General features: G+C 40.8%; 1 protein-coding gene across 3 annotated transcripts; it reads right to left on the minus strand.

Moving 5' to 3' along the window:
• Positions 1-26,319: 26,319 nt before the first annotated feature.
• Positions 26,320-94,311, minus strand: LOC124594949 (MICOS complex subunit MIC27). Of its 3 annotated transcripts, none has more exons than XM_047133456.1 (6): positions 94,217-94,311; positions 86,221-86,357; positions 68,349-68,521; positions 39,307-39,552; positions 31,566-31,660; positions 26,320-26,529 (listed from the first exon to the last, which is right to left on the minus strand). In XM_047133456.1, the coding sequence occupies exons 1-6, from the start codon at positions 94,229-94,231 to the stop codon at positions 26,506-26,508; spliced, it is 690 nt and encodes a 229-aa protein (XP_046989412.1). In that variant the 5' UTR covers positions 94,232-94,311; the 3' UTR covers positions 26,320-26,505. The 3 variants fall into 3 exon arrangements, 2 of the variants coding, with proteins under 2 accessions (XP_046989412.1, XP_046989413.1); XR_006978169.1 differs by lacking the exon at positions 26,320-26,529 and adding an exon at positions 37,177-37,290; XM_047133457.1 differs by lacking the exon at positions 31,566-31,660.
• Positions 94,312-144,179: the final 49,868 nt, after the last annotated feature.

Raw genomic sequence — 144,179 nt, forward strand, 5'->3', positions numbered from 1 at the left:
TAAAAAACGTTCTTTCTGTAAACAATCGCCCCTCATAAATTGTGCAAGATGCCAAAATATTTTTTTTTCAATGCTTTTATGACAATTATCCTGGTGCTTCCACATAAAATACAAAATTGACAAATGAACATGATGTTGTAAAAATATTTTATAAAATTTAAACTCCACCCAGATTTTTGTGACAATGGTAATTTATTTAACTCCATTAAAAATGTTATTGAAATTGTTCAACTTTTTAGAAAGAAAATATTGATGAGCATAATTCACAATTTAAGTACCGGTGACAGCGATTTTAAAAACAATATACAATTATTTATGATTTAACTGATAATACTTTAGGCCATTAACTTCACACTGTGAGCTGGGGTGGGAGGGGGAGGGATAGCACGGTGGGGTGGCAGACAATTCCACTGTCCAGCCACAAAGGAGCACTCCCCTTGTAAGTCAGTACTACCCAGGACTGTAGCAACTGAATTACATTCTCTGCCAGGATTTCAACTACCTCTCATCTTGCCCTGAAATGAGAAATGTCCTGCCCACTATCCTTCCCAACCCTCCGACAGTGGTATTCTAGCATCCACTGAACCTACACAATATACTCGTCCATCCCTAGACAACCCTCACTCCCAACCCCTTACCTCATGGCTCAAACCCCTGTAATAGATCTATATGGAAAACCTGTCCCATACATCCTCCCATCACCACCTACTCCAGTCTGGTCACAAACATCACCTATCCAATCAAATACAGAGTTACCTGTGAAACCAGTCACGTGATCTACAAGCTAAGGTACAACCATTGTGCTGCTTTCTATGTGAACATGACAACCAATAAACTGTGTGTCCTCATGAATGGCCACCGACAAACTGTCACCCAGAAACAAGTGGACCACCCAGTTGCTGAGCATGCTGCCAAACATGACATCCTTCATTTCAATGACTGCTTCACAGCCTTTGCCACATGGATCCTTCCCACCAACACCAGCTTTTCCAAAATGCGTGGGTGGGAACTTTCCCTGTAATATATCCTACATTCCCGTAACCCTCCTGGTCTCAACCTTCGTTAGTCATTGTCCTCACCCATCCAGCCTCCCTGTTCCCATTCCACAACTGTACAGCCCTCATTCCACCATCACGCATGGTCTTTTTACTTCTCTTCTTTTCCGACACCCTCCCCCCCTCACCATCTTTCCTCTGCCCTATGTCTAACCTCCCGACTACACATAGCTGACCTATTCTCTCTCTCTCTCTCTCTCTCTCTCTCTCTCTCTCTCTCTCTCTCTCTTCCCTGCACACTCCCCAGCAGCCTGTACTGTACACCACCCCTACCCTACTATCCCTCCTCCTCCTTACCCCCATTCAGTCACTACTTCCATCATGTATTGTTGTACTTACCTGAGACTCAGCATCTCCACTATATGGTGAGTGGCAACTTTCCTTTTCATAATATTGTTAAGATTTCTATGAGTGGACACCCTTGAGATATAGTACTAACCTGTGAAGTCTCATACTGAACTGAATTTCTGAGGCCGGAATCTCCCCTTTGAGCTTCTGATACCTACACAGAAAAAAAAAACCTAATGGTTTCCACCAACTCGCTTCCACACTTTGCTAAAGTGCTGCAACAATATTCAACTGGGTGGCATCTATGACAATTGCCAACGGTGCATTATGAACTATGTGAGACAGCATTATCACTTTTTGCAACATGCTCTTACCTTTTTGAAGGCTTGCTGCATGATCGGAGTCCAAACCAAGGGTTGCTTGCCTGTTGCGCTGCTCCCTGCCATATCATCCAGCAGCACTGCCTGCATGTCTGCTCCCCAGGTAGATGACACCTATAAAACTGCTGATCTCTAGGAATCATTGCAATTGCAAATCTGTCAGTCACAGAATATCATGTAGCACCTCCAACTTTTCCTTGATAGTGCGGATACCCACAGCTGATACGTTGAGCCTGAGAAATGTCATTTGTTTCATGTACCACTAGGCAGAATTTCCTTATTTTGTCAAGTCTGCTTTAAGGTGTTCTTCATGCAACTCAGATGTCCTAGAGAATATTAATATGTCATCAAAATAAACACAGCAGAAACCATATCCTCAAGTCTCATCTCCAAATCTCTGCCAGGTCTCACCTGCATTTTTCAATCCAAATGGCATATGGTGGAGTTCAGACAGTCCAAAAGGTATTATCATGACCATCTTGGGAATGTCTTCTTCTGTGACCAGAATCTGAGTATACTATTTTTTGCAGTTTATTGTAAAATCCCACAAGTTTGGCACTAGATAGCTGTCAGGTATTGTTCTTGCATTAAGCACCTAGTAATCTCTATTATGTCTCCATGTGCCATCTCTTTCTAACAAGATGCAGTGGTGATGTACTCGGGTTATCTAACCTTCATACAATTCCTACCTGCAACATTTTGTGAAACTCCACCTTCACCTCAGCAAACCATTGGAGGACTGGTTGGCCCACAGCAGTTTCAATATGATGCACAGTTTTACATACTACCTTCTGTTTTATCTCATGTGAGACTGCTTCTTCTGGTAATGCAGCGCCTACGTATCATGCCCAACACAACTTCAATTCTCCACCAAACTTGTGCTGGGCTTAGCTGTAATCCCAGCTTTTGGCGGAATATGAAAACTCCTTCAAGAATCGGTTCATGCATGAATCTCCATTTAAAATTCTTCTTCGATGTGATATCCATGGCCTCTGCTCCCCACACATCCCCATGGGGTGAGTTGTTAGGGGCGTTTACATTGAGTGTTGTAACTACTGCCTCTTACTGTTTCTGCTCCAACAGAAGTACACTAATGTCTGAGCCAAAATCGATCATGTAGAACTGATTTGTGCCCTTGTGTGTCACATATAAGTAGTCGTAGTAGTAGTAGTAGTAGTAGTAGTAGTAGTAGTAGTAGTAGTAGTAGTAGTCGTCGTAGTAGTAGTAGTAGTAGTCGTCGTCGTAGTAGTAGTAGTAGTAGTAGTAGTAGTCGTCGTCGTCGTCGTCGTCGTAGTAGTAGTAGTAGTCGTCGTCGTAGTAGTAGTAGTAGTAGTCGTCGTCGTCGTCGTCGTCGTCGTCGTAGTAGTAGTAGTAGTAGTAGTAGTAGTAGTTCATTCATCCAGAGACAATGTACATTGCATGGATTTTGTCAAAAAATACACAGTAAGTGTATATATACACACATAAAGGATGAACAATACTCTACACAATACAAATGTGCATAGTAGACTACACATCAGACCACATTGAAATAGCATGTGCAATTTTGATTAATTACATTAATGTATGAGAAAGACTTTTCACATGGAATACATAGTTGATATTTAGATGTAACACATAATAATTCTAACAATTTTGTACATATTATTTATTTAGGTCTTAGCAACAGTAGGATGACAATTTCTATTGGCACAGAGTACATAGATCTAATTGTTTTGTATGAAGCTATTCTAGGTATTCGTTTACACTATAATAGCAGTTGATCATTAAAAATTAGAATATTGCTTCTTTAAATGAACACAATTTTTTTTTTATTTCTTTTATATTTACTGGTAGTTTGTTATACAATCTACTTCCTTGTATGTTTGTTTGTTTCTGAACCAAAGCCTTATTAACTCATTTAATATGAATGTCATTGCACTTTCTTGTGTTGTAAGTATGTAGATCCGAGCTGGACTGGAAATTGTCAATATTTCTTTTTACATTAACTACGCTTCTTTGTATATAGAGGCACAGTAGGGGTAGAATATTTAGCTGTTGAAATAGTTGCTTTGAAGGAGTTAGCCTTGAACTGTTGGTAATTATTCTAACAGCTCGTTTTTGTAGAGTGAAGATGGTTTTGAGATTTTTCCTACTATGACCCCAGAAGGTGAGGGCATAGGTAATAGCAGAATGTATATAAGCAAAGTAAACAGTTCTGCTACATTCCCTACTACATACAAAGCTAATAACACGTAATGCAAAGCAAGTAGAGCTTAACTTATGAGAGAGATACAGGATGTGGGATTTCCAGTCTAAATTTTCGTCTATATGTATACCTACGAATTTTGTGGTAGCAACTCTCACAATTTCTTTATTTTGTATTCTGAGATCCAGATCAGAGTGTGAATTTGTTTTCCTGTAATGGCTATAATTAGTTTGAGAGATATTTATGGTTAATTTGTTCATTTCAAACCAATTCTGCAAATATTCTATAACTCTGGTTGCAGATGTTGGCAATACCCGGTTTATGTCAGTTACTACAATTTTTGTGTCATCCACAAACAGGGTTATGTGAGTACCATTTACTGGAATCTTGATATCATTTATGTAAAGAAGAAATAGGAGAGGTCCTAGAACACTCCCCTGTGGTACCCCAATTGGCACAGTCTGACTATCTGGTCTGTAAACAATACTATGGTTTTTACTGTTTATTGTTGCAATTTCTACTACCTGTTTCCTATTAGGGAGATATGAAACCACTTTTTTGCCACTCCTCGTATAGCGACATATTGTAATTTGTCTAGCAGGATGTCATGTTGGACAGTATCAAATGCCTTTCATAAGTCCAAGTTTATTCCTGTTGCATTGTTGTTCCTATCTAGCCCTGTTACAATATTTTCAATGAATTGGGTGATGGCTGACTCTGCACTCATTCATTTGCGAGAGCCGTGTAGGTTTACAGACAATAGATTGAATTTCTCGAGGTAATTTGTCGTACTGTTTTTCATGACTGTCTCTATTACTTTTGAAAATACTTATAATAATGCTAATGGTCTATAGTTTCCCACTTCATGTATATTGCCCTTTTTATACAATGGTTTTATTTTTGCAATTTTTAGACGTTGCGGAAAGACTCATTCTGACAATAAAATGTTTATGATGTGTGAGAGTGGATCTGATATGACTGTAGCACATCTCATCATGGCTGAACAATGTACCTCGTCAATCCCTGAGGACATTTTATTCTTCATTGTTTTTATTATTCAATTAACTTCCTATTTGTTCATGGGAGGTAGCAATATTGAATTAACACTTTGTTCTCCTAGCATTGATGTTCTACTAATCCTACAACAATTTTTACTCAGATTGATTGGACTATTCATGAAGTAGTCATTAACGTAATTTGCTAAAGTAAGATTTCTGACTAGCACACCTTGATCATCTTTTAAAACAAAGTCATCTAGATTTCTAACATTTTTGCTTGGGCCTATTTCTTTTTTAATTACATTCCATATAGCTTTCGATTTGTTTGCTGACCCAGCAATTACACTGTCTTTGTGCACTGTCTTGGCTTTTTTGATGGCCTTCCTGTAAATTTTCTTATATGTCTTAACAAAATCTGTGAAGTGTTCATCTTTGTTGTCTTTTTTGAGTTGACTGATACGTTTTAGTGTTTGACTAGATACTCTAATAGCAGGTGTTATGCACTGGCTTGTGTTCTTAGGCATGAAATTGAACTTTGTGAGCTTTTGTGGAAAACACATCTCAAATAGGGACATGAATGTACTAGAAAAAGTATTGAAAGATTCTTCAGTTGTTGTTTGTGCAAAGACATCTTCCCAGGTTTCATTAGCTAACAACTGGATGAAAGTATTCACTTTTTCCGTATAGAAGTGCCTTTTGTACTTCCACTTATATTTTACTGCCTTGGGTACAGAGGAATTTATGTATGCTATTAGTGTATTGTGATCCAAAAGACCTAAGTTTACATTTAATGCCTGTGATACCATTATCCATATTTGTGAAAATATTGTCTAAGAGAGAAGATGACAGTTCTGTTATTCTGGTTTCATGTGAAAGCTGCTTAGTATACTCAAAAGCTGTCTTTTTCATCACTTTCAATTAACAGGTTAATATTAAAATCCCCACATAACAATAATTTCACTTCATTACTACAAAAAGTGTTTAGTGCTGCTTCTATATATTTATTTATTTATTTATTTATTTTTTTTTTAAGAATATGTTTTTGTCACCCACTGGTGATCTATATATTGTTATGACAACTAGTTTTTCACTCTTCTCCTCAGTTTTTAACTCTATGGCACATGATTAAAAATGTTTTTCTGTATTTAGATGGTCCAATTCTGTTTTCACTTTGAACTGCAGTCCTACTCTAGAGTAAATGTATACCCCACCATCTTTAAAAACACTTCGGCAATAATGCGATGCTAAATTAAAGTTGCTTATATTTATGAGACTTAATTCACTAGCCTTGCACCAGTGTTCAGATAAACAAATGCAAGAGACATCAGCAAGATTGTTTAAAGCCATTTCTAGATCTAGCACTTTGTTTTTGAGGCACTGAATATTCTGACACATTATCCTAACTGGTTTGCAAGTATTTTTTTCTTTTGTCATTACCTGGTAATGTGCTGCTTTTTCCATAGTAGTTGTGACTTATCTGCAAATTTTATTGCTGGTTTGTCACAATCTTTTCCTTTTCTTTGTTTGAAGCCATAAAAAAATCCTTATTTAATTATGTAGATGTACCTTGTCTTTGACTCCTCCTTAAGCAGTGCTAGCAGTGCTGTGTAGCTGCTATTGTTGTTGTTGTTGTTGTTGTTGCAGCCAGAGGTGGTAGTGGTAGTGGTACTGACAGGATTCTTCATCCAGTTGCTGCCTTTGTTTTTTTTTTATTGGCACTATTTCTGTTGGTGGTGGATTTGTTGTTGTAGTATCTGTTGGTTTTGCTGATGTTTCTGCCGATGGTTTTGTTGCTGTTGCTGACAGTGGTTTGACCATTTGTGATCATTTTACTGCTGCTACTGGTGATGATTTTGATTATGCTATTGCTTTTGTTGTTGCTACCTGGGATGAACCTGCTATTATTGATTTTTGTGATGTTACTGTTGTCGATGGTGCTGCAGATGTTTGCTGGTGCCTTTTTATTTCATCCACTACTTTTTGTGCTACAATTTTCTTCCCTAGGCCATCCAAGTAAAGAACATGAGAAGTGTGGAATCTCCAACCAATGCCACTACTATCAACAATACAAACATTTTCGAATTGACTGCATATACTGGAAAAACTCTCATTAGCAATACTAATCTCTTTGTTCACACAAGACCAGGGTGGCAGATCATAGCGATGTGGAATGTTGACAAAGAGAATTTTTTCAATTCTGAGCAGGCTGTAGAGGTTTCATTTTTATACACATTGTTAGAGCCACCAAACAACGCTACAAAGTCTTTTGAAGTCAACTTGATAATTTCATCAGTGTAAACATTCTTAATTACCTCCGAAAGGGCAGCCCCAGGCTTGACATAACTCGTGGATATCACAACTGATGCCTCATTATCAAGAGAGGCTATTGCGCATCCGTGGCTATCAGCTAAAATGTGCAGTTTTCCCATGTGATTATGTATTTTTTGCTGTGACCTAGGCTTATGTTGACATGGATTGCAGGGGGAGCAGCAACAGCTGAAACATGTACATGCGTATTTTCAAAAATATTTTCTGAAGCACTATCATCACTTACTTCGCTTAGCACTTCGTACCTGTTTAGTAGCTGAATAGGTGGGTTTAGTCTGACCCTGTAGACATTGGTATCATATTTCCATTCTGACGCTGATTTTTCGTGTGTTTTCAGCAATGGATCAACTTTAGCACACAAAGAACGGAACTGTTTCGCATACACCATTACCGCCTACTCTCCCGTACTTTTTACACACGTTATGTCTTGTATTTTTGCTACTATAGTGTATGATTCCTGAGTGAGGTTCACTGAACGATTTATTTACGACCGTTGTGTTCAGCTGTGGGGATTTGTTGCACTCGTGTTGTAAAATGCGTCTCTCTTCCACTAACTCTGCAATGATATTGTTTGTGCAATCCATCTTATTAAGTTTTTGCACAGGTTCGTCTCTGGTTTTTTGCAGTGGCAGGGATCTGAACCTAATGTTACACTTGTTTCCCCGAAAGACGATGTAGATGCTCCACATGTGTAATTCTCCTTATTACTTCTTGTGGTTCCACAGTTTTATTTCTGTGACTTTTTTTTATTATGTAGCATCGCATGCACAAGTTTTCTCAATACACACTGACTATATTGCACGATAAACACTTTTCCTCGCTATTTTTACACTTTTTTCCGGACTTTACACACTCGCGATCCTCACTCGGCGCCATTTGGTCAGTTGTCCAATGTGACAATGCAAGTGGGCAAGCTATCTTAGACATCTGTATATGTACAAAGAATACCCCTGAATGACTGTGCCAATCTTGAGTGTTGTATCCTGGTTGCCTTAGATCACATCACCATCTCTGTTGCTGTAATGCCTGTATCTTTGTCACTACTCTGGCATTCTAGTGCCGTGCCTACTGCAGACTGCTGTAGCCATTTGGGAATGAACAAGGCAATGTGCATCTCGTGGCCTGTGCACCAAAACTTCTGTGGTTCCAGCAAACTCTACTAACTACACTTTCAGGATCTTGCTTCCTTTGTACAAACGTACCACTGCTGCTTTTGTTCAGAAAAACAAGGGTATTTATGTGTGTGGCACAGGAGCAGATGAAATTGGCAGTTGTTTACTGAAGCACTTAGAGTGACATGCCACTCAGGGAGAGAAGTTGATAGCCACATCTGGCAATAGCGGAGGCCAAAACAAGTGGACCATTGTTGAAGCTTGTTGCAGATGACAGATTCGAATCTATCTCACGCACATTTCTGCAAGTAGGGTGTACAATGTTGCCTTCTGCTCACGATTTTGGTGCCGGGAGGTATGTTCAGAATCATTGTCAGTATGTATTCTCACCCAAGGAATGGAAAGAGGTCTGAAAAAGTGTCAGAAGAGGATACCTATGGTTGTGTACAGCATGAACACAGATGATTTTGCGAAGATTTCAGACTTGTAGAACAACTTCAATCAGACTCTGAAACAGAACGTGTGCTGATATGAGACTTCCTGGCAAATTAAAACTGTGCTGCATTGGTCTCAAATTCGAGTCTTGGTCCTGCACAAAGTTTTAATCGACCAGGAAGTTTCAATCAGCCTTGTACAACATATTCTGGTGAAAAGTATGGAATTAGAAATGTGAAGATGGGGTTTTCAAGTGAGGAACCTGAAAAATGATGGCATGTCATTCATACCCATGGGGAAATGGATTCTGTCTCACTAAGATGAGGTGGTCACCCAGTGCAGTCCCTCGAAGGCTTCAAAAGCTTTCTTCCAATTCTATTGCAACAGTTCTTTTATGATTGAGTCCCAGAAGTTAGAGATCTGAGGCACCACCATTGTTTGACACAAGGTGAGGTAAGGTACTTTAAGGCCCAAATCATTGGAGAGATTGAAGTACCTGCAAGCCTGCTACGAAGAAAATACAAGCATATCTCAAGTCCTGTTACACTGGACAAACATCAACATATATAAAACCACTGTTCTGTTAGTCCTAAAAACTGACAGCCAGGATGATATATACACGAGAACTTTAAATTACTGAAATAGTAATAATGATGCTGAAGGCCTCTGAACCAGAGGGGGGGAGAGAGATGTAACAAATGACTGATGTTTGCAGGTGAGCTCAAAACTGATACAACATTGTTGGTACCGGCACTGGCACTTGTCTGTACCTTCAATTCTGACACGTTGTTCAGGCTTTCTTGTAACTTACTCAAGTCTCATCCTGAGCAATCTTCTAGGTTTCTGTTTGTGGTGTTGGTTTAGCATTCATACTTGTTCTCAGAGATTATATCTCATAAGCTATTTAGATATTAAAATATTCCCTTTGGACAGTTAAGCTGTGATCCTTCAATCCTTATCACAAAAACTATTCTGCCATCGGTACAGCATGACGTCAAAGGAGTGTGCCATTATATGGGACTGAGACACATAGCAGCCATCAGTTCAGCAAGCCTGTATCCAGCTAATACTAAGAGTTCCAAGAAGCACATAGAATTTAGCACAAACAATGAGCCACTAAAGTGCGCGTCATTTATGTTGGCGACCGAGTTTAGGTTCGTTCTGTGCATCTGCCGTCAAAAAATACAGTCAGCCAATGAACAGAGAACGACGTTGCCAGATCTCGACTGCAGAGCAGAGCACGGACGAGTGTCTTCAGTTTTAGAAACGTTCAGTCATAAATAAAGTAATATAACAAAAGCAATGTCTTGATAGCAGACTTAGTTTTTTGAAAGTTTGGAAAAACCATTATTTATACCAATTGCTTCTATTAATTAATTAAACCAAACAAGCAATAAGACTCTTAATTCAGGCGATAGCAAGGAAAGGTGTTTGTATCAATTTCACGAACCGCTTTTTCGCAATAAAGAACAGCGGTAATTGTTTATTTCCTATTGTGCTTCGACGAAGTGCGAGTAATTCATAGGCATACCAACAGTGTTTGTCAGCATTTTGCGTGACTTGTTATAGTCCTTATGAAGATACACTGCAGTACGAGTTGCGCTAGCGTAACGGTTAAGGCGTTGGGTTAGAAAGCGAAAGGTAACGAGTTCAAACCTTGTGCGATGCTAAATCTTTTATTTATTTAAAAACAATATCGAAGTCTTACTTCACAAATTTTATTCGTTTGAATGCAATTTTTTGAAATTTCTTGTGCTTTGTCTCTTCATTAACCCTTTCGCTGCTGCAGTCACGTGCTCCGCGCTGTGCGCGATTTTGTCATCACTGCACTGCTCGCCTGTGCTGACACATGGTGTTTCCGAATGCTTTGCACCCTCATCACTCAATTTCACAAAAACTATTTTGCCCAAAAATTAGATTTTTACACATCTTCTTGACTGATACCTTCCCCCCATAAATGACTTAATTTTGTTTCGATGTTCAACCCAGTTATTGTGCAGCATTAAATGCAGTAAACCATTGCACGAAATTTTGAAGAGTTTGCAGAAGTAAAAGTCCATAGCGTATACTTTCCGTATGGTCGATTTTAGTTGCCATAATGTTGAGAATGAAATGTGGACAAGGTACCTAAATTTCATAAAAAATTTACTGTATAACAATCTCATTTAATTTAAGTACCACATAGGTGTCGTATGAAATATTGAGAAATATTCCGTGTTTCGCGACTGTAATAAAAGTTTTATTTACACCGGGCGCGTTTGGCTTTATTTTAAAGCACTTCAATCAGTCAAAGGAAGTGGGGGGGGGAGGTATCAGTCAAGAAGATGTGAAAAAATCTAATTTTTGGGGCAAATAGTTTTTGTGGAATCAAATGATGAGTGTGTCAAAGCACTCGGAAACACCATGTGTCAGCACAGGCGAGCAGTGCAGTGACAAAATCGCGCACAGCGCGGAATGCGGGGAGCACGTATCTGTAGCAGCGAAAGGGTTAATGCGGCCGTGGTGGCTTTACTTCATAAACTGCACGCTCCCCCCTAAACGTAAGCTTGCGAACTCTACTATACTATGGCGCTGCTTCTCTTGGCGCGTGCGTCGTGTGCAACTGGCAACGCAGCAATCTCCCGCGTCTGGGCGGGCATGCGCGAGCCGCCAAGATAAAAGAATTCAACTATAGTGGCTTAGCAAATGCTACAGATGCAGCAAGCAGTATCCCTCTACAAAAGATGCACATCAAACTGTACCTCCATTCATAGTTCATTCCATGATAATATACAAATGTATCTGAAATACAAGAACATGAGAGAAACCTCAATTTAATATTATTCATTCTTTCCAACAAACTGCGTGGAGAAAGTTAGTATTGTAAGCAACCCTGCACAAATATAATACACACAGATTTCCATTAAAAAAAAATCATAGAATAATTTCATACATGTTCTCCGTAATTGTGCTGCCAAAGCTGTCCGTACTTTAGTCTATTTAAATCAACACACACCTCAGGCACTGTTTAGGAATCATTTAAATTCCACTACGGTTGCTTTCACCAAACACGTTTAGGTGACTTGCAGTATGGGACAGACAGCACTAAAGCATCTTCTCCCAACCCTACACTGCTATCCCCTGCAGACAACAGTAACCAGGTGTGTGCAAGTTTACGTGTGTGTCACACATTTAGACATGTAACTATCAGTGTAAGATAAAATATTTGAGAATGTTTCTTCTCTTTTGAATATTCAAGTGCCTGGAAGCTTGTGAAGTACTGGTATTTTGACACACATCATCAAAACTATCAGGACAACTCAGTTTTCCCCAAGTGTCAACATAGTACTGAGATTCACAATGCAGATGGTCGCTAGTTTCTGTACATGTATGAAACTAGTAGGATTACTTCAGCTTGACTTTTTGTTATTATGGAATTTGTTCTTGATGGAGCTGTATCATAAGGCTGTGAATAGAACTAGATGCTACTGAAACTGTTTCAATGAATGTTAAATCACTCCACAAGGTGGCAAGTACTTTGAGTACTGAACTGCAAAGCAGGACCACCCTGTTCCTGAGTATGCCAAGCAACACAATGTGCTCAAGTTCCACGACTGCTTCACAGTCCACGACAGCTGGATTCTTTGCACCAACACCAGCTTTTCTCTATTGTGCAGGTGGGACCTCACCTTTTCATATATTTTTAGTTCTTGTGACCACCAGGCCTCAACCTCTGCTACTTGTCCCCTCCCCCACTCACCTGCCTGCCTTTGTCCTCGTTCCTAATCCTACTGCAGCCTTGCACATGCCTTCTGTACCCCCACATTATACCCTGCACAGTCATTTTCCTCTCTCTCCTACCCCCCCCCCCCACCCCCCCCCCCCCCCCCCCCCCACATACACAAACACACTACTCTCTCGATGCTGCAGCTAGCAGCCCGTCATCCTTACACCCCATGCCTCTGCACACTCCTACAAGCAGCACTACAGCATCTTCACCCATGCCTACACTGTTATCCCTCCTCTTCCTCCCTGCTCCATGCCTCTTCTGGACCCTCACTACCCACCCCAGTGGTGCCAAAGCACCTGGAGGTGACAGTGGCCACACGTTTTTGTCTCTCATCTGATGAACGACTTTGCCCAGAAGCTGATATTTTCACAGTTTACTTTTAAATGTGTGTCTGCTGCTCAACACTTCTTTTATGCAGTGAATAGCAATCTATCCAACTCATATTATTGTTCAAAACAATGGAAACTTCAGATTGGAATATCAACAATGTAGGAAAACATAGTTTGCTACTTACTGTAAATGTAAGTTGCAAACAGGCACAATTAAGGCACTTACACATAAGCTTTGGCCACAGCCTTTGTCAGAAAAAGAAACACACATCATTCATTCACACAAGCAAGCACTCCTCTCACACACGACTGCCCACTCCGGCAGTTCACACCACAATGCAACTGTTACATGGAATCAAAGCAGCAATCTTGAGGAAGTAGAGAAGGACAAGAGATAGCAGTGTGTGGGTGGGGGGACAGAGCAACATTGTGCAGGGACTAGACTGTCAGCAGTCCCAGTGTGAGGAGGTTGTGGACAGGGAGATAGGAAAAATTGAACACAAAAAGAGCAGCGGGGAAAGTTGGGAGGGTATGTTGGGAGAGGGTGGCACACAAAGAAGGTAGGAGACAAGAATGGGGAGAAGGTGACAGAACAGAGGGGTCGGAAACTGTTGGGTGGAGGATATGGGAACAGTATGTTACCATAGGTTGAGACAGGGATAATTGCAGGAGCGAAGGATAAATCTCATCTGCACAGTTCAAAAAAGCAGGTGGTGGATCCAGATGGGTCAGGTGGTGAAACCATAGAAATCAAGCCCGTTATATTCAGCTGCATGTTGTGACAAATTGTGGTCTACTTTGCTCTTGGTCACAGTTGGGCAGTGGCCATTCATCCTGGTGGACAGCTGGTTGGTAGTCAATCGAATATATAAAGCTGTGCAATGACTGCAGCCTGGTATATGACATGGCTGCATAAGCCTGTAAGAGGACTTGAGTAAGAACAGCTGAGTGGATGGATTGAGCAGGTCTTGCATCAGGGTCTTCGCCTGGGATATGATCCTTGTGGCAAGAGGTTGGGATTGGGAGTGGCATAGGGATGGACTAGGATGTTGTGGAGGTTGGGTGGACAACAGAACACCACTTTAGGAGAGGTGGAAAGTATCTCAGGTAGGATGTCCCTCATTTCAGGCTATGATGATAAGTAATCAAAGCCCTGGCGAAGGATGTGGTTCAGTTCCAGTCTGGGGTGTTACTCAGTGATGAAGTGGGCATTCCTTTGAGGTTGGTTCTTGAAGATGGTGGGGAAATTGGGGGTGTGAGGGGAAATGGCATGGGAGATCTGTTTGCAGACTAGGTCTGGGGGCTAGTGCCTGTCCGCGAAGGCCTTGGTGAGACCCTCAGTGAGGGAGTTTTCGTCAATGCAGATAGCTGTACCCAGGCTGTATGGGAGGGACTTTGGTGTGAAAGGCTGACAGCTGTCAAAACGCAAGTATGTTGATGGTTGTTGGATTTAATGTGGACAGAGGTTTGGATGGTGTCATCAGAGAGGAGAAACTCAACATCTAGGTAGTGGCACACTGGGTTGATGAGGACAAGGTTAAGCGGAGAGCAAGTGTTGTGGTTGTGAAGAAATGAAGATCGAGTGTCTTTGCTCTTGATCCAGATGATAAAGATATCACCAATGAAGCTGAACCAGACTAGGGTATTTTGGGAGGCTGGAAGGTCTCCTCTGGATGGCCTATAAACATGTTGGCACAGGAGGTTGCCCATGGCTATGCCATGGATTTGTTTGTATACCTTCTCTGCAATGGAGAAGTAGTTGCGAGTTAGGATAAAGTCCGTAAGGTGTATGAGGAATGGGGTAGTGGGTTTGGTGTATGAAGGATGTTGGGAATGGTAGTGTACAATAGCGGTAAGACAATGGGAATGATGTATGTTGTTGTCCAGGAAGGTATCATCAACAGTGATGACTAGAGATCCAGGTGGTGAAAGGGTGGGGGTGGTAGAGTGTCAGTGGAGTAAATGACGTGAGAGGTTGGATTATTGGCAATAGGTTGGTGGTGTTGGTGTGTGAGGGCTAAAATTCTTTCAGTGTGGGCACAATAAAAAGCCACAATGGGGTGTCCATGATTGTAAGGTTGGACTTCTGAGGTGGCATCACACTGGAAGAGTTTACAGGTGGAGGAATCTTAACTGGCACAGGCCTTGCACCAGGCAGCCATTGTGATTCATAACAACTTTCCCAGAACCTCCCCCTTGAATCAATTTCTCTCCTCACCCCTATGACACCCCCATTCTATATGCTCCCCAAAATCCAGAAACCCAACAATCCTGGGTGCCCCATTGTGGCTGGTTATCATGCCCCCATTAAAATAATTCTAAACCTCATTGACCAACACTTTCAACCTATTGACCATAGTCTAGCCTCCCACATCAAAGATACCAACCACTTCCTTCACTGACTCTCCATCACACGCATGCCTTTACCTCCTGGATCCCTATTCATCACTGTTGGCAACACCTCCCTGTACACCAACATTTGTCATGGCCATTGTCTTATCACTATTGAAACTACATTTCCCAACTTCCAGACTCATTCCTCATACACCTTACTAACTTTTCTCCACTTAAGGGACAGTATACAAACAAATCCATGTCACAGTCATGGGCTCCCTCCTCTGCCAACCTGTTCATCGGCTATCTAGAGGAGATCTTCCTAGCCTCCCAAAATTCCAAAACTCTAGTCTGGCTCAGGATCACTGATTATATCTTCATGATCTGGACTCATGGCAAGACTCCCTATTTTCATTTCTTCACAACCTGAATAGCTTCTCTCCCATCCACTCCATTTGGTCGTCCTAAACCCAATGTGCCACCTTCCTAGATGTTGACCACCTGCTCTCTGATGGCTCTATCCACATTATACCCACCAACAGAACCTGTATTTCGATAGCTGTCATCCCTTCCTCACCAAAAAATCCCTCCCATACAGCCTGGCCACCCAGGGACAGTGTATCTGCAGTGACAAGAACTCCTTTGCCCAGTATGCTGAGGGCCTCATCAAGGCCGTCACAGATAGGCACTATCCCCCAGACCTAGTGCGCAACAGGATCTCCTGCACCATTTCACCTCACACCCCCAATCCTCCCACCACACCCAAAAACCACCCACAAAGGAGTACCCCTTCATCACTCAGTACCACTCCACACTATAACAACTGAACCACATCCTTTCCTAGGGCTTTGATTACCTATCATCATGCCCTGAAATGAGGGGCTCTCTACCAGAGATCCTTCTTATATCTCCTAAATTGGTGTTCTGTGGACCACCCAACCTCCTAGTCCATCCCTACACCACTTCCAATACCAACCTCTTACCACGAGGATCATATCCTTGTAGAAGACCCAGGTGCAAGACCTTCTCAATCCATCCACTCAGCTCTTCTTGTTCCAATCCTGTTTCAGGCTTATCCTACCCCATCAGAGGCCAGGCCAACAGTGAAAGCAGCCATGTCATATAGCAGCTCTGCTGAAGTCATTGCACATCTTTTTATATTGGTATGACTACCAACCAGCTGTCCACCAAACTGTGGCCAACAGCAAAATAGACCACTATCTGTCACAACATGCAGCTGAACATAATTTGCTTGATTTATATGGTTTCATTCCCCAGCTGTCTGGATTCTCTTCTCCACAACATGCTTTTCTGAACTGTGCAGATGGGAGTTATCCTTAAAACACGTTCTCCGCTTCAATAATTATCATGGCCACAACCTATGGTAACATATTGCCCCTACATCCTCCAACCAGCAATTTCCAACCCCTTTGTCCTATCACTTTCTCTGCATTCTGTTTTGCACCCCACTTTGTGTGCTACACTCTACCAGTGCACCCACCCACGGTTCTCCGCTATGGTCCTTTTCTGCTCTGTTTTCCCCACCTCCTTGTCCAATGACCCCCCAATGCTGCACCTGCTGGCAGTCTAGTCCCTGCACACTCCTCCAGACAGCACTCCTCTTTCTCCCAACCCATACACTGCTATCCCTTCCCATTCACCACTCCCTCCAGACTGCTGCTTCCATTCCATGTGACAGTTGCATTCTGGTCTGAGCTGCCAGAGGTGGCGGTCATGTGTGCGTAGGGTGTGCTTGGCCTGTTTGACTGATTGGTGTGTGTTCTCTTTCTTTCTCTGATGAAGGCTGTGGCTGAAAGCTTACGTGTAAGTGTTTTTTAATTGTGCCTGTCTGGAACATAACAGGTCATGTTTACAGTTAAGTAGCAATATATCTTTCCTGCATTGTTCATATTGTTATTTCAACTGTGAAGAAAGATACTTAAATGATTACAAAGTTTTTTGTGACAGAATCCTTGAAAATTCTGTTTATGGCAAGGCTCCCACGTTTAAGCCTCACGATGGCATCCGACTGACTGAACATGTCATGATGATATCAAGGAAATGGCATTCACTGAATGGCACTCCTTACGTCCACAGATTTTGTTTGTGGTCTCTATCCAATGTTGCTTGCAGCACCATTCATCGTATCAGGCAGTAAACTGCAAAATGTCTTCCTCTTTGCTTTTCCTGCATCAAGTGCATACTTCCATGTATTGATTAGTGTGTAGCCAGTGTCTTTATTGAAGCAATATTCATGAAATCCAATTTCAGCTGTTTCCTGTAATGACAGGTCCCAACAGGTTGATGCATGACCAAGCATTCTCATTTGTCCTAAAAAAATCTTATTCTTATATAACAGTCTGTGTTCTGCAACTGTTGATTTATTACGTACCTGCATTTAAGGTGATGCCGATGCTCGATGCAGCAATCGGCGACAGTCTGTATAGACTAGCACACAAAACTTTTGTCACACTCGCAAGGAATGTTAAAAATTCCCAGAACTCTCAGGCCAAAATTATCTTTAACTGGTCACAAAATTTCTTTAATTTTTCAAGGTGGCCAGAAAACTGGTCTGATTCTTTGCCTGTTTTTACAACTCTCCCTATCTTGCTAGTAGTTGCACTGCAGAATGGAAGCCACACTGTGTGCTGGTTGTATTGGCTTGTTTGAATGGAGTTACATCTTTAGTTTCCTTGACAGCAATGCTCTAGTATCATGGACGGAATACCCATTACTTCTGAATATTGTTGTCAGATGTTTAATCTTGGAACCGAGGTGGTCCTTGTTCAAAATAGTCCTGGCTCTGTGTACTGAGGTGTTCAGCGTAGGTCTCTTCTGGTCTGTATGGTGAAAGCTACGTCTCTTGAGACAGAGACCTGTATACATCCATTTCTGTACACATCTAAGAAAAGTAATTTCCCATTCCCCTCCACGTCCACTGCAAATCTTAAGTTGAATGAACACTGCTAAAATGATCAACGAATTGCTGCATCGTCTCACTGCATCGTAAATATATATGAAGAAGCATGATGGTCGGAAGGTGGCACTGGAACCCATGGCTGCTCCATCAGTCATTTCACAATAATTTCCACCACACCAAAAGAAAGTGGTCACCAGAATGTATCTATCCATGATATTAGATCAACACTTTCAAGGAAACGAAAACATAATGCCGTTCAAACAAGCTAAGAGGACCAACACATTGTGTGGCTTCCATTCTGTGGTGCAAGATAGGTTAACTTCCCCCCCCCCCCCCCCTCTCCCCACCCCAAACCAAGGCATGGACCTTACCATTGGTGGGGAGGCTTGCGTGCCTCAGGGATACAGATAGCCGTATGGAGGGGTATCTATTGAGACGCCAGATAAACGTGTGGTTCCTGAAGTGTAATTGCAGAGGCAACAGTCTGGATGCTTGACTGATCTGGCCTTGTAACATTAATTAAAACTGCCTTGCTATGCTGGTACTGTGAACGGCTGAAAGCAAGGGGAAACTACAGCCATAATTTTCCGTGAGGGCATGCAGCTTTACTGTATGGTTAAATGATGATGGCATCCTCTTGGGTAAAATATTCCAGAGGTAAAATAGTCTCCCATTTGGATCTCCGAGCAGAGACTACTCAGGAGGACATTGTTATCAGGAGAAAGAAAACTGGTGTTATATGGATCGAAGCGTGGAATGCCAGATCCCTTAAGTGTGTAGGTAGGTTAGAAAATTTAAAAAGGGAAAGGTTAAAGTTAGATATGGTGGGAAAAAGTGCAGTTTGGTGGCAGGAGGAACAAGACTTCTGGTCAGGTGAATTCATCATTATAAACACAAAAAAAATCAAATAGGGGTTGTGCAGGAGTGGGTTTAGTAATGAATAAAAAAATAAGGAGTGTGGGTAAGCTATGACGAACAGCATAGTGAATGCATTATTATAGCGAAGATAGACACGAAGCCCACGCCTACCTCATTAGTACAAGTTTATATGCCAACTAGCTCCGCAGATGATGAAGAGATGTATGATGAGAGGAAAGAGATTATTCAAATAGTGAAGGAAGACGAAAATTTAATGGTCATGGGGGACTGGAATTTGATAGTAAGAAAAGGAAGAGAAGGAAAAGTAGTAGGTGAATATGAAATGGGAGTAAGGAATGAAAGAGGAAGCCGCCTGTTAGGGTTTTGCTCAGAGCATCACTTAATCATAGCTAACATTTAGTTTAAGAATCATAAAAGAAGGTTGTTTGAGTGGAAGAGGCCTGGAGGCACTGGAAGGTTTCAAATAGATTATATAATGGTAGGGCAGAGATTTAGGAACCAGGTTTTAAATTGTAAGGCATCTCCAGCGGCAGATGTGGAATGACCACAATCTATTGGTCATGAACCGTAGATTCATACCGAAGGAACTGCAAAAAACTGGGTATTTAAGAAGATGGAACCTGGATAAACTGAAAGAACCAGGGGTTGTGGAGAGTTTCAATATTAGGAAACAATTGACAAGAATGGGGGAAAGAAATACAGTAGAAAAACAATGGGTAGCTTTGAGAGAGAAAATAGTGAAGGCAGCAGAGGATCAAGTAGGTAAAAAGACGAGGGCTAGTAGAAATCCTTGGGTAGCAGAAGAGATATTGAATTTAATTGATGAAAGGAGTAAACATAAAAATGCAGTAAATGAGGTAGGCAAAAAGGAAATAATCGACAGAAGTGCAAAATGGCTAAGCAGGGATGACCAGAGGACAAACATAGTGATGTAGAGGCATATATCACTAGGGGGTAAGATAGATGCTGCCTACAGGAAAATTAAAGAGACCTTTGGACAAAAGAGAACCTCTTGTATGAATACGAAGAGCTCAGATGGAAAACCAGTTCTAAGCAAAAAAGGAAAGGCAGAAAGATGGGAGTATATAGAGGGTCTATACGAGGGAGATGTACTTGAGGGCAATATTATGGAAACTGAAGAGGATGTAGAAGTGAGAGATACGATACTGCGTAAAGTGTTTGATAGAGCACTGAAAGACCTAAGTCAAAACAGGCCCTGGGAGTAGACAACATTCCATTAGAACTACTGATAGCCTTGGGATAGCCAGCCATGACAAAAGTGTACCATCTTCTGAGCAACATGTATGAGACAGGTGAAATACCCTCACACTTCAAAAAGAATATAATAATTCCAATCCCAAAGAAAGCAGGTGTTGACAGGTGCGAAAATTACCGAAATATCAGTTTAATAAATCACGGCTGCGAAATATTAACACAAATTCTTTACAGACAAATGGAAAACCTGGTAGAAGCTGACCTCAGGGAAGATCAGTTTTGATTCTTTAGAAATGCTCGAACACATGTGGCAGTACTGACCCTACGACTTATCTTAGAAGATAGATTAAGGAAAGGCAAACCTACATTTCTAGCATTTGTAGACTTAGAGATAGCTTTTGACAATGTTGCCTGGAATACTCTCTTTCAAATTCTGAAGGTGGCAGGGATCAAATACAGAGGGCAAAAGGCTATTTACAATTTGTACAGATACCAGACGGCATTTATAAGAGTCGAGGGGCATAAAAGGGAAGCAGTAGTTGGGAAGAGAGTGAGACAGGGTTGTAGTCTATCTCCAATGTTACTCAATCTATATATTAAGCAAGAAGTTTGTTGTTGTGGTCTTCAGTCCTGAGACTGGTTTGATGCAGCTCTCCATGCTACTCTATCCTGTGCAAGCTTCATCATCTCCCAGTACCTACTGCAACCTACATCCTTCTGAATCTGCTTAGTGTATTCATCTCTTGGTCTCCCTCTACGATTTTTACCCTCCACGCTGCCCTCCAATACTAAATTGGTGATCCCTTGATGCCTCAGAACATGTCCTACCAACCAATCCCTTCTTCTGGTCAAGTTGTGCCACAAATTTCTCTTCTCCCCAGTCCTATTCAATACTTCCTCATTAGTTATGTGATCTACCCATCTAATCTTCAGCATTCTTCTGTAGCACCACATTTCGAAAGCTTCTATCCTCTTATTGTCTAATCTATTTATCATCCATGTTTCACTTCCATACATGGCTACACTCCATACAAATACTTTCAGAAAAGACTTCCTGACACTTAAATCTATACTCGATGTTAACAAATTTCTCTTCTTCAGAAGCAAGAAGTAAAGGAAACAAAAGAAAAATTTGGAGTAGGAATTAAAACCCATGGAGAAGAAATAAAAACTTTGAGGTTTGCCAATGACATTGTAATTCTGTCAGAGACAGCAAAGGGCCTGGAAGAGCAGTTGAATGGAATGGACAGTGCCTTGAAAGGAGGATATAAGATGAACAACAACAAAAGCAAAACGAGTATAATGGAATGTAGTTGGAATTAAGTCAGGTGATGCTGAGGGAATTAGATTAGGAAATGAGACACTTAAAGTAGTAGACGAGTTTTGCTATTTGGGGAGCAAAAATAACTGATGACGGCCGAAGTAGAGAGGATATAATATGAAGAAGAGAAATTTGTTAACATTGAGTATAGATTCAAGTGCCAGGAAGGCTTTTCTGAAAGTATTTGTATGGAGTGTAGCCATGTATGGAATTGGAACATGAACAATGAACAGTTTAGACAAGAAGAGAATAGAAGCTTTTGAAATAAAGTACAGAAGAATGCTCAAAATTAGATGGGTAGATCACATAACTAATGAGGAGGTACTGAACAGAACTGGGGAGAAGAGAAATTTGTGGCACAACTTGACTAGAAGAAGGGATTGGTTGGTAGGTCATGTTCTGAGGCATCAAGGGATCACCAATTTAGTATTGGAGGGAAGTGTGGAGGGTAAAAATCACAGAGGGAGAGAGATGAATACACTCAGCAGATTCAGAAGGATGTTGTTGCAACAGGTACTATGAGATGAAGAAGCTTCCACAGGATAGTGAGCTGTATCAAACTAGTCTCTGGACCGAAGACCACAACAATAGGTAGAGTTCTAAACAGGCAAGGAATCAGAACTGTCTTCGAGGCACATACAAGAATTGTAGAAATGTTGCGAACAGCTACAGATAATTTCGGCCTGAAAGTGCTGGGAATTTTTGACATTCCTTATGAGTGTGGCAAAGTTATGTGGGCCAGCCTATAAGGGATGTTGAAGATCGCTGCGTCGAACATAAGCATCACCTTAAATATTAGCATTTGGATGAATCAGCTGCTGCAGAACACAAGGTTTTGTTTGAACAAAGGAGAATACTTCCTCATGTGTCAACCTATTGGGGCTCTGTGACCATGGAAACAGTTGAAATTAGACTGTGAATATAACTTCAGTGGACACACCAGCTAAGCACTTGATAAAGAAAAAGACACAGAGAAAGATTTCTTGCAGTTTACTGCCTAATGTGAGGGATGGTGCTGGATAGAGATTGCAAACAAAAATCTTTTGACACAGATGGCACAACCTCAGTAAATGCTATTTCCTTGTTGTCATCATCATGCAGTCCATCCACTCGGATGCTGTCCTTTGGATATAAAAGTGGGGGCGTCACCAATTTACAACAGTCAGTCTTAATTCCAGCGGACAATGATGGATGCAATCACTGAAAGCTTGGAATTTTATTGATGCGGCACATAAACAGAAAACTTTTAATGCAAGACACTGAAATGTTTGATCTTATGGTGATGGCTACATACCTTAATGTATTAACCACAGCAATAGAGTACTACAGTACTGTGAAAGATGGTAGAAGATTAACAGATCGAACTGTGGACAAGCACAGTGAGCAAATAGAATGCAAGATAGCAAACAAATGCAACACAAAGGAGAGATCAGAGAATATACATGTAAAATAATAATATGAGGAAGACAGAGCATGTATGGTCAGAATCTCAATAAGAAATGACCATGTTACTGAAGGTACCATGCAAGAAAGAAAGGTGAATATATATATATATATATATATATATATATATATATATATAAAAACAAAGATGATGCGACTTACCAAACGAAAGCGCTGGCAGGTCGATAGACACACAAACATATACACAAAATTCAATCTTTCGCAACCAACGATTGCTTCATCAGGAAAGAGAGGGAAAGACGACAGGATGTAGGTTTTAAGGGAGAGGGTAAGGAGTCATTCCAATCCCGGGAGCGGAAAGACTTACCTTAGGGGGGAAAAAGGACAGGTATACACTCGCACACACACCCATATCCAACCGCACATAGACACAAGCAGAAAATGTCTGCTTCTGTCTGTGTATGTGCGGTTGGATATGGGTGTGTGTGCGAGTGTATACCTGTCCTTTTTTCCCCCTAAGGTAAGTCTTTCCGCTGCCGGGATTGGAATGACTCCTCACCCTCTCCCTTAAAACCCACATCCTTCCCTCTTTCCTGATGAAGCAACCGTTGGTTGCGAAAGCTTGAATTTTGTGTGTATGTTTGTGTTTGTTTGTGTGTCTATCGACCTGCCAGCGCTTTCGTTTGGTAAGTCACATCATCTTTGTTTATATATTGTGACTAAATACTGAAAAAGGGAAAGGAATTAGGGTTGACCATCCCAGCAATGACTTTGTCATTACATGTGGAAAACAAACTCTGAGTGGGGAAGCAAATCTGATGTGCCCTCTCCAAAGGAATCATCCTAGCATTTTATTTAAGCAAATTATGGAACACAAAAAACTTAAATCTCGAAGGCCAGATGAGAATTTGGACCATGGTTCTCCAGAATTCAAGTCCACTGACTTAACCCCTGCACCATCTAATTCTGTTAAATAGCCGAATTACTTCCCTTGCAACTACCATTATATTGGTCATCATTACTGGCTACAATTCAGGAATGAATTGCATACTATGATTTTAATTTTTCTGACAGGTTGAATGCAACAAAATTACAGTATTGTTTCTTTTCAAACTATGTAGTGCAATATTAACTGAAAATGACTCTTGAGAACTTGTGGAACACTTTTTGCCTGTCTTCCATGCATGATCTTCATTCTTGCTGCCAATACTAATCCACCCAAGATGAAGTTCAACACACTAAACGGTATTGCAAATATTTTCCATTCATTCTGCACAGTCTGACAAATTATAAAGCATCTTGTATCAATCAGAGAATCCTCTTGAAAAAACTATAAAATATGAGAGAATAGCTGGCCAATAGGGGTTACTTATCTTCAGGAGAAATGTCAGTACTGCCAACAGACACATGTCAAAGGACATACATTATTCTAGCTTTTTGAACACCCAGTTCCTCCCATCAGGGAGGATATACGGTGGGTCCCTCCCATTTTGGGACCCGAGTGATGTACTCTTCCATTCTACCTCTCCCCTCCCTAATGGAGAAACTTATTTCCAGAAGCTAGGAAATGTATGTATTTTTATAAAATATTATATGTAAAAATAAAGACGCTGTAACTTACCAAACGAGAAAGTGTTGGTATGTTGATAGAGACAATAAAAAACACACAAACACACACAAAATTTCAAGCTCTCGCAACCCAAGGTTGCTTCATCAGGAAAGAGGGAAGGATGTGGGTTTTAAGGGAGAGGGTAAGGAGTCATTCCAATTCTCGGAGTGGAAAGACTTACCTTATGGGGAAAAAAGAACTTGTATACACTCGCGCACGCATGCACACATATCCATCTGCACAAATACAGATACAGGCAGACATGTGTAAATGCAAAGAGGTTGGGTAGATATGTCAGTCGAGGCGGAAGTACAGAGACAAAGATGTTGTTGAATGACAGGTGAGGTACGAGCGGCCGCAACTTGAAATTAGCGGAGGTTGAGGCCTGGTGGGTAACAGGAAGAGAGAATATATTGAAGGGCAAGTTCCCATCTCTGGAGTTCTGATAGGTTGGTGTCAGTGGGAAGTATCCAGATAACCCAGACGGTATAACACTGCCAAGATGTGCTGGTTACGAAGGTTAGGTGGACGGCGGAAAGACACTCTTGGTGGAGTGGGGAGGATTTCATGAAGGATGGATCTCATTTCAGGGCAGGATTTGAGGAAGTCGTATCCTTGCTGGAGAGCCTCGTAACCTCTTGGTTCATCCCTATGAAATCCCTAAACCATCTTCCCTACCCTCTGGCTCCTACCCTTGTAACTGCCCTCGGTGTAAGACCTATCCCATGCACCCTCCCACCACCACCTACTCCAGTTCTGTAACCCGGAAGGTGTACACGATCAAAGGCAGAGCCACATGTAAAAGCACCCACGGTGATTCACCAATTGACATGCCTACACTGTGAAGTCTTCTATGTAGGAATGACCAGCAACAAACTGTCCATTCGCATGAACGGACACAGGCAGACAGTGTTTGTTGGTAACGAGGTAGCTAAACATGCCTTGGTGCACGGCCAGCACATCTTAGCACAGTGTTACACCGTCCGGGTTATCTGGATACTTCCCCCTGACACCAACGTATCAGAACTCTCCAGAGATGGGAACTTGCCCTTCCCGTTACCCACCAGGCCTCAACCTCCACTAATTTCAAGTTGCCACCACTAGTACCTCACCAGTCATACAACATCTTTGCCTCTGTATTTCCGCCTCAACTGATATCTCTGCCCAACTTCTTTGAATTTACACATGTCTGCCTGTATCTGTATATGTGCAGATGGATGTGTATGCGTGCGCGTGCGTGCATGCGTGCGCGAGTGTATACATGTCCTTTTTCCCCCTAAGGTAAGTCTTTCCGCTCCCAGGATTGGAATGACTCCTCACCCTCTCCCTTAAAACCCACATCCTTTCGTCTTTCCCCCTCCTTCCCTCTTTCCTGATGAAGCAACCTTGGGTTGCGGAAGCTTGAAATTTGTGTGTGTGTTTGTGTGTTTTTTATTGTCTCTATCAACATGCCAACGCTTTCTCGTTTGGTAAGTTACAGCATCTTGATTTTTATATATATTTTTCCCACGAGGAATTTTTCCATCTAATATATTTATAAAATATTATTATTTTATGTGAATTTTCAGATTTCTAGGATGCAAGAAATAATCCATTTAGTTGCAGACAACTAGCCACAGCTGCATGCCCCAAACCAAACAGGTTATTTTATTACTTTTCTCAGCATTTAATAAAGTGGTTATTTCAAATAATACCTGTAGTACACAATATATCCAACAGATAATCAGATCCAAGGAAGCAACACATGAAAGAAAGTATTTTTATACAACTTTATTGAAGTTTTTCACAACTGTCAGTTATGTGAAGTTCCAAACAGTGGCACAATTTCAGAGGATGTTCACATTCACAAAAAATATATACACACACAGCTACACTTACACTATTGGACAATTACCATCACTTTCTACACTGCTCCACATTTAGATCACTGTGTGTGGGGATTTACTGACTCTGAAGATTTTTTTTCTGTGGAACAAACAGCATACCATTAGCATAAGATAATTCATTATCAAAACCTGTCTAAACAGCCATGATTGCAAGTATAATACGAAATCAATTCCAATGACAAAATATCACATTACATGTATGCAAGAATATGTAAAAGAAAACCTTTCCTGGACACAAGTATGGTGCAGAATCTCGAAACAGTACACACTAAAATAAATATATGTGGTTTTCAAAGCTAATATTACTTACATTAAAGAGATTACAAGCATCAAGAATAGAGCAAGGAGTGCAGAAACAAGGAATGGAAAAATTGCTTATTCTAATGAGTAGGAAAAAAAAAACATTGCGCAATGAGGTACAAAGTTCTCATGTCTCAGATGATAAAACAAGGCTTAACAATAATATTTAGTGTTGCAATACAGAAAAGTTAAATATAAAATCAGGGGAAAAATATAAGACTAAGGGATGACAATGAAAAGAAATCAAAACAATGAGATGTGAATGGGATCACCTTAAGCCGACGGGGGGTTGCAGTCTGTAACAGACTGCAAGGATACAACTTTGTAGAATTTTGTACGGTTATTCACACCAAGCAGCATTTAGATTTGACAGCAATTACACTGTCCAGTCACATAACTGTGAGAACCTGTCAAAGCATGAGATATGCAGGAAGAGTGTCATTGAGGTTCTAAAAGTACCAACAGGGATGTGGAGCTATGCCAACTCCAGAGCTGTGGCCAGCTGCGCTGCTTTACTTATTTGAGGATAGATGGCACTAACAGCCCAATCGAGGTGGTTGCATTTATTCTTGATTGGGTTTTAATCCTGTGAGTTTGATGGACAGGAGAGTATGGTGAACTCATCCTGGAACTCTTCAACTGACACGTGTACACTGTTAGCTGTGTAACATATTGTTCTGCTGGTGGAGGAGTCTCAAGAAAAAACCAAACTGCATACAGAGGTGGACATGATCCCCGAGGATAGGCACCTACTTGTGTTGATCCACTGTGCCTACCTTAATGACAGGATCATCCAAGGGTTATGCCACAAAAGCACTTCCTGGACCACAAGGCTCCCTTCTCTGGCAAGGACCCTTACGAAGATTGTTGCTGGCCATCTGTTTGATAGAGCATAAAATGTGATTCATCTGAAAAGGCCACCTGTCACTACATGATGGACATCCAGTTGTGGTACTCGTGTGCAAATTAAAGCCTTCATTGCTGATGAACAGCAGCCAGCATGAGCATATGAAACAGGTGCCTGCTACAGAGGCTCATACACAGCGAAGTTTACTGAATGGTCATTGAGGAGACACTGTTGGTATCCCCTCGATCCACCTGGTTGGTCAGTTGCACAAAAGTGCATGTCTGTTCACCCGTACATGTCTCCATAGATGTATTCACCAGTTATTTATGCCCTGTGGTGCACTACAGTTGCTTCGGCACTCGTTTTGGATAGTGCCATTTTGTAATGCATGGTATACTTAAACCATAGAGGCACACAAACAGAATACACACTTAGGCACACAGTGGACTCGCATTCAGGACGACAATGGTTCAATCCCGTGTCCAGCCATCCTGATTTAGGTTTTCCGTTATTTCCCTAAATCGCTCCAGGCAAATGCTGGGAAGGTTCCTTTGAAAGGGCATGGCTGACTTCCTTCCCTGTCCTTCCCTAATCTGATGACCTCATGACCTAGCTGTTTGGTTTCTTCCCGAAACAACCCAACCCCCCTCCCACTTAGCCATTTCAGAAATGGTGTGTGCGCTGATATGGAACTTCCTGGCAGATTAAAACTGTGTGCCCGACTGAGGCTCGAACTCGGGACCTTTGCCTTTCGCGGGCAAGTGCTCTACCATCTGAGCTACCAAAGCACGACTCACGCCCGGCCCTCACGGCTTCACTTCTGCCAGTATCTCGTCTCCTACCTTCCAAACTTTACAGAAGCTCTCCTGCCAACCTTGCAGAACTAGCACTCCTGAAAGAAAGGAGTGCTAGTTCTGCAAGGTTGACAGGAGAGCTTCTGTAAAGTTTGGAAGGTAGGAGACGAGATACTGGCAGAAGTGAAGCCGTGAGGGCCGGGCGTGAGTCGTGCTTTGGTAGCTCAGATGGTAGAGCACTTGCCCGCGAAAGGCAAAGGTCCCGAGTTCGAGTCTCGGTCGGGCACACAGTTTTAATCTGCCAGGAAGTTTCAAAGACTGCACTGTTTTCCGCATCGCCCAACATGCTTTATATACCCTCCACTGCTATTGCTGCCACCTGCCATCTATGAGTGGTTATTGCATGTTGAACACAGGTGATGGTCACATTAATGCAACTGAGCTGTGTATAAAGAGAAGGTACATGTGACTGAACCATGAGTAAAGGGAAGTAATATGCATATGGTTTTTTACTCTAAAACAACCAAGATACACTCGTGGATTGAACAATAAAGTTGTTGGCATTCATGCTTTTGTTTGTTAAATGTAGCTTGGACAAACATGGAGGGAAACAGTATTCTTGAAAGGGAACATCCTCTGCACTGTAGAATCCTCTGTTTCTTACAGAATTCATTCCAGGACAAATGATATACCACATGAACACCTCATCTACATAATCATAGAGCCGCTGTCATGTTTAATAGTAGAAAGGGACCAGTCTGAAATCGAATTTGATGTGACTGAAATTTGGTCTGAATATAGTCTATTAATCATAGCTCAGTGATCATCCTAAAGCCAACAAAGTTAGATTTTGCAGTACAGAATTTCAGCAAAAATTTGGTTGCCTGTAACAGGTTTATCTCATGAAAACAGTGAGTGCATGTAATTGGTTGTAATTTCAATAAAATTCTGAGACAAATAAATAGAACTAGAATACATATTGATCTCTATTTAGCACTGGAAAATCCCGGGTGGAACAACACCACCATGAAAAGGAGAGTTTGCTACCCCCCATATAAAGAAGGTGTTGGATTGCAGACAGGCGCAATGAAGAAAGATTGCTAAACATTTAAGTTTTTGGACAAAATTTCACAACAGAAAACACACACACACAATATTTGTCATACAGCTGAAATGTTTAGCAGTCTTTTTGTTGTGACTCTTTGCAACACAATGCCTTCTCTAAGTGATGAGTAGCAATTTATGCTTTTGAAAGTGTTGTTACTGATCTCTACTGCATCTCCTGTCAAAATAGTGCTACAAATAACCCAAATTCAGGTTTTATCAGGGATTAAGTACATTGTGAATGCAAATGAGATTGTATACTAACTGGAACCAAAAAAGATCCTGTTTTAGTTGTACAGTATAAAAACTGTCCATGAAATACATTATGAAATTTTATTAAAGTTCAAAACTTTCCAAGAGCACATTGGTGCATTTCCTCTGAACCATTTTGATAAACCAGCAATTTAACCAGAAGTACACCTCTGGGTACGGAGTAAATCGCATAAAATAGAACCTTGGCACTTTACACAGAGGAAGGACTGGAAATTTACTTATACTTTATAAAATCACACCATGAGGTACTTCACAAAAAAAAAAAAAATTGAGACAACTGTTTAGCAATTTTACATATATTTTGGAATATCAGAAAAAGGATTAAAATAAATCTACAAAATGAAACCACACTGTCAGTTTATTACAAACATGTGACCTGTGGAATCAGCTCTGGGAGAAAATCTTTGCAATGGCCTACAATAGTGTACATGTTCTTTTGTTGATGGTGGAAAATGAACACGCAATTTCAGCATAATGTGGAGAAAATCATTACAAAAATGTAGCTATGTCTTTTTACAGTATGCGTTCTTCCAGATACATGTTCAAATATGAAATATATTTTAAATTTATGTGAAAAAATGTAATTTAAGGATATTTTCATAAAATTAGCAAAAATAACCAAAATACAATGTAAGCAACAACTAAAAATAATTATGCACTAACAAAATCAGTTGGTGACTGAAAGTAAAGTTTGTACAAAGGAAAAAAGTAATGACCTGTGTAATGAGAGTAGCAAGTGCTCCTGCAGAAAAGTGTGTTAAAACAGCCTGTAAACTTAATCATCTTATACCATTATATGTAGTACTTATTGCCTATGAGCATGGTTCAGAACAACTAATATCCTCTCAACAGACAAGCTACTGAACAGTGTATGCACACACAGCAATAAATATGGGCAGCAAGCTTCTGTTTGTCAATAGAGGAATCACTGAGACAGTATTGTTCCCCCTTCTTTTGCTCACAGTGTAGTAATTTCTGGGTACTGATCACTCTACACTACACTGTGTTAAAAAAACCTAACAATCTTGAAGAGGGAGACAGTGATTAAATTTTGTGTGTCCATGCAATGAAAAGTTATGAAATGCTTAGAATAAATTACCCTTTTGGTGGTTCTTGCTTTTTGAAGCTTTTTTCCTTCTCTTTACAGTCTTAAAATTTCAAATTCTGTCATTTACATAATTTCATTTAGATTTTTACAACACAAGATTCATTGTTCCATTTTAGATATTCTTGGTAGTGCTATTGCAATTTTTACCGTATTTATGTATTTTTTATGTTCTTTTAACTTTAATGTAAGTGCATGTAAACTTCAGATGGTTACACACTTCATAAACTGTCAACACTTTTATTTTCTAAAATTAATTTTATAACTTGTCTTTTAGACAAACCTGTCAATTCAGGGACAGTGTTATATACTGCATATAAATTGTCACTGTCTGCAGCACTGAATTTGCTAGTGATAACTGTGAACCGTTAAATGCCTATATTCTTTTCTTCAGTTTTCAAGAACCAGAATGTTACCTCTTATACACCCTGTTTCAAGTCATTACATGTACAAGGGAATAACAAACTTTTATCTAGCATACCACTTCAGGAAAACTGTATAGCCTTGTCACATCAAACAAGTCTAAAACCCCAATACATAACATCACTACTCTGTTCAGCAAGCGCAACTAAGTTATTGTATGGACTTGAAACCCCAGCATCATTGGATTTGCCGCCAGGGATTGGAGAGGACAAAGGGTTTAAATCAACTCGCTCTGTTTCTGTTGTTTTACTTTGTGTTTGTGTTAATACCTGAGTATCTTTCTGAGCTGTTACTGGTGGGGCATCTGAAGAATGCTTCAAGTCACCGGCCATGGGATTTGATGATTGTGTATTTTCTGGTTTAACTGAAAAAATTACATGAAGAAATTGAAATTAGTAACTACACAAAGTAATGCTGTAAAGTTTCAGTATGTTTCGTTTATAAAACATTAAACTGATTGACTGTGTAACATTATTATTTTCATCTTGTCCAAAGGAATATTGTCTTTTATGGAAAAAGCTAACTAAATAACGAAGTTAATAACGATGCTTAAAAGTTGTGGACAATGAAAGTGGCAATTTAGATTGCACATGTATTGTTACTCAATACATTTGGCTGGCAGCAGCACTGTTAGTCTGTTTAACAATCAGATAATATAGTTTTAGTCTTTTAATGTGCATACACCTATGAAGCAAAAAACAGAATGATTCCTTGACAGCAAAAGCATCACAGGTTGGCTGGCCACCAGAGCAATGGTGATTGGTAACATGAACTTCAACTACAAATAAAACAGTGTGTGTTAGTCACTTGTTTATTTTGCCACTACACATTGCAATGGTTCACATCACCATATTCAGGTGGAGGATTGTTTATTAACAGGGCTGGTGTTGAAGAGTACAGACATCTTTTCAAAGTCGCAGACCAAGGACAGTGTAAGTTCAACATCAACATCTACATCTACACAGATACTCCGCAAGCCACTGTACGGTTCATTGTAGAGGGTACTCTGTACTACTACTACCAGTCATTTTCTTTCCTGTTCCACTCACAAACAGAGCAAGGGAAAAACGACTGTCTATATGCCTCCTTATGAGCCCTAATTTCTCGAATCTTATTTTCATGGTCCTTACGTGTGATGTAAGTTGGTCAGTAGAATCGTTTGGCAGTCCGCTTCAAATGACTGTTCTCTAAATTTTTTCACTAATGTTTCTTGAAAAGAAGATTGCCTTTCCTCCAGGGATTCTCATTTGAGTGCCCCAAGCATCTCCATAACACTTATGTGTTGTTTGAACCTACTGGTAACAAATCAAGCAGCCCGCCTCTGAATTGCTTCGATGCCTTCTTTCAATCCAACCTGGTACAGATCCCAATCACTCAAGCAGTTTTCAAGAATAGGTCGCACCAGCATCCTATATGCTGTCTCCTTTACAGATGTGCCACTCCATCCTAAAATTCCTCCAACAAACCGAAGATGACCATTCGCTTTCCCTACCACAGTTCTCACATGCTCGTTCCACCTCATATCGCACTGCAACTTTATGCCTGGATATTTAAATGACCTGAGTGTGTCAAGCAGGACACTACTAATACTGTATCCAGACATTACTGGTTTGATCTTCCTCTTCACCAGCATTAACTTACATTTTTCTAGCTGCCACTCATCACACCAACTGGAAATTTTTTCTAAGACATCTTGTATCTTCCTACAGTCACTCAACTCCAACTACTTACCGTACACACGGCATTATCAGCAAACAACTGCAAATTGCTGCCCACCCTATCAGCCAAATATAGAGAACAGCAGCAGTCCTGCCACACTTGCCTCAGACACTCCTGAAGATACCCTTGTCTCTGATAAACACTCACCATCAAGAAGAACATACTGGGTTCTATTACTGAAGAAGTCTTTGAGCCACTCGCATATCTGTGGACTTATTCCATATGCTCATACCTTCGTTAACAGCCTGCAATGGGGCACCGTGTCAAATTCTTTCCACGAATCTAGAAATAAGCAATCTGCTTGTTGCCCTTCATCCATAGTTCTCAGTACAACATGTGAGAAAAGGGCAAGATGAGTTTCACACGAGTGATGCTTTCTAAAACAACGCCGATTCGTGCACGTAAGCTTTTCAGTCTCAAGAAAGTTTATTATACAAGGGTTGGGACTTAAATAGTGGCAACTATTTATTCACAACCGATACAAAAGAGTTGAATGTTTCCATCTGTTACTGTCCTTCAAAGTAGTCACCAGCGTTGTGTAGAACCCATTGCCAGCGACGTGGAAGGCATAGTATACCAAAAGTAAAGCCTGTCCAGTGGACGGTGCAAATGGAGCGGTTAACTGTCTCTCGAATCTCTGGAACAGTTATGAAGTGAATGCCACGAAGTGGTTCCTTCATCTTTGGAATCAAATCAAAGTCACAAGGACTTAAAATTTTTTACTGTTCGTTTTTGGAGCATCACCTGCAACCAGCTTTGTAAAAGAAGCAGCGACACTTTCTGCACAACCCGTCCATCATTTTGCACAAAACTGCGTGGGCGCATACAGCGAAAGCTGTGGCAGCTCTGTTCAGCTTCAGAACTGTTCCAGAGATTCGACAGGCAGTACACCGTTCCATTCGCACCACCAACAGAACAGACTCTGCTAACGGTTTACTATGCCTTCCACATCGCTGGCAAAGGCTTCTACAGAACGCTGGTGACTACATTGAAGGGCTGTAACAAGTGCAAACATGTAACTCTTTTGTATCGGTTGTGAATAAATAGTTGCCATTATTTAAGTTCCAACCTTCATATTCAAACTGAAAATATGTTCAAGGGTTCTGCAGCAAACAGAAGTTATGGATACTGGTCTGTAATTTTGTGGGTCCAATCTGTACCCTTTCTTTGCATGCTGGAGTTATCTGCACTTTTCTCCATTCACTTGCGACTTTGTGCTGGATGAGAGATTCATAATAAATGCAAGCTAGGTAAAGGGCCAATGCCGTAGAGTACTCTTTGTAAAATCGAACTGGGATTCCATCCAGACCTGGTGATTTATTTGCTTTCAAATCTCTTGGTTGTTTCTCTACACCAGGTATGCTTATTACTAAGGTGACCATATGGGAGCCAGTCTGATGGTACATTTGTACGATTCTCCTGTGTGAACAATTTCTTGAATGTGAAATTTAAAACTTCAGCTTTTGTTTTACTATCTTCAACTGTCACCACGCTGCTCAACAAGGGACTGAACGGAAGCATTAGACCCGCTTAGTGATTTTACATATGATCAGAATTTTCTCGGGTTTTCAGCTACATCCTTTGCTAAGATGTGACAGTGGTAGTTGCTGTATGCTTTGCACATAGATCTCTTCACAGATGCACGAACCTCTACTAACCTTTGCTTGTTGTCATTTACGCATTCCCTTTTGAAACCAAGAGTACAACAACCTCTGCTTCCTCAGCATCTGCCGAATTTTGTTATTAAACCATGGTGGGTCTTTCCCATCCTTTATCTACTTACTAGGCATATAACTCTCCAGACCATGATTTACAATCTGCTTAAACTTTGCTTGCAATTCCTCTACATCCACTTTAGTGGAACTAAGTGATGCCAATTCACTGTCTAAGTGAGATGTTAATAACTGCTTGTCTGCTCTATCTAGCAGAAACAACTCTCCTATCTTTTTTGACTGATTTATTAACTTCTGTCATCATAGTTGCTATAAAGACATCATGATTGCATTTCTATACTGACATTGTCAATAAGGTCCAGCCTATTTGTAGCTACAAGGTCTTTTGTGTCTTTTCCTAATATATAAATTGTTGATTTCAAAAAGGCACTTTAGAGATTAAAAAACATGAATTTATGACAGTGAATTGTACTTACAGAGACGGCAAAGTTGTAAAAGGTCTGAAAACTGTTGCCTGATGTACGTCCTCTCCACTGCACATTGCATTTACACTGTCGTTTGTTGTTTCAAAGTTATACATGTTACAGATATGTTCATTTACAGCGGTTAAAGAGATACAAGATTAAATGATTTCTACAAAAATAAGTATTTTTTTTTTTAAAAAAAAGGGGGGGGGGGGGGGAGGGGAAACAAAGATCATGTCCAAGACATCCTCCAAACATTCAACAAAATGCACAAGAATATTAAATCACCTATGAACAGGAAATAAATGATACCATCAAATTCCTTGATTTAACCATCTGCAAACAAGACAACAAATATGTCTTCCAAATTTATAGGAAAACAACCACCACAGACAAACACACGTGCTTCCTCCTGCACAAACCAGCAGCTTACCACTCAATGATCCACAGAGTTACGAAAACCCAGAGTGATGGGAGCCTCCAGAATGAAATAAAAATCATAAATCAAATCAAATAGCTGTCGCTAATGGGTACAAACCCACACTAACAGAAAGTTTAGTTTAAGAATAAAATTAACAAAATAACCACTAAGAACCAAAAGAATACAGTAAAAGCCTGCACACCCTCCCTCGGTAACACCTCCCAAAAAATTGACAATATCCTCAAACGACACAGAATAAGAACTTTAAATGCCCGGCTCAGTGCATAGATCAAACAGGCCATGACTTCCGCACCAGATTCAAGGAACACATCAATGCCTTCAGATACAACACACCACATAAATCTGTAACAGCCTCAAATATAAAAGATACAGGACATCCATTTGACAATGTAGTAAACAACCTTGAAATACTGCAGACACTGAACGAAGGACACAGAATGTGTCTATATGATGAGCTAGAAATCTATGTACGCAGAAAAAACTTGGGGAACATCTACTCCATGATGACAGTGGAACAGGCTCAACCAATTTTTCCAAAAGCTTTGACAAAGTACTTAACACATTCTCATAATTTACAGTTTCAATGTACAGCAATTAATGCAATCACTCACATTCATCCCTCAATAAGTTCAACATACAATGTATATGTATGATCTGTTGTAATCCTACGGTGACAGTGTAAATGTAACGTGCAGTGGAGAGGACATACATCAGGAAAAGGTATGCAGACGTTTTACAACTCTACTGTCCCTATAAGTATAATTCACAGTCAGAAATTAATGTTTTTAACCTCTACAGTGTCTTTTTTAAATCAACAATTTTTATCATTAGCAAAAGACACAAAATATCCTAGACAATCCTTGCTCTGTGACTTTGAAAAGATGTCTGTACTCTTCACCAACACCAGCCACCTAAATAAACAATTCTCCACATGACAATGACTGTGTGAACCATTGAGACACACAGTAGGGGGCAAAAAAGGTTGCAGCCCTCATAATGCCATCCGTTATGGATGAAATATTCACAAGCACTTCAAATATTACATTTTCTGAATCATTTCAAATTGAAAGCATCCTTATCGTGGTTAGAATATGGAGACCTTAAGTTAAATAATGGAGCCATATACTTTTTTACAAGCCTGGCTACTCAACACCACTGGTAATACAATGAATGGTTGTCTTTTCTCATACCATGTTAACTAGAAGATATTTTCTATGCATTCTCCTTTGATTCCTGAACTATGAGATTAACAGTAACTGCTTTACAAAATGAATGGTTATGTCAAATGATTATCAATAAAGGAATTTATAATTTTTCAAGGCTAATGGGAAGCACAGTGTTATGGTTAGTATACTTACTGAAAACTGATTCAGCTGTGTATAAGACCATTAACATGAAATGAAATTGTGTCATGCATGACAGTCTGATTTCCACAATGAGGCAGTAGAATATTCTGCGTAGTTGCTGAGAATACACACCATTTCTACATATCAATAAAGTTACAGCCGTTCATGAAATGGGAAAATCAACAGATTTTTTGGAACCCTTAGGGAAAAAAGGTCATCCAAGATGTTATGTTTACCTGACGATCAAGAGGTACAGTAAAACTGGGCCTGCTGAAGATCATCAGAGGCTTGGACATCCATCACTCATTCACAGAAATCCTGTCAAGAGGCAATCAGTGATGGCACGTGACCTGGAAATATTAAAAAGTTTGATGTCTCAGGGAGTCAAACATGATCTGAGGGCGAGAAGTTTTCACTGAAGAATTGGTCACTGTGTTAGTCCATTGCTGAGGAAACTGAAATGAAAATTCCTTCTTCATAAATACACAGAAATCATCTCAGATCACCAGTTTTTCCCCACAATTGTAGTGGCTTTCACAATTTAAATAATACTTTAATGAACTCAAATGACAAGTGTGAGATGCAGTGAAAGAAAAATTTGTTTTGAATGTCCCAATACCTTCTGAGGTCCTTCAGATGCAATATGGTCCAACAGCAAAAAATAATTTGTTGTCACAGCCATTTTTGTCAGTAATTGTGGTATATTTCACTCACATCTACTACAATGTAATGCTGGAGTCAAGTATGACACACTTTAAAAATAAATTATTCAACACTGGAAAGGAAGTATGCAATAGTGGCTAGCAAAAGGATGCAGGCCAAAAACTGATCAAGGCCATCTCAAGAGCATGGGACTTTTATCCCTTGTATTGTCCTCCCACCAACACATAGTTCATCTATTCTGGAGTAGTACTAAAGAACAAGTGTCGCAAGAGTAATATCCTGTAAGCTGTAACAAGAAACTCTACCACATTCACCACCCTCAAGAGATCAAGCAAATTTTTCCACATAAAATCCAACAAAAGTTTAACACTATGTAATTTTGTATGAGCATAAATCTGCAGTGGAAGATAAATAGTGTAATGAATAATGACAACCACTCATTGTGTGGCAGAAGTGTTGAGTGATGCATAGCCACATAAACACGAGGTTCTGTAGTGTAGTTCAGCATTTGAACATATATTGTTCTTAAGTGTTCTATGTCCCAATTGGGCTAGGTAAGGTAATACTGTCAATATCATGTAGAAATGGCTAGTAAATTCATAGCAGCTAATCCTGGATCAATATTAGTTCGTTTTTTCATTTCTGGCTAAAGTTCCCACAAGAACTGTACAGGGAGATTTTTATTATTATCATTGTTATTATTACAAGAACTGATTTATTGCTGAATCAATTATTACTGTAGTTAAAGATGCAACTCTCTAATGTATATGTGTTATCTAGTAGCTTTCTATGATCCACATTCTGATACATGAATGGTATTTAACTTCATAAATCATTAACTACAATCCCACAACAGATTAAACTAAAGACAAACCATACAGCATGATCGTCTTAATTTCCTTCAACAAGAGATACTTTGAACTTTTTTGGTATTTTAGTAAATGTTATTTAATCAAAAGATGACTTGAGTGTTGTATAAAATTCAATGCTAAAGCTTTCAAAGCTATACTTAGATGATATAATACTAAAGATACCATACCATCTTTCTAAATGCAGACTGCATTTCATTAACTATTTCAAGATTATTGATAACAGGATATCAAAACTTCAGAATACATCTTGCTAGTGGTACAACACACACATACAAATTGAAAAATATTAGAAAAATTTTAACAGGCTGGTTAGTTTTGGTGGGACTGTTTACGCTATTTTTCAAAAGAATAACATTACTTTACAAAACTTTAATATCTCAGATATACTATAAATTCCATTTTAGTAAATGTGGTATAGAGTGGTTTACAAATAAGATGAAATTGATTTTTAAAAAATGTAGCTGAGAGGCAACAATAATCCTCTCTACTGGAGTTTCAGAATTCAGAAACATCTTTCGTAACCTGTTTGGGTGTAACGCAAGGCAATTAAAACGAAGCACCCAGAAAGCTAAGTAATGAGAAATCACTTTGGTCTTCGGGTCTTTTGTTGATCTTCAGGAGTCAGCTTTTAACATTTCTACAACCTTTCTGGTGACTGCATAGTTTTAAAGGAAGCCCAATGAATAGAATTTGAAAGCCAATATTTTCAGAGGTGTAGTTGAAAGAATCCCATGGAAAAATAATTCTCATTATTTTCTAAAAAGCTTTTAGAGTATCCTTTTGTTCTATTGGTACTTAAAAGGCATCAAATTTATCATCATACCATCTTACCTCCATAAATAAAATTATACGTAACGGCAACATATTTCTTTGCATAGGTTAGGGCTTCTTGCGACACTTCTGACGCTTGCCGAGGGTAGCACAAAGCAGACATTGCCAACGACCCAGCAGCACCATATGTCAGCCTCCGGAACCAACCACCTCGCAGGCCAAATATGACACCCGTAAGGCCTCCTAAACTGATGGCACCAATGCGTGGCAAATAGTTCCCCTCCTCCTTCAGAAATGCCAAAGTCGCTGTTAATAGAAATGCAAGTTTGAAAAAACTATTAATTTTCAAATCACAATATTTATCAAATTAATGGACAGGACATGTTTTCACATTTACATCTACATTTATACTCTGCAAACCACTGTGAAGTGCCTGGCTGCAACTTTCAATTTCAATATGATGATCAGCATTAAGTAAAATGATGTTTAAAAAGCACAAATGCACAATGAATTTTCACAATTAACACACTTAATAAATATAATACAGCAGAAATTTTACACGAAAATACAAATATATAAGTAATAAAATTACATGAGAGAGTTCCCAGCCAGCATTTATTTTAAGGAGACAAAATGTTCAGTATTACCAACAGGCACTTATAAAGGTACAAGACACTACCTCTTTCTCCCCTCGTGCATAATGACAGGTGGCCAGGTCTCTCTCTCTCTCTCTCTCTCTCTCTCTCTCTCTGGTCAAAGTGACCTGACTTTCCTTTTTAACCTTTGCTAACCTATCTCTCTGTCATCCCTTTGCAAGGAACTAATAATTGTGGAAGTCAGAATAGTGTCATGTATTTGTCCCTTTATGCCCATTGGCAGTACTAAATATATTACCTACTTAAGTACTGGCTACCGATTCTGTCTCATGAATTTATAGTTTTCTCAAGCGAATTTTCCTTTTGATATAAATAAAAAAGAATTCTGTCGTCAACTCAAATGCTGGACTGAACACCACAGTGCTTTACTAGGTCTGGTCGTATTGAAGGTGGCATGCCATTGTCTTTACCTTGTTATACATCACACCTCTGCTGGCTGGGACAGGAGTCTTTCCATTTAATTTCAAATAATGTTTACATCTTATTTATTTCACTTGATCAGGTGCTCAATTTAGCAGTTTTATACCTGCTACTGTCTCATTTTCTGTTTTCTTGAAATAAGTGAAAAAACAAAGAAGCAGATGCTTTTCTTCTTCTCTTGCTGGATGCCAAAGTGAGTGTTAAGTTACCTTGGTGTGGACTACATTAATTATCAATCTTATCAATTATTTTATATTTATGACATTGAAAACAATCACTTATGGGTGAAATTATTTAACTGGATGGATAAAAAAATCCACTCACCAAGCGGTGGAAGAACACACACATAAAAGACTGATGTGACTGGCAAGCTTTCGGAGCCAGTGGCTTCTCCTTCAGGCAGAATTGTTTAAGGGGAAGGGTGAAGGGTGAAGGGTGAAGGAAAAGGACTAGCACCCCTGACCCACAGTTCTGGGTGACTTTCACAAAATCTACCCCTTTTCCAAAACCTCTTCAAGTCCTTTTCCTTCACCTTTCTTCCTTCCCCTACAACCCTTCTGCCTGAAGGAGAAGCCATGACTCCGAAAGCTTGCCAATCACAACAGTCTTTTATATGTGTGTTCTGCTGCCGTTTGGTGAGTAGATTTTTTTTATCTATACAGTTAAAAAAATTTATATTTATGTTGTTATATGCACAGCAGAAAGCATTATCCAACAAGGCAAAGGAAAGATTTCTTCTGTCAGTCAAATTTAAGTTGGATATGATAATCTGACATTTGAACAGACATACCCGTCCAAGTTAACAGGGGCACCACCCACAGTGTAACATGAATTCAAGTCATGATGCAAGTCAGGCATTTTTCATATTGGTAAGTCATTGCTAGACCTGGAAGTGGTGATATGTATGCAACGCAAAATATACAATAAATTTAACTACAGTCCTACAATGGACATTTAACTTTCCCAATAAAGTAGCCTGCATTTAAAGCACATATCCTTCTGACATGCTATGAAGAGCTTTATGGTGGCCTTGCTTGTGCTTCCAGTGACAATATCACGATCGTAATCAGGTACAACAATAAAGCAAATAACTCTATAGCAGATATCCCAATTAGTGCAACAATGAACAAAGTCAAATATCCAGTGACAATCTACAGCATGGGGAACTTCAACAGATAATGTTGAAACAGGAGTTAAATCAGCCAAAACTAGCAGTAAAAATACAGAAACATGATTCCAGAAAATGAAGACACACAAGCCAAATTAAGAAGATGGGTTACTGTATGCTGTTTACAGAATCTTTAGCTCAGGCATCTCCAATTGTTTGGCAGCATTGCAGACATTTAAAAAAAATGTCAAACATAATCCAATAACAAAGACAAAAGATTAATAGAATGTGGAAAACGAATATTAAGGGTTAACATCATGTTGTCCATGATATCATTACAGATGGAATTCAATCTTGGTGGGGGTATGGAAGGAATAGGCAATCGGCTACAAAGAAAACCACTTTAGTATTTGACTCCAGCTTTCAGTAACTATGGAAAACCTAAATTGGACAGGAAGACAATTTTAGCCTCATTCTTCTAGGGGCAAATCCAATTCTTTCATCACTGTGCCTCTTCAGTCAGTAGCACAACAATGTTAAGGAACACAATAAGTAATACTACAGCCACAGAGTTGTTCTTGATGAATTTGTTGTATGTACTGTTCTTAGTGTGTTTGCCACATTAACACACTATGCTATCCTGACAAATACAGTGATGGTGATGGTTGCTGAAAGCTCTTATTTTCTTAGTGAATTAATGTGATAAGTACACCACAAACAGTTTCTGTAATAGGTTCTACTACAAAATACACGAATGGCAGAGGTACATTATGTGATCAAAAGTATCTGGACACCTGGCTGAAAATGACTTACAAGTTTGTGGCACCCTCCATCAATAATGCTGGAATTCAATATGGTGTTGGTCCACCCTTAGCCTTGATGACAGCTTCCACTCTCACAGGCATTCATTCAATCAGGTGCTGAAAGGTTTCTTGGAGAATGGCAGCCCATTCTTCACAGAGTGCTGCACTGAGGAGAGGTATCGATGTCGGTCAGTGAGGCCTGCCGCGAAGTCGTGTTCCAAAACATCCAAAAGGTGTTCTATAGGATTCACGTCAGGACTGTGTGCAGGCCAGTCCATTACAGGGATGTTATTGTCATGTAACCACTCTGCCACAGACCGTACATTATGAACAGGTGCTTGATTGTGTTAAAAGATGCAATTGCCATCCCTGAATTGTTCTTCAACACTGGGAAGCAAGAAGGTGCTTAAAACATCAATGTAGGCCTGTGTTGTGATAGTGTCACAACAACAACAAAGGGTGCACGCCCCCTCCATGAAAAAACACAACCACTCCATAACACCACTGCCTTTGAATTTTACTGTAGGCACTACACACGCTGGCAAATGATATTCACCGGTCATTTAACATACCCACACCCTGCCACTGGATCGCCACGTTGTGCACTGTGATTAGTCACTCCAGACAATGTTTTCCCACTGTTCAATCATCCAATGTTTATGCTTTTTACACCTAGCAAGGAATCATTTGGCATTTACCAGCATGATGTGTGGTTTACAATCAGCCGCTTGACCACAAAATCCAAGGTTACTCACCTCCCACCTGTCATAGTACTTGCAGTGGATGCTGATGCAGTTTGGAATTCCTGTGTGGTGGTCTGGATAGATGTCTGCCTATTACACATTATGACCCTCTTCAACTTTTGGCAGTCTCTGTGAATCAACAGACGAGGTCAGCCTGTGTGCTTTTGTGCTGTATGTGTCCCTTCATGTTTCCACTTCACTATCACATCAGAAACAGTGGACCTATGGATATATAGGAGTGTGGAAATCTCGCATACAGACGTATGACACAAGTTACACCCCATCACCTGACCACGTTCAAAGTCTGCGAGTTCCGCAGAGTGTCCCATTCTGCTCTCTCATGATGTCTAATGACCACTGAGGTCGCTGATATGGAGTACCTGGCAGCAGGTGGCAGCACAATCCACCTAATATGAAAAATGTTTGTTTTTGGGGGTGTCTGGATACTTTTGAGCACATAGTGTATGTTCAATCTACATAATTTCTTTCGTAGTTACTATAAGTTCACAAGTAATTTAAACTATGTAATGGAGCAGTTTCTCTTACTATCAGTGGATATGAATTCTTAAAGTAAAGACTTCTAAACTGATTGAAATAAAACTTTCTAAGTTGACAGGCCATATTTTATTTCTTCCTTTGGGCTTATTGACTGCATCACACAACATTGGTCTTTCTCAGGAATTCTTCAAATGGACAAAGACGGTTGAAAGAGACAGTGTAATTGTTGGTATTATTATGTGCTATTTGATGTGACACAATGTACGGCTTCTTCACTTGTGTTTTTGACCTGATGACAGTCTGCCAAAATGCATTATCTGTATGACAAAATAAAGTGTAATGCACACAGACAATTTTGTATAAGTGCATTATGGTAGCAGACGTCTACAAAGAGTTCCTGCTTTGCATTATCAAGATAATGTAATGAACCTATAGATAGAAGGTTCTCCTTCATTTGTTAGGTCACTCCAGGCCAACTTGTCTATCCTCCAGGCCAAAGACACGTCTGGAGACGCACCGGACAGTGGTGGGATGCCAACCTGGCTGTCACCTGCCATACGGACCGATAACAAAGAGACATGTTGTGAGGCTGCAATTTCATTTCACAACAGGACTCCTTTGGTTTGTTATCCACAGTACCCTTAAAGCATAGCGGTACATCATTGATATTCTACACCCCGTTTGGGTGCCCTTCATGACGAGCCATCCTGGGCTCATACATTTCAGCAAGATAATGCGTGCGTGCGTACACACACACACACACAATATGACAGTTCTTACTGCCTGTCTTTGTGATTGCCAAACCCTACCTTGGCCAGCAAAGTTGCTAGATCTCTCCCCAACTGAGGACGTCTGGAGCATTTTGGGCAGGGCCCTCCGACCAAGTCATGATTTTACCAGTCTAACACACCAATTGGATGGAATTTGGCAAATTATCCCTCAGGAGGACAACCAACAACTCTATCAATCCACACCAAGGAAAATGACTGCTTGCGTAAGGCCCAGATGTGAACCAACACATTACTTACTTGCTCAATTTTTGAAGCTCTTTCTCTGGAATAAATCATCAGATTTTCTGAAATTGTAATAATTTTTTTGCCTGTACATATACATCACATTTACCGATTTTCATCCCATTCAGACAATTCCTTCATGGCACGTCTTTTTGTCTTAGAGGTTAATTACTTACTTCCAGAATTTTCTAAGGTAAAGTGGGTTTCAAGAGTAAATCTTAAGCCAGTTTAAAGTCCTGTACCTCAAAAAACACATCTATACTTTTTCAGCTCTAATGGGCATTTGTTTCATGTGAGCTATCTGTGAATAGTATTTAAATGACAAAAAAGAGAATGTTGTGTCATTGTTGGCTCTGCTGCAATGGATTCAATCTGTGTGTTCACTATTGATCAAAATATAAAACTGGTATCATCTGCCTGCAAATTTTTAGTGGGTTTCTACATTTGCAGTATAAAATCAAAAGACTACTTGCTTCACCATTGTGACACAGGCAAATAAAAAGCAGGAGTAAAACAAACTTTCTTCAGTGCACAAAGGGTGAATATCCTGAGGATATCACTCAGTTTAAACAGTGCATTCAAACCGATCAAGCTACACTAATTGAACAGCAACTAGCAACTGAATATTTTGTTGAAAAATTGTCAGACAGAGCTGCAAATCTTTCAATCCACCATTTTGTGTTAAAGTACTACACTGAATACCTGGAGGTTGTAACAGAAAACCTGAAACTCAATGAAGTAGTGGCACTGATGCATCTTACAGAAAACTATTTTTTGCTGTTTAGAATGCTTTTCAGGGTTGTCACTGGAAGAACAGCCAGACAATATTTAATCCCACTGTGACATATTCTGTTGTATTGATCAGTACCAGTGCAAAAACCTAAACACATGGAACTATTGCAGTGCATGGCTCTGTTCAGAGCTTAGTCTTTTTCCTCCCAAACTGATTTTTTTTCCTTTATTCAGTGATGGCTCTGCTGTCCAGCACAAGAGCTTTAATAACATTTCAGATTTTTCATGGATCAAATTCTCACACCGTATGATCTGTACTCATTTTGTGATGATGGTTAAATAAACAGAGTTTGCATTTGCTGAAAAATCAGTTTGTATCTGCTTCCACAGTTGCTCAAACGATGGAAAAACCATCCTGCAGATTTGTATGGTATTCAGAAGAGTAAATTTTCAGGTGACACAAGTTTATTTTTAATGAAGCTGTATGATGCCAGTATTGAGCTAGCAAAAAGATTTTTCTGTTGCTTGCATTTACAATGACAAATGGTGGGTTGGAAATGTGTGTGATATCTTGTCTGAGTAGCAAGATGCACTGATAAATTTTATGCATCCTTCTGGACCATCACATTCTCTCCACTGCCATTAAGAAAAAATTCATGACCGTTTTCTGGGCAGAATCTTTAGGCTTCTCCTGCACAATACCACCTTGATGGTCCATCAGTAGAAGGACCTAGTTCCTCTTTGATAAGTCCCCAAAACATAGTTTTTTTTTTTTAAAAAAAAAAGCAGTACCCAGTGCCTGTTCACCGAATTTTTCTCCCTTAAGAAATATGGTGCCTCTGGGCTTAAGGGGTTCACCATGGATACATGATCTATCTGTCCATGCCTTTTTAAGTCTGTGGTTGCAAGACAGTTCAAAGATTCAGTCCAATCTGATAAGACTCAGATCCTCGCTGGGGTTATTAAACAGGCTGTACAGAGATACGAGAAGAAATTATTAAAAATGACAATAATTCTAATCAGACAGAGGGTGCGAAACTGGATGGTATCTGGATACCTGAAAACAAGAACCACTCTTCCATCATGGGTCAATCAAAATAGCTTATGGCAACAATTGATAACAGCCAAAAGCACTCCAGTTTTGTAAACATGTGATGTCCCGCATTTGTGCAGGAGCATGCAGAAACTAAATTCACCTCAGTCAGCAGTGAACCAGGGCATCTGTTAAACCTTCATACAAGGTTTCTTCAATAAATTCAGTTTACTATGGCAAAATAGCTTAGAATATTTAATAAGTACAGCAGTGTTCCATGTTGTGAAACTTTTTGGCAGATTAGAAGTGTGTGCCAGACAAGAAAAACATTCCCCTCTGCAACGTTTCTATTCACGGAACTACACAGGCACAAATAAATGACTGTGCACTTTCTTGTGTGATGTCTCCTTCATGAAATTTCCAGTATCTTCATACACCTAATACAAATTGTGGGAAAAAGATAAAATTCAAGTTTTCTTAAGGAGATAGCTATGTGTTTGTCCCTGCTGTAATGCATTCTTATAGAACACTGACTAGTAGTTTCTAATTTTATGTAACACATTATATTAGGTCTGTATCTCAGTTGCAGGCATTTACATTTTTTAATATCATCATCCAATGTTTAATGTTTGTTTGGCTTTACATGTCATGAAAAAAGTGGGGGATAGGTTTTTTTATCTATTGCCATTTTTAAGTCCCTCTTTTCATTCTTTACAATTCAGACATGATACTTCATGGCACACTCTGGTTATTGCAAATGACTGACATTTTGGGATTGTAGCAATTTTCATGACTGGCAATGAAGATGACACTTTATTAACTTCATGTCTACATAATTAATCTTATGGGCCTGTCCACTGCTCACTAGATCTTTCATTGATATATTTTCGTACTAATATTCTATTTATTAAGCTACATACTTCAGACACACAACTTTGAACATGTTACTAAAAGTGATAGTTTCTGAAAAATTTTAATAAGTATGAGATCCCTAGATTATCAATACACCCCCCCCCCCCCCCTTGTATTTGGCAACTACTGAAAATCCAATGCTATCCTTTTAAGAGGCCTTTTTGAATGCTACTTTATCATCACATTATAATATTATACCTTACATATAACAAAACTCTGAGAAATATTATAATTATCATACCTGGCATGTGGGAAATCATGAAGGAAATACACACATTAATTTATGTCACCAAATGTGTTATCCAAAGAAAAATGGCCAGAAAAAAATCCATCTTACTTCCTTCTGCTTCACCAATGAACCAGATTTAAAAATAGATGATTTATGACTCCAAAGTATTATTCATTTTTGATGTCCTTAAGTTTCTTTAGTTTACTTTTACACTTCAACATTGATTTCAACTCTTGGTCTTGACCAGTGCAATCACATGAAGACTTCTTTATCACTGTAAACAACATTTTACAGTATTTGATAATCATCTATATCTATGTGCCAAAGGCGGTATGTTACTGCAGTAATACTTATATTTATTACTCTCAACTCACTCTCTAAATCTACATCTACATTTATAGTCCGCAAGACACCCAACGGTGTGTGGCAGAGGGCACTTTATGTGCCACTGTCATTACCTCCCTTTCCTGTTCCAGTCACGTATGGTTTGACTGCCGAAAAGCCTCCATGCAGGCTCGAATCTTTCCAATTTTACATTTGTGATCTCCTCGGGAGGTATAAGCAGGGGGAAGCAGCATATTTGATACCTCATCCAAAAATGCACCCTCTTGAAACCTGGACAGCAAGCTACACTGTGATGCAGAGCGCCTCTCTTGCAGAGTCTGCCACTTGAGTTTGCTAAAAATCTCCATAACGCTATCACACTTACCAAATAACCCTGTGACGAAACGCGCCGCTCTTCTTTGGATCTTCTCTATCTCATCTGTCAACCCGACCTGGTACGGATCCCACACTGATGAGCAATACTCAAGTATAGGTCGAATGACTGTTTTGTAAGCCACCTCCTTTGTTGATGGACTACATTTTCTAACGACTCTCCCAATGAATCTCAACCTGGTACCTGCCTTACCAACAATTAATTTTATATGATCATTCCACTTCAAATTGTTCCGTACGCATTATCCCAGATATTTTACAGAAGTAACTGCTACCAGTGTTCGTGCCGCTATCATGTAATCATACAATAAAGGATCCTTCTTTCTGTGTATTCGCAATGCATTACATTTGTCTTTGTTAAGGGGCAGTTGCCACTCCCTGCACCAAGTGCCTATCAGCTGCAGATCTTCCTGCATTTCGCTGCAATTTTCTAATGCTGGAACTTCTCTGCATACTACAGCATCATCCGCGAAAAGCCACATGGAGCTTCCGACACTATCTACTAGGTCATTTATGTGTATTGTGAAAAGCAATGGTCTCATAACACTCCCCTGTGGCACGTCAGAGGTTACTTTAACGTCCGTAGACGTCTCTCCATTGAGAACAACATGCTATGTTCTGTTTGCTAAAAACTCTTCAATCCAGCCACACAGCCGGTCTGGTATTCCATATGCTCTTACTTTGTTTATCAGGCGACAGTGCGGAACTGTATCGAACACCTTCCGAAAGTCAAGGAAAATGGCATCTACCTGGGAGCCTGTATCTAATATTTTCTGGGTCTCATGAACAAATAAAGCGAGTTGTGTCTCACATGATCTCTGTTTCCAGAATCCATGTTGATTCCTACAGGGTAGATTCTGGGTTTCCAGAAATAACATGATACGCGAGCAAAGAACATGTTCTAAAATTCTACAACAGCTCGATGTCAGAGATATAGGCCTATAGTTTTTCGCATCTGCTCGATGACCCTTCTTGAAAACAAACTACCTGTGCTCTTTTCTAATCATTTGGAACCTTCCGTTCCTCTAAAGACTTGCGGTACACGGCTGTTAGAAGGGGGGCAAGTTCTTTCGCGTACTGTGTGTAGAATCGAATTGGTATCCTGTCAGGTCCAGTGGACTTTTCTCTGTTGAGTGATTTCAGTTGCTTTCCTATTCCTTGGACACTTATTTCGATGTCAGCCATTTTTTCGTTCGTGCAAGGGTTTAGAGAAGGAACTGCAGTGCGGTTTGCCTCTGTGAAACAGCTTTGGAAAAAGGTGTTTAGTATTTCAGCTTTACAGGTGTCATCTGTTTCAATGCCATTATCATCCCAGAGTGTCTGGATATGCTGTTTCGATCCACTTACTGGTTTAACCTACGACCAAAACTTCCTAGGATTTTCTGTCAAGTCGGTACATAGAATTTTACTTTCGAATTCACTGAACGCTTCATGCATAGCCCTCCTTATGCTAACTTTGACATCGTTTGGCTTCTGTTTGTCTGAGAGGTTTTTGCTGCATTTAAATTTGCAGTGAAGCTCTCTCTGCTTTCGCAGTAGTTTCCTAACTTTGTTGTTGAACCACAGTGGGTTTTTCCCGCCCCTGACAGTTTTACTCGGCACGTACCTGTCTAACACGCATTTTACGATTGCCTTGAACTTTTTCCATAAACACTCAACATCGTCAGTGTCGGAACAGACATTTTCGTTTTGATCTGTTAGGCAGTCTGAAATCTGCCTCCTATTACTCTTGCTAAACAGATAAACCTTCCTCCCTATTTTTATATTCCTGTTTACTTCCATATTCAGGGATGCTGCAACGGCCTTATGATCACTGACTCCCTGTTCTGTGCTTACAAAGTTGAAAAGTTTGGGTCTGTTTGTTATCAGTAGGTCCAAGGTGTTATCTCCACGAGTCGGTTCTCTATTTAATTGCTCGAGGTAATTTTCAGATAGTGCACTCAGTATAATGTCACTCGATGTTCTGTCCCTACCACCTGTCCTAAACATCTGAGTGTCCCAGTCTATATCTGGTAAATTGAAATCTCCACCTAAGACTAACATGCTGAGGAAATTTATATGAAATATATTCCAGATTTTCTCTCAGTTGTTCTTCCACTAATGCTGCTCAGTCGGGAGGTCGGTAAAAGGAGCCATTTAATAATCTAACTCGGTTGTTGAGTATAACCTCTACCAATAATAATGCACAGGAACTATCCACTTCTATTTCACTACAGGATAAACTACTACTAACAGCGACAAACACGCCACCACTGGTTGCATGCAATCTATCCTTGCTAAACACCGTCTGTGCCTTTGTAAACATTCCGGCAGAATATATCTCTGGCTTCAGCCAGTTTTCTGTACCTTTAACAATTTCAGCTTCGGTGCTTTCTATCAGCGCTTGAAGTTCCGGTACTTTACCAACGCAGCTTCCACAGTTTACAATTACAATACCGATTGCTGTTTGGTCACCGCATGTCCTGACTTTTCCCCGCATCCTTTGAGGCTGTTGCCCTTTCTGTACTTGCCCGAGGCTATCTAACCTAAAAAACCGCCCAGTCCACACCACACAACCCCTGCTACCCGTGTAGCTGCCTGTTGTGTGTAGTGGACTCTTGACCTATCCAGCAGAACCCGAAACCCCACCACCCTATGGCACAAGTCAAGGAATCTGCAGCCCACACGGTTGCAGAACCGTCTCAGCCTCTGATTCAGACCATCCACTCGGCTCTGTACCAAAGGTCTGCAGTCAGTCCTGTCGACGATGCTGCAGATGGTGAGCTCTGCTTTCATCCCGCTAGCGAGACTGGCAGTCTTCACCAAATCAGATAGCCGCCGGAAGCCAGAGAGGATTTCCTCCGATCCATAGCGACCCACATCACTGGTGCCGACATGAGCGACCACCTGCAGATGGGTGCACCCTGTACCCTTCATGACATCTGGAAGGACCCTTTCCACATCTGGAATGACTCCCCCCTGGTATGCACACAGAGTGCACATTGGTTTTCTTCCCCTCCCTTGCAGCCATATCCCTAGAGGGCCCCATTATGCGCCTGACGTTGGAGCTCCCAACTACCAGTAAGCCCACCCTCTGCGACCGCCCGGATCTTGCAGACTGATGGGCAACCTCTGGAACAGGACAAGCAGCCATGTCTGGCCGAAGATCAGTATCAGCCGGAGACAGACAAACTGGAGAGGCCTTCCGTTCAGCCCTCTGGAATGTCTTTTGCCCCCTGCCACATCTTGAGACGACCTCCCACTCTACCACGGCTGAAGGGTCAGCCTCAATGTGGGCAGTATCCCTGGCAGCCACAGCCATAGTCTGATTGGGGGATGCGTGGGACGAGCTGGCCAACCCCAACAAACCCCCGTCCGGACCCCCACAGTGATGCCCATTGGCAACAGCTTCAAACTGTGTGACTGAAGCCAACACTGCCTGAAGCTGGGAGCGAAGCGATGCCACCTCAGCCCGCATCCGAACACAGCAATCACACTCCCTATCTATGCTAAATACTGTTGTGCAAAGAACGTCTGAACTAATCTACAGAGAGCACAAACAATTCAACACAGAATTTAAATAGTTACAAAAATACAAGACTGCCTAGTAAATGCAGTAATGCTGCTACTTGCACACTGCTGACACACTGCTCGGCGGCAGAAGGCTAACTGTGCTGTCAGTAACGTAAAAAGACTATTTGAAAGAAATAAACAAATAACAGACGACTACGCGACTTTACACATCATTGTTGTTGTTGTGGTCTTCAGTCCTGAGACTGGTTTGATGCAGCTCTCCATGCTACTCTATCCTGTGCAAGCTGCTTCATCTCCCAGTACCTACTGCAACCTACATCCTTCTGAATCTGCTTAGTGTATTCATCTCTTGGTCTCCCTCTACGATTTTTACCCTCCACGCTGCCCTCCAATGCTAAATTTGTGATCCCTTGATGCCTCAAAACATGTCCTACCAACCGATCCCTTCTTCTAGTCAAGTTGTGCCACAAACTTCTCTTCTCCCCAATCCTATTCAATACCTCCTCATTAGTTACGTGATCTACCCACCTTATCTTCAGCATTCTTCTGTAGCACCACATTTCAAAAGCTTCTATTCTCTTCTTGTCCATACGAGTTATCGTCCATGTTTCACTTCCATACATGGCTACACTCCATACAAATACTTTCAGAAACCACTTCCTGACACTTAAATCTATACTCGATGTTAACAAATTTCTCTTCTTCAGAAACGATTTCCTTGCCATTGCCAGTCTACATTTTATATCCTCTCTACTTCGACCATCATCAGTTATTTTGCTCCCCAAATAGCAAAACTCCTTTACTACTTTAAGTGTCTCATTTCCTAATCTAATTCCCTCAGCATCACCTGACTTAATACAACTACATTCCATTATCCTTGTTTTGCTTTTGTTGATGTTCATCTGATACCCTCCTTTCAAGACACTGTCCATTCTGTTCAACTGCTCTTCCAAGTCCTTTGCTGTCTCTGACAGAATTACAATGTCATCGGCAAACCTCGAAGTTTTTATTTCTTCTCCATGGATTTCAATACCTACTCCAAACTTTTTTTTTGTTTCCTTTACTGCTTGCTCAATATACAGATTGAATAACATTGGGGTAGGCTACAACAATGTCTCACTCCCTTCCCAACCACTGCTTCCCTTTCATACCCCTCAACTCTTATAACTGCCATCTGGTTTCTGTACAAATTGTAAATAGCCTTTTGCTCCCTGTATTTTACCCCTGCTACCTTTAGAATGTGAAAGAGTATTCCAGTCAACATTGTCAAAAGCTTTCTCTAAGTCTACAAATGCTAGAAACGTAGGTTTGACTTTTCTTAATCTTTCTTCTAAGATAAGTCGTAAGGTTAGTATTGCCTCACGTGTTCCAACATTTCTACGGAATCCAAACTGATCTTCCCCGAGGTCCGCTTCTACCAGTTTTTCCATTCGTCTGTAAAGAATTCGCGTTAGTATTCTGACTTATTAAACTGATAGTTCGGTAATTTTCACATCTGTCAACACCTGCCTTCTTTGGGATTGGAATTATTATATTCTTCTTGAAGTCTGAGGGTATTTCACCTGTTTCATACATCTTGCTCACCAGATGGTAGAGTTTTGTCAGGACTGGCTCTCCCAAGGCCGTCAGTAGTTCTAATGGAATGTTGTCTACTCCCGGGGCCTTGTTTCGACTCAGGTCTTTCAGTGCTCTGTCAAACTCTTCACGCAGTATCGTATCTCCCATTTCATCTTCATCTACATCCTCTTCCATTTCCATAATATTGTCCTCAAGTACATCGCCCTTGTATAATCGCTCTATATACTCCTTCCATCTTTCTGCCTTCCCTTCTTTGCTTAGAACTGGGTTGCCATCTGAGCTCTTGATATTCATACAAATGGTTCTCTTCTCTCCAAAGGTCTCTTTAATTTTCCTGTAGGCAGTATCTATCTTACCCCTAATGAGACAAGCCTCTACATCCTTACATTTGTCCTCTAGCCATCCCTGCTTAGCCATTTTGCACTTCCTGTCAATCTCATTTTTGAGACTTTGTATTCCTTTTTGCCTGCTTCATTTACTGCATTTTTATATTTTCTCCTTTCATCAATTAAATTCAATATTTCTTCTGTTACCCAAGGATTTCTATTAGCCCTCGTCTCTTTACCTACTTGATCGTCTGCTGCTTTCACTACTTCATCCCTCAGAGCTACCCATTCTTCTTCTACTGTATTTCTTTCCCCCATTCCTGTCAATTGTTCCCTTATGCTCTCCCTGAAACTCTCTACAACCTCTCGTTCTTTCAGTTTATCCAGGTCCCATCTCCTTAAATTCCCACCTTTTTACAGTTTCTTCAGTTTCAATCTGCAGTTCATAACCAAGAGATTGTGGTCAGAATCCATATCTGCCCCTGGAAATGTCTTACAATTTAAAACCTGGTTCCTAAATCTCTGTCTTACCATTATATAATCTATCTGATACCTTTTAGTATCTCCAGGATTCTTCCAGGTATACAACCTTCTTTTATGATTCTTGAACCAAGTGTTAGCTATGATTAAGTTATGCTCTGTGCAAAATTCTACAAGGCGGCTTCCTCTTTCATTTCTTCCCCCCCAATCCATATTCACCTAATATGTTTCCTTCTCTCCCTTTTCCTACTGATGAATTCCAGTCACCCATGACAATTAAATTTTCATCTCCCTTCACTACCTGAATAATTTCTTTTATCTCATCATACATTTCATCAATTTCTTCATCATCTGCAGAGCTAGTTGGCATATAAACTTGTACTATTGTAGTCGGCATGGGCTGCGTTCACTATGCTGTTTGTAGTAGCTTACTCGCACTCCTATTTTTTTTATTCATTATTAAACCTACTCCTGCATTACCTCTATTTGATTTTGTATTTATAACCCTGTAATCACCTGACCAAAAGTCTTGTTCCTCCTGCCACCGAACTTCACTAATTCCCACTATATCTAACTTTAACCTATCCATTTCCCTTTTTAAATTTTCTAACCTACCTGCCCGATTAAGGGATCTGACATTCCACGCTCCGATCCGTAGAATGCCAGTTTTCTTTCTCCTGAGAACGACGTCCTCTTGAGTATTCCCCTCCCGGAGATCCGAATGGGGGACTATTTTACCCAAGAGGACGCCATCATCATTTAATCATACAGTAAAGCTGCATGTCCTCGGGAAAAGTTACGGCTGTAGTTTCCCCTTGCTTTCAGCCATTCGCAGTACCAGCACAGCAAGGCCGTTTTGGTTAATGTTACAAGGCCAGATCAGTCAATCATCCAGACTGTTGCCCCTGCAACTACTGAAAAGGCTGCTGCCCCTCTTCAGGAACCACATGTTTGTCTGGCCTCTCAACAGATACCCCTCCGTTGTGGTTGCACCTACGGTACGGCCATCTGTATCGCTGTGGCACGCAAGCCTCCCCACCAATGGCAAGGTCCATGGTTCATGGGGGGCTTTACACATCACAGATATTAAAATGCAAATCTGCCCCTGCTAAATACGAAACTACACAATGATTTGGCGGATTTACCTGAACAAGTGTGCTAAGAACAATCAAACAAATTTCCAACTTGACTACAACACTTGTATGAACGCTAAATAAGCCACTTGCTGCTACTTGCGCACTGCTGACACACACTCAGTTGGGGCACATAAAAAGGAAGTCGCTGAGAGTTTTCTCACCTTTAAATACAGTTAGCACTTGTTCCATGAATCAATGTTAACCTGGCCAAAATACAGATTGTCTGTTTCCTTGTGAGCACTTACGGAGTTACATCACAGGAAAATTTAACTGAGAAAATTGTTTAGTTATAAGGACGCAGAGTGGCTGGACAGTAGTAAGAGACATGTTAAATACCAGTGACAGAAACACTATAAAAACAGCAGAGAAAACTTTTCAAGCATTCAGAACTTTTGTGTTCTTTTGTCAGAGAGGAGAAGGTAGATTGGTTGGGGAAGGTTGCATCAGAGGAACAGGCCAACCAGATCCAAAGTTGAGAGAGATCCAACTCCCCTTCCTCCTTGCATGCACTATGTTGGTCCAACAACCTGCATGTCAGCTGTTTGCCCATCCCCTGCCAAAGTATGCCCGTCAGTGCCTCCCTGCCCGCTAGTGCACAATGTGAGCTGAAACGGGCTGATTTACAATGAAAGAAAATCCAGTTTTCACCATTCTATTAACTTTGTAAAGTCTTTTAATCAACTAATTCTTTGTGATCATCCCAAATATTGTTTACAGAAATTACACACGAGAGATTTATGAAGTTTAGAGTTACCAATGTTAAGAGACTCCACATATCAAAGTCTACAAGATTAATATAGGTGGAGGAGGGTGTGGGGGAAGGAGCGGGGGAGGGAGTGGATGTTGTAGAGAGAGGCAGGCGTGTGTTAGAAGGAGGAGGGGGGGTGGTAGAGGGAGGGGGGGTGGTAGAGGGAGGGGGGGTGGTAGAGGGAGGGGGGGTGGTAGAGGGAGGGGGGGTGGTAGAGGGAGGGGGGGGTGGTAGAGGGAGGGGGGGTGGTAGAGGGAGGGGGGGTGGTAGAGGGAGGGGGGGTGGTAGAGGGAGGGGGGGGTGGTAGAGGGAGGGGGGGTGGTAGAGGGAGGGGGGGTGGTAGAGGGAGGGGGGGTGGTAGAGGGAGGGGGGGGTGGTAGAGGGAGGGGGGGTGGTAGAGGGAGGGGGGGTGGTAGAGGGAGGGGGGGGTGGTAGAGGGAGGGGGGGTGGTAGAGGGAGGTGGGGTAGTAGAGGGAGGGGGGTGGTAGAGGGAGGGGGGGGGGGGGTGGTAGAGGGAGGGGGGTGGTGGTAGAGGGAGGGGGGTGGTAGAGGGAGGGGGGGGGGGGTGGTAGAGGGAGGGGGGGTGGTAGAGGGAGGGGGGTGGTAGAGGGAGGGGGGGTGGTAGAGGGAGGGGGGGTGGTAGAGGGAGGGGGGGTGGTGGTAGAGGGAGGGGGGGTGGTGGTAGAGGGAGGGGGGGGTGGTAGAGGGAGGGGGGGTGGTAGAGGGAGGGGGGGTGGTAGAGGGAGGGGGGGTGGTAGAGGGAGGGGGGGTGGTAGAGGGAGGGGGGGTGGTAGAGGGAGGGGGGGGTGGTAGAGGGAGGGGGGGTGGTAGAGGGAGGGGGGGGTGGTAGAGGGAGGGGGGGTGGTAGAGGGAGGGGGGGTGGTAGAGGGAAGGGGGTGGTAGAGGGAAGGGGGTGGTAGAGGGAAGGGGGTGGTAGAGGGAAGGGGGTGGTAGAGGGAAGGGGGTGGTAGAGGGAAGGGGGTGGTAGAGGGAAGGGGGTGGTAGAGGGAAGGGGGTGGTAGAGGGAAGGGGGTGGTAGAGGGAAGGGGGTGGTAGAGGGAAGGGGGTGGTAGAGGGAAGGGGGAATGGTACAGGAAGGGAGAAGGAGAGGATGAGGCGAGTGGTAGAGGGAGTGGGAGAGTGAGGGGTCATGGTAAGGGGAGGGGAAGTGGATGGGAAGTGTTGGGTAATGATGAGGAGGGGTGGGAGAAGGGAGGGGATGGGAGCGGGTGGGAATGGTGGAGGAGTGGAAGGAAGGGGAGGGGGAAGAAGAGGCTGGAAGAGGGATTGGAGATAGGGGGATGCTGGCTAGTAGTTTGGAGGGAGACTGCCAGTTTTTCAGCTAGGAATGCAGGAGATGGAGGTGACAGGTGTAACAGCTTGGCATAAAATGCACTGCTGTAGGAGCTGGTGGAGAGCTTCACATGCTGAAGGTGATGTGGGGATAATAAATGGGAGGGGGTGACAGGATGAAGTGGAAATTGTTGGGCAGAGGGGGCACCCCGTTTCCCACCTCCCTCTCACTCTACCCACCACACTTGACACCACCCCCACCACAACCAGACCATCTGCCAAAATGCAGCACTGACACTTAAAGTCTAGCTGGCACTATGTAGGGGCATAGGCAGTCGGGCGAGCAGGAACACGCATGCTGGTGTGTGTGTGTGTGTGTGTGTGTGTGTGTGTGTGTGTGTGTGTGTGTGTGTGTGTGTGGTGTTTTACTTTAGGTTGTAAAAGAATTACTCCTAAGTGAGAGTAAAGAAGGTTTTTCTATGCTTTGGTTACCAACAGTGTAGAATATTATGTCAAATTATATTTTTCTATTGGTAATATACAAATAATGTGATCAATATCCCCACAAAAAAAAAATGTTTGTTCACTTACAAAATGAGCACAGTTTCTGGGCTTGTACGTACGAATTACGATTTAAACATTGTGACCACATTCTCAGAGTAAATATAATCATCTTGGAATTGTTTGTACTCAGTAAACATCTTTGGCTAGGAGCTTTATTGCAGTACATTGCTCTATTAACAACTTTGTGACATGGCAGATCATCAGCACACCTTTCAATGCTTACTGTGCACAGGTAACAGAACTACAACAAAAAAAAATTCTGACAGACTACTAGTACACAGTCAGGATTCACTCAGAGGTGTGACGCTGATTAAATCTCAAACATTTACAAAAGATCTTGTTTGAGTAACTGTTGTTTCAGTTATTGAGGCAATAATATCCACTGAGACAATAATACCCAAATGTGAATTAGAGGAAATCAGAAAAAAATTTAATAACACCAATATCTCCCACTGGTGATTACATAATGATTAAGGTTAGCAGATTAGACAACCTGGATAATATTTGCCAATAGTATTCAAATGCGATTTATCAAAATGTCAAGATGATAATATACTGCTAACAAGCAAAGAACAAAGCCTATATAAAGTTTCTTAACAGATATACAGCAATTTGTTTCATCAAATGACTAATAATAAAACCCGAAAACAAGCACTGTGTACCGCAAGTGTAACAAAGCTGTCACCCTACAAGATGTAAATCTTTACAGTGTGACAGGAAACAATCTGTGTAGACCTTGCTTGATAATACAGAAGTCACATGAGTAAAATAACGATGAACTACAACTGATTGACTCCAGGAAAATGAAAACAAGGCTATTTTTTTGATTTTACTAATCTGTACACAAACAAACATACAAATTATCTATTGAAATGATCACACACTCAGACTGCTAAATGCTGGCAGGTAAGTAGTGAAAAGAACCATCTGGGAAACGAAAAAGCAATTAAGGATGATCTAAAAAAAAATAAAAAAAAATTTGCAGACAGTTGAACATGAATATTAACAACATTTTAGCCATTGAAGCATCCACTGACCAACTGATGCAATGGGATCCGTCTATGTTCCAAATGCCGCTGGAAAACAAAGTAATGTGTCACAGTACAATAACATCAAAGTATGTGAACACAACACAATATGTAAGTATCAGTTTAGCTACAACAATCAAAAACTTACTGCACTATTCAACGTCATCTGAAAGGAAATATAAAATAATTCTTGGGGGAAGCACTAACTCCAGCTCATTCAAACATTGGCAAAATGTAGCTTATATGAAAGACAAGTGGCCCATTATTCAAAGTTATTCAAGTCTAAAGGAACTCTACCAAATCTGACAAAGAAGTTCTGAATATTTTGAATATACACAATCAGATTCAAAACAGGTTAATTCAATTAACATAGAATTGTCTTTGCAAGCACTCTTTTCTTCCAACCAAAGTGCATGCATTTCGCAACACAATGCTCTGCTTACAGAACCTTGAAAGCTTCATAGGAAATTAAAATCATGATGTGTATGTTCACTCTACTGTCCGATTACACTATTCACTATGAGAAACCATCCAGAACAACCTCATGAGAAATAAATGTGTAAAACAGTAAGAAAAGCAGAAGCCTAGCTCAGAAACATTAAAAAAATCTTGAAGGAAAGAGGGGGGGAGTGAGTGAGTGAGAGAGAGAGAGAGAGAGAGAGAGAGAGAGAGAGAGAGAGAGAGAGAGAGAGAGAAGGGGGGGGGGGGAACGGAGAGGGGGGGGACGGAGAGGGGGGGGGGGGACGGAGAGGGGGGGGCGGAGACATTCAGCACATTTTGAATATACAGAAACAGATTCAAGACATGTTAATTCAATTAACATAAAATTGTCTTGCAAGCACTCATTTATCTTCAAACCAAAGTGCATGCATTCCACAACACAATGTTTATAGAACCTTGAAAGCTTCCTAAGAAATTAAAATCATGTGTACATTCACTTTACTGTCCGATTACATTATTTACTATGAGAAATCATCCAGAACAACCTCAAGTGGAATGACTGCATAAAACAGTAAGAAAAGCAGATGCCTAGCTCCGATTCATTCAAAAAATCTTGAAGGGAAAAAGGGGGATGGGGAGGGGGGAGCAAGAGTGAGTTGATGCCCATCACAAAGAAGTACACTGTTGAAATTATGAGAGGGTACGTTCCAAGAAGAGTCAGGCAACATCTTACTTCCTCTCAAATGTATCTCACAGAACGATAACAATGAGGGAATTAAAACAATTAGAGCTCATATGGAGATTTATAGGGAGTGCAAATGACGATGGTACTACAAGTATGCTCTGTCAAATATCATATGGTGGCTTGCAGTGTACATACATTATAGTAAAAATAATCATAGTTTCTGAAGAACAAGCGAAGCACAAAATCAGAGCCAAGGATAATTAGTGGCTCACACATTTATTTTGCACATGGTTGTTTCAATCAAGCCATCTTAATAGCTTTCAGCAAACACAATTAGGAAAACCCTAAGAACTTACTCATAAACACACACTTGGCTCGTATTACCTCGATTTTGTCAACTCTTAGCCTTAATTTTGCTACCCACTTTTGTCTAGACAACCATCCACATTACTGATTGGAAGTATAGTGTAATAACATTCCTCAAAATACACCAACTCAAATAGTGCTCCCATTCACACGTATATCCATCCAACTACTACCGGTAAATTAAGCACTTGTTGTTGAACACAGAACCATTCGTTGATGGACAGTAATAACTATAAGCATTTTTAAGAGTCCACCGGATGACAAATTGGACACTTGGCATGTTAAAGCCAAATGTGTCCTGACAAATGGCAACAAATATGATAAGAGGTGGATGAGCATTTGGGGGGAGGGAGGTGGGGTGGGGTGACGGGTAGCTGTTTGGGGATATAAACCATATACAGTCTACACTGCAATGGAATAGAGGATGGAGGGAGTACACATCTAACTCATTACGCATGGCCAACATGACTGAGTGACAAAAATGAATACTGTCTTCCAAAATACAAAACTTCATCTTGTGAAGAAAGTAGTGGATTTCCTACACTGTCATCTGTATATAGCAACCTACCTGCTTACCAGAGTCAAGTTTTGTTCTCCCTCCCTTTACATTTTTTACCCCCACCCCCCACATACTACCCTTCACAACCAAATTGACTATTCCTTGATGTCCTTTGAAGGATGGCCATTTAAATGAATGTGTGGTAATGGCTGTGGAACAATTGTGCCCATCTCAAGTAGAGCATTTTTGGATGATGCCATTATCTAACATGATGATTATGCATTGGATGCAGGTAAAGGTAGACAATATCTAGAGCCAGCTTGCAAATATTTATAAAATTTTTGCAGCACATTCTCTAGCTCTGGACAAAAGTGTTGGCATCATGGGCACAGCAAGGTGCAAGAGGAGATCCTTGATGTGATAGCCACAAAGAACATAAAAACTGAAAGTGACATTTTAAGCTGTATTGAAGAAAGTGTGGAAAATACAAGACTGTCGCGGACTTCTGTAGTTTGTTTCTACAGACAGTGTGCCAGCAATGACAGAAAAGAAATAAGGGTTCATTCCAATGCTGAATCAGAAAATGCAAAAGCTCTCTGTACTGAATGAAATCAGGGTTGCTCACTGCATGATTCACCAACAGATTTTACATGCAAAGAGAGTTAATCCAAAAAATACGATGAATGGGGGTGTTCGTACAACCATTATTTAAGGAAGCATAGTCTACAACATAGGCAATTTAAAAACTTTCTTGAGGATCTTGAGAGCCAATGTGGTAGCCTACCTTACTACAATGGAGTTTGCTGGCTTAGTCGTGGCGAATTATTAAATCAATTTTTTTGTCTATTACATGAGATAAATATGTTCATAGAAATAAATAACGCGTGTTCATGGATTGAAAGAGCCCTTATAGTAAAGTGATCTTGCCACCTTAGCAGATTTAATTAGTCATCTGAATGCTCTCAACATTTCACTGCAGGATAAGGATCTGCTGATTACTCATTTCATTGACCGAATACAAGCTTTTAAAATGAAATTGACATGCTGGGTGAGCCAGCCGGAAAAAGGAAATCTAGCTCATTTTCCTAAATTATCGTCTGTGCAAGATGCGGTTGTTCACAGAGTCATTCAATGTTAACCACATATTTTAGTTTCCCTTAACAAAGAGAGTGAGCAACGTTTACAAGATCCAGTGGCACTAAAAGTGATTTTGATCTGTTCTCCTCGCCACATTCAGCGAGTGTTGAAGAGACTCATCCTGAACTACAACTAGAAATTATTGACCTGCAGTGTAACAGAATACAAAGACAAATTTCAGAACAAGAAAAAAATTTTGGAATTCTACAGAAACTTCCCTCCAGATAGATTTCCTTATTTCCACAGACTGGTGGCTACAATAATATCAGTGTTGAGTTTCAAGAATGTTTGTGAACAATTGTCCTCTGCAATGAAAAGTAATAAGACACACCTGAAAAATTTGCTGTCTGGCCATAATCTAAACTGCACACTGCATATTCAATGCACAAGAACAATTATTCTGAACATAGAAGCAATTGTTAAGGGAGAAAAGTGCAAGACAACCAAGTATCCTACCCTTAATGACTTCATCTTTGTATAACAGCTCACAAAGTACATTACAACAAAAAAAAAAAATGAAGTATGCATTAATAAAATTATGTAGCATGTGTATATTTTTGTTTATTGTTTCATTTGTAGTAATAATAATTCACACAGTGCCGTTGGCCATGGATTTTAACTGACTGACGAACATGAGGCGGCAGCTGTTCTGTCCCCCCATTTGGCCTGGCCTTCTCTGCTCTGTGCTCCCCAAGCTCCATGCTCACACCCTGCTGCTCACAACGTGCTCCATGAACACATTTGTTGTGAAGCCAAGCTTTACAGCTAGACTTTGCTGCTGTCAAAAAAATTTGTTCAAGTTCACTGCAACCATTTCAGGTTTCTTTACAATACTGTCATCTTGTTTAATTTCTGTGTGTATCACAAGTTGCCCATTTTTCTGTCAATTCCCCTTTTTGTCACATTCTTAGGTTTATTTATTTTCTTCTTTAGGGTGCTTCATGAAGTTTTCTGCCATTTCTTTGAGGTATTGCCAGTTCTGAGACAACTATATATAATCCTCTTTGCTCTGCAAGATTTTTTTATCCCCATAGTGAGCCACATTTTCTTGTTAGCACCTACATAACTGTTTCTAATGACTGTTTTGGGGAAAGGTAGCATCAAAGAGAGATAAATCCATTTAAAATTGATTACACTTTTCATTTACACCTGTTTCGCTGAAAACTTGACTCCAGTGTATCTCTTGCACACTGTAGTTGAAATTTTTAATGGTTTTTATCATTTATTGTCCTAAAATGATTTTCAAGAACGCACAGAACTGTTGCACAGATATGTCGGTGAGCGTAAACAATTGACCACCATGGTCAAAAGCCCATTGACAATTTGATGTACACTGACACTGTTGATTTTTTACTCATCTATAAATATATTGCCCATCAGACTGTCATTTATCAGTATCCGTGGTCAGAAAATGTACTACTGTCATAAAGGTACAAAAACTCATTGGAATGAGTGACTATTCCATCAGTTCTTTGTAGAATACTTTATACATTATGAACAAAAACACACACAACACTGGTGCAATATTCTACAATATTTATTTTTTGTTTTGAAAACCAGTTTTCAGCTGTTACACCACCATCAGGCACAAAGATAAGGATGTTGTGGTGCAATGAAATTTTGTTGGATCAAAGATTTTGAACTACAGCTCTACAGAGTATTTCCATTTCCTGAGATGAACAATTTGAAAATTAGATTTAGGAGTAAAACAAGAGGAATTATTTCAGTGTTAGTGTGATATAAGATTATTTAACTAACATGAATTACATGACACATTAACTAATGGACTATATACAGATTACAATGGTTGTCCATAGAAGAAAATAAACTGAACACTGAACTTTGGTAACATGTTCCACAGGCATGGCTGAACAAAATAATTTTGTCTTTAACAGGTCCTACATTACAAACAGATAAGATATACTAGTGTGATTAAGCAGGTAAGCAAAGCAGGGGAGGCTGTCATCCCAATGAGTAAAGACAACTTCCAAATGGAATTAATTGCAAATCAAACAAATAGCATCAAACAATGGCTACCCTTCTAACTTGGTGGACTCCAAAATGCACGAAAGACAGAAACAACAGATGACCACTCTTCTTTGTTATTTTTTTGACCCGTCACCTCAAGAACACAATAAATGTTGCACAATTCCATATGAGGAAAATTCTCACTGGATATAGCCAGAAAGCTTAAATCCAGAAGAATAGAAACATCACTTCATGTGTGCAACATTGTTGGACACTTTTGCCCAACAGTAAAGACAGCACTCCGGCTTTGGAAAAGAGTGGAATTACTTTTAACTGTGGCAAATTCCATATAGGTCAGTCTGGCAGGGAAATACACACCTGCTTGAAGGAACACCACAGAAGATGGAAACTTAGAAAAGGAGATTCTACTTTTGCAGACCAACTGCTTAAAGAAGGCCATGATTACAAGGTGAAACGAAGTATTACATCACATCCATAAAGGAAGGATGGTTGACTATCTTGAAATAATGGAAATTAAGAAACATATGTCAGCCCAAGTTTAGTACTGAATGACTAGACACAGTTCCCTAACTTGCCACTTATAACTGCAGATACTGCTCATAATCCCATCCAGGCCATGTTGTAAATTACCCATCTTACTCACATGCCCTATTCCCTTCTCAACTAGTGTTTCGCTTTCCTGTTCTACAGTCTGGTTTCTGTACAAGTTTTATGTAGCCTCTTGCTTCCTATATTTTATCCCTGTAGCCTTCTAAAATTCAGAGTATGTATTCCAGTAAACACTTAAAAGTTTTCTATAAATCTGAAAATGCTGAAAATGTAGGTTAGGTTTTCTTCAATCTATCTTCTAATTATTTGCCACATGTCTTTCTATCCAAACTGATTTTCCCCAAGGTCACTCATCTACAAATCAAGTGTATCAGTATTTTGCTGCAATGACTTATTAAACTGATGGTTCTATAATCCTATCAGAAATGGGAACAGAACCTGCCTTCTTTGGAATTGGAATTCTTACATTCTTGTTAAAATCTGAGGGTGTTATTTCTATCATATCTTGCATACAATGTGGAATAATTTTGTCATGGTATTTCCTCTCTAACATCCTAATAATTCTGAGGGAATATTGTCTATTTCAAGTGCTTTGTTTCAATTTACATCTTTCTGTGAATGCTTTATCAAAATCTCCTCACAATATTGCATCCTCCATCCCATCTTCATCCTTTCCGTAATACTGTCCTCAGTTTTCCTTCCTTTATATAGTCCCTCTATATATTTCCTCCATCTTCCAGCCTTTCCTTCTTTGCATTACATCTAAGTTCTTGATATTCATACAGCTGCTTCTCTTTTCTCCAAACATTTCTTCAATTTTCTCATACTCAACATCGACGTTTCCCACAGTCATGCATGCTTCTACAGTCTTGCACTTCTCTACCTATTTTTTGCTTTGCCATTTTGCATTTCCTGTCAACCTCATTTTTAGGTGTTCGTATTCCATTCTGCCTGCTTCATTTGTTGCATTTTTATATTTTCTAATTTCACCAATTATATTCAGTACACTGTGCATTGTTTGAGGATTTATACTGAACCTTGTCTTTCTGCCTGTTTGATCCTCTGCTGCCTTCACTATTTCATCTCTCAAAAGTATCTATTTGTCCACATCTTACTTCCTTTCTCATTTCAGTCTTACATTCTTGTTAAAATCTGAGGGTGTTATTCCTATCATATCTTGCATACCATGTGGAATAATTTTGTCATGGTATTTCCTCTGTAACATCCTAATAATTCTGAAGGAATTTCAACTTATCTAGTCCCATTCCTTCATTTTGTACCCTTCTGCAATTAATTCAGTTTTCATTTACAATTCCTAGACAATTGTGGTAAGAGCCCACACAGAAATATTCTGCAGTTTGTAAGTCTCTGTCTTGCCTTTACATAATCTTTCTGAATTCTTCTAGGTCTTCAGGTCTCATTCACATACACAACCACCTTTTCTTATCATTACGTAAAAACGCACCCTCCTTTTTAACTGAAGTATTTCTCAATACTCCTGTCCTCGACTTATTAATAAATTTCTCACCTCTTTATCTTCCATTTACATCTGCAGACCATACTTTCATTCAAGTTAAACTTAAATTTTAACCAATCAGTTCCCTGTAGCTCATCTAATCTTTTGACCTTTGCTACTATTCTACTTTTGCTTCCAATCCATTACTGCATCTTGTTTTTCTCCTGAGTCTGAATTTAGAGCTACTTTTCAGCTCTTCAAGACCTGATCCTCTTAATTTCCACCCCTCCCCCTCCTCATCTGTGTCTTCACTCTGCTGAAGCAAATGCTTAACAATGTTCAGAAAGTTAAGTCCGTATTACACGATGTGCCTAAACCATACACCTGCGCACCAGCACCCCTAATGTGCATACCTGTAACTCCAGACGATAAACACAAGCAGCAGTCGATATGCGCGAAAAGAAAATAGAACTGTATGATGTCTTGTAAAGTTGTTCGTTCTACCGCGCGGAACTCAAGGGCGACTGTATGATATACTGGAACGTCATACGTACAAATTATTTCTTTGAGCTAATAAGAAATTGTTTTTTACCATTATTTACTAACTAATTGTTTTTCTCTTATGTAGGTTAGTACTGTAGTGAATTAAATACTCAACAGTTTTATATTATGACACTTGGTATACGTATATCGAAATTTACGTTTACGCAGCATATTGCACATGGAGGATTCACTGGTTTTTGGAGCTATTGCCCTGGCAGACAGTAAATCTTCGGATTAGGGCAGAACAGTGACGAAAACGAAAAGTCACACGTTGTTGGGTTCGACCCTGGCTGAAAAGAAAGGATGAAGGCAGGGGAATATATTCACTGTTAATGAAAGAACTGAGGCCCTAAGATCTGCAAGAATTTCAGAACTTCATTAGGATGGACATGGCTTGTTTCGAGAAGCTGTTGTCTACAATAGAAGATGGGATCATAAAGTGTGACACAGTAATGAGGGAGGCTATCTCACCCACTCAAAAGTAAGAATTGTATGTTTATACGTTTTGTAATGATACCAGCCTAGATCACTGATAAAATACTGGTGAGTGCCCTGTTATGTTTCAGGTTGGTTGTAACATTATGTTTCCTGGCAAATGGGAAATCTTGTAAGAGTTCGGCTTTTAGCCACAGCACAGCCCAGCCCAGCCCAGTCCACCATTTCAAAAGTTGCTGTGGATACATGCACTACAACTTGCAACACTTTAAAGGACCAATACTTAAAAGTGAACTTATGTTATTTTTTCCAAGTTTGGACTATATATATACCTTTCCTCGGTGTAAGCCTTATTCAAGACGCTTAACGCCTCTTTGCTCCATTTTATTTCTAGAATACGAAGCTGTCAAAAGAAAAAAATCCTTTCACTAAAAGCTAGTATAAAACAGTCTACTGAAAAAAAGGTCTCTTTTCTGCGTTTATGAAACCTGCTTACTGGGAAAAAAAAGAAGCAGAAGATCCCAAAGATCCCAACACGAAAAATTCCCAACACAAAAATCTGAAATTAGCCACTAGCCACCTAACAATAACCAAACAACAAGCAGAAAGCACTGTGGTACACCCTTTTGCGCATGCGCGAGTTATCGCTGCCACTGTACATGAGCGGCTGGATGGCAGTTTAGAACTGCTCTCTATACTGGCGCATGAATAATATGTCTTGCTAATTTTCATAGTTTCACCCATTCTACCGCTAGATGGCTGTTGCACTAGACCAGTACCATTCGCAGCAGATCATCGTGTAATACCCACTTTAGAAATTCAGATCTCCCTACCCCCTCCTCCCGCCCTCGATTTGTAATCTGATACCTCACGCATACCTGATACCATTTCGGACAATGATAGACAACAATCCCTCTTCCATTTCAAACACATTCAATAATCATTTTTATACAAATCTTTCAATTTTATAGCATCCAACTTCACCAACAGTGGATTTTTGGGTACCATATATCACTCTTCCCCCCCAATACTTTGAGAGTTTAATAGGATAATGTGACTTCATGGTGTTGAATAAAAATGATAAAGTCACAGTCAATTATGGATGACAGAGAAACACAGCTAAAGTAGATAATCAAACGAAACAAATATTTACCCATACCACTTTGAGTATGACAAGTTCTTCAGGGATAGAACTTCGGTGTGGCGGAACTATCTGCACTTGAGTTAGCACTGACATTCCCAGAGATCACAAATTACATCATTTATTGTTAAATACTATACTTATTAACTGTAAAATTAATGTTAGTAAAAGCTGCAGAAAGAATATGCTGGAAGTCTCAACACAAAGCCACGAAACAAACACTGTTCTACTCTATTTTCAGCATAAATACTTGTAGCTGAACAACAGAACAGGATCTCTAAATAATTGTTAACATGTTACACATATGACAATGACAAGCCACTTAGCTTACATTCACTATGAGCTTTCGCAACCTCAATTTTTTCCACTAGTTTGTCTCTATATCCTTTGTACTGATCGTGCCAGACCCACAGCTCCTTCCGGATCACACGTATTTGTTCTTCCAAAGCACTTGAAGTTTGCTGTTCTAGAGCTCCTAAATGTGCACCGCCCTTTCTCTTCGGCCTGAAATAAGTAAAAAAATTCTACTGAAAACTGACAGTTTTTCATGTTTGAAATAGAGCCGTATAATTCCTCTCCCCCCAGGCAAAACAATTCACTCAAAAAAAAAATTATGGAGACAGTACAAGAAAAATAAAATTCGTTAAATTCAACAAAAGCCAGACGGTTTTAATAGTGTAACTCCAGTAACAAAACTTTTTAAAGGATGCCATTAATACAACTGTCTGATTTCTCAATAATTTTTGAACAGATGTGCAGTGGAGTATTCACTTATTACAGTGCCTACAACCTTCTAACAGTTGGGCTTCCAGAACTGCTGTCGCTATTGACACAGCTATTCGTTATTTCTTCCATTACAAATAGATGGTATAACCTCAGAACATGGAATGCTTAGTACTTCTGATAGACACACATAAAAGAATACGAAACTATGCTGTCTTTCAGCATTATTAGTTTCTGCCCCAGAGAGGCCAGAGGGCTGGATTGGGGAACATCGACAATTATCACCATCTCTCTCTCTCTCTCTCTCTCTCTCTCTCTCTCTCTCTCTCGTGCAGTTCTTCTGGACTGACCACCACTCAGTTGTAAGTGAAATGCCTCTTCTCACTCTTCCTACTACCTTTGTTTTATTCAACCACCTACACTAGCAGTCGCTCTCTATCCCTACAACATCTGTTCAAATGGTTCAAATGGCTCTGAGCACTATGGGACTTAACATCTGAGGTCATCAGTCCCCTAGAACTTAGAACTACTTAAACCTAACTAACCTAAGGACATCACACACATCCATGCCCAAGGCAGGATTCAAACCTGTGACCATAGCGGTCGCGCGGTTCCAGACTGTAGCGCCTAGAACCGCTTAGCCACTCTGGCCGTCTACAACATCTGCAGTACTGTCAGAATATAATCAAATATTCAATGTATTTCTCTCTTTTTATTTCAACACTTCCTTTCAATGCCCATCCTCACAAATCCTTGGCCAGTCTCCTTCTTTTGTGCCTGTACAAATTGGTGTCAAGAAGCTGACATACACCACTGTTTTATACAAAGAGAGAGTTCATAAAACTTCGGTTCACATTCAATGCTGTATGGCTGATGAGAAAACATCGCCACTGTTACTCTGTGCGATTTGTGGGTGGAGGCTGCATGGAATGCGCCACATTCACACGTTCTTTCACTGGCCGAGATAAAGTCCAGCCCGCAGCACTCTTGCAGCTGGCCACCTGGTGCTGGATGGAGTCATCCTGTCACCACACATCAACACTGCCCAGTCGTCGTCGTTAAGTTGTCTGAATTCATGAGCACATTGCATGCAAATCATACTATGAGTCTGTGATGCTTCTGCAGCCTTGCCAGTGTTTGCCTGTGAAGGGGCAAGTGCACAGGGGCAATATACAGTTGGCACAGCTTGCATGCTGCCTGTCGCCCACTAGTGTCACCTATCTACCACTGCTGTAGCACAGGGCATCATACACGACAAAATACAAACACATAGAACACAACAGTGGAACCAAACACTTTAAGGGCTGGACACCGCGTGACCTGGCATGTGGCAACTAGCCTGACACTTCACCAGGGAGAAAATGTACACCCAAACACTCCAAGCGCCTGACGGACCTGCATACTCAGCGGAGGAGAAAGCAGAACTAATAGCCCCCATACTCGCAGTGTCATTCACACCGAACCCATGATTGCCATACTAAAACACCAACACTTCCCCACCTTTTGGAAGACGGCCAAGGTCCTGATGTTCAGGAAGCCGGGGAAAGACCACAGCCTCCAACAAAATTACCGACCCATCAGTCTTCTGAGCTCACTCAGCAAGATTGTTGAGAAGGTGATTTTTAAACGCATCAGTAGGCACTGCATTAGAAATGACATCCTGAGACTGGAGCAATTCAGCTTCAGGAATCACCACTCGACAACAACTCTTACAGGTCGTTGAACATATACCGTATTTACTCGAATCTAAGCCGCACTTTTTTTCCGATTTTTATAATCCAAAAAACCGCCTGCGGCTTAGAATCGAGTGCAAAGCAAGCGGAAGTTCTGGAAAATGTTGGTAGGTGCCGCCACAACTAACTTCTGCCATTGAATATATGTAGCGCTACACAGGCATGCTTTGTAGGCACAAAGATAAATACTGGTGCCAAAACCTCTGCGTCAGTAAATAAATTTAAAAAAAAGGTGGAAGACGAGCTTTTTTTTTTCTCCGCCCCGAGTTTCGACCACTGCATTTTCATACATTATCCAACGAAGTAAATACAAATTCCTTATTGTTCATCTTCGAATGTAGCAGAATTTCAATGTACTACGAAAATCCGACTGGCAAGACTGTTTGGGATGTTTGTCAATATGGCCAACTCTACGTTCTGAATTTTTTCCTACCCGTGAGAAGAGATGGTTGCTAATAGGAACCTGATGAAATGTGAATCACATGCAGTATTCTCTTCACCATAAGAATAATACGAATATAGACATTGTGCCATGTATTCTTTCATGTTTGCTGCTATCTCATTTAAATCCTGTCTGCCTAATAAACTACGAAACTAGAGTGACACAACAGCAAACGCGGAAGAATATACGTATCGTGTCATGTTTATATTCGTATTATTCTTATGCCTAATACTGATACAGTCAGAAATGAAGTACGGCAACTGACTAGATTTTTAAATCTAAGATGACTAATTTCTATGCAGAATTTGATGTACTAAAGAAGCGGCCACAAAGATTTTCAAACGGAGAAAAATTTTCGCCTAACTCTCGTTCAGAACATGTTCTATCATACGCAGTCTATTATTTGGTTCTTGTTGATCATTATGAAAGAAAGCAACAGTGTAAGTAACAACAAATAGCAGTCTCTTGCCATTGTTTCGCTAATGAGACGATTCCTCTCTTTTTTTAAATTGTAAGCAGCGGTAGCGCGCACAAAAGCAAAACATGCCGCGAGTGGCGACAGGCCATAAACATGCACTATCAGAATGCGACAAACAATGCACGACACTGTACAGCTTAGAGTGACGTAAACACCTATAACAAAGAAAACGGCACTTATCAGATCAAAGCAAAATAAGCAAACGATTCAAACCAGACGAAGCACGTGAAAAAGGAAGGCTACCCGCATAAATACGGACGGAGCGCCTGACGCACAGCAGTGGCTACCTGGTAAAGCGTAACTGCTAAGATTACGATTCGAACCAAACTACTGTAGCTGTATCGTCATTCATTCGACCTAAATTGTGTCTCATATTACAATGGACCAACTTTGTTTCGATTTGGAGGTGTGGCCTAAAACTTTTCTCTCCTCTTGAATTTCGAGTCTCAAATTTCAGGTGCGGCTTAGATTCGGGATTTTTTTTTTTTTCCCCTTTATTTCGAGTCTCATTTTTAAGTTGCGGCTTAGATTCGATTGGGGCTTAGATTCGAGTAAACACGGTAACACATGGCTTCAATACAAACAAAGCAACAGGGGCGGTGTTCCTAGACATCAAAAAGGCTTTCGACCGTCTATGGCACAACGGCCTCATTCGCAAACTCAGCGACACAGGGTTCCCCGACGGGCTGGTGCATCTCATATACTCATACCTCACAGACAGGAGTTTCAACACTGACGTGCTGGGAAAACAATACGACACGGTAAACATGCGGAAGTACCGCAGGGAAGCATCCTAGGGCCCCTACTGTTTAACCTCTACATAAACGATCTCCCAACCAAACAAAACACAATGATGGCAATCTACACGGATGACACAGCCATCCTCGCGCAAGATTGGAAACCATCAAACATTACATCATGCTTACAGACCACACTCGAGAGTGGCTGAGCCTTGGTTAGAGAAATGGTGTGTCAGAGTAAACGTCGACAAGTGCGAAGCCATTCTGTTCACTACAAGACCGAAGCAACTGCGCAAACACCAATACTGCAGGCCAAAAACCCTACATGCACGCCCAATACGTTTCCGCGAGAAAGTCAAATACCTCGGTGTCTGGATGGACCAGAAATTACTCTGCGGGGACCACATACAACACATGACCAACCAGCAAGCGCGAGGCTCAAACAGCTCTACCCTACGCTCAACAGGCGTAGCACACTGAACAGAAGGGTGTCGAAGTCCATGTACATGACACTTATTCAACCCCTGATGACGTACGCAGCCCCTGTCTTGGGATATGCTGCATCCACACGCCTGCGCCGTCTGCAGATCATACAAAACAATGTACTCAAAATCATAAGCAATGCTCCAAGATACACACACATCGTGGACTTTCACGAGGAATACAGACTTGAGACTCTCACGAAGGTAATCCACAAACTCACCACAAGACTATACAGAAACTCCAGACATTCGCAGAAACCATTTCTTCTGAATCTGGGGAACTACAACCACAACCATAGATGGGAACATAAAAGACCAAAAGACATACTTTTAAGGACCTAACATCTATGGCCAAACACAATGGTACATGTGAGCCCCTGTTAATCAGCCACCACTACTGGATATCAGTTGGAAGACACTTGCCGAATAACTGGCACCACACAGGGAAGCTGTACCGTACACTACATGCAGACAAGCTCCACACACCCCCCACACAGTGAGATGACCTATGGCCGATCTCCCACAAATATATAACGATCCCAATTGTTCCAGGAATGCAGCGGCTGCAGCAAACTCTGATACATCGCCATCGCCTGCCACGGTAATGATGCATGATATCCATACTAAGAAACCCAACCTTGCATGAACTATCGCAGCTAGTAAGCCACTACTGCTCTTACTACCCATCCCACTGTCGCAGAGGTTTTTTCCCATGGCACGAGCCTTGGCACTTTTTTCCCTCTGCTCTTCAAATTGCTACGCTCATTCGCATTTCTTCCACTCTCTATCACCTGATGGACCGTGTTAATGCGTAGTCTTATCCAGACGCACAGATAGCATCACAGCCCAGCATCCTGTGGTCCACCTATTAGATAACTAACATGTTGACGGAGGTGACAGTAGAACTTTTGGTTCGGTCACCACGTTGGTGCGGGCATGGCAGGGCCCCATCTCTATTATCCACCATGGAATTAGTGGAGACCATGGAGGAGAGGGCCCCAAGGGACCCCTTCCACACGAGAAGAGCCAGAGGAGGCTGTTGCTTCTCCGGCAGGGGGGAGGGGACAGATGCCCCCTGTGTTGGGGCCTTGTTCCTGAAGTAAGTGCTTTGGGAGCAACAGAGGAAGATTTGCCCCCTACCACCTAGGGGGCGGATGCATTCTGGTGGCCTGGAGGGCCCTCTATTCATGGCACAGAATGAGGAATCACTGGCACTTGGGACAGTGATAGTGATGTAGCTGCAGCGTATGTCGACGTCAACCAAATGGGGTGTAATCTTTCGAATTTACGTTTACCCTCTGTGTTAGTCAACCTGTCCATGGTCTTGTACTCCATGATTTTTCACTCCTTTTGGAGTACTGGGAAGTCTGGTGAGCAGGGGGAGTGGTGCTCTCCACAGATGATACAAGTGGGAGGTGGTGCACATGGAGTATTTGGGTGCAGTGGACGTCCACAGTCTCGACATGTGGCGCTGGAAGTGCAGCAGGAAGACATGTGCCTGAACTTACAGCACCACATAGAGAGAGGGACATATGGTTTAATATCACAGCAGTAAACCATCACCTTGACCTTTTCAGGCAATGAATCACCCTCAAAGGCCAAGATGAAGGCACCGGTAGCAACCCTGTTGTCTTGGGGTTCCCTGTAAACACGCAGGATGAAATGAACACCCCACTCTTCAAAATTGGTGCGGAGCTCATTGTAAGACTGCAAGAGGAGATCATGATGGAAAATAATCCCCTTGACCACGATGAGGCTTTTATGAGTAGTGACAGAAGCAGGAATGTCACCCAGCTTGTCACAGGCGAGTAGCGCTCAGGACTGGGCTAGGGATGCTACTTGAATTAAGACTGTGCAGTTTCACATCTTGGACAGCACTGTCACTTCTCCAAACTTATCCTCAAGGTGTTCAATGAAAAACTGAGGCTTCGTAGGTAGAAAAGAGTCCCCATCGGTTCTGCTACAGACTAAAAACCAAGGCTAATATGGCTCCCTGTAGTTCTACGTTCCTCCCAAAGTGTAACGAGGGAAGGAAACTATTTAGGGTCATACCTGACGGCATTGTATTCTTTTTTGCCCTCCTTAGAGACTGCAGGTGCCTTATGGTCACCAGCAAGAGATGACTTAGTCCACTTCATTGCGGGTCACCCACCCTGATGCCACCCACTCCAATCAGGGGCTCTCCCCATGGGCACCACCCAGCCACAGCAAAGGCCAACTGGCATGATGGCCGTTGCTGGGAGTCCTGATGGCCCAGGAAGACAGACATCTACTCCCTGGCATACGTGGGGAGTTTACAGTTCAAGCATCAGCAGTGTGATCCCTGTGTTGTCAGGGGGCTCCCACCAAATGGATACACGACGGCCCCACCACAACGGTCTGACTACTGTGCTGGATATTGGGCGCAGAGAAATCCAGTATTGTCACAGGGACGAAAGAGGACAGGAGACAACAGAAGAAGATGACATACCACGGAAAGTGTCCTCGCCCAAGTAGTTGAATCGCAGGTGGAGATGCAAAGCCATGACAAGAAATTCAGGAGATTGAATCTAGGGCACTCATGCACCATGTAAGGCATCCTTCCCCATATGGCCCACACTTCAGTAGAATTTTGAAAGTGGCAGGTCAAACCATAGAATGGGACCTGAACTCATAGGGCCGAAAAGTGGGAGACTCCTTTTACTTGCCTCTTATGACAGGCAGCAATACCTCGGGCCTATTCTAACCCCCAGACCCGCAGGGGGTTCTGGTGTATGATTTGGAGTTGTAGCTTAACTGGTTCTCACCTTTTTAAAGATGAACAAGGAAGGGCTGTCCCACTGAATGGAGTTTGTTATCATGTGATGCCCACTGCTTTCCTTTGGCCATGTTTTGATCAAATGAACAATGAGAATTTATGGTCCCAACAAAACAGTGCAACTTGCCACTCTTCAGGAGAGACAATCACACTGTTGTGTGACAAGTTCCCGAGCAAACTAATCCTGTTACAAGGTGACCAAACCTACCCACCTTGATCTTGTGACATGACACCTTGTGGCTTTTCCACACCACACACCACCCACCCACCCACACACACACACACACACACACACACACACACACACACACACACACACACAAACCTATTGGACCAATGAGCTACAATTTGGCTTGGGCTTGATTATGTCCTGTACGTTATCTCTTGATGATGGACTTAACCAATTTCTGTGCTTATGCTTGGACAGTCAGTGGGCTGAATAGTTCAGCTAAAAACCATGTGTGAACATGATATGCCCCATTCGAGTTTGTCTACTGTGATGAATAAGCACATTAAGGGGAGCCGGAACAATGAAAATGACAAAACTAACATTTTTTTAGTTTTTTCATTATAAAATTATTTGGAGCTTTCTGAATAAAGCAAATCAAGTTCACCCTTCTAAGTGTCTTTATCGCTGCAAAGTTGACACGCCGCGTAAACGGTTGTAGCGACTTGGTGTGTCACCTCTGACAGTGCCTCTTGCTGGCTGCAAGCAGGGTATCTTTCTGGAATTAGACAGTGTTTTGTTTTCCAACGTTGTATGGCTTTATCTCTGTGACAAGTGACTGTTCATATCAGTAACCATAAACGCTATACCGTGTGTGTTGACTAGCAGAGTTTGCTTTGTGTTGTTTAGCTGTTCAATTTTGCGTATTTGATGAATTTTGCTCATGCCTGTTTTATGTATTGGTTTGTGGATATCAATATGCCCCGTTTCAGCAATTGAGTGTTTAAGAAAAGGCGCAATGAGTGTACGAAGAAATCTTTTGTTGTTTCGAAGGGAGATGCTGCTCAGACTGCTTCACCGACTACTCCAAATGAATGTGATAGAACTACTTCCAGCAAGAAACTTTGTGACAGCAAAGAAAAATTTGAAAACAATGAAAGTGACAGTAATGATGTGAATGAAATAATTGACATTTCCTTGCTCTCTAATATTTCGAAACATAACGTGTTATGCCAAGTTTGCAAAGAAAGAGGACTGGAATTGAAAATAACTTCACACATTGGTTGGGCCTGTAAAATATTATTGAAGTGTAACAAATGTGCTGCAGAAGTTTCGCTTTCTATTCTAATAGTATTCCTCGTAGTTGTAATAGTGTAAAGAAGGTGCATGCTATAAATGTTAGGCTAGTGTATGGCTTGCGTTACATTGGCAAGGGCAGTGCTGCAAGGACAAGGTTATGTGGAATTATGAACCTGCCAAAACCACAAACCAAGTTTGGATTTTATAATGAATTGGTGGGATCTTCTGCTGAAGATATTGCTCAAGCAACAATGAAGAAAGCAGTTGGAGAAGCTGTGACAGATAATGGGAATTGTAGAGATTTAACTGTTGCTCTGGATGGATCATGGCAACGTAGAGGTCATAAATCTCTAAATGGAGTTGTGACAGCTACCAGTGGAGACAGTTGCAAAGTAATTGATGTTGCTATTCTCTCAAAACATTGAAGATGTAAGGGCAATACCAAGGATGAACATAGCGAAAGTTGTGAAGCAAATTTTCACGGCACGAGTGGAGCGATGGAAGTAGAGGGAGTAAAAGCAATTTTTTCCAGATCACAGGAGTGGTATAATGTACAATACACCATCTAGGAGATGGTGATTCTAAGGGATATCAAGCTGTAGAAGAACTAAAACCTTATGGCAATGCAATTCACATTAAAAAACAGGAGTGCATTGGACATGTGCAAAAGTGCATGGCGGCTCGCTTGTGCAAACTAAAGCAGACATAGGGATCCCAGAAGCTTAGTGATGGTAAGACCCTTGGAGGAAGAGGGAGATTGACAGATGAAGCAATTGATAGATTGCAGAGGTATTATGGGTGTGCAATTAGGCAAAATACAAGTAGCATTGAGCATATGAGGAGAGCAGTGTGGGAATTATTTTTTCATACTGCATCAACAAATGAGCACCCATAACATGCACTGTGCCCAACAGGTGATGACTCATGCTGTAAGTTCCAATCAGGAAAGGAGTATGTCCATAAAAACAGTTTGCCAAATACTGTAATTGATGTAATTAGGCCCATATTCATAGAATTATCACAGCCAAGTTTATTGGAAAAGTGTTCACATGGGAAAACACAAAATCCAAATGAAAGTGTAAATAATTTAATCTGGATTAGGATTCCCAAAAGAGTGTTTGTATAGATAAAAACATTGCATTTTGGAGTGTATGATGCAGTGGCGACATACAATGAAGGAACATTATCAAATGTGATGTGCTGAAACATTTAGGTTTCCAACCAGGACACCACCATTTCCACAATGAGCCTAATTGATGAAGACTAAGAGGTGCAGGAAGAAGAGACAAAAGCCTACAACATGCAGCAAAAGGTAAGAAAAGACCAGTGAAAAGGAAATTAACACTGGAAAAAGAAGAGGACGCTGATAATCCATCATATGGGGCATGAATGTATAAAAAACTGGAAGCCATTTCCCGTATCTTTAAAATTTTCATCTTTGAGGAACATTTTCTCAAAAACTGCTAACAGTATATCAATGAAATTTATACACAATATTGTTTACTTCTTTACCTTCATTTTTATAACAAATTGTAAAAAAAATTATAATTCAAGAGTTATAGAAAATGTGCAAAATTTTAGAGAAAAAAAATAAGCACCTGTTTAAAAAAATTGTAAAACAAAAATCAATAAATATTTCTTAACGTGGCATTGTAACTTTGTGGAGAAATATTCACTGAACATGTAGTCCAAATTTCAGAGGAATATGTTTAATGGTTTTAGAAAAAAATGTTCCTTCTATTTGCTAAAATTAACATGGAGGAAATGGATCGTTCCGGCTCCCCTTAAACATACAGATTTTTGACTTCATGCTGATGTCTTGTATTTTAACAAAATCAAAAGAAAATAAAAAGTAAAAAGTTTAATACATATATGGGTTTAAGGTTGTGTGCAATTTCAATGGTTGCCTTCTTGTCACTGCTTGTGCTTCAGATGGATACAGGTGTGACAGCGCAGTGAACTATGGTTTGAAATGAAATAATACACTGAGTATTACAAGTTTCAGTCGTATGCACGTTGATGGCTATTTCTTGGTTTCTATGTGGGTCTTGGAATTTTTTCTGACATGTAAGATCACACAGACTCCTGGCAATGTCCTGCCCTATGGTTCATATTGCGCATAAAACTTCCCATCTTCTGCTAAATAATTTATTTCTACTTCCAATCTTTCAAATATTGTTGGGATGCAAATGAAAATTACTGCACTGCTTTAATGCCACGCACATCATATACTTACTGTTCATTACAAATATAGATTAGTGTCATACTAGGCAATATTTGTAATGAAGAAGCTGTGGGCCATTCCTTTAGTACTCATTTCTTGCATTCCATTACACTGTGAGGACGTAGTTAATTCAATGCTTTAGCCATTGCCACTGCCTCGTTAATGACAAAGAAAGCCATTCTTAACTGGATTTCTTCAGTTAGCACACCAACCAAAGCAATTCCTAAACCAAAGCAATTCCTAATTTCAAATCATCAGAGCCTGTAGCTGAACATCAAACCAATTACTAATATGAATATAATAGAGGGAAACATTCCACGTGGGAAAAATATATCTAAAAAGAAAGATGATGAAACTTACCAAACAAAAGCGCTGGCAGGTCGATAGACACACAAACAAACACAAACATACACACAAAATTCTAGCTTTCGCAACCAATGGTTGCCTCGTCAGGAAAGAGGGAAGGAGAAGGAAAGACAAAAGGATATGGGTCTTAAAGGAGAGGGTAAGGAGTCATTCCAATCCCGGGAGCGGAAAGACCCACCTTAGGGGGAAAAAAGGACAGGCATACACTCGCACACACACACATATCCATCCACACATACACAGACACAAGCAGACATTTGTAAAGGCAAAGAGTTTGGGCAGAGATGTCAGTCGGGGCAGATGTACAGAGGCAAAGATGAAGTTGAAAGACAGGTGAGGTATGAGCGGCGGCAAATTGAAATTAGAAATTAGCGGAGATTGAGGCCTGGCGGATAGCGGGAAGAAAGGATATGCTGAAGGGCAAGTTCCCATCTCCGGAGTTCTGACAGGTTGGTGTTAGTGGGAAGTATCCAGATAACCCGGACGGTGTAACACTGTGCCAAGATGTGCTGGCCGTGCACCAAGGCATGTTTAGCCACAGGGTGATCCTCATTACCAACAAACACTGTCTGCCTGTGTCCATTCATGCGAATGGACAGTTTGTTGCTGGTCATTCCCACATAGAACGCTTCACAGTGTAGGCAGGTCAGTTGGTAAATCACGTGGGTGCTTTCACACGTGGCTCTGCCTTTGATCGTGTACACCTTCCGGGTTACAGGACTGGAATAGGTGGTGGTGGGAGGGTGCATGGGACAGGTTTTACACCGGGGGCGGTTACAGGGGTGGAGCCAGAGGGTAGGGAAGGTGGTTTGGGGATTTCATAGGGATGAACTAAGAGGTTGCGAAGGTTAGGTGGACGGCGGAAAGACACTCTTGGTGGAGTGGGGAGGATTTCATGAAGGATGGATCTCATTTCAGGGCAGGATTTGAGGAAGTCGTATCCCTGCTGGAGAGCCACATTCAGAATCTGATCCAGTCCCGGAAAGTATCCCGTCACAAGTGGGGCACTTTTGGGGTTCTTCTGTGGAAGGTTCCGGGTTTGAGGAGATGAGGATGTGGCTCTGGTTATTTGCTTCTGTACCAGGTCGGGAGGGTAGTTACGGGATGCAAAAGCTGTTTTCAGGTTGTTGGTGTAATGGTTCAAGGATTCCGGACTGGAGCAGATTCGTTTGCCACGAAGACCAAGGCTGTAGGGAAGGGACCGTTTGATGTGGAATGGGTGGCAGCTGTCATAATGGAGGTACTGTTGCTTGTTGGTGGGTTTAATGTGGACGGACGTGTGAAGCTGGCCATTGGACAGGTGGAGGTCAACGTCAAGGAAAGTGGCATGGGATTTGGAGTAGGACCAGGTGAATCTGATGGAACCAAAGGAGTTAAGGTTGGAGAGGAAATTCTGGAGTTCTTCTTCACTGTGAGTCCAGATCACGAAAATGTCATCAATAAATCTGTACCAAACTTCGGGTTGGCAGGCCTGGGTAACCAGGAAGGCTTCCTCTAAGCGACCCATGAATAGGTTGGCATACGAGGGGGCCATCCTGGTACCCATGGCTGTTCCCTTTAATTGTTGGTATGTCTGGCCTTCAAAAGTGAAGAAGTTGTGGGTCAGGATGAAGCTGGCTAAGGTAATGAGGAAAGAGGTTTTAGGTAGGGCGGCAGGTGATCGGCGTGAAAGGAAGTGCTCCATCGCAGCGAGGCCCTGGACATGCGGAATATTTGTGTATAAGGAAGTGGCATCAATGGTTACAAGGATGGTTTCCGGGGGTAACAGACTGGGTAGGGATTCCAGGCGTTTGAGAAAGTGGTTGGTGTCTTTGATGAAGGATGGGAGACTGCATGTAATGGGTTGAAGGTGTTGATCTACGTAGGCAGAGATGCGTTCGGTGGGGGCTTGGTAACCAGCTACAATGGGACGGCCGGGATGATTGGGTTTGTGAATTTTGGGAAGAAGGTAGAAGGTAGGGGTGCGGGGTGTTGGTGGGGTCAGGAGGTCGATGGAGTCGGGTGAAAGGTTTTGTAGGGGGCCTAAGGTTCTGAGGATTCCTTGAAGCTCCGCCTGGACATCAGGAATGGGATTGCCTTGGCAAACTTTGTAAGTGGTGTTGTCTGAAAGCTGACGCAGTCCCTCAGCCACCAACCTGTCAGAACTCCGGAGATGGGAACTTGCCCTTCAGCATATCCTTTCTTCCCGCTATCCGCCAGGCCTCAATCTCCGCTAATTTCTAATTTCAATTTGCCGCCGCTCATACCTCACCTGTCTTTCAACTTCATCTTTGCCTCTGTACATCTGCCCCGACTGACATCTCTGCCCAAACTCTTTGCCTTTACAAATGTCTGCTTGTGTCTGTGTATGTGTGGATGGATATGTGTGTGTGTGCGAGTGTATGCCTGTCCTTTTTTCCCCCTAAGGTGGGTCTTTCCGCTCCCGGGATTGGAATGACTCCTTACCCTCTCCTTTAAGACCCATATCCTTTTGTCTTTCCTTCTCCTTCCCTCTTTCCTGACGAGGCAACCATTGGTTGCGAAAGCTAGAATTTTGTGTGTATGTTTGTGTTTGTTTGTGTGTCTATCGACCTGCCAGCGCTTTTGTTTGGTAAGTTTCATCATCTTTCTTTTTAGATATATTTTTCCCACGTGGAATGTTTCCCTCTATTATATTCATATCATTAATTTGAAACCAACAATCACGTTTGTTATTGTTATCGTTATTGTTATTGTCACTGTTACATTTCGAAGTCTTTTCTGTCGTCTTATTTCCTCCTTCTGTTTTTGCCAGCAGTTTCACTTTCTATTCACCTTCTCCCTTTTTTACCGTAATCCAGTATACAATTTTATCTCGTCGATATACACTCAATAATACGTAAATCACTTCGAAACCATAACAAAAAAATTTTTTTTTTTCCCCGCTTTGCTGCTATAAAATCCACCGTTTCCAGTCCACATACAGTTCCTTTTAGCTATTAAACAACCCTTTCGGCAGTTTTAATAACTTTTGCTTTATTAATTTCCGTTTTTCTCACATCACAGATCATTTTTAGCCGCTTCCCACAGGTTTTAACGTCATTATTTCTTCATCAAACAATTGTTAGCTTCATTTCCATAATCTGCCACCACCAAACCACTCCTTTTAATACATCCTCACGTAGTTTTTTCGAAATTTTCCCGAATTTCTCCACCCTTTAACGTGTTTTGGCGGCAACACAACCACCTAACCTTTATGCACATCATTATCTACCTACACAAGTTCACCACAGGATCAACATAGCCCAGCCCTAACCAACCCTTTTCCGCCTTTTTTCACACCAGATCTGCATTTGCTTTCTAATTTTACCTTTATCTCTCCCCATATATTTTTTCATATTTATTTTCATTTTCATTTCAGCCTCGTGTTCCACTTTCCACCTTCTAGTACCATGTCACCCTCACAACACCTTCACAACGACCCCATTAAGTTTTATTTACATTCCCTCCGCAAACATGCCTTCGCCCTAGCCAGATTACACTCCCATATTTTATTTTCTCAGGCTTGTCTGACATTTGGCATCACCCCCAAAGGCCTCACACTTAAAGTTCCCATCTCTGGCTGCAACCCTTCTTTCCATCAGTCCCTATACCAGTTCCAAACCAAACAATCCATTGCCCTCACCCACCTAATCCTTCACCTACACATCCACTCAGCCAATCAACACGCCCATCAACTCCAATCCTTTATAAAAATCCTCAATCTTTCCTCTCCCACATCCACACCTGTTGTTCAGAGCATCCTCCTACAGGCCAACCGCAAATTAGAACAGCATGCCACCCTCCACCTTAAAAAACTATCCAATCTCCTGGTTTCCCACCTCCGGAAAGGCAACTCACTCACCCTTCACAACCTTTCCAGCAAACCTCAACCTCCTCTCATTGCACACAAACCCAGTCTCTCCCATCTACTCAATCTCCCACTTCCAGCTCCACTCCCTCCAAAACCTCAAAATTCCAATCAACGCAATCTGGAACCACAACACCCCAATTCAGTAGTTAACCTTTCCTCCAAACCTCTCTCCCAATCCGAAACCTCTGTCCTATCCAAAGGCCTCACCTTCAGCCCCACTCCCAGATTTAACCAAACAGCCCTCGTCAAAGATTTACTGTCCTACACCTGTACTCTCTGCTGGAAATATCACTTTGCCACGAAGAAAAATGATCCTAATCCTACTCCTAATGATCCAATTCCCCAAGACACTATCCAAATTGAACCATGCCTGGAACAGTTCCGTCCTCCGTCACAGCGGGACCCACCTCCTCTTCCTCAAAATCACCCTCTCCTAACCTTCCAGGAATTTCTGACTTCCAGCCTTGCCTCTCAATCCTTCTTAAAAAACCTTAATCCTACTCCCAACATCACCATTGCTGAAGCCCAGGCTATCCGTGATCTGAAGGCTGACCGATCCATCGTCATTCTTCCGGCGGACAAGGGTTCCACAACTGTGGTACTTGATCGTCGGGAGTATGTGGCTGAGGGACTGCGTCAGCTTTCAGACAACACCACTTACAAAGTTTGCCAAGGCAATCCCATTCCTGATGTCCAGGCGGAGCTTCAAGGAATCCTCAGAACCTTAGGCCCCCTACAAAACCTTTCACCCGACTCCATCGACCTCCTGACCCCACCAACACCCCGCACCCCTACCTTCTACCTTCTTCCCAAAATTCACAAACCCAATCATCCCGGCCGTCCCATTGTAGCTGGTTACCAAGCCCCCACCGAACGCATCTCTGCCTACGTAGATCAACACCTTCAACCCATTACATGCAGTCTCCCATCCTTCATCAAAGACACCAACCACTTTCTCAAACGCCTGGAATCCCTACCCAGTCTGTTACCCCCGGAAACCATCCTTGTAACCATTGATGCCACTTCCTTACACAAATATTCCGCATGTCCAGGGCCTCGCTGCGATGGAGCACTTCCTTTCACGCCGATCACCTGCCGCCCTACCTAAAACCTCTTTCCTCATTACCTTAGCCAGCTTCATCCTGACCCACAACTTCTTCACTTTTGAAGGCCAGACATACCAACAATTAAAGGGAACAGCCATGGGTACCAGGATGGCCCCCTCGTATGCCAACCTATTCATGGGTCGCTTAGAGGAAGCCTTCCTGGTTACCCAGGCCTGCCAACCCGAAGTTTGGTACAGATTTATTGATGACATTTTCGTGATCTGGACTCACAGTGAAGAAGAACTCCAGAATTTCCTCTCCAACCTTAACTCCTTTGGTTCCATCAGATTCACCTGGTCCTACTCCAAATCCCATGCCACTTTCCTTGACGTTGACCTCCACCTGTCCAATGGCCAGCTTCACACGTCCGTCCACATTAAACCCACCAACAAGCAACAGTACCTCCATTATGACAGCTGCCACCCATTCCACATCAAACGGTCCCTTCCCTACAGCCTTGGTCTTCGTGGCAAACGAATCTGCTCCAGTCCGGAATCCTTGAACCATTACACCAACAACCTGAAAACAGCTTTTGCATCCCGTAACTACCCTCCCGACCTGGTACAGAAGCAAATAACCAGAGCCACATCCTCATCTCCTCAAACCCGGAACCTTCCACAGAAGAACCCCAAAAGTGCCCCACTTGTGACGGGATACTTTCCGGGACTGGATCAGATTCTGAATGTGGCTCTCCAGCAGGGATACGACTTCCTCAAATCCTGCCCTGAAATGAGATCCATCCTTCATGAAATCCTCCCCACTCCACCAAGAGTGTCTTTCCGCCGTCCACCTAACCTTCGCAACCTCTTAGTTCATCCCTATGAAATCCCCAAACCACCTTCCCTACCCTCTGGCTCCACCCCTGTAACCGCCCCCGGTGTAAAACCTGTCCCATGCACCCTCCCACCACCACCTATTCCAGTCCTGTAACCCGGAAGGTGTACACGATCAAAGGCAGAGCCACGTGTGAAAGCACCCACGTGATTTACCAACTGACCTGCCTACACTGTGAAGCGTTCTATGTGGGAATGACCAGCAACAAACTGTCCATTCGCATGAATGGACACAGGCAGACAGTGTTTGTTGGTAATGAGGATCACCCTGTGGCTAAACATGCCTTGGTGCACGGCCAGCACATCTTGGCACAGTGTTACACCGTCCGGGTTATCTGGATACTTCCCACTAACACCAACCTGTCAGAACTCCGGAGATGGGAACTTGCCCTTCAGCATATCCTTTCTTCCCGCTATCCGCCAGGCCTCAATCTCCGCTAATTTCTAATTTCAATTTGCCGCCGCTCATACCTCACCTGTCTTTCAACTTCATCTTTGCCTCTGTACATCTGCCCCGACTGACATCTCTGCCCAAACTCTTTGCCTTTACAAATGTCTGCTTGTGTCTGTGTATGTGTGGATGGATATGTGTGTGTGTGCGAGTGTATGCCTGTCCTTTTTTCCCCCTAAGGTGGGTCTTTCCGCTCCCGGGATTGGAATGACTCCTTACCCTCTCCTTTAAGACCCATATCCTTTTGTCTTTCCTTCTCCTTCCCTCTTTCCTGACGAGGCAACCATTGGTTGCGAAAGCTAGAATTTTGTGTGTATGTTTGTGTTTGTTTGTGTGTCTATCGACCTGCCAGCGCTTTTGTTTGGTAAGTTTCATCATCTTTCTTTTTAGATATAAACCAATTACTAATAATGAATGCTGTTATCTGTACAACAAGTGCAAAACCTTATTCTGTAAATGAGTAAAAATAGAAGTACAGATTTAAAAGAAAGCAACAATATTTGTATTATAATTTCTGTTTTATGAACATCTCATAGTTTTAACATCCGTTTTTGGAACCAAGATCGGTTTGCAACTAAACTGGATCTACTTTTATGTTTAGTTTCTGATTAACAAATAAAAATAATAATAATACTGCACAAAAAAGGAAATAACTTGCTCAAAATAAAACAATTATTTTATTTTTTATTTATTTATTTATTTTGCATTCACCTGCATCCACAGCTGTCATCCTCATAAAGTGGCAGTTCGCTCGGACGACATGGTTTAGCTTCTGTACTGTCTTTGCCACTTTCAGACTTTATTACAGCCGCACCTAAAGAAGTGGGTATGACAAACTTCTTCAAAATCTGTAAAAGAAGTTATGTCATTAAAATTTTAAAATACAAATGTAGACAGTGACAGCTTTTACCCCAGCCAAAATTCAAGCAAACTAATAACCATCCATTCCTGTCAGATAAACTTATAGAGGCACAAACATTACAGAAGCCAGCCACTGCTTGTTTCACAAGCAAAATACAAACTAAATATTGTAATTCACGAACTACATATTAAGAGAATTATTTACTAGTAAATGTTTCCATAAGCTTATGATTTTCTTAAAATGTGGCAAATCCGTATTAAACACAAGCCTAAAATTATGCCTCACAAAAAAAAGCAAACTTCCATTTTCATTCAGCTCTTTAATAATAATATTTCTTCAGAGAACTGTCAGAGGAAAACAAGCTAAGTCATTGGGTCTTTCCCTTTATGGGTAGCATGCTCTATGAAAATTAAAATATTATCATAAGAAACCAAATATTTACATTTAACACGAATTCGTAAAATAATCTGCTACACTGTGAAATTGAACCCCCAACCCCCTTGAAATTCTTGATGCGGTGACAGTCTGAACTTCAGCATAGCTCAACGCCTAGGTTAAAAGGTGATAATCTGATTGCGCGATGGCGAAGCCAACAAATATGTTTAATAAATAAAGGTGATGTAACAACAAAAATAATCAGTTATTGACAATATGACAAACGGATAGATAAAAAATGGAATCCGTCTTTCCTTCTCATCCCATCCGGTAAGCCTCCCCTGATCTGGGTTCTTGCTGACTTTTCTGAACTGTACCCCTTTCCCTAAGTCTCTCCAGTCCATTTCCTTTACCCCTCTTCCTTCCCCTTCAACTCTTCTGCCAGAAGGAGCCACGGGTTCTGAAAGGTTGTAAAAGATAAACCTTTTGTGTGTGTGTGTTCTCCTGCCGCCACTTGGTGGGCAGATTTTTTTATCATTGAAATGAAGGTTGTGGTAACAGATTGAACTGTATCATATGCTAAGGCAATAATTCCCGAGATCACTTGCCAACAACATATATCAAGCACACAACTGCCATGGTGCGAGATAATTGATTAGTGTTGCCGACTACAGAACACCATCTAATGGTGAACCTGTCAGCAATGTTCTAAAGATGTGTGAAGCTGGTGCAGTGTCAATCAGTGGCGGATGCAGAAAAACCTCAACGAGAGGGCGCTAAAATTATCTCCAGCAACCTTTACTTTTAACGTAATAAAAAAGTAATTAAGTCACATGCAAAGCTTAAGAAAGTTTTATTTGAACTGATTATACACATATACAAGGCAATGCCATCATATGATATAAAAAAGTTACAATTGTGGTTCTCTTCCTTAAATGATGAATTCTATGTGCCTATTCTTCCTGGCAAATTGATTAATTACATCATTAATAGGACAATCAATGTCAGGGTGAGTGTTCAACAGAGCTAAGCCATTAAGTTGATCCTCCACGAAGATTCCTCCATCACTGTCGACCTCAGTCATGTCTCTGTATGCTGCAATATCAAAAAACTTCTTTCTACTGTAGCAATAGATGCAGGTAGACAAGCAAATATTTTGTACAGTGAGTGCGAAGTAGCATAGTGAGATATAAGCTGCGCGTGCTGCGTAGGAAAGTACAACTGCTCGATAACTCTATTCAGTCGAGTCAACTGACGAAAGACATGAACGAACACCGAGTGGGCTGACTGGCGGTGCGGGTGGCAATTAGGGCAGCTCTGCAAGGCAGGGTGGAGTGTGCACTCCCCACATGTATCTGTCACTGGTGTCAATGTGCACTACTGTTACCTGGTGGAGGTTATTTCCAAGATTGTGTACTGCGGAAAGGGATTCAGACTTCATCTACTGCCATATCACAAGATTGTGTACTGTGGAAAGGGATTTAGACTTCATATATTGCCATATCGCAATTTTTGGAACTGTGTGGACTGTCATGAAGAGATGTGTCAAACTTTGTGAAAGATACAGCCACAGCATACCCCAGATAAGGCGAAACAGGAGTGCTCCTGCCTATTACACAAAATGCGGAGTAGTAGTTGATGGAGACCTGAATCACAAGTAAGGTAAGTTAAATTCCTGGCAGTAATTTTGGTACATCTTTTGCCATTACTTGTTAATTCTGTAAATGAAATCGATATCTGGCACCATTACAAGCTGCGCGCTTGATCATCGTTGTCAATGCTGTAAACAAAACCGATAGTTGTGCTCCGACAAGTCACACTCTCAGTACATATCATTCGCAAGTAATCTTGGAAATTACCCCTAAAACTTATATTTGCTTCATATTTAACACGAATTCTGTCATAAAAATCAGAACTGCTAGGTGAATTCAGAAAACACGTTATGTGATAATTAAGACTGTGACATAAGCCCATGAACAACTACTGGCCTGACTGCAGGTCACGTGCAGCCTTTCTACTTGCTGTGGGACTAGGAGGTGGAGAGGTAGCAGGCCCCTCAGACGATAGACTTTTATCCTCGAGTAAAATTCTCAGTAATATTTTGACAGCAGGCTGAGTAGACCTGGGGCCATCCTGCAATCGAGAAGTCTCCATCTCTTAGCAGGATTCAGCCCAGGTCTTCCAGGGATAAAGTCTAATGCTCTATCCACTAAACCAACACAACCATCTCACATTTATCATACGCCAACTTTGAAAAAAGCAAGGAGGGCCACTAAGTAAATACAACCAAATAACCAATCTTAAGTCCTATCACTTGTTTTCAGGTATTTGCAACAACCAAAATAGTATGTACATCATTTACAGTAACTTCAACAATCAGTACCCTGAAGTCACAGTTGACATTGTCATAGTGTAGTTGCAGTAGTGTAGTCCAAAGAGAATTTTACAATGATGTACAGACAGTCAGCTTAATGCAAGCAGAAACAAAAGCCATGCAACAGACGTATGAATATACACACACATTTAATGAGGAGAGGACAGATGGCAGGTCATAGACTTGTTGAAGGAACGAATTTGGCATTTACCTGAAGTGGTTTAGGAAAAACTAAATCAGGAAGGTGGGAGAGAACACAAAGCTCCCCTCTATCAAATCCGAGGTCAGCGTCTCAACAAATATGCTACCTTATTCAGTTGTACCTAATGTAGAATTCTCTGCTGTATGTACATATTTGGAACAAGTTAGCTTCACAAATGATGATACTGTAAAGCAGGAGACTGCTTTCCTTCAGTTTCCAAATTTTTTGAAATGATGATGATTTATTTTAGAATAGTATCTCACCTTAACAACAGTATCCTCAGTAAGTCACAATCTGTTTTTCAAGAGAGTTGCTCTACTGAGAATGCCATTTATATGTTCACTCAGTAAATTTTACAAGCATTAAATAATTAAATAGTGTCAGTTCATATTTTCTGAACCTGTCTAAGGCATTTTACTGTACATCATGCCCATGGGCACCTACATGGCTCCCTCCTATGCCAATCTGTTTATAAGCCATCTAAATGAGACTGTCCTAGCCCCCAAAAACACCAAACCACTTGTCTGGTTCAGGTTCGCTGATATCTTCAGGACCTGGACTCAGGGCCAAGACACGCTATCTTCATTCCTTCACAACCTCAACACCTTCTCTCCCATCCCCTTCACCTGAGCCTGCTCAACCCAGTGTCTCACCTTCCTAGATGTTGACTACCTGCTCTCTGATGGCTCCATCCACACTACTGACCACATTAAACCCGCCAGCCAACAACATTACCTGTATTTTGACAGCTGTCATCCCTTTCATACAAAAAAATCCATCCCATACACAGCCTGGACACCCAGGGATGGCGTATCTGCTGTGACAAGAACTCACCTGCTTGGTATGCTGAGGGTCTCACCAAGGCCTAGTCTGCAAACACACCCCCATACCTCCCACCAGCACCCCAAGAACGAGCCACAAAGGAGTGTCCTCTTCGACACTCAGTACCAGGCTAGACTGGAACAACTGAAGTACATCCTTTCACAGGGCTTTAGTTACCTATCATAAGCCCTGAAATGAGAGATCCCACCCAAGATTTTTCCAATCTATGCTAAAGTGGTGTTCTGCAACCCTCCCAAACTCCACAACAGCCTAGTCCATTCCTATGCCACTCCCAATCCCACCCCTTGCCACAAGGATCATATCCCTGCGGGAGACCCAGGTGCAAGACCTGTACAATCCACCCAACCAGCACTTCCAGTCCTTTCACAGGTTTATCCCACCCCATCAGGGGCCAGGCCATCTGGGGAAGCAGCCATTTCGTTTACCAGCTTTGCTACAATCACTACACAGCTTTTAATGTTGTTATGATTACAAACCAGCTGTCCACCAGGATGAACGACCACTGCCAAACTATGGATACGAGCAAAGTAGACCATCCACTGGCACAACATGCAGCTGAACATAACATGCTTGATTTCAATGAATGCTTCTCAACCCGAGCCATCTGGAGATTCTCTCCCCCCCCCCCCCCCCCCCAATCAGCTTTTCTGAACTACTCAGATGGGAGTTATCCTTACAGCACATTCTCTGGTCCCATAATTTTCTCAGCCTCAACCTACTGTAACATACTGCCCCAATACACACTACCCAACAGTTTCCACCCCCCTTATCATCTCCTCCCCATTCTCATCTCGCAGTCTCTCTGTTTGCAGCCCTATGCCAATGCACCCGCCCATCTCTCCCTGCTGCTCTGCCTTTTTCCTCACCTCCCTGCCCCGCATCCTCTTGATGCAATGCCTGTTGGCATTCTAGTCCCTGAATACTCCACCACACAGTGTTCATCTCTTCCCCCACCCATATATTACCATACCTTCTCCTTGACCATCCCCTCCAGACTGCTGCTTGTATCCCACATGATAGCTGCATTCTGGCCTCAGATGCCAGAGTTGGTAGTGATATGTGCAGGAGGTCAGCTGTCTGCTTGCTTGTGTATATGAATCGTGTGCGTTTCTCTTTCTCCGATGAAGGTTGTGGCCGAAACCTTTATGTAACTGTGTTTTGCAACTTAACGGTAAGTGGCAATCCATATTTTCCTACATTGTTGGTAAATCACAGCATTCCCCTACACAGAATGAAGTTTTACGAGATTGATAGTATCACCAACCCATAGATAGTGTCATATGTAACCAAAGGAATGCAGAAAGTTGTATTCAGTGCTTCAACAAACATAGTCCAGGGACGTAATTCTGACTGGAAGGCATTCACATATGGGGTTGCCAAGGTTCAACTTTTGGCCCACTATTGTTCCTCATATGTAAATGATCTTTTATTTAACATACAACAAGCAGAATGTTCTTTTTGAAGATAACAAGTATTATGATCAATCCAGCACACATACCAAAACAGAGGAAATGGTGAACAATGTTCTTAAAAGTATCATTGAATGGTCTCACCCTCAATTGCAAAAAGACAGGACACATCAAGTTCTGCACATTTACGGGTACTCCTCCAATGATAAGTGTAACACATGGTGAGGAAATAAAGAACAGCGGGGAATCTTCAAAATTATTGGGTTTTAATACTGATGAGAATTTAAACTGGAAAAAATGTATTTTGGAATACCTAAAGCACCTTAGTTAAGACACATTTGCATTTAGAAATATTGCAAATCTTGGGAAGAGGCAAATCAGCAAGCTGTCATATTTTGCATATTTTCACTCAATAATGTCATACAGAATAATGTTTTGGGGTACTCATTTACAATAAAGAATGTCTTCATTGCTAAAAACAGTTCTGTACGAATAATAGGTGGTGCTCAACGATGATCATCTTGTAGAAACCTGTGTAGCAGTTAGGCAATTTGAGTACTGCTTCACAGTTTATTTACTCTATAAGGAAGTTTGTTGTAAATAACCCACTGCAGGTATAAAGGAACAATGACATACACTATATAATTATAATACCAGAACAAGAAATGGCATCCACTACTCCACATTAAAGTTTGTTTGGCACAAAAGGGGTGCACAATGCTGCAACAAAAAATTTTATCACTTACCCAGTGAAATAAAATGCCTGACAGGCAGCAACATAAAACTGATAAACTGAAAAAGTTTCTCCTTGACAACTTTTATTCCGTAGAAGAGTTTCTATTATTGTAATGTGTAAGAGGTAGTGGGTAGTGCTCACATCTATGCTATACAAACTCACATTTATGTTTCTTTTATAAAAAGCACTTAGAGCTTTCAGCATATTTACAAATTAATTTGTGATGTGAACATAAAATGACTGTCTACATCATTATGATTTATCATACAAAACAATCTATGGAACATGAAAGTGTGCAAAATGATGATGAAACATCTGCTCATTAGCTGTGTTCAGTAGATATAGTTCACAAGGATGAGCCACTTGCTTAATATATCACTGAGTGCATTATTAACTGTCAAAGATATAAAATAAAATCTCTAAGATACAGCAATTTGATTTTAACAATTTCATAAACTGAATTTTTCTTCATATATAAAGGATGTAAGTTGTCACATGCAGCTAATAGCGTTTTCATTCTTGAATCTAGACAGTCAGATCATTTATTGAGGTCATTAATAAAAATTTATTCAGTTTTCAGTGAAAGTTACTAAGTGGCCCCTTTTGTATTTTTCATAATTTATACAATTATTGATAGATGTATTTAACATCTGTCAAGATACTCTAATGCAAAATTTTCTGAATTTGCTTTGCGGTTTTAGTTTTTATAACTAAGTGCCTTAAAAATACCCTGAATGTTAACATCAAGCTACACTACAGGTCCAGGTATTGCCACAATCTATATTTGGCATTCACATTCGTTTGACCTCACAAACCAATTATCGCCTTTCAACTAACCTAGACTTTGAGCTATGCTACACATCAGTTTTATAGCATGCTTCTTGGTAGCTTTTTACAGATTTTTGCACCACAATGCACAACACATCGAACACAAAGGGGAAAGCAAAATCTACAATCTAATTAGATTTGTCATTTTTGGCGATTGTGTAAAGTTACTACTACACTGAAAATGGTCATTAGCCAAACATGATTAAAAAGCAAATATTATGGGAAGTTAATAGAACACTTCAAAGACGTTTCACGTGTCTTTTTCTAGTTTTCAAATGTGTGTTTCATAGAACAGTTTTTTTGTACAATGTTTTTATCAACATTATGCTCAGAATATAATACCAAGGAACAAGATCGTTGAAGTATATAAAATAATACATGACTCTGGCCGTGGGTAAATATCAGAGAAATCACACCGGGCCTCCTTCACAGAATTTTTAATACTCTCTCGTGTGGATTACATTTACACGAATTCTCATCTCTCTAATTTTCGCACAGGAACGATTTTCATAAATAAAGTTCACAGCAAGATCAATGTCAAAAAAGTGGCTCTCCTGTGCAACTGAAGGGAATGTTTTTAAAAGACGAAACTGAAGAATTCGGTGACATCCTTTAGTTTACATACAAAGGACTATTCTCAGAGGCATAGATATTGTCTGAAAGATAATGTTTGGTACTTTTGGGATGCCTTAAATTTTGTGTTTGTTCAAGTCGTCTCGAGCTCATTTTATGGATTAGCTTATTAGCATTTAACTTTTGTTTTGAGAATTTTGGTCCACATTTTTAATTTTGAACGGAATATCTACAGATACTCGTCTAGCAACAACCCACACAATATATCCACGCTGGGATGATTTACATCCCAGGCGCATTCCTTCCACTTTATGAGTGTTGACGCAAATTTCAAACGAAATGATATTCTCACGACAAAATATCGTCTGCAACTAACGTTCTCGTCGTACAATAGAGTGGTATAAATGCAATAAACCAGTTTTATGAATCCCCAGCATTGATTCGGAAAGGAAAAGTAATCACAGCAAACATTATGAAGATTTGGATGTTAAATTTCTCTTTGTACCTGAAATCGAATCATTCCCTACCACTGTTTACAACTTCACTACGACCACTTCTCCGTTCTCTCACTCCATACAAAGTTGTGAGCGATGAAGTTACTACATACGCCGCGAAATTCTACAATCGATATTAGGATATCGGCTACACTCGATGTAACCGTGATCTGAGCAGACAGATCGTTGCGTGTGAACAGAATATCTGCGCAGATGTTAGATGTTCGCAGAATTTGGAGTTGGAAGTTTGAGTGAATTTGCTCAAATCTGTGGGTTCAAATCACATCTGTGCAGACAAGTTGGGGCATGTGGACAGGATATCGCCGCAAATCTGACACTAAAGCGTGTTTGAGACAGCTGGTTGTTCATTCAGGTGTTTCTCGTCTGCTTACGCAGAGTGAATTTTAAAATGAAAGATACCGATCAATCGTCTAGATAGTTCATTTCTGAATTCATCGAAATGTATGGGAGCCATACAAGTTAGTGAAAAATTACAAGCAGCGAATACAACTATACGGAGATGAAGGCAGCTGCTTATAATTTTTAAATCAGGAGCAGTTTGTCTTACGGCTAGCAGATAAATTATACATAATTTTAAAAATAAAAGATTGATTGGAAACGGGATACCGCAAAGTGCTAAGTGAAGTAATGAAATCTATTCGATCTGGTGCATGGGAGTTGCTAGGAGATGTGACAGCGATGAATTCTATGAAACAATTTTGAAATATTATAATCGTTGTTGCCCAGTTAAAGATGTTAAAAGGACTCTAATACATAGAAAGGATCCAAAGCTGAAACTAACCAGTAATCTGATTAAACTCAAGCAGATTGTTCATAAAGTCTTCTTACTAAAATGTTTAAGACAGAGCTTTCGAATTTCAGGAAAAAACTTTCACAGTGGTTCAATCATTAAACCTGACAATGTGAATAAAGCATCTTGGAAGCTCATTAATCGTACTGGAAAGCAAATGTGAATATGGAAGAAATAAGCATATTGTATGAGAGAAAATTAATAGGAGATCCAAGGACAATCTGTGATATTTTTAATAAATATAAGAAACAAATCAGCAAGTTGTCATATTTTGCATATTTTCATTCAATAACGTCATATGAAGTAATGTTTTGGGGTACTCATTTTTAAGAAAGAAAGTCTCCATTGCTCAAAACAGAGCAACGTGACTAATAGGTGGCGCTCGACCATGGTCATCTTGTAAACATCTGTGTAAGCAGTTAGGCAGTTTGACTGCTTCAGAGTACATTTATTCCCTCATGAGGTTTGTTGTAAGTAATCCACTGCAGTTCAAAAGAAACTATGATGTAGGTAATTATCAACCGAGAAGAAAGAATGACATTCATTATACCACATTAAGGTTATCTTCAGCACAAAAAGGGGTGGACAACGCAGCAAAAAAAGTTTTTGACTACTTCCCCAGTGATGTCCCATGTGGAGTTGCTAGACTCCCATCGGGTGCCTCCCCAGGTGGCCGATAAGGAAATTCTCGCCAGATATGATGGGTATTGGGGAAATAAAATACCCAGGGTGGTCAAAAGTAGTGGCGGCTGCCTTGAAGCGTGACATTGGCTTATCACAGGCTAAAGGAAGAAAACCTTGAGAATAAATTACCTGGTCCCCCAGGCTGGGGGTTGTGCAGTGGGCCAGCTCGTCACTCACGTGAAAAACTTAAAATGCTAAGAAACCTAATAATATGTCTCAGAAAAACTGGAATCTTGGGTGATTAACTGGCGAAGAAAAGAGGAAAATGACATTTGGATGCTGGAATGTGCAAGGTATCTCCACAAAACTGAATGAATGACCAACAGAACTTGACAGTTTCAAAATGGGTGTTGTCATACTCTCTGTGGCCAAGAGGAAAGGCAAAGGAGAAGAAGAACTTGGTAATTATCTACATATTTGGAGTGGGATAGCCAAAGCAGCAGTCTCCATTATGATAAAGGAAGCATGGAAAAAGAGAATTACAAATTGGAAATTTAATAATGAACGTATTATTATAGTAGAAATGACTCTATTTACCAGAGAAGTTGTAATTATTGGTGTATATGCACCCACAAATGATTCAAGAGACCAAGAGAAAGATACTTTCTGGACAATCCTTAGGGAAACTATTGAAAAAATCCCAAGGAGGAAGGAACTGGTTATCATGGGGGATATGAATGGAAGAGTAGGAATTAGAGAATCTTGCCCAATAGTGGGAAAACATGGAGAGACAGAATGTAATGACAATGGAGAACGACTGATTGAAATTTGTGAACAGTGTGATCTGAAAATTACCAGCACATTTTTTAAACACAAGGATATTCATAAATATTCTTGACAACAGAATACTACAAAACTTCATTCTATAATATATTATATTATCATTAGACAAACAAGCAATTTCGAGGCAGCAGTTGTTAGATCTCATACAGGAACCCAGTGTGGATCAGATCATTATTTAGTAAAAATGAAGAGTTTTTGGCCATGGAAGAATGCAAAGAATGGTTCTAACTACATTAAAACGAATTTTGCTGAGAAAGCTAAAACTATATACTTCAGTACTTACAGCCTACAAGACAAAAGTATATGAACATTCTTTGCTGTCAGAATGGAGAAAACATTGTAAGAATCATTTGAAGGAATTACAGAGGATAGGTACGATTATATAAAATCCAATGTTATAAGTATAGCAATAGAGGTGCTGGGCATAAGGGGAAACAACCACAGCCATACAGCAGAATGGTGGTCGGAGTAGTGGCTCAATGATAAATCGGAATTAACAAGCACAATCTATAAGGAGAAGAAGAATGAAGAGATAAAAAAAAGAAGAATAACAAAGAATGAAAAGTGGGAAACGACATGTGCCAATGTCAATAGCAAACTAGGATTTTGGCGACCGAAACAAGCATGGTCAGTATTAAAAGGACTTCAACAAGAGACAAAAGCCAAAATCAATCTTCAACTGATAACACCAAAAGAATGGGAAGAATTTCCAGAAAGTATCAAATGAGGATAGAGAAGAGTATATTGAGGAATGAACAGTAGAAGAAAAGGAGCAGGAAGGGGAGGAGATCCAAGGTTTAGAAAGCAAGGTGAGCAAGGTATAAGAACAGGGAAGAATGGTAACTCACTTGGATCAGACAATAGCAATCTGGAGCTCTTAAAATATGGTGGTGACAAAATTGTGAAGCTAATAACACGATTATTCAATAAAATGTTAACATGGAGATTAGATACCAAGGAAATGAAGCTGGGCTATATTAATACTATATTTATTAAAGAGATCGCAAAAGCTGCTTGAACTACCGAGGAATTTGTGTTGTAAACACATTAATGTAAATTTTTGGGAAAATAATTAAAAATAAGCTGCAAATAAATTTTAAAACCTGGGGAGAACAACATTGCTTCACAGCTGGTAGATCGTGCGTAGAGCTTATTTTCACATTACGACAGATCTTAGAGAATCATAGGGAAAAATCAAAAAACGTAGGATTAATTTTTATACATTTAGAAAAAGCATATGATACTATCCTAATAAAATTACTTTGGAGAGCATTGCATTTGGCAAGCATAAAGGGTCCTTTAATTAAAATAATACAGGATATGTATAAATACGACATATGTCAAGTGAAAATTGGTAGTTAAATTTCACAGAAATTTAGAACAAGCAAGGGTCTGTTTCAAGGCTGCCCCATGTCACCAACATTATTTAAAATCTGTCAGTCTTAAGACATGGTCTCGTAAATGCAATAGGATGGGGCTAGAAATTAAAGATGACCTTCATTTACATCATCTGCTATTTGCTGACGATCAAGTAGTTATAGCACAAGATGGGGAGGATGCAAATCGTATGTGTACCAAATTAACAATGGAATATAGAAAGCTAGCCGGAGTGGCCGTGCGGTTCTAGGCGCTACAGTCTGGAGCCGAGCGACCCCTACGGTCACAGGTTCGAATCCTGCCTTGGGCAGCATAGTGCTCAGAGCCATTTGAACAATTTTTTTGAGTATAGAAAGTGGGGATTGAAAATTAACTACCAGAAAACAGAATATCTCACTAATGAGCCAGATGAATTATACATAGAGGGAAAGAAAATTAAGAAGGTCAATACTTTTTATTATTTTGGCTCCATTTTAGAGCTCCAAGGAAAATCAGAGACAGAAATTAAGGAAAGAATTAGCAGTGGAAGGAAGGTCATTGTGATGCTCAACTCAATCTTGTGGAGCAGGAAAGTAATAAACCAAACCAAAAAAATCATATGTTAATCGATACTAGAGAACATAGTTATGTATGGAGTGGAAACTTGGACTACAAACCTGAAACACCTAAAAAAATTGCAAGTAGTATAAATGGACTTCTGGAGAAGATCAACAAGAATTTCTAGAAAAGAGAAAGAAAGAAACAATGAAATAATAAAGAGAATGGAAGTAAGAGAAAGAATACATGACATGATGGACAGAAAAAGTTACATTGGTACGGGCATGTAAGAAGATTGTAGGAAGCCAGAATTCTGAAAATAATCCTGAATGGGAACCAGAGGGAAGAAAGAGAAGAGGATGCCCTATGACCACCAGGCTCCAAAATGTACGCTTAGCAATGAGAAGACTTCGTGTAGAGGAAGAAGATATAGAAGATCAAAACACCTGGAGGGGCATCCTGAGGAGATAAATTAAGATCTTATGTAAAAGATGTAAAAAAAACCTGGGTATTTGTTGTGTTGGAGGGAAACCTTTCTATAGAAGAAAATCTCATTAAATAATAACCCAGTGGTGTAAAATGTCTGATAGGCATCAAAGAAAAATTTGAAAATAAACTGAAAAATTTTCTCCTTGAGATCTCCTTCTATTCAGTAGATGAATTTCTATTATTGTGCTATGTAAAAGGTGTTGGGTAGGAATTTCTAACTCACATCTGTATGTAGGCACAGTTACAAAATAATTTGTGAGGTGAATTCTGCATCATTACATTTTATCACACAAATTATCCTTAGACTACGAAACTAACTAACTAACTAACTAACTGGATTCTTTGAGACCGTACTTCATTTCAGATAACATCATCTGCAAAAAGTCTGCAAGGTCATTCATATGCAGCATGAACAGCAAGGACATCAACACTCTCAGTTGGGGCACACCCGTAGTTACTTATACATTTATTAATGACTCTTCATTCAAGATAAAATGATGCATTGTCCCTACCAAAAATCATTAATCCAGTCACAAATTTTGGTTGATAATCCACTGATATTATTCTGATAATAAGGGCATCTGTTGTACTGAGTCAAATACTTTTTGGAAATCGATAAACTAGCTACTGTATCTGCCTGACTGCTTTGACCCATGATTTTCATGGTGTCATCTAAGAAAAGTGCAAGCTTTATCATGTTTGAACTTAGAATATATTCTAGGAGTCTACAAGAAATGGATACCAAGCATATTGCAAGACAATTTTGTGGATCACTTCTGCTATCCTTCTTGTTGATGGATGTGACCTGTGCTTCCTTTCAACTACTGGACATTGTTTTTTGTTTGAGGAATCTGCAGTAGATTATGTTTAAAAGAGGGACTAACACACTCGCAAATTCGGTATAGAATCTGATAGGGATTGTATTGGGCCCCAGAGCTTTGTTTAATTTTAGTGATTTCAACTGTTTCTCAATACCACTGACACTAACATCTGTATCAGTCATTAGTGTAGTGGTGAGAAAACTAAGTTGGGTAATGCCCCTGAACTTCCATTTGTAAAGGAACAATTTAAAACTTAGTTCACAATTACTGTTTTTGCTATGCTGCTCTCAATTTCAGTCTGTGTTTCATCCATGAGTGTCTGCCCACTAACACCCATACCACTATCAGCCATTATATATCACTAGAATTTCTTAAAGCTTTGTCAGAGGTCTTTCAATAATATTGTGCTATGGCAGTTGCTGAAAACTTCACACATTACATCTCCTTATCTCTAGCCCTATACTTTGTTAGCCTCCGTCAAAAACTGTAGGATTGCTTGCAGAAGTAGAGATTCAGTGTGGAAGCTGGCACAGTGTCATACTGTTTACCTACCTCAGATACGACCATCCCGCCTCCCCATACCCCCGTCTTTCCCTGCCATTTTAGCGTTCTGGGGGGAAGTATAAATGGTGGGAAATTAAAACGGGTGTGGGATGGGGCATTATCCCATTGGTTGAGAGGGCTAGCACAGCCTGCATGCTTGACATGTTTGTCTTGACACTAAGATATCATAATCTAAGATGGCAGATCCATGATGCCAGAAAGTCAAAGGGTTATCAAAACGGCTGCTACCGACAACTGTCATATACTAATGATATATCTTTTTGTAATATTACGTTAAATGCTTGTGTGCCTCAAAATTCGAGAAGTCAAAACGTATGCGTCACTTTACACTTCAGTTCTTCTTATGATCTTTAACATACACATAGTATGCATCCAAATTATAATGGAAATCAGCTAACTATACTGTGAAGTATTTATTTTAAGTAGGGACACTGATATATAGAACAGATAAATGGCTGTAATAAACATACACAATGAACAATGCAAGTATCGTAATTTCTAAATATCTTGTCCTGGATATACTGCTGCATTACAATGTGATCTGTACATTTCCTCTGAAAAAAGAAGCCAACATTAAAGAACCATGATTTTAGTGCCAAAATGTTAAATTATTAAACAAGAGCCTGCACAGTGCCACCATTTGCTGATATAGGTCTTCCATGGGGTTAAGAAACACCGTTTTAATCTAGTAAAAGCATATCAAAAAGAGTGGACCCAGTAATGGTTCAAGGTAGCAGCAGGATGTATGGTGTGGATAGGCTAATATATGACTCAGTTATCACCTAAATCATCTATAATGTAATAATTATATAAATCGGTGCCTACAGCCACATGTGAGAATCCCTTACAATTCCCTCTTTAGTTATATTACACTGATTTATAGGTACTTTTAGAAAAGCAGTATACAGAGAAAGTAATCGAAATTTGCAACAGTAGCTGTCGGGCTTTAACGTAAAAGTATCTACATGCCAACCAGCACGGATTCCGAAAACGTCGATCATGTGAAACGCAAGTCACACTTTTCTCACATGACATCCTGAGGGTCATGGATGGAGGAAATCAGATAGTCACAGCGCCTATTTTTCAATTTCCGAGATTTATTTGACCCAGTACCACAGCTATGATTACTATCAAAAGAGTGATTATATTGGCTATCAAACGAATTTTGTTATTGGATTGAGGACTTTTTGGGAGGGATGACCCAGGATGTCTTGGATGGGAAGTCATTATCAGGTGTAGAAGTATCTCCAGATGTCCCCCAGGGATCCTTGCTGTTCATGTTGTATGTTAACAATCTTGCGGATAATATTAACAGTAACCTCAGACTTTTCGTAGATAATGCAGTTATCTACAATTAAGTACTTTGTGAATGAAGCTGCATTCAGTCAGATCTTGTTAAGATTTCAACGTGGTCAGAGATCGGCAGCTTGCTCTAAATGTTATGAAATGTAAAATTTTGCACTTCGCAAAACAAAAAAACGTAATATCATGTGACTGTAGTGTCAATGAGTCACTATTGGAGTCTGCCAGCTCATACAAATACCTAGGTGTAACACTTCATAGGGATATGAAATAGAATGATCACATAGGCTCAGTGGCAGCTAAAGCAAGTAACAGATTTCGGTTTATTTGTAGAATACTTGGGAAATGCAATCAGTGTACAAAGGAGATGGCTTACTAATCAATCCTGTGATTGATCCTACAATAATGCTAAAGCTTGTGGGACCCATACCAAACAGATCTAAGAGGGGATATTGGATGTATACAGAGAATGGCAGCACAAACAGTTACATGGTTCCAGAATGAGATTTTCACTCTGCAGCGGATTGTGCGCTGATATGAAACTTCCTGGCAGATTAAAACTGTGTGCTGGACGAGACTCGAACTCGGGACCTTTGCCTTTCGCAGGCAAGTGCTCTAGCAACTGAGCTACCCAAGCACGACTCATGCCCCGTCCTCACAGCTTCACTTCTGCCAGTACCTTGTCTCCTACCTTCCAAACTTAACAGATGCTCTCCTGCGAACCTTACATGGTTGTTTGACGTGCAGGAGAGTGTCACAGAGATGTTAAAAGAACTGGACTGGCAGATCCTTGAAGACAAATGGAAACTATCCCGAGAAAGTCTACTAACGAAGTTTCAAGAAACAGCTTTAAATGATGATTCTAGGAATATTATAAGAACCCCTGTAATCGCTCCCATATGGAAAATGAGGATAAAATTAGATTAATTGCAGCACACACACAGCCTTTAAGGACAACATACACATACCCATGACCAAGGGAGAACTTGAACCTCCTACGGGGGAGCCTCGCGAACTGTGGCAAGGTGCCCAGACCCAAAGGCTATCCTATGCAGCCAGTAATCTTTCCCACACACCATACGGGAATAGCAAGGGAAGAAACCTTAATAAATGGTACAACTTTCTAGTCGTTTGCAGGGTGAGCTGTAGATGCAGATAAATGGCTGGCTCTGAGCGCTATGGGACTCAACTGCTGAGGTCATTAGTCCCCAGATGCAGATATGATGGTATCAAAGTGACCAGCTGATTGCAGGTGGTATCACTGGCAATATTACCAGTGATTCACTGCTTGTGTGTGAAACCTTCGAGAAGGCTGGGGCATGATGCTTTCTGTACAAACAGAGATTGTGAGTATTCTGTGAGGTCGCCAAAGTGTTGTAAGTCTCCGTCCCACATCAGACAGCCCACGTATTGCCTAAACGGGTAATGCTGGGGTAAGAACCACGCCAAACCACCGTCTCTGCTTCTGTCTGCCTTAAAAAACTTTATACGTTCAGAAATTTTTTTCTGGCTCTTCTTAACACAAAATTTGTCGTGTTTCTTTTTTGCCATCTGTAATGAAGACTACAGCGGCTGTGTACCTCCACTGTACCCAACCTATCGGGCCAGCTGTTCTATCTACAAGCACATGGCTGGAAAACTGAAAGGTCGTACGATTGAATCCAGTCGGCACAGTGGCTCAGCATGTTCGGTCAGGAAAGGGGTCACCCTCTGCAATAAAAAAGACTGAGTGAAATTGTCATCGACAGAATTTGAAAGACGTTGTGCGACATCAACAGTTCTTTGCTAATGATGCTGAGGTGTACGGGAAGGTGTCAGAGTTGAGTGACTGTGGGAGGATACAAGGTAACTTGGACAAAATTTCTAGACTATGTGACAAATGGCAGCTAGCTCTAATCTAAATGTACAACAATTTAAATTAATTTGGATGAGTAGGAAAAACAAACCTGTAATGTTCTGCCACACATCGCATGGTGGTTTTCGAAGTATGCATGTAGATGTAGACATCTGCACTGAATCACTGACAAGAAACGACAACGGTGGAACACATCGAAAGAACAAAAAAAAAACGTGACCATGGGTTTTACAGTCTGCGCTTTAACCTAGCATTCACCTCTCAGTGATGAGGAGGTCCGCTGGAAACGACACATGGTTCGGATTCCATGTTAAACTGTAGGTCTTTTCCCCTGCCTAGTAACAGGGGTAGGTTTTGGAGACGCAAGTCGCTGAAGTGATATCTAACTGCAAGACTCGCACCAGGCAATTGAGCTACATGAAATTATTATAATTATAATTATACCTAAACCAACATTAAACTGAACGCTAAATGCTCTTCGCAGAGCCTTTAGCGGATGCTACACGTAGACGTGATAGGATGACGCTATTGGCTGGAGCGTCACGTGGAACACGGTCCTTGCAATTGCGCATCGCCCAGTTACCCACTTTGTTACGTGCAGGTCACTATATGATGGAGGTTTCTAGCGAAATACTAAGTAATCAGTCAGAAACGACCAATATCTCTCTGCAAGCTAAACTGCGACTCATCTGTAAAGAGGACTGTCTGTTTGGACCTATAGCCCAGTGTGTATGTTAGCATGCCAATTGACGAATTTTGATTGTGGGTGGAAGAAACGTTGCCGATCGCCTCGCATACTTGCCACTTTCATGAAGCATTCGGTGCACAATACTCTATGATGCAATCACCCATCCGGCGGATACAGCGAAGAAGAATCTGGTTGAAATGCAGTCTATCTACTTACTGGCTCTTAATACCGTGAAGATGAAAGAAGAAGGGTTAATAAGTGCGGTAATAATCAAAACTTATATTATTTATTCGTGGGAATGCTATATCTGGTGTACCAATTATTAATGGTACAAGTCAATTACCAAATACATCAATTATAATAGGCATTACTATGAAGAAAATTATTACAAATGCATGGGCTGTAAGAATAACATTATAAATTTGGTCGTCCCCAATTAGAGATCCTGGTTGACCTAATTCAGTACGAATAAGCATTCTTATTTATGTTCCTACTGTTCTTGCTCATGCTTCAAATAAAAAGTATAAAGTACCAATGTCCTTAAGGTTTGTTGAGAATAATCATTTTTGCGGTAAGATGGCTGAATTTTAGGTGATAGACTGTAAATCTACTTATGAGATATTTCCTCTCTTACCATATTTTGGTCTTATATTCAGTTATGATTCTGGACTGCATAAGCTGAAACGCACAAGCTTATAGCGTGTTAGTCTGTGATTAGCATTCTAAGGCGTGTATTACTCATTTAACGTTGATTTTCGCGTAGTGCACATTTGGCGACGGCTATTTTGCCACTGCTATGTTCGTCATTGGTGACATAAACCGAACCCAACAAATATTACATAATATATGAGAGAGAGAGACGGTGTTTCACGCGTACAAGACTAGTTTTGTTAATTCTGTGGAGAGAAAACAGCTGGAACATTAAGTGTGGGACAGAAACAAAATAAACTGTCGATACAGCGAAATATTCTCAATCCCTCTCTAGTACTGTTATTTGTATACCACTTATAGCACCCGTCATGCTCTTAAATATGCGTCTCTTTGCCAGTTTTTCACGTATAGATAACGTAAGAGAATGAAAATGTCACTAGCTTCATGTGGCAGTGTTGTATAGCATAAATGTGATAAGAACATATGCCGCTTATGTGCCAATTTATTCCACCGAATTTTTGCTGTTTATTTTATTTCTCCTTATTTACGGAAAACACAATATTTCAATTATGTCTGTTACAGCTGCATTCAGGTAACAGATGAGGAAAAATGAGGCGAAGAAACATGATATAAAAATAAGATTGAGACTCCGTACGCAATGATTCGTAAGCTGGGAAGCACGACATCTCAGTTAATGTCGTAAGTTACGTCATGTGATGATACGAACGAAAACCACATAGAGATGTTTCATAAGAGAGTGCAGAAACTGCAATGTTTTTTATCTCTGTTTTAAAAATCACACGACCGTGTAAAATCTGGATACAGCGAATCATCTACGATGTTGCTCCTGTACCGCCTTCATTAAACAGTACGAAACTGCAGATTATTCCTAGACGTTGATCCTTACAGGTGCAAGCACAAGGTATTATTAATGTTATTCCTCCTAAGACGTTCTCGAAAAAGTTTCAAAGTTTTGCAAATACGATGCTTCTACTTATTAGTACGATATATAGAAAAATTACAGTTCTCACATAATAGAGGTGGTTTACACAACATTGAACAGCCAATACTACATACTAGAATACTCCTCAAGTGCGCGGGGGCCTAAAGAGGATGACTAACAGGAATTATCGAGCGAAGGTAATAAAGATTAAAATAAATGTCACAGGCTTATTTGACTTGTGAAGGAATGCTGAATAATCAGATACACTGAGGTGTCAGTTTAGAAAGTATGAAGAATCGGCTTTCAGGGTTTATGAAGATAGGCTGAGAGTACTAACAGCAAACATAGAGACATAAGGGCAGTCATTCTTCCATGTTCCATTTGTCATTCGTGACTGTGTCGGGAAGAAAACTTGATATAGTGGAAGACAGAAGGTTCCCTTTTGCCACACACTTTATAGTGGTCTGCAGAGTACAGACGTAAATGTCGACGTAATTCGTTACTGTAATTTCCCGTGTGATTTTTCACATATTTGTAAATCCTATCAGTCAACTGACGACAGCGAAAAGCGAGAGAGAAAAGGCTGATTGGTCGTACTCATTTCTTTAAATTAATGACTTCAAAACAAAAGACCAAAGGATACTTCTTACGAGTTGAAAAATCTCTAGGAGGCTGTAATGCACTCACCATGGTTAGCAGCATCCACGGGATACTAGATGTACTGAGCAATTTGCGTGATGTCCAACTCATTAACGTATGACTCCATCTTTGTTTTCTATAGATTAAGTGGACTAAACAAATGGCAGTCAACGAATGATCGTTATGAAATATGAGCAAGAGGTTAACCGTTTCTCCAGAGGAATTATTGTAGTACAGCACATTTTAATGGAGTAGTTTCAAACTGGTTGCCGACATCCTTTACTGCGACAGATGCCATTTTCTCATCCAAAAGACGGCAGCAACAGACGACCGTGTCTGTTCCTTTTATTACGTAGGACAATACATATATCTTGTATGGTGCGGAAGCGCCGACGAGAATGTGATTAAACAAATCATATGTAGGACAAAAAAAGGTGAGAGAGAGCAGCTGGTTGGGAGTGGGAGGGGGGGGGGGGGGATTCCGTTTGCTGGAGGCCTTTGGAACAAATATTATTTTTCTTTACTACAACACATTCAATAAAGACTTTCTCAGAGACAATTGTGAAGCCATATGCAACGTCTGATAATACTGAAAAATAAGCAATAAGAAATAATATTTCATACCAAAAGTAAGGTTGTTTTATAATAATACTTAAAAAAATTTGCAAATACACTTTTCGAGTTAAAGTGAATGAATTCTGGTCTGAAGCTAAGGAGTGATGTCTTAAACGATCGGATGCGAATAGCCTACTGTTTGAGAGTCGTTATTGGTGTATATATATTACGTATTTAGTCACATCTTGCAAAAATTTATGAAATAATAACTGCATGATCTTTCTTTTTCTATTACTGCTGCGAACTCTTTATGGTATCAGACTGATTAGTTTTCCCATTGCTGATGTACTCTGGAAAGTCTGGACCCTTGGCTTGAAAGGAAAGAATTTTAAAGCTAGCGGCCATATTAAGCAAAACATTTTCCCCCCTGTGTTTCAGCACTGATGCGTTTCGTGTCGGAAGTAATTTGAAGCCAGTGTTTAACACCAACTGAATACTAACAAGAATCCACCTATTTACAGAAATCTATTTGTTCCTTTGTAAGCTGATTAACACTAACAAAATTGAGAATTTTAAAATATTCCCTACGAACTGAATGTTCAAACAAACTTCGGGCTTGCACGTGCCCGATCGTCGTTTAATTCATTACACATATTTCGACTGGGCACCTGGCAGTCATCTACAGGTGAGCCATCGAAATATCGTGCAATGACAAGTTTGTTTGCGTCGTCATTTTCCACGGCATAGAAATAATTGTAAGTACAACCGCCTTTTCTTGCTGCACTGCAGTTTATTTTTCCGAGACGCATTTAGCCATTTTTATAGTAAAGTACAGTAATTTATAGTAATAGTGCACCGCAAAAATAGACATTGTGAACAGTGTGAATAATAAGTTTGGAATATAAAAATGTGCTTATGTTTCGAAAATGAAGTGATAGTGTGACCTCCAGACCAGACAGGAAATGCAGATGCCAAAAAGCTCTCAGTAATTACCTGTTAATATAAAAAAACGCGACGTGAACTGTTTGATAATCTAAAAATAACACATATTAAAACAAAACTGTATCGTTCTAGATCCCACCGTAGATCCTTAGAATAAAAAAAAAATAAAAGAAAAAAAAGAAAAAGCGAAACGCGTCTGGGAAAAATGAATTGCAGTGCAGCAAGAAAATGTGGTTTTATTTACAAACAAACATGCCGTGCACTGAATTATACGACGACCCGCTGCAAGTCCGAAATTTGTTTGAACACTAATAAAATTCCCTCCAGAAATGTAAACACAAGTTACAGAGTCAGTATTCAGCACTTTCCCGCACGTAATGCACACGGGAGGACAGTCAAATACCAATATGTGAAAGAAAACTTAATTCCTATGGCACTGCCTCAGACTTACTATTAATTTTCCACTAGTTTATATGTTGACACCGACCGAAAACTATCAATTCACACGTCGTCTCGTTCTCAGAAATGCAAACAATTTGTTTACATGAAACTTCCTGGCAGATTAAAACTGTGTGCCAGACCGTGACTCGAACTCAGGACCTTTGCCTCTCGGGGGCAAGTGCTCTACTATCTGAGCTATCCAAGCACGACTCACACCTCGTCCTCACAGCTTTACTTCTGCCAGTACCTCCTCTCCTACCTTCCAAACTTTACAGAAGCTCTCCTGCGAACCTTGAGAACTGCAAGGAGAAGTGCAAGTGCAGGAACTGCAAGTGCAACTGCACCCTTTCAGGAGTGCTAGTTCTGCAAGGTTCGCAGGAGAGCTTCTGTAAAGTTTGGATGGTAGGAGACGAGGTACTGGCAGAAGTAAAGCTGTGAGGAGGGGGTGTGACTCGTGCATGGGTAGCTCAGATGGTAGCCGGCACGGTAGCTCAGCGTGTGCGGTCAGAGAGCTGGTTGGCCTCTGTAATAAAAAAAAACAGTGAAAGGATCAACAACGAACTTGAGCGGATGTCTTATGACGTTCACAACTATCAACAAAAAAATAAAAAAAAAAATGATAGAGCACTTGCCTGCGAAAGGCAAAGGTCCCGAGTTCGAGTCTCGTCCTGGCACACAGTTTTAATCTTCCAGGAAGTTTTATATCAGCGCACACTCCGCTGCGGAGTGAAAATCTCGTTCTGGAATTTGTTTACATTTTTTTTTCATTTTGTACATGGCTAAAGCAGCAATCGTAGGATAAAATATTCTTGTAGAAATAGTAAACAGTGAATCAGTGTCAAAATGGAATTTTTATTAAACCCCTTTGCTACGGTTTCAACGTTTATAAAAACATATTCTTCAGATGGAAATACCGATAAATGGATTGCATGTTGTGGCAGAGGTACCATAAAATATAGCCGAAAGGCGGCAGTCAAATATAACAAGATAACAATAACTGTACAGTGGTGAGGAAATACCAAATGACAATAACCATGTTGTCTGTGTTTTAATTATTATGGAGGTGAAATTTTATATTTGACTGACGCCTTTCGGCTATATTTTAATGTACTTCTGCCATAACATGTAATCCAGTTGTCTATATTTCCTTCTGAAGAAGACGTTTTTTATAAACGTTGTAACCACGGCAAAGGGGTTTAAAAAACCTTCCATTTTGCGACTGATTGGCTGTTTACTATTTCTACAAGAAGACAAACAATTTGTGTTGTTGTCAGCTTCCACGGTATCAGGAAACACGTGTGTCGACTAATATTATATGTTTGTTCAAAGCTTAATTTCTTGAGGAATGTACTGACGGCAGGTTAGGTCGAGTCTATGGTCATATCTTGCGTTACTTAAATTTACTTAGTGTCAGGTCTTCTGGTGTTTACTAGAAATTTTTGTTATTAAAGGAAAATGACATTATTCGCAAATGTCGGTACTTTACAAGATAATCGGAAATAAACGGTCTTGTAATGCGCCGTTTCCTATGTCCCAGGATTCTTAGGAAACTAAATAATCACAAATGAGGTGTAATATTTTTGTTATTGTCGATTTCTGTGGCACTACGTACGGTCCCTATCGTAAAAAATACATTACAAATCTGTATAATCGTTAGTATTCCCACTCATCCGACACCATATTCAGAAGTATCGCTTGCTGGCCGCTTGGGGTGTTGCTAGCGTTGAGCGGATATGAAATGAAATGATCGTATGGCATTTATTGGACAGGATATCCCCTTCGGGGTTCGGCCGCCGTATTGCAAGTCTTTTTAGTTGACCCCACTTCAGCGAATTGCGTGTTAATGATGATGAAATTGATGATGAAGGACACACATCACCCAGTCCTCTACCGGGAATCGAACCAGGGCCCCCTTGTTTGGTAAGCGGTAACGCTACCAACAAAAACGAGACGGGTGTCGCGCCTGTTTTGGTAGACCTTGGTATAAAGTATGCTGTTTATTGCAGATATGACACTATTTATGAGTGTGTGGTTAGATAGGATGCTGAGAGCAAAGCTTAAATAGCTCTAGAGAAACAAGTAGCGGCCACATTTGTTTCACCCAAATATTTGGCTGTTTCTCGCTGTAGGTGAAACCATTAGTGATTATACTTATAATCTTCTTTTTCACAAATATTTGACCGTTCTTCGAATATGGTATGCATTTCGAGGGTGAAGTTAGGCAGGAACAGAAGAGCACAGCTCAAATTGTTGCTAGTGAAACAACTAGTGGTCATATTTATTATCTTGGTTTCTTGCAAACATTTGGCTGTCTTTTCTCGAGTGCGGCTAGGTGGAGGGGTGGTGTATCTGAAGTGAATCGTTTTTGTCGGCGGTGTGTTGTTTTTAGTGGTGGTGCAATCTTGTGGCGGATGTTTGTATTAGTGATATGGTTTGTTGTAATCGTTCCTGTTATCGATATGTTAGTTTTTTTAGAATGAATTTTATGATTGTTTTGTTTGTAACTATGGACCAGACAGTGAAATTCTAGGGCGCGTGATGCTGCGATGTGCGAAGATAGGCCTAGTGCTATTATATTTTTGTAACTGACTGGGCTCATTACCGAATGTGTGAAGTGCCGATTATTATGGATGTGTTTGTGTTTGGGGTGAGGGTGAGGGGGGGGGGGGGGGGGGAGAGACAGTTGTCTGGTGTAGCTGTCTTCATTTCACCTATATAGGTTAAGGGAAATTTACGACGCCGATTTTTATGGCTGCGTCGGGTGAGTATCTAGATTAGCTGTCTTCATAGGAGCTATATAGGTCTAGTGCAATATTCGATTCCAGTCGTGTGTTTCTTGTATTTTTCTGTTCGGTTTGTACTGGAGGAATTTTTCGTTATTTTCCGATCATGTGTTTGTCTTGGAATGATGTTTGTTAGTCTTATTGTTGCATTTTTATTTTGCCCACGACCGAAACCACCTAATTCCCGCGGTTGCCTTGTTTGTTTCATTTCACTAGGTGGCTCAAATGTTTCGTGTAATTATATTTGTTTGCTGCTGAAAGGAACTATCTTGTATTGGTCATCTTGAAGGGTGTAAGAGGCCTCTTAGTAAATGTTATCTGTGGTTTTCTTAGTAAATGGTGTAAACTACACTGTTTATACCAGATATGACGTCAAGAGTCAAGACGAGCAGAATCGGACCGTACGCTAATCCCAAGTTTGACTCGAGCCTGCAGGCGCGTTCAGATAGCCTAATGCATAGTTAAGGCAGGTATCAAGACAAGCAGGGAGTCTGGATTCGAGTCACAGAATTACTTTAGTCACAACGTGTTCACTACACGGGAATTTAGTATTTCTGTGCGCTACTTCTCAGATTTCATTTCATTTCACTGTGTCTTCATTGACTTCATCCCCGTAACCTCCATTCATCGTCAGTGAATTTAATTCAATAGTTATACGCCTGTATCTTTTCTGACAGAGTAAATCGCGGTCCTCCATCACATCCGTTCACCTTGTAGCCTATTCTGGGTAATTTCCAAGAATGATTGCCTATCGAAGTCGCGGAGTCCAAACGATAAATATCGAACGTGCGATTGTAAATCGATCGCATGACTCGGGTGGCGGGCGTTATGATCAGTTATTTGTGATTGTCATTTTTATCTGTTTTCCGTCGTTCTCTTAGTTGCTCTAAGTTACATACCCCCGCGAATTAATGGCAAAGAGGGAATTGTTCCCGTAGCGTACATATCACATGGACTTTCACATGACGACAACACCGACGACGAGTAAGGTAAGTTATCTCCTTTGTAATTACAAGTATTTTTGTAACGGTTTTCTTTTGACATCGCTGTAGTGACGACCGTTAACATACTCATACCGCCCGCCATCCGAGTCGCTTGCTTGATCGATTTAGGACTGCACGTTCGATATTTATCCTTTGGATCCCGCGACTTCGATAGGCAATCATTTTTGAAATTACCCTATTATGAAACGGTTAGCCATCTTCGCTTGTTTGGGGGTAATAGGGGGAAACATTAGTGAAATGAAAGTTTGAACCGGGCCTAGCGACGCACTCACACAGTCTGATGATTAAGGCGGCGGCCCGCGTTTAACAGGAACTCCAGATTCGAGATCTCGTCTGAGACAAATTTACTTGGTTACATTATGATCTTAATACAAGATATACGGGAATCTGACGAGTATATTTGTGGTCTTACTCTACAATCCTTTAGTTTAAAGCGATCCATGCACGTTCAACCGGATTTCAAGTCTCTGCGGTGAACCTGCCACACTAGATTTGTGAAGCTCTCAAACTGCAGGTACTCATTCAACGTGCTCGTCCTGTGTAGTCAGGCAGCGTCAAGCATCAGTTGCAATCCAGACTCATAGAGACTACGAGAAAGGTGTACATTCTGTTCTATGATGTCATTCCTATACACTACATCCGTGGCAGTAATCGATAGGAAATATGTGCTGAGGCGTACATTTTCCTAACATAGTGTCACTCCAGAAGACATCGTTTGCACCGCCACATAAATCCCAATCCAAAATACTGGCAATACTCGCAGGATTGTACCGCGTCCTTGAGGTGCAACTAGCATTAGGTCTACTTACCAGGTTATACCATCACTCATCTTAGAATGGATTCTGTATAATTACGCTATCACTCTTCGTTCAGAGCCAAGCGTTGCGTTCAGGAAATATTCGCTCTGGATCGGACTGACTACGTATCCCGTAAGAAAGTATTTCTTCTAGGAGACGTCGAAAGCTTTAGAAACACCCAAATAGTACTAACTGTCTCTAGTCGTGGTTTACACTGCTTGTTTGCTGCGAAGCTGTAAACACTTACATGATCCACCGTACTGTGATCTTTTGTCAAGTCCGTTGAGGCCTACTGTACTCGTCATTGCTCTTTTCTAAAAGCAGTGTTATTAGGCAAATCTTTCTAACCAAAATGACATATTTGTAACACGCTAAAGGTTTTATTATATTACACCATTATAGACACTAACGTGATTATGCGGTATGAAATACAAGAAACCCTCCGTGTGGTAACATCGGCTGTCTTTGGAGACGTCCTTAAACAAAACACATGAATATTCTTGTACCTACATACAAGCAATCAACAAAAGTATGAGTGTCTCTTACCCGTAAGGAAGTTTTTCCCACGGTGTACAGGGGGCGAGAATTGAACGTACAAACTGCGTCTTGTTTGGCTTTTTCAGCTATATCATATCCAAAAATCTCGCCTATGCTCTTTTCTATGACTGACTGAATCATAGCATAAATGCCTTGTAGAAATGCTACAAAATAAAGAACTTGTATATACTCTCAAAAATTTGTGTGTAGTTCACATGCTTTCTATGTATCCTTGTCAAAAGTCTCCTATAAACAATTCATAGATATTCTATTACGAGACATTTGCCCTACATAAAAATAACCAAAGATTCACCAGCGACATATTCATGGAGATATAATAAGGGGAGATGCCGCTGCAGACTTTTAAGCTGCACGTTGCTCTGAAGTTTGCACCGCCATGTTCGATGCTTGACTATCAGACTACTGTTTACTATTGCTTCTTGTTTTCATTTTCACACACAACTGTTGTTTTAAATAGGAAATGTTACAGTGCTTTCGAAAATAACACTGAACAGGAAGGCATTTTCAGACGTTTTTCTGGTCGTAAATGCGTATTTGATCAAGTAATACGACACATTTTGTCTTGTTAATGTAACTTCCTTTTTGTTATACGGTTCGAATAACCAAGAAAAGAAGTATACGATGTGAAAAGGCTGCTTGCATAATCCAGCACTTTCCTTAATACAGTTTGACGAAACTGATGTTCGGTCATGTCCTTCTCCCGAAAATGCTGAGGAAAGATTCTGCTACGTCTTGTCGATTTCCAATCTTTGCTTCTTACAGCGTTCACCCAGAGAGCTCTTCGAGTTGTATTTACGGGAAATCTAAAGTGAAATGATACAAATAAATCCACTACAGTAAAAGTAGACAGCGCAACCAAAATTCAGCTATATGAAAGAAAATATCGCTTCAACGATTCCACTTACAACTGAAATGTGATTCCTTTACACTGAGTGATTAGGACACCCGTAAATGACGTAAGCTGGCAATTTCGGTCAAAACGCTTTCACCAGAAGCTAATGTTAGGGCAACTAACACGGCGGACATCGGATATAAGTTTGCGACATCGTGACAACTCGCCTTACTATACATCCAAGGGTATAGTCCTTATTTCTGTAGAACGTTTTGTCTTGAATTATTATTTTATTCAACGGCATACTCATAGTAATGTTGTAAGCTAGTACTGAAAATCAAAATGTTTTTACTTATGTTCCATGTGATTATATTTCTGCGTAAATTTCGAAACTTTTTGGTTCATGAAGGTTCTTAATTACCTAAATTGGACTGATTTCTACGGAGTAGCATTTCCACACCTGTGAGACACAAATGAAACTAATTGAGGCTGCATTTGCGTGTTGTGCTTACGGAAAGTGTTACACCAGTAGCTGAGCCGAGCTCATAATAGTATTTTGCAAAATCGGGACAAATCTGGATCATGTCGAGACAGGAAGGTAGATAATGGTGGTGGCCCCGATACACTGGGACGCAAGACTGGGACGGATGGCAACCCTAGTATAATGGTCCCACCCGCCCAGCGAGTCGGCGATGATTGTTGCACACGTATGCGGTCTAATTGTCGGAAAACTGGGCAATACCGGGACGATTTATTGTGTGCTGCGTTTCCCGCATTTATCGCACAAAATGTAACGAAGTTATGTCCGTTTACAGAAGATGAGCTGTTGAATCGTCTAAATCAACGTGACGATGAAGACTTTGTCAGGTAAGGCAGATAGTGATGCCAACGAGCCTGTAGGTGAACCAGCCACCGCAGATATTCAAAATATTAGTGAACCAGCAAACGCTGAACCAGTAAATACATATCCTGATTTTGGTGTTACCAAGCCTGTGTATGCGGCTGACAAATCTGTCAAAAGACAAAAGAGATGACTTTAGATTCGCTGTCTCTGATTTGAACCACAAAGTCTATATAATTTCGAGAATACTCATTCCGGTTGGAAAATTGTCAATAAAGGTGATTCATCTATGACCGGACGAGGGATTGAACCGTCGTCCTCCCGAATGCGAGTCCAGTGTGCTAGCCACTGCGCCACCTCGCTAGGTGCTGAGCAATGTAATTGATATCACAAGCACCTTTGCAACACCACCCGTGGAAAGTAGACTGCGGAGTTGAAAAAAACACGAACAGTGATGGAATTTACTGGTCTCTTGCCATAAATTTTCTGATAGTTCAAGTGAGAAAAAACGAAACAAACAGTTGTTGGATTAACGATCCGTTACTGTCTATTCCAATGTTTGTGCAAATCATGCCAAGAGACAAGTATCTTCTGTTACTAATCGCGTTGCCATCCCTCTCGATATATCGGGACCACCACCGTTGTGAACGTTCTTGTCCCGACATCCCAACATGACCCAATTTTGTCCCGACGAAATACTGTTACGAGCTTGGCTCAGGTACTGAAGTAACGCCATATTTTAACACAACATCTAAATGCAGCCTCAACTTTGTTTATGTCAACAAGTTTATGCTGACAACGTCGACTCGCAGATGGCGTTGCATATTGCATATCCCATATCGACGATGCAAGCTTCTTTTAGATCCAGCGCCATCGTTCGAAAAAGTACCAAACTTTGCCAGTAGTATGGGGCTGGAACCATTTAAGCAGTGCAACGTGGAAGATTCGGGCAGTTTCCATTTCAGTATAGATCTGATAAGGCGATTCTTGCTAAACTTACTACGAGCAATGACTACAAGTTGGTAAGTTTAAGTGTTTACTGTGGATACATAGGGGGTGAAGTATTTAGTGGCGTGTACTTCGATGACTAAAGTGTTATTGTCGACTGTTGACCGTCTAATTAACTTTTCGTAGCTTACGAAAATACCTAAATATTGAAAAAGAAAGTGTCAATTTTAGGAAAGGACGTATAGATCAGGGAGTGTTGTGTGAGATTTGAAGCTGTTTCATTTAAGTAATTCACGGAGGTAAGACAGATTTGAGGGATCACATTTCTATGAAGAATCATAAAAATAGTTTCGTGGCAGCATCGACATGAAAACTAATTTCTACATTCATGATTAAAGAAGATTCCCAGGAGAATTGATGTTGTTGCCGCAGAACTAACAACAGCATAATAGAGTTGTCAATCATCATCATTCCTTCAGTTCTCATGACTGCAACGTAACACTGAATGCCGCAATGTATCCCGACTCCAAAGTCGGCGCAAAGCAGTCTACAGCCAGGACCAAAGCTACTGTGATTGTTGAAAATATTCTCCAACACAATCCTTGTCCGAATGCATAAAACAATTGCAAGAGCCTTCATTTTATAGCCTAGGCACCGACGCATTGAACCACAAGGGTGAAAACATGTTTTCTTTAGTTGTTCCATTTTCTTTTTATTTTTCCCCTCTTCTGACTGGTGTGAGCGGTCCGCCACGAATTCCTCTCCTGTGCCAACCTCTTCACTCGGAGTAGTACTTGTAGCCTATGTCCTCAATTATTTACTGGATGTATTCCAATATCTGTCTTCCTCTACAGTTTTTACCATCTACAGCTTCCTCTAGTAGCATGGTAGTTATTCCCTGATGTCTTAACTGATGTCCTATCATTCTGTCCCTTCTTCACGTCAGTGTTTGCCATATATTTCTTTCTTCATCGATTCTTAGATTAGATTAGATTAATTATTCATTCCATAGACCCACAAAAGAGGGGATCCTCCTGGGTATGGAACATGTCAGATAAACATATTACAAAAATGTAATTAGAAAAACTTGAGTTCTATTAATTTTAATGATCCTCATTCAATGAACAGTACAATTTTGTACATGAATTAAAATTAAACTTCTAATATTTACAGGTTTAATACTTACATCTGCTTTAATTAAATCCATCATTCACACAGTAGCTAGTTACTTGGCTATTACAACCAAGTATTGTCAAAAATTAAAGTAAATTATTCATTTCAATGATGCTCAGTTAAGAACAGTCAAATTATGTACAAGTTTTAAAATTAAACTTCCACTATTTACAGACTTAAGACTTAGATCTGTTTTCCATACATCCATCATTCACACAGTATGTGGTTACTTGGCTGTTACAACCAAGTATTGTCAAAAAATTAAAGTATAATAAATTTTCATTAAAATGACCTACTGCACTTGTTGAGAAATTCATGGATGGAATAGAATAAGTTGGCCACCAAAAATTCTTTTAAAAATAAGTTTAAATTGTGCCTTGTCTGATACTAAGCTCTTAATAGTTGCTGATAATTTATTGAAAATACACATTGCTGAATACTGGACTCCTTTCTGGGCAAGAGTAAGTGATTTTAAATCTTTATGTATATTGTTCTTATTACTAATATTGATATTGTGTACTAAGCAATTAGTTGGAAAAAGAGATGTATTATTTACAACAAACTTCATTAAGGTGTAAATATACAGAGAAGCTGAGGTTAATATGCCCAATTCCTTGAATAGGTTTCGACATGATGTTCTTGGATTTACACTACCCATTACTCTTATTATCACTTCTGCACTCTAAAACTTTTTTCTCAGTTTGTGGAGTTACCCCAAAATATTATACCATATGACATAATGGAGTAGAAATAAGCAAAATATGCCAGTTTTTTTATATTTATATCTCCTATGTCTGACATCATTCCCATTGCAAACACAGACTTGTTTAGACACTTTAGAATGTTGCTCCCAACTGCATTTATTATCAAGTTGTAATCCCAAGAATTTTACACTCTCAACTTCTCCTATTTCCATATCATTATATTTTATACACACACTAACAGGAAATCTCTTGGAAGTTCTGAACTGCATATAGTAGGTCTTTTCATAGTTTAATGACAGTGGAATGGCTATGAACCACTTATTAATGTCAGTATAAATTTGATTAGCTGCCCTTTCTTAATTTATATTTGATTTACTATTTATTGCAATGTTTGTATCATCTGCAAATAAGACAAACTTGTCATCTTGTAATGTAACAGATGACAGGTCATTAATATACACAAGAAGTAGTGGACCTAGTATGGAACCTTGGGGAACACCACATTTAATTTATTCCCAGTCAGATGATATCTGATTGCCTACTTCTGAAGTGTTACATAATGACACCCTTTGTTTTCTATTAGTAAGATATGACTGAAACCACTTTGCAGCACTACCAGTGGTGCCATAATATTTTAATTTACATAAAAGAATGCTGCGATTCACACTGTCAAAAGGCTTTGACAGTTCACAGAATATGTCAGTTGCCTCTAATTTGTTGTCTAATGAATTAAGGACATTTTCACTGTAAGTGTAAATAGCCTTCTCAATATCAGAACCCTTAAGAAAGCCAAAACTGTGACTTTGACAGTATCTTATTATCACTAAGGTGTTTAAGTAGATAATTGAACATAACCTTTTCAAAGATTTTTGAAAAAGCTAGCAAAAGTGAGATCAGTCGGTAACCTGACAGCATTTCTTTGTCCCCTTTCTTGTGGAGAGGTATAACTACAGTATATTTAAGGCAGTCCAGGAATGTCCCTGTGATAAGTGATTGATTACACAAATAACACTCTTTTATTAACTTTGTTGATAAGTTATCATAACCACTAGAATGCTTTGATTTCAAGGACTTTATGATGGATTCTATTTCTTTGGGTGAAGTGTCAATTCCATCTTACTGAGATTGCTTGTGTGCACTGGTCTCAGATATTCCATTGCATTATTTACTGAACCTGACAACCCCATGTTATCAGTAACAGAGACAAAATACTTGTTTAAATGGTTTGTAACACAACATGCGTTTGTTACTAGGAGTACCTCCTCATTCCTTATCTTATCAGTCAACCTAATTTTTAACATTGTTCTGTAGCACCCCATCTCAAATGCTTTGATCCTCTTCTGCTCCGGTTTTCCCACAGTCCTTGTTTCACTGCCATACAGTGCTGTGCTCCAAACGTAAATTCTCTGAAATTTCTTTCTCAAATTAAGGTCTATGTTTGATACTAGTAGACATCTCTTGGCCAGGAATGTCCTCTTTATCTGTGCTAGTCTGCTTTTGATGTCCTCTTTGCTCCGTCCGTCACGGGCTCTTTTTCTGCCTACGCAGCGAAATTGCTTAACTTCGTCTACTTCTTGATCACCAATCCTGTTCCCACTGTTCTCATTTCTGCTACTTCTCATTACGTTCGTCATTCTTCCATTTATTCTCAATCCATATTGTGTACTCATTACATCGTTCATTTCATTCAGCAGATCCTGTAATTCTTCTTCACTTTCACTCCTTTCCCTGTAACTTACCCCTGTTCTTCTCAGAATTTCGAACACCTACCATTTTACATTGTCGAATGCTTTTTCCAGGTCGACAAATCGCATGGACGTGTCTTGATTTTTATTTAGTCTTGTTGCCATTACCAACCGCAGAATCAGAGTTGCTCTCTGGTGCCATTATCTTTCCTAAGGCGAAACTGATTGTCGTTTAACACATCCTCACTCTACTTTCCATTATTCTGTGTATTATTCTTGTCAGTAACTTGGATGCATTAGCTGTTAAGCTGATTGTGCGGTAATTCTCGCACTTGTCGGCTCTTGTAATCTTCGGTCTTATGTGGATGATATTTTTCCGAAAATCGGACGGTATATCGCAAGACTCATACATTCTACAAACCAAGGTGAATAGTCGTTTTGTTGTCACTCTCCTCAATTATTTGAGAAATTATGATTGAATGTTATCTGTCTCTTCTTTCTTATTTGATTTTAAGTCTTTTAGAGCTCTTTTAAATTGTGATTCTAACACTGAATACCCTATCTCTTCGATATCGAGTTCTGTTTTTTCTTCTGTCACATCATTAGACAAGTCCTCCCCCTCATAGAGGCCATCAATGTATTCTCTCCACCTATCCGCTATCTCCTCTGCATTTAGCAATAGAGTCCCCATAGTGCACTTAACGTTACTGCCCTTGCTTTTAGTTTCAGCGAAGGCTGTTTTGACTTCCCCATATGCTAAGTCAGGCCTTCTAGCAATCATTTCCGACCGGCCGGTGTGACCGAGTGGTTCTAGGCGCTTAAGTCTGGAACCGCGCGACCGCTACGGTCGCAGGTTCGAATCCTGCCTCGGGCATGGATGTGTGTGATGTCCTTAGGTTACTCAGGTTTAACTAGTTCTAAGTTCCAGTGGACTGATGACCTCAGATGTTTAGTCCCATATTGCTCAGAGCCATTTGAATCATTTCCTTTTCGATCTCTTCGCCTTTTTCATGCAGCCATTCCGCCTTAGCTTCCCTGCATTTCCTATTTATTTTATTCCTAAGTGATTTGTATTTCTGTATCCCTTGAACATTTTTGTACATCCTCCTTTCATCAATCAACTGGAGTGTTTCTTCTGTTACCCATGATTTTTTCGCAGTTGCCTTTGTGACGTCGCAAGTTATTACTGGGTAACATTTATTGCAGTAAGATACGTAGATGTGGAGGCGGTGGCTGTGAGGAGGCTGCAGGAAGACAGACGCCTCAGCTATGAATCACGCGCAGCAGAAGCTTGCGTCCGTGAGATCGATCGCAAGTAACGCCTAGTAGGAACGCAAATTCGTGGCCGCTACGAATCTAAATAAATCATAGCAAATATTAACCAATTGTTTTCAAACTCGGTATACGACTTTTTGTTATTCAGTAGAAGAGCTCGTGAAAATTACAGCTTTCTAACTATTATAGTTTCGGAGACTGAGAAAATTACTTAAAAACCATACAACCGACACTTAGGGTATAAAATTCAGTTAGGAACAATAACCGTTTGTTTTTTTGTTATCAATTGAAATCATATCCAAAGTTCTCAATGTGTAGAATCATCTCAGGATTTTTATTTTCAAAAACTTTAATTATTTCGCATTTTGTGGTATGAAATTCATGAAAAATTAATATTTGTTTATTATGTTGTAGTGGGAATAAATGGGAATGAATGAGAGTGTGTATGTGAGACATACGTAAAATTTGACATTACTTTCTGTAAAACATTACGCAATCGGATCGTGGGAAAGCTGTATTGTACCCACATTGCTGATAACGTATATCAAGGTGTGATTGCTTTTGTAAGAAGGAAGCCAGAATATCAGTCTGAACTGTAATCGGTTTCTAAATTAATTTCAAGATTATTTTTCTTTTCGGTCTTTTTATTAGACATTATATTAATATCTGCATTTTAGAATGATCCAAATGACTTTCTGTTTAGTGATTGGCTAAGGCAATTTTTAGCGCGAGGATGATCTCGAAGGATCATTCTGATTGGTCAGTCAGACTGATCAGCCAATCAGGATTAAGCTGTTCCCATGTGCAGAAACTTAGATATGCAGAGAGTGCGGAGGCATCGAGAGAGTCGATCGCCAGCTATCGGACGCGAAAGGTCATGGTAAATGTCACGGTCCTCATTATGTGTAAAATGAAGAAATATTGAGTTCTCGTGTTTAGTACGAGTCGTGACTAAAGCTGTCGCAGTTACGAGCATTTTGATGAAAGTTTGAAGTTTCTGGACTGTTTTGTTGGAATGTTACAAGCGTGTGAACTTTCGACCTTAGTGAAAATTCCGCGAGGCACATTCTGTATTCATTTATGGAGAATTTGGCGAGCACGTATTTTATGTAAGACCACTGACTGAGACAGACTGCAGAACTAGCAAGTAGTGGTGAGTCAGAGACTGTGAGATGAACTGGTCGGACTTGTGTTGATTTCTGGTTGCTTTGCGTGTGAAATTTGTTGTTCGACTGGGAACTGAGAATGATGAATAGTATCTCACTAAATGTAGACTTGATAGACATAAACGTGTGTTATTAAGCAATAAATATTACTGGTCTTGAAAATTTAGGACGCTTATTTCAGTCAAAATACACCATATTACCACCCGAAATCATGATAAATAAGAACTTTCAGGAACTGTTTCCACCACTAGAGTTATGCGGACTCTGTTGGGTAGGTGTTAGGCGACGTTTTCTTCTTCGACGCTGCTTTTTCGCCGTCTAGTATGTAGCTGCGATTGCAGAGTGAAGGGACGTCGAGCGGAAGCCGTACTGAGTTAGGATGTGTAAGTAGGCTGTTTATGTTTTCTCTATGTAAGTAGGCTGTTTATGTTTTCTCTATGTAAGTAGGCTGTTTATGTTTTCTCTATGTAAGTAGGCTGTTTATGTTTTCTCTATGTAAGTAGGCTGTTTATGTTTTCTCTATGTAAGTAGGCTGTTTATGTTTTCTTATTGGCAACGTTACGTACCGCTCAATATGAAAATCACTGGCTGTGCTGTGTGCAGTCTGTGGCTAGTTTGCATTGTTGTCTGCCATTGTAGTGTTGGGCAGCGGCAGCTGGCTGTGAACAGCGCGTAGCGTTGCGCAGTTGGAGGTGAGCCGCCAGCAGTGGTGGATGTGGGGAGAGAGATGGCGGAGGTTTGCAATTTGTCATGAACTGATATATATATTATGACTTGTGATGATATTAAGGTAAATACATTGTTTGTTCTCTATTAATATCTTTCATTTGCTAACTATCCCTATCAGTAGTTAGTGCCTTCAGTAGTTTGAATCTTTTATTTAGCTGGCAGTAGTGGCGCTTGCTGTATTGCAGTAGCTTGAGCAGCGAAGATTTTTGTGAGGTAAGTGATTTGTGAAAGGTATAGTTTAATGTTAGTCAGGGCCATTCTTTTGTAGAGAATTCTGAAAGTCAGATTGCGTTGCGCTAAAAATATTGTGTGTCAGGTTAAGCACAGTCTTATATAATTGTTCAAAGGGGACGTTTCATATGTCGACCCTTAGCCTAGGATACCTCACTGGAATCTTCTGATTTTTTTCTTGTAGTTTGTGTATTTAGTGTAGCTTTTGTTTATTGCTAGCGCGTAATTGTAGAGAGAATCTCCTTTGTAGTTGCAGTCTTTCATTGTTGTACTGTAAAACCGTTGTGGCATGCATGTAGATTTGCACCAAGTATTTCGCAGCTGCGCTGGTAATTAACTAGATATTATTTTCAGTGCTATGTTAATGTGTTCTCTTATTTTTGATCTTCAAATTGTGCTTTTCTTTGTTATCGTGTGAAATACTCTGACAATAATGGCGTGTGAAAAACGTAATACTAGGCTCCAAAGTAAACTGAGAAATGACAGTGAAGACGAAAGCAGTGTGTTAACGCCACCATGTAATGAATTAACAAATATTCAAAGTAGTAATTTGGTAACTGTGCATAGGGAAATGGAGCGGGCGTCAAATAATGGTGTAGACATTGAAACATGTAGAGAACAGGGAAGCATTATCGATCGATCGGTCGGCAACAGCTCGCCTCAGGAATCCGAAATGACAGGAAACAATCTCGCAAATACTGTAGATTCAGGTTTTGGATCCTCACCGTTTTCTCAAATAAGTCAAGACACATTTTCTGCTTGTCAAAATGTGAATGTTGCCGGTGCAAATGCACTGCCGAACAGCGTAGAGAAACAGATTCCAGACACTAATACATTATTATTGCAATTAATGCAACAAATGGAACAAAATCAGAGACAAACACAGCAACAGTTAGACACAGTGGAACAAAATCAGAGACAAACACAGCAAAAGCTTCAAAAGTTAGACACAGTGGAACAAAATCTTAAAAAGTTAGACTCATTGGAGCAAACTCTTGAACAAACACGTGAAGATTTAACTACTGAGTTACATAACATTGAATCTAAATGTCAAAAAGTCTGTAATGACGTAAAAGCACAAATTTGTGAGCATTTTCAACCTATTTTTTCGCGGCATGAAAATGCATTACAGAATCACGAAGCAGCCATAAAAGAACTGCAAATTATTGTTCATGAAAATCATGAGACCTTGCAAGCTAAATTTGACTCAGTTGCATCTACCGATTCGGTTACGCAACTTGCAAAAACTCAGGAAAACTTTAAGGACACAGTAGATACTCTGAAACTTGGTTCAGAAAAACACACTGAAGAAATAAGTACACTATCGGAGAAAGTAGCCGAACTTTCGGATCAGGTCACTAACTTATCTACAAAGGTAGATGATGATCTGAATGACACAAGACCCGTAGCCTTCACTGACACAGAAGAGTATGAACAAATAAGAAAATTCAAACAAAATCAGAATCAAATTAATACACAACACCAAAGAGAAATCCGGGAAGTACAAGATCAGCTGACACAGGTAATACAAGAATTACGTATTTCAGAGGACACTCGCGCTCCAACACGGGAAGAGGGACTTAGAAACACGGAAAAGCCGCAAAATAATAACACAGGGCATTTCGGAAATTATGAAAGAAATTGGCAATGTGCACCGAATTTTGAGATGGAACGGCCGACACGACCTAACAATGACCGCTATGCGACTCGCCGACATGACGATTTTGACTATAAGCTGTTCATTACTACACGTAAATTCAAAACATTTAAGAATTCTGGCAACGACATTCATCCACAAGCATGGCTCCATCAATTTTCTCATTGTTTTCCTCCCAACTGGTCATTGGAGCACAGATTAGAATTTATGTGTGGCTACTTAGAGAATGAACCAGCTGTGAGAATGCGATCGGTCATTCACGATTGCCACAGTGAAGGAGAATTTTACCATGCCTTCCTCTCAGCATATTGGTCGCAAGCTACACAAGACCGTGTAAAACATGGCATCATAATGATGAAACATTTCGAACAATCTGAATTCTCCAGTCTTGTGAAATATTTTGAAGACATGTTGCACAAGAATCAGTACCTGTCAAATCCATACAGCCCCTCAGAACTCATCCGCATTTGCTTAATCAAATTACCTGAACATTTACGACACATTATTTTGGCAGGACGTTGCAAAGACGACATTGAAGCTTTTCAGGGACTCTTACAAGAATTAGAAATTGACACAGACAGTCGCGGGATGCGAAAACGGGAAAACAATCACTACAGGGCACATCCGTCACAATTCCGTGACGACAGAAACAATAACTGGACACGACAAGGCTATTCTTACAACGCAAATCGTGACCAAAACAGACACCACCCATATGACAACCGTTGGCAGAGTAATAATAGTTACAGAGAAAGATCGCATTTCCGTAGTAATGAATATGACAGAGATAACCATAGAAACAGACAATATGGTAATCAGAACTATTATTATCAAGGGAGACAGAATAATTTCAGACGCAACAGTTCAGCGCGCAGTTACGATTCAGGGAGAAATTCTCCACCACGTGACCGACACGAAAGAAACTGTGTAAACTACCGACAAAACGACAGACCTGAATTCCATCAGAACTGGCGGGATTCAAACAGAGCAGGGCTCTCTCGGCAAGGCGAATTTGTAGAAGTTAGGTCTCCTAATCCCAATAACAACGCGCGCCAACAAAGGAACAGACAATGACTCGCACCGCAGGCAGCTGCGTGCGGCCGCTGGCTCAGGGAAAAATAACAAAGACGCTAGCCTTGAGAAAAGATTTAGCATTCTTTACCGTTGTAAACAACATGATAATTGCTTTGAAGTTGAAAGTCTGCGTACTAGGAAGAGTAAAGGATTGCACCACATTTCTCATGTAAAACCATTTATTGACAGATAATCTGCCTTTTAACTTTGTCTTTGCCATATAATATCACGACGCTACTAATGAGTGACAATTTACAATGTTGCTTTTGCGGTGTATCTGTTTTATATCTGCACAGTTTTCTGAATTCTTCTGGAAAGAAAAACATGTTTTAGTAGTAACTTTTGTGGTATAGCAACAATGAGACAGCCTTTTTCGTGGCACAACATTACATTACTGTACAGTACTTTCTTCATCACAACAATAAGCATAATAACTAAGATATCTCTACGCAAAGCATTTCACTTTTGTTTATCATGAGGTAAGTACATTGGCTTCTGCAGAACTTAGCTTTTGGAGGAAAATAACTACGACACTTTCACAGAGATTATCTTACAACAATATGCACATTTAGCGCTACAGGACACGCATTTCAGTGATTAATTTTGTACTTAAAACATTTATTTTTAAAGATTTTTGAATTACAAACAAAGTTTTCAGTGATACATTTCATTTCATTGCTGTAATCTGTAACACCTGAGGGTATAATTACATTAATCCTCAGGGGGGTACATGCTTACTTTGTGTACCATGTGTTTGGCAAGCACAAGGAACCCTAGCTAATATGGTATTTGCTTATACAACTTTACATATCGGTACCATATTTCTCTAACACACAAATTACACAGCTATCTGATCATTTAACTGAGAGATAAACATTTTTTTACTACGTCAGTGACAGATGTTTACGTAATTACACAGCTGGATAACTTCACACTTATGAAACTGTATTTTGTCTGTACTTTGTGAAACTGTTCATATTTTTTCGGAACCATTGTGATACTATGAGAGCTTTGAATGATGTATTTGGTAAAGGGATTATGATTTTTAAAGTACGTTTGAGGCAGATGACACTTTTGACATGAGCAGAGAATTTTTTTAATTATTGGAGGAAGCTACGACGATTTTGAGATTTGACTGAGGTGTTATGATGTTATTTTTACGACGACGATGTGTATTATGCTGCTGAGGTATGTTTACGATTAATAGGATGAGGCTATATGAGTTATTTGATTATGCTTCATATTTATAATGACGAAATATTGACGAGTGTCGATGGATACGTATATGTGTAATAAGGTAAGGAGTAATGAATAGTGGGTAGGGACTCTTGACTTGTGAAAAAGGATGTTGGAAACCAAGAATCGTACTTTAAGAGTTATGACATGTGTGAATCATATGTGAATGTATCACAATGCCACTGAACATTTTTTGGACACTTATATTTATAGGATTTTGTTTATACAGATTTGCAACGCTAATTCTTGACCTGTGAAATATTTTTATGTGAGACTGTCACTTTAGCGAAAAGTGCTGTCGTAAATATTTCCGTACGAAAGTTAAGTGACCACCTGCACGTAATGCGTCGTGGGCACCCAGCTGTGTCAGACGTCTGGAGAAAAAGCCATTATTGTGAGCCCTTGTCAGCGGCACAGGTAGAACAAAAAAAAGGGGAGGCCATTATCCTCGGAAATATTTTTACATCTGCACACCTGATTATGACAAGCGTCTTTCTACGAGAGTTGAGAGAATTTCTACTAACTTATGAAATGTCACATGACTACTGAATGATATTTTTATGCTTTGCTTTTCATAGTTGCTTATTTCATTTGACATCTGTTTTCCAGCTGTGTTGCAGCATTGCTTTTATAAAATAAAATGCATTTGCTAATGTGAACACTTTCTGTCAACAGATCTATTAAATAATTATTTTATGATCCACATTCTTTAAAAAAGGAGCACTTGGAAAGGAAAGAACAATAAGAAGGAACTAGTAACTGCATTCATAATTTTCTTTTCAAGTACATGGTAATATTTTTTTTACAATAAGTTGTTGTGGTGCACCACTTTAATTACTTAGACATTAAGATGTGATTATACATTTACCTTATCTGCATTGTTGTTTAGTGTAATATTTTTTCTGCTTACGCTATGTCATGTTTAGGTATAAGTTGCTGCTGTTTGCCAGGCATAGTGTTATTGAATTTGACTTTTGCTCATTTATGCTGCTAGCTTTGCCAATTTGCATTTTTTGCATTGCTGTTTGTGTTGATTTGTTATGTGATGCTGCATTGCCTCGTCCCTTAGTTTAGCATCTGAGCTCAGTAGATTTAAGTTAGCTTAAGAGGGGGTAGCCTCTAAGAGAATGAGTTGCGATGAATTGGAAGAAATGCATTGAGAAAACAGGTTTAGGTAGGATTTTCTTGGAAATAAATGTTGAGGTAAGAAATGTATGAACATATAAATACAGAAAGCATGCTTAGATAGAATTTTTTGGGTGGCAACAAAGGATGAAATAAGAGGAAAGATATATGAAGTTTTGGGTTGGACTGCAGTACCACATGTTACACTGAAAACGAACCCTGTCCTTTCCTATTGGTGTTATCCCACTATGTGTTTGTGTACCCTTGTGTATTTGTTTTCTTCCTGTCTCTGTGTAGTTTCATAGAATTTTTTTTCTTTTAATATTAAGCTACATTCACTATGAGGAGGAATACTGTTATCCTCAAATATAAGTTGCATTAATAATATGTTATTTTCTTTGTAAAGTTGTTTACAATTCTGTTCTGTTTCAATGTTCATGTGTGAAATTAATGTTTCGAAAACTATTCTCATTATTTTATGTATGTACTTATGTCACTATTTTTGTAACACTGATGTATATGTTTATTTCTATTCTTTTGTAAAGCCTGTACTACAAATGTTATCTATATTATTATGTTTTAATGATGTATTTTGTACCTTTGTTATTGTATTTTTATGTTATCAAATTGTAATTGTTACCAGTTCTTCCAATTAAGTTACATTTCACTGCACACGTTTCTGTTGGTCATAGTATATGGACAATATGTGAGAAGTAGGGACTGATAGTGTTTGCATGTGTGTTAATGATTCAGCAAGGGACTGGATAACAGCATTGCTCGTTCTAAGGACAATTCCAAAAACTTTGTGAGTGCACAAGTGGTGGTTTATGGACTTGCTATATTCTCCGCAAGACTCTTCGATGGTGAATGTGCACCTGCACAATCGCAACAGATGGCTGCTGGCCATCTCTACAAGGACTACAGTGGGTCTGCACCTCTGGTGGCCCACCAATACCATTATCTCTGCAAGGACTACAGTGGGTCTACATCTTTGATGATCCACCAATACCATACTCTCTACCAGGACTACAGTGGGTCTACATCTTTGATGATCCACCAATACCATACTCTCTACCAGGACTACAGTGGGTCTGCTCTGTGATGACCTACCTACCAATCTTCGTCAGAACTTCGAATGGCCCTGCTGTGGGTTTGCTCTGTTGTGGCCCATTACCTGTCTGCATGTCAAGAGTCAGCACTGTCTTTCAGTTGGAAGGACAACAGTACTTCTTCAAGACTGCATGGAAATCCACTACTTCTATGTGCATTTTCTTTTACTGCTTGGACTTTGAGAAAAACTCTGCATTTTTACTGTGATGAACAATGTGGACTGTCTTTATGGACTGTGAGAAATTTTGATCTTTTGACCAACATAATATTAATAAGTGTGTGCATTTTATATCTTTGTTACTGTAATTGTGAAAAATTTTTGTCAAATCTGTATTGGCCAGTGCCCAACACCATTTGTAAAAATTTTTGTGGGGAGCATGGGGGCTATGTAAGTAGGCTGTTTATGTTTTCTCTATGTAAGTAGGCTGTTTATGTTTTCTCTATGTAAGTAGGCTGTTTATGTTTTCTCTATGTAAGTAGGCTGTTTATGTTTTCTCTATGTAAGTAGGCTGTTTATGTTTTCTCTATGTAAGTAGGCTGTTTATGTTTTCTTATTGGCAACGTTACGTAGCGCTCAATATGAAAATCACTGGCTGTGCTGTGTGCAGTCTGTGGCTAGTTTGCATTGTTGTCTGCCATTGTAGTGTTGGGCAGCGGCAGCTGGCTGTGAACAGCGCGTAGCGTTGCGCAGTTGGAGGTGAGCCGCCAGCAGTGGTGGATGTGGGGAGAGAGATGGCGGAGGTTTGCAATTTGTCATGAACTGATATATATATTATGACTTGTGATGATATTAAGGTAAATACATTGTTTGTTCTCTATTAATATCTTTCATTTGCTAACTATCCCTATCAGTAGTTAGTGCCTTCAGTAGTTTGAATCTTTTATTTAGCTGGCAGTAGTGGCGCTTGCTGTATTGCAGTAGCTTGAGCAGCGAAGATTTTTGTGAGGTAAGTGATTTGTGAAAGGTATAGTTTAATGTTAGTCAGGGCCATTCTTTTGTAGAGAATTCTGAAAGTCAGATTGCGTTGCGCTAAAAATATTGTGTGTCAGGTTAAGCACAGTCATATATAATTGTTCAAAGGGGACGTTTCAGATGGACATTTTATATGAACAGTACGACGAATGTTCGGGACAAATATATTTTAACCCGCCCCGCAGCATCTTCTTTGTACCGACGGTTTTTTTCATACTTCTGTGATTGCTGTTTTTACAGATGCCCATTACTCTTCAAGTGAACTGCCTACTGAGCTATTCCTTACTATAGTATCTATAGCCTCAGAGACGTAAAAGCGTACCACTTCGTTCCTTAGCACTTCCATATCCCATTTTTTTGCGCATTGATTTTCCTGACTACTCTGTTAAACTTCAGCTTACTCTCATCACTACTAAATTGTGATTTGAGTCTATATCTTCCCCTGGCTAGGCCTTACAACCAGTATCTGATTTCGGAATCTCTGTCTGACCGTGAGGTAATAAGGTAATTTAACTGAAATCCCGTATCTCCCGGCCTTTTCCAAGAATATCTCCTCTCGTGATTCTTCAACAGAGTATTCGGTATTAGTAGCTGAAATTTGTTGCAGAAATCAATTTAGTCTTTCTCCTCTCTCATTCCTAGTGCAAAGCCCACATTCCCACGTAACCCTTTCTTCCGCCTACAATCACATTCCAATCCCCCTTTACGTATTGAATTACCCGTTCAATATCCTCAACACCTTCTCTGTCTCTTCACCTTCGGCTCGCGATGTTGGCATATGTATCTGAACTACCGTTGTCGGTGTTGGTTTGCTGTCGATTCTGAGAACCACCATATCACTGTTATGTTCACTGTAACTCACTCCCTGCCCTACCTTCCTGCTCATCGAATCCTACTCCCGTCATACGATTTTCCGCTGCTGCTGATATTATCCTGCACTTCTGGCCAGAAAATCTTATCCTCTTTCCACTTCACTTCACTGACCCCCACTATATCTAGTTGGAGCCTTAGCATTTCCTCTTTCACATTTTCTACCTTCCCTACCACTTTGAAACTTCTGCCATTCCATGCCCCGAATCGTAGAACGTTATCCTTTCGTTGGTTATTCAATCTTTTTCTCATGGTCACCTCCCCCTTGGCAGTTTCCTCCCGGAGATTCGAATGGTGGACTAGTCAGAAATCTTTTGCCAATGGACAGATCATCATGGATTGTTAGCTGCAATAGGAAGAAGACGTACTTTGTTGGTGCTGTACATTTTAGCGACTTTGACCTAGATAAGTTCACGCAGCAGTGTTCGTCTTCAGCTGTGTAGAAGTGTGCACAGAATCAACTAAGTGAAAACTCTGTCCAATACGCTCGTTTATTTATATATAAAAACCGACTTAGTAATTTTCCCTTGTGTGAGACAGTGTGTACAAGATCGTACGCCGATTTAAAGTTCTAGATTCGCATATTTACCTGTTCGTGTCGCGTCTTGTGCGTAATATTTCATCAGTTATATCAGTACCCGTATGTATTGTGATTTATTGTGAAATTTCGAAGATTCGCGAGTGCCGCGATAAACTAGTACTGCTATCGTCAGTTGTAGTCTCAAACTAAATTGTACTCTTTTTAGAATTTCTGAAAACAGTAGGCCTATCCTCGTTCAAAACAATTGTTCTCTAACTTTAATGTACAATTACTTGACAAGTAGGTTGGTTTAACAATTTTCAGACGCTTACAAAACTATATTTTTATAAGTTGTCGGTACTAGTGTTTTGAATACGTAATTTATTTCGTAGAAAATCAGCGATTGTGGTTCACAGTTCAGCCAAAGAATACATCACCTCTGAATTTCATTGTACAACAGTGCAATTAAACGTGCGTTTTTTGAGAATTTTCTAAAGCTACCATTCTGCTTTGCATAATGTACAAGCAATTTGTAGCAAATCTACGTTTGTGATTTAGTTACTGTAGCAAATATTTTGACTATCATATTGTGTTACATCTAGTTTTCCCTTAAAGAGGAGTAGCCCTCTATATTACCTGCATTTATCGTAAATTAATTGTTTTAAAGTTTGATAACGAATATAATTAACGCCAAAACGTTTTAGAAAACAAGTAATTTTTACCACAGGTTTGTGTGTTGCCTTAACAGAAATTTCGTTTTGTGTATTTGCTTCAAATCTTAAAGGGAATTAGCAATTTTTTAGCCCATTAAAAGATAGTCACTGGGATTAATTTAAAGTTATTTGTTCACTGACTTGTAATACACTGCACCAGCCAAAATGCAGCCCCACTGTGAATGCTGTTCCCAAAAATGCGATGAATTAGTTGACGTTCGGAAGCAGCTGGAAATCGCCCTGACTACTGGCAGCTGCTGTGGAACGCTGAGCTGTAAGAGCTCCTGAGAGTCGTGTACCTGCGATACCTATACCAGAGGTACTTCAAGTACTATCCTCTCCTGTGGATCCTGTCTCCTCTGCAGAAAGTACAAGATCTATCATTACCCGTCCGCTTGTCTGCCTTTGGCGTGTCAATGGTAGATCTAGGCGCTCTGTACAGGGGACCAGGGAGAAATCAGCATGTTGTATCGATCCCTCTAACCAACAAGTCTGAAGTTCTGTCTTTCTCATAACTGAAACTGAGCCAGTGGGACTCACTTCACCTGTTTTGGGGGAACCTGTTTTGTTCAGTGTCAGGAGGAGGCAAATGGAAAAGGATAGGGATCTAGTAATCGTCGGAAGTTCAGGCGCACAGCGAATGATGGTACCCTTAGGGAAATAGCAACAAGGACAGGAAAGGGCACCAGTGTGTATGCCTGGGGGCGTCATTCACCATGTTGTAGAGGATATTCCGGTAGCCATTGAGGGAACAGGGAGCAACCGCAAATTGTGGCGCACGTTAGAACAAATGATGCCTGTTGTCTGGGCTCTGAGGTCATTCTTCAGTCATTACAGCGACTGGGAGAGAAGGTTGAGAAGGCCAGCCTTGCGCTTGGTGTTTCAACGAAACTCACAGTTTGCAGCATTGTCCACAAAACTGATCGCGGCCCTTTGGTTCTGAGTCGAGTGGAACCACAGACAGCCGGCCGAAGTGGCCGTGCGGTTAAAGGCGCTGCAGTCTGGAACCGCAGGACCGCTACGGTCGCAGGTTCGAATCCTGCCTCGGGCATGGATGTTTGTGATGTCCTTAGGTTAGTTAGGTTTAACTACTTCTAAGTTCTAGGGGACTAATGACCTCAGCAGTTGAGTCCCATAGTGCTCAGAGCCATTTGAACCATTTTTTTGAACCAGAGACTTCGAAAGTTCTATGACGAGCTAGGCTGCGACTCCCTGGACTTGCGCATTAGAGTTGAGAACTGTAGTGTCACCCTAAATGGGTGAGGCGTGCGTTACACATCAGAGCTCATGTGGCTGACTGTTTGTGGGGTGCACACAAAAGCTTTTTTTTTTTTTTTTTAGGTTATTCGTCTCTCAATCCAACTCAGATAACGATGGCTGTACTAACCCAAATCTATCAGTGTAAGATCGGCATAAATGCCTCCCACAGGCGAGAGTATAAATATCTTAATGGTAAACTGCCGAAGCAATTGCAACAAAGCGCCAGAGTTCGAAACGCTCATGAAAAGCAGTGAAGCTTACGTACTACAAGGTACAGAAAGCTGGTTGAAGCCTGAAATTGAAAGCAGTGAGATTTTTGGGGAAAATTTAAGTGTATATCGAAAGGATAGGCAAATGGGAAATTTCGGTGGTGTATTTGTCACAGTAGACAAGAAGCTCAGAAACTGTATGCGAGATTGTTTGGACAAGACTCAGTGTTAGAGGTGGGCATAAAATGATAACTGGATCCTTCTATCGCCCACCAGACTCATCTCCTGATATGACCGAAAACTTTAGAGAAAACCTGAGTTCACTTGTAAGTAAGTTCCACAGTCATACTGTAATCATCTGTGGAGACTTTAATCATCCAACAATCAAATGGGAAAACTACAGTTGTGTTAGTGGTGGGCGTGATAGGACATCCTGTGAAACTTTACTAAACGCCTTCTCTGAAAGCTACCTAGAACAGATAGTTAAGTACCCAGTAGAACACTTCATAATGGGAGGGAACCTCCTTGGCATACCGTCACTGTAAAGAAACTTTTAAAGAAACAGAGATTACTGGATAATAGGTGTAAAGCAAAGCGCGGGGCTATAGATAGAGAGATGCTAAAGTAAACGCGTTTGGCTGTCAAGAGAGCAATGCTTGATGCCTCCAATGTCTATCGTAGCAGCATACTGTCGAGTGATCTTTCACAGAACCCAAAGAAATTCTGGTTGTATGTAAAGACTGTTAGTGGCACCAAAGACAGTGTCCAGTCCCTAACGACAGACGGTAGCAAAGCAAAAGCTGAAATTCTTAAGTCCGTTTTCAAATGTTCCTCCAGAAAGGAAAACCCAGAGAACTGCCCCAATTTAATCCTCGTACCATTGAAAATATGAATGAAATAAGTATGTGGCTGTGGTGTTAAGAAACAGCTCAGGTCGTTAAAATAGAACAAAGCTCCAAGCCCCGATGGAATCCCTGTCGGATTCTATACAGAATTTACGGCTGAGTTATTCGCTTTTGTTACTATAATCTATAGTAGATCCCTCGAACAAAACACCGTGCTCAGTTCTCGGGAAAAGGCGCAGATCACATCCGTCTACAACAAAAGTAGTAGAAGTGATCCACAAAACTATCGTTCCATACCCTTGACATCGATTTGTTGTAAATCTTAAAACATATTCTGAGCCCAAACATAATGAGGTCTCTTGGACAGAATGACCTCCTCCATGACAACCAGCATGGATTAAGAAAACGTCGGTCATGTGAAACCCAACTCGCACTTTTCTCACATGCCACACTGAAAGCTTTGGATCAAGGCACCCAGATAGATGCACTTTCTTGATTTTCGAAAAGCTTATGACTGAGAACTGTCAGAAGTACGATCATATGGGGCATCAAGTGAAATTTGTGACTGGATCGAGGACTTCTTGGTAGGGAGGACACAGCATGTTAATGTGGATGGCGAGTCATTGTCAGATGTAGAAGTAACGTCGGGTGTGCCCCAGGGAAGTGTGTTGGGAGCCTTGCTGTTCATGTTGTACGTTAATGACCTTGCAGACAATATTTTTAGCAAAATCAAGGTTTTTGAAGATCATGCGGTTATCTATAACGAAGTATTACCTGAAAGAAGCTGAATATATATTTGTTCAGATCTTGATAAGATTTCAACGCTGTGCAGAGATTGGCAACTTGCTGTGAATGTTCGGAAATGTAAAATTTTGCATTTCACAAAACGAAAAAAATCGTAGTATCCCATGACTACAACATCAAGAGTCACTGTTGGAATCTGTGAACTCATACAAATACCTGGGTGTAACATTTTGTAGGGATATGAAATTGAATGATTACATAGGCTCACTCGCTGAAGCAGGTGGTAGACTTTGGTTTATTGGTAGAATGCTGCGAAATGTAATCAGTCTACAAAGGAGATTGCTTACAAAGCACTTGAGCGATCGGTTCTAGAGGGACTCATACCAGATAGTACTAACAGAGGATATTGATCGTATACAGAGAAGGGTAGCACGAATGGTCACAAGTTTGTTTAATCCGTGGGAGAATGTCACAGACATGTTGGAGGAACTGAACTGGCGGACTATTGAAGACGACGTAAAATATACTGAGAAAGCCTACTTACAATGTTTCAAGAAACGACTTTAAATAGTGATTCGAGGAATGTACTACAATCCCCTACAAATCACCCTCATAGGAATCATTAGGACAAGATTAGGTTAATTATAGAATGCACGGCGGCATTCAGACAATCAGTCTCCTCGCGCTTCATATGTGAATGGACAGAAGAAAACCCTAAAATCTGGTACAATGGGCGCACCCTATGCCTTGCACCTCATTGTGGATCGCAGAGTATAGATGTAGATGTGAATGTAGAGGTAGACACTTCCCAATTACAGGCCATTACAGGTCAAATTTTCTGTGGATACACATTATATGTCTTTAATGTGGTGGTTTCCATTGCCTTCTGGATCCTCATCCCGTTGATCACTGCTGATCCTACTGTCTTTAGGGACAATTTCCCACCTCCAGGGGCAAGAGAGTACCCTGAACCTCTGCCCGCTCCTCCGTCCTCTTTGACACGGCCGTTGGCCGGATGAGGGTTGACTTCTTATGCTAGGAGTCTTCGGCCGCCACTGCTAATGATTTTATTCAAAATTTAAACAGTTGCAGGGTTCGGAATTGGGACCGTGGAAGATAGACGTTGACTGTGGATATTGTATCACAGACACAGTCCCTTTGACTGTTCAGAGATGTCACTAAACCCGCCCAAAGATGTAAACAACCATGCAAGAGCAGCGCCTATTAGACGGAGGGGGTCCGACAGCCGAACAGTTCCAGTCATTCCACCGGAAAGGAAGTACACTGCTCGTGTTGTCTGTAGTTCAACCATGCCTAAACGGTCAATACCGCTGTTCGATCGCGTCCGCATTGTTACTTTGTGACAGTAAGGGCTCTCAACAAGGGAAGTGTCCAGGTGTCTCGGAGTGAACCAAAGCGATGTTGTTCAGACTTGGAGGAGATACAGAGAGACAGGAACTGTCGATGACATGCCTCGCTGAGGCCGCCCAAGGGCTACTACTGCAGTGGATGACCGCTACCTACGGATTATGGCTCGGAGGAACCCTGACAGCAGTGCCACCATGTTGAATAATGCTTTTCACGCAGCCACAGGATGTCGTGTTACGACTCAAACTGTGCGCAATAAGCCGCATGAAGCACAACTTCACTCCCAACGTCCATGGCAAGATCCATCTTTGCAACCACGACACCATGCAGCGCCGTACGGATGGGCCCAATAACATGCCGAATAGACCGCTCAGGATTGGCATCATGTTCTCTTCACCGGTGAGTGTCGTATATGACTTCAACCAGACAATCGTCGGAGACGTGTTTGGAGGCAAACTGGGTAGACTGAACGCCTTAGACACACTGTCCAGCGAGTGCAGCAAGGTAGAGGTTCCATGCTGTTTTGGGGTGGGATTATGTGGCGCCGACATACGCCGCTGGTGGTCATGGAAGGCGCCGTAACGGCTGTACGATATGTGAATGCCATCCTCCGACCGACAGTGCAACAATATCGGCAGCATACTGGCAAGGCATCGTCTTCATGGACGACAATTCGCGCACCCATCGTGTACGTCTTGTGAATGACTTCCTTCCGGATAACGACTTCGGTCGACTAGAGTGGCCAGCATGTTCTCCAGACATGAACCCCATCGACCACGCCTGGGACAGATTGAAAACGGCTGTTTATGGACGACGTGACCCGCCAACCACTCTGCGGGATCTACGCCGAATCGCCGTTGAGGAGTGAAACAATCTGGACCAACAGTGCCTTGATGAACTTGTGGATAGTAGTCACGACAAATATAGGCATAAATCAATGCAAGAGAACGTGATACTGAATATTAGAGGTACTGATGTGTAAAGTAATCTGGACCACCATCTCTGAATGTCTCGCTGTGTGGTGGTACAACATGCAATGTGTGGTATTTATGAACAATAACAAGGGCGGAAATGATGTTTATGTTGATCTCTATTCCAATTTTCTCTACAGGTCTCGGAACTCTCGGAAATGAGGTGATGCCAAACTTTTTTGATGTGTGTAATTTCAGATTTTTTCAGTAGTCCGTCAAGGAAATTTACTTCGTGTTTCTGCAGTCAAACTTGGCTCTGTTCAAAAAATAATAATAAAAAACTTGGAGAAGAATAAAGTTTCGATAACTGAAATAACTGAAATAATTGACACTCAAAGATGTCTGAATGAAAGGAAGTCTGCCAGTTTTATTGACTTGCAAACCAAGATGAATTTGAACAAATTAAAGAATGACAACCATAACCACGAAATAATTGATTTTATTTCGAATTATGAGGAAGAAACAATGGCTTTCTATACCACTGCATTTGATTACATAGGAAAATGGGCTACTTCTTTTAATAAATATCAAGCATTTGATTGGGTGATGATTAAAAACACTGTTATATACCTGATTAGAAATGATGTGAAGATTTTTGGCGGCAGTGGTTTTGAGAGCTATATGTATCCGGAGAAACTAGGCATGAATCGGAAAAATAGAAGCCTAGACACTCCGTGGAATTAAGGTGGATTTACTTTCTTAAGGAAACCGAAACTCCTGATCGCAAATGCCAACAGTTAAAATTATGCGAGTATTTGTTTTCTACACTCCTGGAAATGGAAAAAAGGACACATTGACACCGGTGTGTCAGACCCACCATACTTGCTCCGGACACTGCGAGAGGGCTGTACAAGCAATGATCACACGCACGGCACAGCGGACACACCAGGAACCGCGGTGTTGGCTGTCGAATGGCGCTAGCTGCGCAGCATTTGTGCACCGCCGCCGTCAGTGTCAGCCAGTTTGCCGTGGCATACGGAGCTCCATCGCAGTCTTTAACACTGGTAGCATGCCGCGACAGCGTGGACGTGAACCGTATGTGCAGTTGACGGACTTTGAGCGAGGGCGTATAGTGGGCATGCGGGAGGCCGGGTGGACGTACCGCCGAATTGCTCAACACGTGGGGCGTGAGGTCTCCACAGTACATCGATGTTGTCGCCAGTGGTCGGCGGAAGGTGCACGTGCCCGTCGACCTGGGACCGGACCACAGCGACGCACGGATGCACGCCAAGACCGTAGGATCCTACGCAGTGCCGTAGGGGACCGCACCGCCACTTCCCAGCAAATTAGGGACATTGTTGGTCCTGGGGTATCGGCGAGGACCATTCGCAACCGTCTCCATGAAGCTGGGCTACGGTCCCGCACACCGTTAGGCCGTCTTCCGCTCACGCCCCAACATCGTGCAGCCCGCCTCCAGTGGTGTCGCGACAGGCATGAATGGAGGGACGAATGGAGACGTGTCGTCTTCAGCGATGAGAGTCGCTTCTGCCTTGGTGCCAATGATGGTCGTATGCGTGTTTGGCGCCGTGCAGGTGAGCGCCACGATCAGGACTGCGTACGACCGAGGCACACAGGGCCAACACCCGGCATCATGGTGTGGGGAGCGATCTCCTACACTAGCCGTACACCACTGGTGATCGTCGAGGGGACACTGAATAGTGCACGGTACACCCAAACCGTCATCGAACCCATCGTTCTACCATTCCTAGACCGGCAAGGGAACTTGCTGTTCCAACAGGACAATGCACGTCCGCATGTATCCCGTGCCACCCAACGTGCTCTAGAAGGTGTAAGTCAACTACCCTGGCCAGCAAGATCTCCGGATCTGTCCCCCATTGAGCATGTTTGGGACTGGATGAAGCGTCGTCTCACGCGGTCTGCACGTCCAGCACGAACGCTGGTCCAACTGAGGCGCCAGGTGGAAATGGCATGGCAAGCCGTTCCACAGGACTACATCCAGCATCTCTACGATCGTCTCCATGGGAGAATAGCAGCCTGCATTGCTGCGAAAGGTGGATATACACTGTACTAGTGCCGACATTGTGCATGCTCTGTTGCCTGTGTCTATGTGCCTGTGGTTCTGTCAGTGTGATCATGTGATGTATCTGACCCCAGGAATGTGGCAATAAAGTTTCCCCTTCCTGGGACAATGAATTCACGGTGTTCTTATTTCAATTTCCAGGAATGTATTTCCGCGCACAACGCTCTGTGGAAAGAGTATTTTCGCTGACGTTGGTCCAGTGAACTGATGAAAGAAATCGACTGCTCCCAGAGACTGTGGAATCAATCTTACGGTGTCAGTTTAACTGCAAACTGGCATCCATGGAGTTTTATAAATACGTAAACGACTTGCTGAAAAAGGTGAAATCTTCCGAAAAATATGATGTACTAACTACTTCTGCCGCAACAAGATCCATGTAATTGTGTTCTAAAAAACTAATTACTTTAGATAAATTTTTTGCTTTATTTCTACACCCTCATCTCAGTGTCCCCACGAGGTCCTAGCGAGATGTGGCAACGGTAGTTATTAAGAATGTTACGCTTTGTGTTGATAACATTGAGGGCCGTGGAGATGGCAAAACGTGCAAAAGAAAGTGAATTGTGGATCACCTGAGAAAATCATTTCCATCCTTTTTTGCTTACTGACGAAAGTGTAGTTCTCTATAAATGTCGTGGCCGCTTCAAACAGTACATTCCACCCAAACGCCATAGATTTTGGGTAAAGTTTTTTTGTGTTGTGCGAGTGTGAAATTGGATATATTCTTGACTTTATTGTTCATGTGCGTGCAGCAATGAACGTAGCAACAGAAAGTGATTTTGGTGTAAATGTTGGAATACCTGGAAGCATTGTTCGTACTTTATTGGAACGCTACCTTGGTGAAGGTCACGCACTGTATGTTGACAACTGTTAACGCTAGCCCAGCCTTATTTTCTTATCTGCATGGCAGTGACTGATGCGTGTAGAACTGTAAGGATAAACCGTAAAGGCACTCGATCCCACCTGTCACTAGATCCCATCTGTTTCAAAAAGGCTTAAAACAGTTGGTATCGAGTTTATGTCAACAGATAAAACACAAATGAAGCGAAAAGAGAACCTCCTTACAGCGCAAGCTACCCTGAAAATACTGGGGCCGTCGACGGGGCGACATGATGCTAAGTTCAGGAGAAAGTATTCGAGAAACTGTAAAATGGTATAAATAAGTATTTTGTCATTTGGTGTATCTGCCTCTGCTGTACACGAATGCGTTATATAAAACTCAAACGGGAAGAAATATTTCAAAATCTGATTTTCAGCAGAAACTGATCAAGGAGATCCTCCACCACCGACCTCAAACAGAGGGCGGTCGGCGAAGGAGATGGGCTGATGGTGATAACCCCTTAACGCATAACAGAACGCCACTATATCTCGCTAACCTAGCAACATAAAAGAAGAAGATCGACCAGAGAAGGTGCATTGCATGTGCAAAACGTGACAAGCGACGTGACACTAGATGCATTTATATAAAATCTTATGCACCTTTATGTTAGAGTTTTGGTTTCTTAAGATACCACACTTTGAATTTTAACTAAAGTAATAACTTACGTAATTTTTGTCTCCTAATTAAGTACATTTTTGGAAAAAATAAATATTTCTCTATAATATCTTAAAAAGGAACAATTTGACACCATAATACTGCATTTTGAGTCTCAATTTTTGTCAATAATGACAGACTGTTAGAGTCGTATACAGGGTGAAAAGTATTTAAACCGACAAACTCTGGGAGGTTGTAGGGGACATCAAAACAAATATTTTTCCATACTGTCATTTTTTCCTATGAGGATTATTTAAACCGGTGGAGGCTGTATTAAGCTCTTCAGTTGTTAGAGGCCGTATTACGATCTCCAGTTGTTAGAGGGCGTATTACGTTCTTCAGTTGTAGGCAACTGCTGTCCACCAGTGTAGTAGTGCATTGTCTCTGTTTACTAATGGAGCGATACACCTGGAGCGAGTACACTGACATGATTGGTGCGTACTACGTAGTGCACCACAACGGACGAGCTGCACAGCGGGTTTATCAGCAACAATATCCTAATCGCCGTATCCCGCATCATACGACCTTTGCTGCTGTGTACCAACGTCTGCGTGAGGCCGGGTCATTTAGCAGATTACCTGGACAGGGACGCCGTCGCACGGTAAGAACGCTGCAATTTGAGGAAGCTGTCTTGCAGCATGTGGAGCGGGATCCTTTATCAGCACTCGTGCAATTGCACGTAACATGGGAACGAATCAGACGAATGTAAGAACAGTCCTTCGAGAGCAATTGTTACGCCCATTTCACTTACAGCGTGTCCACAACCTGGAACCAGTTTTCGCAGTGGTACCTGAACAGTGTGAAATGCATCCTACATTTCCATCCTCTGTGTTGTTTACCGAAGAAGCAACGTTCGGGCGAGATGGAGTCTTCAACATGCACGATTCGCGTGTTTGGAGTGAGGATAACCCACATGCCACAGTTACTAGCGCTCATCAAGTGCGGTTCTTCGTTAATGTGTGGGTCGATGTTGTTGGGGACTGTTTAATTGGGCCGTATCTGCTACCTAGGCCATTAAACGGCAGGCATTATTACAATTTTCTCGCCAGAGCATTGCTAGAATTGCTGGAAGATGTCCCGCTCCCTACAAGACAACGCATGTGGTTCCAACGTGACGGGGCGCCGGCACATTTCAGTCGTCGTGTGCGTCGATTCATGGACCGACGGTTCCCAGAAACGTGTATTGGCAGAGGTGGTCCTGTACCATGGCCTGCTCGATCCCCAGATATGTCCCCTCTGGTCATTTTTGTGTGGGGAGAGATGCGCAACCTTGTTTACGCAACTCTTGTTGCATCAGAAGAGGATCTGGTTGCCCGGATAGTAGCAGCAGCAGGAACAATTCAGGATACTCCTGAGGTTTTTGCCCGTGTCAGACAGAACATGATTCGACTGTGCAACCTTTGTTTACGTGTCAATGGAGGCATTTTTGAAAATCTACTGTAATTGAAATTGGGTTGTGTTAATGTGTTGTCTCCTGGTCATAAAAAAATGGAAAAGTGTTTGTTGGTTTAATTAATTTGCCACCACAGAAACCTTCCTCTACCGGTTTAAATACACCTCATTGGAAAAAATGACATTAGGGAAAATATTTGTTTTGATGTCCCCTACAACCTCTCAGAGTGTGTCGGTTTAAATACTTTTCACCCTGTATACGCGCACCACTTGAAAATGACGCGCACATGGCAAGCGGCCGCTCGGACAGTGAAAGGATTAAGTTCTTCAAGTATTCCAGTTGTATGTCTGGCTCAAAAATCTATTACATTTTGTCTGTGTTTCGACAGTTTTCGAGATAAAACTGTCTAAGAACGTTTGAAAATTATGCGAGCGAACCGAGCTTTACCCGTAAATGCATGTATCTTTGCATCTTTGTAGTCTCAAATTTTCATCGAGGTTGTTATCAATTATGAACGTTAATTTTTTTAAGTATCTATACTGCCTGGATTCGTCGATCAATTGATTCCGGGTCGTTGTCCGTCTTACAACCTTAGTCAGCGATCCTGTTTCGCTTAGATTGCGAAATAATGAAACAATAATCGCTCAGATACGAATGTGTAAGTAGGCTGTTTATGTTTTCTTATTGGCAACGTTACGTAGCGCTCAATATGAAAATCACTGGCTGTGCTGTGTGCAGTCTGTCGCTAGTTTGCATTGTTGTCTGCCATTGTAGTGTTGGGCAGCGGCAGCTGGATGCGAACAGCGCGTAGCGTTGCGCAGTTGGAGGCTGTTTATGTTTTCTTATTGGCAACGTTACGTAGCGCTCAATATGAAAATCACTGGCTGTGCTGTGTGCAGTCTGTCGCTAGTTTGCATTGTTGTCTGCCATTGTAGTGTTGGGCAGCGGCAGCTGGATGCGAACAGCGCGTAGCGTTGCGCAGTTGGAGGTGAGCCGCCAGCAGTGGTGGATGTGGGGAGAGAGATGGCGGAGTTTTGTAATTTTTCATGAACTGATATATTTATATATGATGATATCAAGGTAAATACATTGTTTGTTCTCTATTAATATCTTTCATTTGCTAACTATCCCTATCAGTAGTTAGTGCCTTCAGTAGTTTGAATCTTTTATTTAGCTGGCAGTAGTGGCGCTCGCTGTATTGCAGTAGCTTGAGCAGCGAAGATTTTTGTGAGGTAAGTGATTTGTGAAAGGTATAGTTTAATGTTTGTCAGGGCCATTCTTTAGTAGGAAATTTTGAAAGTCAGATTGCGTTGCGCTAAAAAATATTGTGTGTCAGGTTAAGCACAGTCCTGTAAGAATTGTTCCACTGTGTCTAACTTTTGCTGTGTTTGTCTCTGATTTTGTTCCATTGTGTCTAACTTTTGAAGCTTTTGCTGTGTTTGTCCCATTTGTTGTATTAATTGTAATAACAATGCATTGGTGTCTGAAACATGTTCCTCAGTGCTTTTCGGCAGTGAATTTACACC

This window comes from Schistocerca americana, chromosome 2 (genome assembly GCF_021461395.2).
Source record: "Schistocerca americana isolate TAMUIC-IGC-003095 chromosome 2, iqSchAmer2.1, whole genome shotgun sequence".
Taxonomy (NCBI): Eukaryota; Metazoa; Arthropoda; class Insecta; order Orthoptera; family Acrididae; genus Schistocerca; species Schistocerca americana.

Bases quoted from the DNA above. Each gene is read 5' to 3' on its own strand.
- LOC124594949 (XM_047133456.1), bottom strand. The intron at 39,553-68,348 runs GTAAGCTAAGTG...TTCTATTAACAG, and splicing joins TGCGAAAGCTCATAGTGAAT to CGACTTTGGCATTTCTGAAG. The intron at 26,530-31,565 runs GTATTAACACAA...TTTGTTCCACAG, and splicing joins CAGCTCAGAAAGATACTCAG to AAAAAAAATCTTCAGAGTCA.